Source organism: Odocoileus virginianus, chromosome 25 (genome assembly GCF_023699985.2).
Source record: "Odocoileus virginianus isolate 20LAN1187 ecotype Illinois chromosome 25, Ovbor_1.2, whole genome shotgun sequence".
Taxonomy (NCBI): Eukaryota; Metazoa; Chordata; class Mammalia; order Artiodactyla; family Cervidae; genus Odocoileus; species Odocoileus virginianus.
The window spans coordinates 43,604,688-43,748,866 of record NC_069698.1 but is presented as its reverse complement, the minus strand read 5'-3'; the positions used below and the strand labels follow the sequence as shown (position 1 = coordinate 43,748,866).

The 144,179-nt window shown below is 39.7% G+C and overlaps 2 protein-coding genes across 2 annotated transcripts; both read left to right on the top strand.

The window, feature by feature from the left end:
- Window positions 1-32,751: 32,751 nt before the first annotated feature.
- LOC139031060 (uncharacterized) lies at window positions 32,752-33,978 on the top strand. Its single transcript, XM_070455116.1, has 2 exons — window positions 32,752-33,221; window positions 33,559-33,978. Exons 1-2 carry the CDS (start codon window positions 32,968-32,970, stop codon window positions 33,650-33,652), a joined length of 348 nt encoding a protein of 115 aa, XP_070311217.1. The 5' UTR covers window positions 32,752-32,967; the 3' UTR covers window positions 33,653-33,978.
- An 83-nt stretch (window positions 33,979-34,061) lies between these two features.
- On the top strand, window positions 34,062-90,215 carry ADAMTS5 (ADAM metallopeptidase with thrombospondin type 1 motif 5). Its single transcript, XM_020892038.2, has 8 exons — window positions 34,062-35,434; window positions 47,333-47,465; window positions 60,333-60,500; window positions 70,088-70,371; window positions 72,206-72,389; window positions 72,972-73,147; window positions 75,505-75,680; window positions 83,203-90,215. The coding sequence occupies exons 1-8, from the start codon at window positions 34,319-34,321 to the stop codon at window positions 83,768-83,770; spliced, it is 2,805 nt and encodes a 934-aa protein (XP_020747697.2). The 5' UTR covers window positions 34,062-34,318; the 3' UTR covers window positions 83,771-90,215.
- Window positions 90,216-144,179: the final 53,964 nt, after the last annotated feature.

The window sequence follows — 144,179 nt, the reverse complement described above, 5'->3', positions numbered from 1 at the left end:
CATATAGATACTGTGAGTGTAAGATAATTATTAGAACCTATTTTATGAGTTATGTATAAATAAATAAGAAACATATGGACTGCATTTCCCTGGAAATACACTTGGGTTTGAAAATTAAAAAGAAAAAATAACCGCCTTGGCAAAAAGCTGACAAGACTTTGCCAAACCCCAACAGTTGGAAAAATAGCTTAAAACATTTGAGGAACCCAAACATGGATGGGTTTGCCCTAGTTAGAAGGCCTTTTACGGTCAGATAAACGTGGGTAACAGTGGAGGAGGCAGGGTGGAAAAACAAATTATGAGCAACACATGGTTTGGCATCTTTCCAGTCAATTTAACAGAAACTCAGATTAAAATACTCCCCATAATGTACCTGACTCAAATGTTCACACCAAACAAGATCAAGAATTCCCTGGGTAGTTGATCCAGTTTGAAATTAGAAGTTTTCACAGCTTAGTATATCCATATTGCTGTGTATTCTACCCATAAATTATAGATTTAGTGACAGGTTTTAACAGTTCAGAAAAAAGTGTAAAAATGACGATGTGAAACTATTAGGAGAATAGGTAATAGAAGTTAAATTCTAAGTAAGTTATTAAAAATTATGCCCATGGAGATGAAAATGTTGATTAACTTTTGAGCACTTGAATATATGCCAAGCAAAAGCATACAAGAGAGAAGTGTTAGTTACTAGGCACAAATTATAGTTGATAAAAAGACTGCAAAAACTGAGTGCAAAACAGGATTTTGAGAAATGCTAAAAACAATAAAAACATTTCATCCATCCAACAATAATCTAAGAATCACACAGATGAGATAAGTAATCAATTAGTATACATTTAAGAGCTGGGATTCAAAAAATAGAATGAACTATTCATTTTATACATTATTTTCTTTGTCAAAGTTTAAAATTTTCAAATTCAATAGAAGTCATTTAGTTAAAACTGATGCCTCCAATTAGTGGGGAAAAAAGCAAAGGACATTAGTTTTTCAATGTGTTACAATGTCTAGGCCTGACGAATTGGTTTGCAGGGACTTGAACAAAATTGCAAAGGACAAACCAAATCTCCATTGGTAATATTTGGTAATTTATGAGAAATAAGAGAACTAAAAGAGAATAACATATTATTTTCATTTTTGAAGCTATTTCAAAAACTGTAGAGTGGGGATTTTAACTTTGAGGGTGTGGTAAATTTACATGGAATATTTGCAATATTTTAGAATATTATCTTAAGAATGGTTGATAGCTTAAGGAATTTAAGGATTCAACTTGTTTGATTTATTGGAAGTTTTCTAGAAGAACCCAGAAAACTGTGTGAAGGAAGTGCCAATCACTAGATAGCTACTCAGATTCATGATGTTGGGAGGAAATTAAAATGTGGAAAAGATGTGAAATAGTAAATAATAGGAGGCATAGACTAATTTCAAATAAAATGAAATGTAATTATTCACATAACCACATTTTTGATGAGCAAAAATAAAATGAATCTGTTTGAAATTTTCATGACTTTATATCTATTAAATACTTGGGACTCACTAATGTCACTTCTTAGCCAGATTTTCTATATCAGCGCTCAAGACATCATGATGGTAAATTAAGAGAAACAAACAAACAAAACAAAATTGTGCAGTGGGGCTGATCTAAGATTAGGAAATGGCATGGTCATAAGACGGAATTATGTAAGTGATTACTTAAGTAACCAACCATAGAATCCAAGCAGCTCTATAGAAAGTCATATAGAGCAGAAGTATAGGTCATAGAGTGAGGTATCATCCCTTTATTTATTTAGCATAAGTAAAATGAGAGCCCACTGCATGTTGGAAGCTGTCCTAACTCTATAGAGTATGGTGATACTCAGCTTTATGCATTAACCTGACCAGGCCATAGTACCGGTTCTTCAACCAAACATGTAGGTCTTCGTGTTACCTTCTTTAATAACTGATTATTAAAGTTTATAATTAGCTAACTCTAAGAAAAGGAGATTACCCTTGATAAACTGGGTGGACCTGATTCAACAGATCAGTTTTCAGCTGGTTTAATCAGTTTACTCTTAGAATAAACAGGAATTCGTGTAAAAGAGTAAATTTTGCCTGGCGTCTGCAGCTGCAGCCTATGCTTGAGAGTTTCACCCCACCCTTCCTGAAAGCCTGCTTTATGGATTTTGGATTGCCATAACCAGCTCCCACAGTTGCATTAGCTAGCTCCTTACAATAAATATATTACTGTGTATATAGCCTGCTATTCTGTTTCTCTGTTGGAAGCTTGACTGATACCAATTTTAGCACCAGAATGTTCAGTGACACAGTAACAAAGTAAATATGTTGAAATGGCTTTGGAGTTGGGTAGTAGATGGTGAAAACATTTTGAGATACATGATAGAAAAAACCTAGATTGACTTGAACAAACAGAAGAGGAAAGACTGGTTTCTTCTTGAGTCAAAGTGCGTATCACAAAACTTGTCAGTTCTAATGGCAGTTTAAGTGGATGGGAGAAATATGGATGTTAAAAGACATTTCTGGTAAACCTGAGAATGAGGAAAATGCTATTGGATGCTAGAGGAATGGCATTTCTTGTTATATAATGATAGTAAATGTAGCTGAATTGTGTCCTAAGGTTGTATGGAAAGCAGAACTTGTAAATGATCAACTTGGATATTTAACTGATGAGATTTCAAGCAAAATGTTGAAGATGCAGCTTGTTTTTTCTTTCTGCTTATAGTAAAACATGAGTGGAAAGAGATAAATTGAGAAAGGAACTCTAAAACAAAAATGAACCATTACTTGATAACTGAGAACATTCTCAGCTCATCCAGATTGTAAAAAGATACTAAAATTAGGAGATTCACTGTTAGGAAGTGTGTTCTGGAGAGAAGGTCAAAAGTGTGGCTTGACAACTTTTTGCTGGTGCCAAAGAGATTAGATTCATTGATCTCCTTGGCCATCTCAGCAGAAAGTGAACTAGAAAATGTATTACACGGGAAAGATATTTGGAGAACACTTTGGTCTAATGGAGTGAATCCTCATGACATACACTAGAGAATCACAGCATTTTTAAAGAAAGTTTTATCAGCAAAAAGTTATCAACTTGCATTGATGGAGAAAGAGGCAGGACAAAAGGAGAGCTGTCAGACTCCCAAAATTCTAGCAGGCAACGGACTGATAACACTACTCAGATGCACACATGTGCTACCATTCAGGGAAAAGGAGATGCAAGTCCACCACTGTGGCCTTGATCCCAGAGGCCAGAGCCATGCGTGTAAATGTTAGACAAGTGGACACAGAGACTAGAACTATGAGGGTGGAGCCTCTAATCTTCTCAAAGAACTATTTCCAGGCCTTGAAATCTAATCACATTTGCTAGATTTGAAACATATATATTACCAAATGCAAAATAGATAGCTAGTGGGAATTTGCTATATGACAGAAACCCAGAGCTTTGTGACAACCTAGAGGGGCTGGATGGTGTCAGAGGTGGGAGGGAGGTTCAAGATGGAGGGAACATAGGTATAACCTGTGGCTAAAGTGATTATCCTCCAATTAAAATTAAATAAAAAGAAACTGCCTGAGACTAAAGACCCTTTTCTTCTTCCATTCTCTCCCTTTGAGGATGGAAATTTTTATAACTATTATATTATGTCTACCCTATCCTTACATTTTGGGAACAGATAATTTATTTCCTAGTTTCAAGGGTACAGAGGTGGAGAAGGGTTTTGCCTCAATATAGATCCTACCTAGAGTCTTATATATTCCTGATTTACATGATGTAGGGGATGAGATTTGAACTGATGCTGTATGGGTTGAGACATTTGGAAATGCTGGGATGGTGGGAGTATCTTATGTCTATGGGACAGACATGAAATTTTGGAGATCAGAGTAGATGATAATGATTGAATGATTCCCAACAACATCAGGTCTTAATTCCTAGAATCCATAAATGCTATTTTATTTTTTAATTTATTTGCAGGTGTGATTAAGTTAAGAATTTTGAGAAGATTATCCCAGATTATCTGAGTGGGCCCTGAATTCCATCAGTTTATCTTTATGAGGAAGACATAGAGAGATTTGACACAATGTAGGAGAAGGCAAGGTGGCCAAGAGATTGGGGTGACATGTCTACAAGGCAAGAAACACTGACAATCAACAGAGGTAGCTTCCCTCTGATGGGGCTTTCCTCATAGCTCAGTTGATAAAGAATCTGCCTGTAATGCAGGAGATCTGGGTTCGATCCCTGGATTGGGAAGATCCCCTGGAGAAGGAAATGGCAGCCCACTCCAATATTCTTCCTGGAGAATCCCAGGGACAGGAGCCTGGAGGGCTACAGTCCATGGGGGTCACAAGAGTTGGACACGGCTTAGTAACTAAACTACCACATCAGAGGCAGAGAAACAGATATTCTCCTCTAAAGCCTCCAGAGGAAGCACAGTCCTACATACACTGTTTTTGGCCTAGTGATACTAATTGTGTACTTCTGACCTTTGGAACTGTGAGAAAATAAATTTCCGTTGCTTTAAGCCACCAAGTTCGTGATCATTTGTTAAAGAAACCACAGGAAGCTAATACAGGTACAAAGAGGAGGATGTGGATTCTTCCACAGAGGTGAGCAGTCTCATGGGGGTCAGAGGCAGGTCAAGAGTAACTACAATCTGTAAAATAGCCATTAGTGCACAAAAGAGGAAGGACTAATTTCTTCTTGATTAAAGTGCATATCACAAAATTTGTCAGCTCTAATGGCAATTTAAACACATCTTATCCAGATAAATGAGAGAAAGAAGGTTATTAAAGTGGTAGGAACAGGAAGTAAAAAAAAACTACAGGGGCAATGAAAGCATAAAGAGTGTTTAAAAAAGAAAGGAATCCTGTCTGACTACAATATGGGGTGAATGAAAGACTAGCAATGAAGTATAAGAGGTAATCTGGGGCCTTGATGGATTTTTATATGATACAAAAGATTTTGGACTCACACAAAAAATAGGGAAACTCTCAAGATGTTTAATGCAACAAGTCAATTTGTTGTTGTTCAGTTGCTAAACTGTATCTGACTCTTTGCGACCCATGGAAGTACACCTGGATACTCTGTTCTCCCCTATCTCCCAGAGTTTGCTCAGATTCATGTCCACTGAGTCCGTGATGCTATCTAACCATCTTATCCTCTGCTTCACTTTTCTCCTTTTGCCTTCAATCTTTCCCATCATTCAGTTCAGTTCAGTTACTCTGTCATATCCAACTCCACCATCGAGTCAGTGATGCCATCCAACCATCTCATCCTCTGTCATCCCCTTCTCCTCCTGCCTTCAATCTTGCCCAGCATCAGGGTCTTTTCCATGAGTCAGTTCTTCCCATCAGGTGGCCAAAATATTGGAGTTTCAGCTTCAACATCAGTCCTTCCAAAGAATATTCAGCACTGATTTCCTTTAGGATTGATGGTTGGATCTCCTTGCAGTCCAAGGGACTCTCAAGAATCTTCTTCAACACCACAGCTCAAAAGCATCAGTTCTTCAGCGCTCAGCTTTCTTTACAGTCCAACTCTCACATCCATACATGAGTACTGAAAAAAATCATAGATTTGACTAGATGGACCTTTGTTGGCAAAGTAATGTCACCAGACCTTCAGGTATGATCTAAATCAAACCCTTTATGATTATCCAATGGAAGTGACAAATAGATTCAAGGGATTAGATTTGATAGAGTGCCTGAAGAACTGTGGGCAGAGGTTCATGACATTGTACAGGAGGCAGTGATCAAGACCATACCCAAGAAAAAGAAATGCAAAAAGGCAAAATGGCTGTCTGAGGAGGCCTTACAAATAAATGTGAAAAGAACAAAAGCAAAAGGCAAATGAGAAGAGGAAAGATATTCCCATCTGAATGCAGAGTTCCAAAGAATAGCAAGGAAGCCTCCCTTAGTGATCAGTGCAAAGAAATAGGGGAAAGACTAGAGATCTCTTCAAGAAAATTAGAGATACCAAGGGAATATTTCATGCCACGATGGGCACAATAAAGGACAGAAACAGTATGGACCTAACAAAAGCAGAAGATATTAAGAAGAGGTGGCAAGAATACACAGAAGAACTATACAAAAAAGATCTTCATGACCCAGATAACCACAATGGTGTGATCACTCACCTAGAACCAGACATTCTGGAATGCAAAGTCAAGTGGGCCTTAGGAAACGTCACTATGAACAAAGCTAGTGGAGGTGATGGAATTCCAGTTGAGCTATTTCAAATCCTAAAAGATGATGCTGTGAAAGCGCTACACTCAGTATGCCAGCAAATTTGGAAAATTCCCATCATTGGTGATAGGAGTTTACCAACTATGATCTTTATTTTAATGTGTTTACCCTGTGTAGGAAAGAAACAAGGGTAGGGTCAGACAGAGATAAGATCAGTCCCACCCCAACATCTCAGGTGAGATAATATGACAAAAGTGACAGAAAAAAGATGCATTTAGAGTTAATTTTAAGGTCAAATTTCCAGGACTTGCTGACCAAATAATTGTCAGGAATAAGGATGAATCCTTGTGTTTTGTTTTCTGCAGCAGATGAATGGATGCCAGTGCCATTAACTGAAAACAGAATGATAGGGGTAGCTTGTGGGGCTGTTGACTTCATTCATTCATTCACTTAATAAATATTTACTGTCCACCTACTTTGTCCAAGCTCTGGACTAGTGATGTTCAGCTTGGGGTGATTCCAGGACCTTAAAAAGGTCATAAAATACAAAAACAGTGAGGAAGGAAACAAATCACGTAGTGAGTGTTTAATGTTTTGTATTTGTTTGTTTGTTGTTTTTTTCATTTGGTATTTTGTTTGGGTTGGCAGTCTGGGAAGGAGAGATAGTAGGTGAAGAAGTAGTCATTTCAACAAAGCGGACAGAAAGAGTTTGAAGAGTTTTTAAAACCAAGGATAAATCAGCCATCAAGAACTTTCTATCTCCCTGGAGCACAAATGAAACTTGATAACATTGTAATGATTGATTGATGTTGAAATGTTTTGGCTTTAAATATAAATAGCATACCATATGCATCTCCTCCCCCTAGATGTGTTTTCTGGAGACTTTATCACTGTATAAAAATGCACAATGGTTTATTGACATGTGCATTCCAATAAGTTTACAAGATAATGAGTTACAGTCAGTGTCTGTTGCACTTCATGAAAATTCCAAACTCAAACTTAACCTAGAAGTTAAATGAAACTGAATTTCTAATTAAGTAATTCTTATACAGGACAAATCTCGATATCTTTATATACAATGAGGTAGTCACTACATTTACACGGTGTCCAAACACATTAAAAAAAAAAACAGTCTAGGAAATAAGACAGAATATTCCTCTTTTTACCCCCACCCATGATGCAATAGTACAGAATTACAAAAAGTAATATCCATACATCTGAGTCTCTTTTTCTGTTTTGCATATAGGGTTATCGTTACCATCTTGACTTTCTTTCTGTATGAAAGCCAGCATCATTTTTAGTCCATGGGCATGGTGATTCTATTATATTAATTGTCTATAAATGTCCAATGCCTCACAGATCAATGAAAGTAATTACTATATGCAAACACTTCACGTGTGTGATGTCTTGGTTCAAAAGAAGATAAACTGAAAAAAAATGAAGATGCTTTCTGTAGCAAGAATTATGTGCACAGTATTTGGCATCCTTCTTTCTCTGTGAATGGTTTCTTTTCATGGATGTAAAAATGGTCCATCCTGATCCTGAGCACTGTTCAAATTTCACCATATCCTCCAGGGAGACACATCATAGAATAGCTATTCTGTAATTCTACAGCAAAGAAATGTCTAATTACTAAAGTCCTCCAAAGTGTCTTCCGCTATGTAAAAATGAATTCTACTCCACCCAATATTGCTGAGAGAGAAATGTTATTGAAATAGATATGGAAACTAGCAATTTTCTTATTTTAATAGATGAAGAAAATATTTTTGAACATTTTAATAGAAGAGGAAATTTACCTGGCAGAGTTGAGATTCAACCCAAACACGTGATTTGTCAAGCCCCAAGCCAAGCTATTCTTAGCACAGCAAGCTACCTCGTAAATGGCCTACTTCACATCCCAAAATCATCAAAATACTTATTGGGATGGATTCACCTAGACTTGGGGCTTCTCAGGTGGCACTAGTGTAAAGAACTCACCTGCCATTGCAGGAAATTTAAGAGACATGAGTTCAATCCCTCGGAAGATCCCCTGAAGGAGGAAATGGAAACCCATTCCAGTATTCTTGTTTGGAGAATCCCATGGACTATGGTGGGCTATGGTCAATAGAGTTGCGGAGTTGGACACAACTGAAGCAACATCATGCATGCCCGTACCCAGACTTAATCCTTTGGGTAAAATACAATTATTCTATTATAGTCAAACTTTAGCATATTTAGTCTACTTTTTGCTGGTTTAAAGGATAAGTAAAGGCAAACATGCTTACTTCAACTAGCAATGCCACAACTTTGGAATCCAAAAAACCTCTGCTTATTTTTAGCCAAGCTTAGAATTTACCATAAAATTTAAGCTAAATAAAAACTCACTTTAGATACATTTTTTATTTAAAAATGATTTTTGTTGTTCTTTAAGTGTGCCAGATAGGCTCCATGTATTTACTGCTATACCTTCACAAGAATATAGTGAAATAAAGCGATTAACCAATGTATTCTTCTGCTTTCCTGGGTCTCCTGTTCTCCTCTCTCCTCAAACCTACAACATTTTTCTTCTTTTCTTCACTCTCAGTCAACAGTCTTGCTTCCTATATTGAATATTTTCACAAACTACTGAGTTCATTTAAAATTTTGTTTAACTCTGTTGGGTAGGCAGGAGAAATGGATAGGAGAGCGAAAGTGAAAGTGAGAGACGTTCAGTCATGTCTGACTCTTTGTGACCCCATGAACTGTAAGAAAGAGATCAAATGTTAGCTACTGTAAGAAGATCTTTGATGATGATTCAAGCCACAATGGAAAAGAATATGAAAAAGAACATATGCATATATACATACATATATTGGACAAAGAAAGGGCAATCCACTCCAGTGCTCTTGCCTGGAGAATTCCATGGACAGAGGAGCCTGGTGGGATGCCATCTATGGGGTCGCACAGTGTCAGACATGACTCACGCGACTTAGCAGCAGCAGCGTACACAACTGGATCACTCTGTGCTACACCTGAAACTAACAAAACATCGTAAATCAATTGTACTTCAATAAAAACAATTAAGAAAGAACATTTATTAACATACCACCTAGAAATACAGAAGGAAATATCTAAAGAAACGGCTAAATATTTTGTAATAGTTGCTTCTGGGTAGTACTACTATTGGGTCTAAAGGCATAAGAATACTATTTTTTAACTCTAAAGTTTTTAGCATTTAAAAAAATTGATAAAATACAGTCGATAGAATTGTAAAATTAAAAGCTAGAACAAAATACACAAAATTATAAATTCTTCGCTAGTAAGATGATATTAGCTATTTTGCTATATTTGCTATTACCTTTGTTATTAAGGTGATAATTTTATCATTTTTCTCAATGATTTTAAATATAACATAATTCATATAGATTACCAATAAATCATCATGAAGAAGAATTTTTCATATTTTATTCTATTTTAGAAAACATTGTAAGTGTTCTCCAAAAGAAATAACTTTGTAGTATAGAGAAGGGAGGGGCTTTCCAGGTGCGCTAGTGGTAAAGAACCTGCTTGCCAAAGCAGGAGACTTAAGAGATGTGAGTTCAATCCCTGGGTCAGGAAGATCCCCTGGAGGAGGGCATGACAACTCACATCCAGTATTCTTTCCTGGAGAATCCCATGGACAGAGAAGCCTGGTGGACTATAGTTCATGGGGTTGCAAAGAGATAGACACAAATGAGGTGATTTAGCATGCACGTGGGCATGGAGAAGGTAGAGTACATACATACATTTCTGCTTTTACATCTTAAATCTTACTGCCATATACAGGACAAGAGATGACTCCACTGGGTTCATCAACACACGATGAGAAGGGCCAAGACGTTTTCCAGGACTGAAGGAGCTGCTAGTTTTATCAGTAAATTTAAAATCCCAAGGAAAGTATGTCTCAAGGAAGATTGTCCACACTGAAAAGTAGGTGGGCTAGGGAAACGAAAGGCCCAGTTTCTTACCTGAAAGTTTAATTATCCAATCTTAGACCATGAAAATTCACCAGGCTTGTTTTCTCTGAGGCTCTTTTGGTAGACAGCGAGCAGACCTCAGAAGACAGTCCATTCACACCTCTGAATAATAAACCCTTGGAATACCAAGAGTTGTCCTTGATTGAGACAACTTCAAGGTAGAAGTAAATGGCTAGATTTCTGAATCTCTACTCTTAGGTTAACTTTACACTATCTATACTCAGCGATCAAAAATGAAGATGAAATTTCTCTTTCAAAGACTTTGTCTTCTACTCTCTTCTTTTCCTAGACCAAAATAAGACACTTCTTAAATTTATAACTCATTATTTGGGCTGTTAATTAAATGATACCAGTTGATTTTGGTTTTCTCTCAGATAAAATGGGATAAATTTTATAAATAAAAATTAAAATTAATTTTTATTAATTAAAATTAAATTTTTTAAAATTAAAATTAATTAAAATTAAAAACTAAAATTTTTATTATTTAAAATTAATTTTTTTAAAAATTAAAATTAATTAAAATTAAAAATTAAAATTGGGATATTTCCTAATCAACAATCTAATGCTCAATTTTCTTGAAAAGTAGCCATTTCTATTAAAAAATAATTATTTGTCACTAAATCATAAAGGCGTGCAGTACATAGTATAAAATTTTAACAGTGTATAGAGTCAATATATGAGAATATGGCTAACTAGACACATAAAAATACTTGGTCTTTACTGAAATTATAACTCATATAAATATTTTAAGGATAAAAGTGAACAACTAAGGCCCTCCTGGGGAGGGAAAATATATGTATGTGCTGTGCTTCATTGCTCAGTCATGTCCAGCTCTTTGTGACCCCATGGACTGTAGCCCACCAGCTCTTCTGTCCATAGGGATTCTCCAGGCAAGAATACTGGAGTGGGTTGTCATGCCATCCTCCAGGGGATCTTCCCAACCCTGGGATTGAACCCAGGTCTCCCTCATTGCAGGTGGATTCTTTACCATCTGAACCATCAGGGAAGCCCAAAATATATGTATAATAAGGAATAAGGAAATAAGGCTTAGAGTCAGGAAACTTGGATTAGTTCTGGCTCTGCCATGGACCAGCTCTGACTTTGTCCAAGTTACACATTGTTTTCAAATCTTAATATATCTATAAGCAAAATACAATTTGCCACTTCTTTGTCATAGATTTCTTCAAGGGTTAATGCACTCATCCATCCAAGTGACAGTCACTTAGTAAGTGCTCAGTAAATATTTGGTTATTGGTACCAGTTGGGGGCAGGAGAAAGGGAAGGGAAGGAATTGGGGAAGTGGAAGCAGTGACAGATTTCTCTTCTTGGACTTCAAAATCACTGCAGATGGTGACTGCACCCATGAAATTGGAATACACTTACTTATTGGAAAGAAGGCTATGACAAACCTAGACAGCATATTAAAAAGCAAAGACATCACTTTGCCAATTAAGTGCATGTAGTCAAAGCTCTGGTTTTTTCCAGTAGTCATGTAGGGATGTGAGTGTTGGGCCATAAAGAAAGCTGAACACTGAAGAATTGATGCTTTCAAAAATGTGGTGCTGGAGAAGACTCTTGAGAGTCTCTTGGAGAGCAAGATCAAAGCAGTCAATCTTAAAAGAAGTCAACTCTGCATACTCATTGAAAGGACTGATGCTGAAACTGAAGCTCCAATACTTTGGCCATCTGATAAGAAGACTCAACTCACTGGAAAAGACCCTGATGCTGGGAAAGATGGAAGGCAAAAGGAGAAGAGGGTGGCCGAGGATGACATGGTTGGATGGTATCACCGATTCAATGGACATGAACTTAGGCAAACCATCTCCCGGAGTTTGGGAGGCCTAGCGTGCTGCAGTCCATGGGGTCACAAAGAGTCAGACATGACTTAGTGACCAAACAACAACAACCAAGTTAACAAATGAAAGACCATGCACACGAAGGTAGAGAGCAAAGTTTTACACACTGGATCCTACATTATTGTTATTAATTATTGACAGTTTTTGAGACCAAGAGCCAAAATGAACCCAGGCAGAGGGGGCTGCAGAGGCTCTCAGGAAGCCATCTGAGGTCAAGGACCGAGACCACAGAGTCTTACGTGTTGATGCAGGTCAGAAAGCAGACACTGCCAATGATGGAGCTGTGTGCAGCCTTCTGCCAGGGCCCCGAGTAACTGGCAGAGTGCTGAGCATGTGACTCTTTATAAGTCAAATTGCTATAAGTGAGAAACCACCTCTAGTTAAAACAAGGGCCTCACTGAATGTATCAGAGCAAGAGAAAACTTGAGGAAGAGTGATCTCTCTGATGCAAAAGAGCCCTCAGCTCTGACCTGCAGTTCTTTCTAGGAATTCTCTCTTGCCACACCTCTACCCAGTCAGTTTCTCTTCTAAGCTTCCTCTTCGGAAGAAACTGGACTCTGGACCTGGGGCTCTGTATGGTGACTCCATATACAGGCTCTTCTTTCTTTACAACATGTGGGTTACTCTAAAAAATCAAAAAGGGAGTTATTTCCCTTTAGCTTCATGTATAAGCCATACTGAAAAGCCCTGTCTTACTTATTTAGTCTGAGCTCTGTCCCATGGACAGGCACTCTAATTCAATTTCCTCAACCAAAACATTATCACCATTCACAAAATCTGTTTATTTTCACTTTCCCTTCTGTTTGGCCAAGGTAATTTTCTCTTTCTAACATTAAAGTTAAATCCCATTTGGATATTGCCACACATTGCTTGGCCATTTTCTGTCTCTTTTCTCTCTTCACTGTTAAAGCTTTACAAGCTCACTAGTTCCATCTGTCCCTCCACCTGGGCCTGAATCAGCTTTCACCTTCCCTCTCTTCTTTAATTCTATAGCTATATTTATGTTTCACTAAAAAACTTTTCTCTGCTTTTTATTACACCCCTTCCTTTCTTTTCCTTTCTATGCCCTTAGTAATATCTTTTCCTCCCCTTTTCTCAGTATATGTTCCTCATGGTCGCACTGAGGTTATAGATTTTTGGAACAAAGATTATAGAGATAAAAGATGAAATGTCATTTTCATTACACCCCACCAAGGATACTTACTGTCAACATTACTTATCACTGCCATTGTTGACCCAGATCACTTGATATGGCAGAGTTTGCAGAATTTCTCCACTGTAAAGATGTATTTCCCCATATCCATATTCCTTTCATCGGATGCTGGTCAACTAAGTTGTAATGCATACTCAAGGGATGGAAAGCTCAGTTCCATCAACTTAAGGGGCACTGTATTGATATATTATGTGGGAAATTTGTCTCTTTTATTTTTATTTATTCAGTAGCATATTTGTATCAAGAATCTCTGGTGGATCAGCAGTAAAGACTCACCTGCCCATGCAGGAGACTTGAGCTGGGCTGATGGGCTACAGTCCACTGGGTCGCAAGAGTTGGAAATGACTTAGCAAACAAAATTCCACCACCACATTTGTATCAGTATTAACTCATGTATATTAATTATACACTTTGGGCTATAATCCAATAATACTTTTTTTGCTGAAATTGTCCCATATTCAGCCACTGAGAGCACTTTCAGCTTAGCTCCTATATTAAAGCTCCTAGTAATTCCCCCATTTTTATTATTTTAGATAAGTACTTTAAGAAAAACATACAAAATGTATTATTTTTGCAATTATGTCAAAATTCAATGTATTAATCAATGCATGCTAAGTCATGCATGCTAAGTTGCTTAAGTCATGTCTGACTCTTTGCGACCCTATGGACTATAGCCTGCCAGGCTCCTCTGTCCAAGAATACTGGGGTGGGTTGCTATCTCCTCCAGATATTAACCAACATTTTATATCAATTTTGTGTTTAGCATTTTGCCTTGTATTCTAGACTTCTCTCTGTGCTGACCTTTCTTCCTGCTAATTTTTCTACTTTAACCATTCCTACTTTAGGCTTATTGGTTAATGGAAAAATTTCATAGTCTTAGGGAAATTTTTTTAATCTCTATTTTGCTCCTATCCTTCGAAAATACTGCTGGGTATAAAATTCTAGGCTTACAAAGTTTTCTTTTCAGTCTTTTTAAGATCTTAATCCACTGTTTTCTGTTACCTATTTTTCTCTGACCAAAAGTTTGATAAGTATTTATTTGAGTTTCCCTTCACCTTAGGGCTTCTTTTGTGGCTCAGTGGTAAAGAATCTGGCTGCCAATGCAGGAGATGAGGGTTCAATCCCAGGATCAGGAAGATCCCCTAGAGAAGGAAATGGCAACCCACTCCAGTATGCTAGCTTGGCAAATCCCCTGGACAGAAGAGCCTGGCGGGGTATAGTCCATGGGGTTGCAAGAGAGTGGGACAGGACTTAGACACTTAGTGACCCCTCTGGTAACCATTAATATATAATCCTTTGTGTTAGGAAGATTCAGTATAATAAGTCAAAAAATTATTTTTATTAATTCATTTTGATACTTGGAATAAATTTTAAACCTAATGAATCCTGGAAACATCAAATATTTTCTCTTCTTATGCTTCTTCTCTACTTTTCTCTCTATTCCCTGAATCTATTGGATCCTTCCTGATTAATACATCTTTTACATGCTCTTTTACTTTTATACCATGCTACTATGATCTGAATGAATGTTATTTCCCTTAAATTCATATGCTGATGTCCTAATACCCAATGTGATGGTATTAGGGGGTGGGGTTTTTGGTAATGGGTTAGGTCATTAGGGTGGAATCCGAATGAACGGGTTTAGTGTTCTTATAAAAGAAGTCACAGAGCTCCCTAGACCCTTCCACACATAACAGTGCAACAAGAAGCCTGTGGCCCATTTGACCACAGACTGAATGGTGAAAAGGAAAAAAAAAAAAAAATCAGTGTATATTTTCTAATATATCATTAAAATATAACATTTAGAAAGACATTTAACAAGCTTCTATCTAGAGCCTAATAAGGACTGGGATTCTCTTTAATCTTTATTTTTAACATACTACATATAGTACAGTATAGTGCAGTGGTTATAACCATAAGATTTGGAATAAAATAAATTCAGTTCAAAAAACAACCCTGCCACTTTACTAACTGTGTGTGACCTTTAGAATGCTATTTAATGTAGCATTCTTTCTTGGGCTTATTTGATCATCACAGCATGTTGATCTTAAACATCCAGCCTCCAGAACTGTGAAAAATAAATGCTTGTTGTTTATAAGCCACTCAGTTTATAGTATTTTTTCCTACATAGCCACCTTAACAGGCTAAGATAGATGCACTCTAGATGAATTCTTTAATACTTTCTTCCAAATTACTATCTTCAACTGCATAAAGAGCTTACAGATGTATTGTGTATATATGTATGTGTGTGTGTATATATATATATATATATATATGTATGTATATATATAATGATATTTTGAAATCTTAAAAACCTTTCTGGTTAGGCAGAGATTATACCTCATAGGGTTACCCAACTCTTAAGAGATAGAAGGAGATGCAGGGATTCAGCTAGGGAACATACCTTTGATTTGTAAACCAATCAATGCAAAGTCATACCTTCTCTATATGGTGACTCTAGTACCACAGGGCGTTAGGGATAGAAGTTCCTCTACTTGGCCTCCTTACTTAGTTCAGTTCAGTTCAGTTCAGTCACTCAGTCATGTTCAACTCTTTGCGACCCCATGGACAGCAGCACACCAGGCTTCCCTGTTCATCACGAACACTCAGAGCTTGTGCAAACTCATGTCCATTGTGTCAGTGATGCCATCCAACCATTTCATCCTGTTGTCCCCTTCTCCTCCTGCCTTAAATTTTGCTCAATATCAGGGTCTTTCCCAAAGAGTCAGATAGGTCTTCGCATCAGGTGGCCAAAGTATTGGAGCATCAGCATCAGTTCTTCCAATGAATATTCAGGACTAATTTCCTTTAGAATTGACTGATTTGATCTCTTTGCTGTCTGAGGGACTCTCAAGAGTTTTTTCCAACAACACAGTTCAAAGACATCAATTCTTTGACCCTCAGCTGTCTTTATGTTCCAACTCACATCCACACATGACTACTGGAAAAACCATAGCTTTGACTAGACGGACCTTTGTTGGCAAAGTAATGTCTCTGCTTTTTAACATGCTGTCTAGGTTGGTCATAGCTTTTATTCCAAGGAGCAAGTGTCTTTTAATTTCATTGCTACAGTCTCCATCTGAAGTAATTTTGGAGCCCAAGAAAATAAAATCTATCACTGTTTCCATTGTTTCCCCATCTATTTGCCATGAAGTTATGGGACCAGATGCCATGATCTTAGTATTCTGAATGTTGAGCTTTAAGCCATCTTTTTCACTCTCCTCTTTCACTTTCCTCAAGAGGCTCTTTAGTTCTCCTTCACTTTCTGCCATAAGGGTGGTGTCACCTGCATATCTGAGGTTGTTGATATTTCTCCCAGCAATCTTGATTCCAGCTTGTGCTTCATCTAGCCTGGCATTTTGCATGATGTACTCTGCATAGAAGTTAAATAAGTGGGGTGATAATATATAGCCTTGACATACTCCTTTCCCAATTTGGAACTAGTCCACCATTCTATATCCAGTTCTAATTGTTGCTTCTTGACCCGCATACAAATTTCTCAAGAGGCAGGTCAGGTGGTCTGGTATTCCCATCTCTTTCAGAATTTTTCAGTTGATTGTGATCCACACAGTCAAAGGCTTTGGCATCATCAATAAAGCAGAAGTAGATGTTTTTATGGAACTCTCTTGCTTTTTCTATGATGCAACAGACAGTGACAATTTGATCTCTGGTTCCTCTGCCTTTTCTAAATCCAGCTTGAACAGTATGAAAAGACCTTCTTACTACAGATGACAGTTTCCTTCTGCCTTCATCATACCAGGGTCAAGTATCAGACAAGTAAAGCCCACAGCTACATCTCAAAGTACACTGAAATTATGCAAACTAGATAAGGTGCTATGCTCAGTCATTTCAGACATGTCCAACACTTGGCAGCCCCATGGACTGCAGCCCACCAGGCTCTTATGTCCATGGGATTTCCCAGGACAGAATACTAGAGTGGGTTGTCATTTCCTTCTTCAGGGGATCTTCTGGACCCAGAGATTGAACAGGGGTCTCCTGTGGAAGCCCATGGAACCTAGCGGGACCCATTGTGCATGGACTCTAGCAATAGTGCCCATGGACAGATCTGTCTTTCCTCCTTCCCAGGAAAATCCCAAAAAGGGTCATAGCTTAGGCACTTCCCAACTCCTGCCTCTGCTTCCCGACTAAAACCTGGTGTTTCTCCAGTGGCCTCATGATACAAGTAGTGCTTGTCATTTCTAAGAAATAATGAGTAATTTAAACTTTTTTTGTGTGTTTTCAATGACATTGACTTTCTGTGTTGTCTCCAGTCATATGTGTAAATGAAGACCTGGGCCTAGAACAATAAAATTGATTTAAATATTTTTTATTTTAAAAATACATTTTATTTTCAATATTTATAATTTCTAAAAAATATAATTTCTTTGAAAATCTTGCCTATGTTAGCATAAAATAGGTTTGTTATTATAAATGAATCAACAAATATCTATTTTTTTCAATCCTATTTCCTATTATGGTAACTATGAAATATAATAACATACTGAAAACCCCATACAAACCAAAGTGTGGGGATTCCTCAATCATTTTTAAAGGGACAAAGGGACTCTAAAACATCTGAGATTCACTGCTTTCTAGAGAATGGTAGCTTTTTCCTTGTGTTAAGAGAAACACGAAGGGAAAAAAGTATAGACAAACTATTCGACTCTATAGATATGCCAAGAAGGCACTGAGAACCCACCCATTTTAAAATTCCATCTTAGCACAGGTACCTGTGGACATTTTTGAAAGAAAAAATAAGATTTGGCCATGCTTCATACTGTTTTTAATGGATTGTCAATAAACATTAAGGCAGTTCTTATTCGAGTCCCTTAATGTTGGGAAATGACAGAACAGGAAAACAAGTGAGTCGTAATCCCAAAATATGCTACACTGCCACAAAAGTAGATGAGTCAGTCTGTCCTTGGCCTCCTTAAATCCTTCTGTTTTCCTACCCATCTCACGGATGAACGAATATTTGGGAAGAAATTTTCTTTATTGAACATGTTATTTCTCCACTATGAGCTTCTCTACTTCAAGAGAACACTTCTGGGGCAATGAGTCAAGAAACGTATTTGTTGATTTCACATTTGTCAAAAAATAAAATGCTTCGGGAAACTTCAAACCAACAGTCACTCTAGTCCAACTGCTACCGCCTTGCCTTCACCATCTGTAGCTCTGTTTGCACGCTTGATTTCCTCTTTAACTTTATTTTAATGGAGATCCTCAAATTCTGTGCTTTTTGTATATAACACATGTTGCCATCTTGCAACTTTTTCCACATGTTTATCTCACTGGTGAGTAAACCCTGCATTGCATGAGCCACTTGGAGTCACTGTCCCGTCTATTTCCCTTTCTTATAACTCTGAGCAGCCTAAGTGCAATTGTTTACATGGTAGATCTGAGCCTGTACTGAATTCCCTTTTCAGATCTATCCATTTATTTTCTAACTTAAAGCACAGCTGCTTTACACTTATTTGTACTCACTTCTACCACCAATAAAAATAGTGACCTCCTTTGAAGAAATGTCTGTTTAAAAAAAAAAAAAACAGGAAGTTTTAATCTCGGTTTTTTTGGGATTTTTTTGGCCTATAACGTTTGGCTCAGGAATTAATTTTCTCACATCCTGGAGGATAGAAGTCCAAAGTTAGTGTCAGCTGGGTCACATGCTCTGTAAAGGCACTAGAGCAGAAACCTTTCTTGTATCTTCCTAACTCCTGGTAGGTGCCCACAAATCTGGGCATTCTTCGGTTTATAGCTGCTGAATCAGTTCAATCTCTGCTCCATCTTCTCATAACCATCTTCCCTCTGTGTGTATATTCTGTATCTGTGTCTTATAAGGACACCAGTTATTGAATTTGGGACCCACCCTGATCCCCTATGACCTCATCGTAACTAATTACATCTGCAACAATTCTCATTCCAAATAAGGTCACATTCTGTGGTTTGGGGTGGCTTCTTTTAAAGAAACAAAGACTTGGGGTTTTCATTTTTTTGCTTAATCTCTTTACCTTAGCTTTTTATTGTGTGTGAAACACTTTATAAAACAAAACAAACTAACAAATCCCAGAACCAGAAATGTCAGGCAAGTGCCTAGGCTGATCACATTCCAAATTATGAATTTCTGTGTACTATGTATTTAAATTCTTCCAGGAACCACCTAAGGGTCCCATATATTATATCATGTGATGAAAAAGATAAGGGTCAATAAGTCTTCCCTCCAATACCAACAACCCATACTGTATTGTTACCATCTCTACTCTAGACATGGGAGACCAGACAGCAAAAGTTACTATTAAACAGAGTTATAGATGGTCACGGTTACTTTCATAAGCTGTAATTATTTCCATTTTCCTTAAACTCAGATGAAGATCGAAAAAAAAAGGAACAGGAATTAATTTTGTGCTTTATCTCTCCTCACTTAAGCCCTGTGGGATTAAAGGAGATGAATTTAATTGAAATAAATTAAAGTCAATGTTTGCCAAAAGTTTATGAGGTCTGGTGTTGTCTGCACTGGAGGTGTGTGGAGATGGGTGTGACTGTCCTCATACTCTGGGATGGCCCTCTGGAACGTGGCAGAAGGGACAGAAAAACAAGCACATAAATGACTTCCACATTATCAGGGAGTATACGCACAATAAGACATGAACAGAAAAAGCAAAGTGTTTTTATTTAAATTCCTCTTTACAAGTTCACTTGGACACCAGAGGTCATGACCATGAGAAGCAGCATCTTTCTAGGCCCTTTTGGGGTTTCCGCTTTGCATCAGGCTATTATTCTCCAAATTTATCACCTGGATTGCTTCAAATATTTTATCCTTCACAGCCTTAGTGATGTTCTTTCAAAACCTCCTTTAAGGACAAAATCAGAGAGACTCTGAACCAAAATACAAATGGACATGAAAGAGTTCAGGTAAAATCCACAACTGCTGTACTGGGTTGAGAACAATTATAACTATATGTGTGTACTCAGTCGTGTCCGATTCTTTGTGGCCCCACGGACTGTAGCCCGCCAGGCTCCTCTGCCCATGGAATTTTCCAGGCAAGAATAATGGAGTGGGTTGCCATTTCCTTCTCCAGGGGATCTTCGAGACCCAGGGATTGAATCCACATCTCTTCGAGTCTTCTGCATTGGTGGGCAGATTTTTCACCACTAGCGTCACCTGGGAAGCTCAATTACAATTACAATATAATAATATGATAATAATCATAATAATTATTACTGTTATTATTTATTTGCTGTTTACCAGGCACTTCATACACATTTAAACCCTTAAAATTTCTAAGAACCCAGGAAGATATGTGTTACTATTGTCCCTTTTTTTTGCAAATGAAGGAATAGGTGCTAAAAAGGGTCTAAATGATTTCTAAGTTACAGGGATCACAGCAGTGCCTGGCCTGAGATAGAAACCTGGGGTTTTGGCACGTTGCTGCTGTTTGGAGGGATGGCTGAACCAGAGAGCAAATTGGCACCGAGAAGACTTTCTGCCACTCCTGTGCCTCACAGTTTGGTAGAAGAATTTTCTTATGATGTTCAACTCTGGCGGTTTTCTCTCACTACCAAGAGCCCATGATGAACGTCTCTCCACGCTGCGGGGCCGGCACACAGAGGGGGCAGGAGCGAAATATCTCTTGAGAGCACACATCGGAGGACTGATAGGTGTCCTGATATTCCAGGATGTCATAGACATTAGCAGTGGTTAAATAGGGTTAAACAGACTTAGAATCAAAGAAATATGATTGAAGTCTCAGATTTCACTAACCATAAATGTGAAAATTTCTGTAATTTAGTGAATCAACCCAGATAAAAAGTGCTGACAATTCTGACACCCATTATCATGAGACACAGGAGAACATAAAACATAATAACAGGAAATAAAATTATAGGCCAAACGTGCCATCCATTTATTAGTATAAGTTTGACAGCTAACATCAAACAAATATATTAATATTATGCATTCATTCCTATAATCATTGTTTCAAAAAATATTCAGACTGTTTATCACACACAAAGCATTATGTTCCAGACTAGATGTACTGTGTCAAACAAAACAGGGATGCATCCATTTCGGTTATTTCTATTTAAGGTGACAGAATTCCTAACTAAGCTAGCACAAATAAAGACCTTATTGCTATTGTGGTTCTAATGCTACTGTTATCCCTTTTTCTCCTCCCTGTATCTTATTTTCTCCCTCTTGCTCTCTTTCTCACCATGGCTTCGCTTCATTCATAGTCTTTTTCCATTTGGTGGCCTATCTAAGATAAACGGCTGTCATCAAAGACAGACTCGATATTGTTTTTGCCCTCTTTCTTCTTCTTGGGTTCATCCTTGCCTATCTCTGCTTTATGTCTGGGTGGGTCTCTATGTCTAGTTATGCCAATGGACTATTAGCTGAATTGAAGTATGCCACTGGGCTTCCCAGATGGTGCTAGTGGCAAAGAACCCGCCTGCCAATAGAGGAGACATAAGAGATGCAGGTTTGATCTCTGGGTTGGGAAGATCGCCTGGAGCAGGGCATGGCTACCCACTGCAGTATTCTTGCCTGGAGAATCTTATGGACAGAGGAACCTGGCGGGCTACAGTCCACAGGGTCGTGAAGAGTCGACCATGACTGAAGCGACTTAGGATGCATGCACACGTTGAGAAGGGAGAATATATACATACATTTCTATGTTTGTACATGTTAAATCCTACTTCCGCAGACAGGACAGACAAGAGACGGTGCTTTGCTGGGCTCACAGCCCTGCCAGGAAGATGCCTCATCTACTCTTTCTTTCTTCCCTGAGTGAGCCTTTGAGGCAACAGGTGGAGGATGGGGTAGGATTATAGGATGAAACGAGGTTGATTCTGGATGGATTGCATGGAACAGCACTCCACCTGCCATAAACTAGCAAAGAACAGTGATACCAGAGGCTAAAACATGATTATGTAAAAACATTGAGAAGTTGAGGATGTTTATTATAACAGAATAAACTTTATTTTTTTTTGAAATTTTTTTTTCCTTTTTTATTTTTTTTTCCATTTATTTTTATTAGTTGGAGGCTAATTACTTTACATCATTACAGTAGTTTTTGTCATACATTGAAATGAATCAGCCATGGATTTACATGTGTTCCCCATCCCAGTCCCCCCTCCCACCTCCCCGTGTGAGACCACTGAGAATTTTTTTTTTTTAACAGCACTGAAATTTCCATTTTCTGTAATCATCGTTATATCTTCTGATCATGGAGAAAAAAATTAGATGGCTAATGACCTGGGCAAATATCCCAAGTAGGAATCCAAAGGGCAGAACTCTTTCTGGAACCCACCTATTTCTGTGGCCAGGTCAATGGGGTGTTCTGAGCTTCCAGGTTTGGTATCAAAAACCAACACCTGTGGGAAAGGGGTAGCAATGGGATCAGTTTTACACAAAGCATCAATTTGGTTTCCCTGAGAAGATGTGGTTTTACTGTTAGAGAAAGAATGGCAAAGAAAGGTGACACAAATATCAAAAAAACACATGTACAAATTCCTTAAAAAATTAACATAGATGTTTTGCACAGTTAGCATATACCTACTCATGTATCCCATTTGCCAGTTACCAAGAAGGAAACTGCAGTTACAAGGTGATAAAGACGAGCATGCTTCCTGTTTTCATGGTACATGCACTCTAGTGGAGAAGACAGACATAAAGGAAGAGAGAGGGGACTTCTCTGGTTGAACAGTGGTTAAGAGTCCCCAGGGGACACCAGTTCGATCCCTGGTGCAGGCAGATTCCACATGCCACGGAACAACTAAAGCCCATGCACTGGAACTCCTGAGGGCCTGCCAGCCACAACTACTGAAGCCCGAGCCCCCTCGAGTCCATGCTCCACGCAACAAAAGAAGCCACTGCAATGAGAAGCCCATGCACCGCAACTAGAGAAAAGCCCTCACACAGCAGCGAAGACCCAGGGCCACCAAAAATACATAAATAAATGTTAAAAAGAAAGAAAGGGAGAAAGAGGGAGGGGAAAGGCGAAAGAAGGAAGAGAAAAAGGCCAGGAGTAATTCTGAGACATGGAGTTATCTTCAGCTTGCATAAAGTTGACTTGTGTAGGAGGAACCCAACCATTAGACTTGTCAGTGATCAAAGGCAAAAACAAAACAAGGTTTATGATAGAGAGGGAGGGGGAGGCAAACAAAGACAGAAATGCCTCATAGTCTCAAGACACTGTTTTGCATTTTTAGGGAATAAATGGTTTGGCTCAAAGCTAGCAGAGAATCAGTCAGGATAGTTTGCCTTTTAATCCTCTGAATACCAGTATTTTAAAAAATTACACTCAGAGTTTCTGAAAAGTCTGTAGAGTTTAGCTATGGAATATATGTGAGACTTTCTTTTTTAATTTAATTTTAAATTGAAGGATAATTGTTCTACAGAGTGTTGTTTTCTGTCAAACATCAACATGAATCAGCCATAGGTATACATATGTCCCTTCTCTCCCAAACCTCACTCCCATCTCCCTCCACATCCCACCCCTCTAGGTTAATTCAGAGCCCCGGTTTGTGTTCCCTGAGTCATAAAGCAAATTCCCATTGGCTGTCTATCTTACAGACCATATTGTGAGTTTCCATGTTACTCTCACCATACATCTCACTCTCTCTTCCCCCTCCCGGGTCCATAAGCCTGTTCTCTTCTGTCCGTTTCTCCATTGCTGCCCTGCAAATAAACACATTGGTACCGTCATTCTAGATTCCATATATATGTGTTAGCTTACAGTACTCATCTTTCTCTTTCTGACTTACTTCACTCTGTATTATAGACTCTAGGTTCATCCACCTTATTAGAACTGACTCAAACACATTCTTTTTTATGGCTGAGTAATATTCCACTGCATATATGTACCACAACTTCTTTACCCATTCATCTGCCCATGGTCATCTAGGTTGCTCCCATGTTCTAGCTACTGTAAATACGGTGCTGCAATGAACATTGGGGTTCATAATCTTTTTCAATTTTGGTTTCCACAGGATATATGCCTAGGAGTGGGATTGCTGGGTCATGTGGTGGTTTTATTCCTAGCCTTTTAAGGAATCTCCATACTGTCTTCCATAGTGGCTGTATCAATTTACACTCCCACCAACAGTGCAAGAGCATTCTCTTTTCTCCACACCCTCTCCAGCATTCATTTTTCATAGACTTTTTGATGATGGTCATTTTGACCAGTGTGAGAAGCTTTCTTTATGTCATACTTTACAGTCTCTTGCCATGAATGCCTCTACCTTATTTACTTTCTATCCACCTCATTTTTCTCAACCCACTTTTCTAAAAGATACATCAAGCAAAGAGTGAGTTCAGTGTTAGTGACTCGGTCATGTCTGACTCTTTTTGACCTCATGGACTATAGCCCACCAGGCTCTGTGTCCATGGCAAATATATGGATAAAATAATGACCTATTTGATTACTGCTTTGGCAGAAATAAATGAGGATCTGAGACGCAATAAAACAGGTTAGAGAGATTATATATAGTTCATTGTAAATATGTGTTTAGTAATTCACAACCAACTACTGGCACTTAGTTCTAAAATCACAAGTCAAAAGGACTCTTTCAGGTATAATTCAAGTCACCTAAAACAGTTGGGCCCAAACTGGCATGGACAATCAAGACTCTGATAATCCTAGCTTGTGAGTAGATATGGTGAGGACTCTGTTTAGAGGATGATTTGAACGTAGGTTTGAGTTTCATGAATGACAGCATTACTGCCTCAGTCTTGCTCATCCAGTTGTTTTCAAGAAAATGTGATGACTCCCATGTCTGAAGGACAAGGGGAAGCTTACTTTATCACTAACCTAAACTGAAAAGAGTGTTGATGGACTGGAATAAGATCCCAAAAAGGAAAAAAAAAAAAAAAATAGAGGAGCAAAGGTAAGACTCTGACTTTGGGGACAAATACAGGAAAATGTGGGCAAAAAGTGGGGCCCTCAACTGAAACTCAATCAAATTTCATTTCCTCTTCTCTTCCTGCCTTCTCAAGCGCATCTGCTGCTATTTTCAAAGATGAGCGATTGAACCTTATTGGGACCCTGAGGCACGTCAATAGTGGTGAAAAGGGAATTTCCAACAGGTCCAGGATGGACCAACTGGAAGGAAAAAAGAGAGAGAGTTGATGGTGACTGTCATGTAAGGGGTTCCTTCCTGGAACTTACTGACAGAGTAAAATCTGTATTCAGTCAGTCAGTCAGTGAGTAATGGTGACGTTGTTACCTCCTGTTAACTCCATGATTCAGGGCTTGGGAAGAGGAGTACAGGACGAGTGACACGTGTGAAATTAAAGAAAATAAGTAAACACTGCAAGCTTTTTACTTGAACTCCCATTCTCATGTAGGGTCATATCCAGGATAACTGCTCCATCCATCTGTTAGTACCTGCCTAGGAAAGGTATGTATTGGACAGGTGTGTGTTAGTCCATGGACAGTCATGAAACAAATGATACCATGTGTCTCTTCTCAAACAATCTAAGCATCTTTCAGTGATCCCAATAACATGGGTATAAGGTACACTTATTGATTAGATAGCTACTGTGTTCATTTCCTTACTAGCCAGGGGTGAAAGAGGCAGGAAAAAAATAGCTTTGTCTGGACTAACTTCTGCTTCTTACCTGACTGACCAGAATAAGACAAATGCACTTAATAAGGATTGACTTGTTTCTAGGGAGATCAAGAAACTGGAGAGCTTGAACAAGGTGTTGTTACCATGTAAGCTTAAAAAAAAATAAAAACTAATTGTAGGCTATGGAAAACAATTCCTAGCTACTACAATTACAATGGCAACTACTACTCATTAAGTAATTTGAAATTTCTGCTTATATTTGTCATCATGAAGGAAAAAATTAAAACCTCAAATGTTTCAAATTACTCTAGGCTGGAAATTCCTGATTTTCCATGTGTTTCCAGTAAGGTTTGACTTTGAGATGATTTCCGGAAAATAAAGAAAAAAAAAAAAACTGGAGTAACTCATAAAAGCAAGTAATATGCACATAATTGTGTGAGAAAAGCTAAAACAACATTTCACAGCTGGTCAGCATAAAAACTGACTTGTCGGTTTTACTTTACAGATAGCACCTGTATGTCTTAAATAATACACATGTACATTATTCACGTGAAGACTTCCACACTGTATAAAATTGCTGTGTGTGAGAAAAATGAAAATCTAGCTTTTCCCAACATTTTTTTTTATCAAATTAAGTAACACTGATTCTGAAGCATATGCTATCCATCACAGCAGATAGACTGTTCTGTAATCTGTCCTAGGCAGAGACAAAAGAAAAGGATTTTGAGTTTTATCAAGAATGTGGCATATTTCACTAAAAAAAAAAAAAAAACCTGCAATGCAGGTCTCAAGAGGGTTTGTTTTCTCTGCAAGGGGAAAGGAGGAGTTGACACAACACCTCCTCCCATTGTCTCAGGATTTGGTGTACTCTCATCACGTCAATACAGCCTACAAGGAACACTGAGTTAGGGAAGGGAGTACGTGTGCAGGCCTGCACAAGCTGATGTGCAGGATTGCGCACGTGCGCTGGCGTGTCAAGGAGCACTTTACACCATTGTGGATTGTGGGAGGGACATGGACAGGTAGGAAAAGGGCTAGGAAAAAAGAGAAGATAGTTGAAGTGATAGTTCCCCCTTTAAAAAAAAAATCAGAGTTAATATCAAAACTAGCATACTATCTATACTCCCTTCCCTATTTCCAAAGTGCAACCTTTGGTTTTCATTTTGTTTCCTGTTAAGAATATTTAATGAAATCTACCATCAATAAACTCTGAGCATACCATGTAGCATTGTTAACTATGTGCTCAGTTGCATCTGACTCTTTGCGACCACATGGACTATATTCCGCCAAACTCCTCTGTCCATGGGATTTCCCAGGAGAGGATACTGGAGTGGGTTGCCATTTCCTAATCCAGGGGACCTTCCCAACCCAGGGATGGAACCCAAGTCTCCTGCGTCTTGTCTTGGCAGGCGGATTCTTTACCACTGAGTCACCTGGGAAGCCCCTATTGTTAACTGTAGGCTCAGTGTGTTATAGCAGATCTCTAGATTTTAGTATTCTCAGTAACTGAAACTTTACACTCTTAAAGAGGAACTCTCCATTTCCCCCTCCGGCCAGACCCTAGCATCATCATTCTTCTCTCCACTTTTAGAGATGTGCCTCTTTTGTGTGCATGACACAGCTAAAGCTGAAGGACACTGTATGTGTCAGTCACTGAGTCATATCCAACTCTCTGCAACCACATGGACTGTACTGTGTAGCCCAACAAGTTCCTCTGTGCATGGGATTCCCCAGGCAAGAATACTGGAGTGGGTTATCATCCCCTTCTTCAGGGGATCGTCCCAACCCAGGGACCGAACCTGGGTCTCCCGCATTTGCAGGCAGATTCTTTCCCATTGAGCCACTAGGGAAGTTCCAAAGGGTACATGAGGTAAAATGAAGTCAACCAGTCATAGAACAGACACTGCATGATAGCACTTATATGAGTCATCTAAAATAATCTTTGGTTTTGAAGCAGGTCTTCTGAGAATTTGCAAAGGTGAGGGGCACTTGCAGGGAAGGGTGACCTAGAATCTTTCAAATGTGCATACAGGGCCTCCAGCAGCAGTGGTGCTGGCCTACTTGCTGCATCTAGCACCCAGCCACTAGGGGACATGACATTGGGGGACCTCAAAACACAGCAAGACCTGTAGGGTAGGGACCATAATATGGGAAAAACTATTACAGAGTTGAGAGACTGAGATTCTCCCACTTGGGAGGTAAGGAGCAGGTGTTTGGCTAGAGGGGAATATTTTATTGTCCGTTATTTCCTCACTCTCAGCATTAAAATCATAGATGGGGGAAGGGGAGGAAATAACACTTTAGCGAATGGAAATCTGAGAAAATATTACTTACAAGAACATACACATCCTTTGCAGGGAAGCTGTGCTGGAAATACACAGCTGAGAGCACCTGCAGAAGTGGTTCTCTTGGTTTTTTTCCCCTCTTTAGTTGCATTTTCCAGTTTGCACTCCAAGTATTTCTTGGTACAGTTAGCTCCTTCTCTGAATGGTTAGCATCTCTGAATATTAATCATGGCTTATTCATCTTTGTATGTTTCCAGAGAACCTCCAGAGCACTCTGCAGTGGGTGCTTGGCAGGTATTTGTTACACTGGGTGGATTTTAAGAGACATGGACTGAGCATCAAATTATGAGGGAAGGGATTTTAGCTTTAGGAGAGCTGGCCACTAGTGGACTTTTGGCTTACCGGCAACTCATTTTGGTCTTGACTTTTATAAAATCTCTAGTTTGCAACTGATAACATTCTGGAGTCCAACATCTGTTTTCCTTTGGGGAAATGTGAAATTACATATCAGGGATGCTCATGTACTCTAGAAATGCAGTAGACACCTCTCATTAAATATGCACAAATAAAACTGTTACTTAGAATAATGAAATAATGAAGTAGCAATAAGTCCCCCTAAATGTGATGCCTCATATATTTTCTCTTTCTACTTTAAAAAATGAAAATAAAAACCAACTATTTCCATCCAGTGCAAATTACTTCCTTGGAGGAACAGACATTAATTTTTCTGGAACATTTCTGGAATTTTCATCCTAATACATTTTAAAAGTGTTGTGAGATGAACTTCCTAAAGTGCCCAAGTTACTTTCACAGAAAAAAATTATATCCAAGTAGAAGTTTTCTGAATGTGTAAGAATTTACTCATTGTATTTATAAGCTATATTAGTTTCTGCCCTTGTAAATATGTGGTTATATTTATTATTTGATATTTATCTTTGGAGGTTTATTTGTTTCTATTCTGTTGCTCAACATATCTCTAAATATTTAAATCATCTATCAAACCAGTCAATCCTAAAGAAAATCAAGCCTAAATATTCACAGGAAGGACTGTTGCTGAAGATGAAGCTCCAATACTTTGACCACCTGATATGAAGAGTCGACTCATTGGAAAAGACACTGATGCTGAGAAGGATTGAAGGCAAAAAAAGAACGGGTTGACAGATGATGAGATGGTTGGATTGCATCACTGACTCAATGGACATGAGTTTGAGCAAATGCTGAGAGATAGTGAAGGACAGGGAAGCCTGGCGTGCTGCAGTCCATGGGGTTGCAAATAATAGGACACGACTTAGCAACTGAACAACAACCTGAGTACAAATATCATTATGTAATTAAAACCGAAGGCCTAAAATTCATGGACACGATTCATGGGAGAAATGCAGTATTTTGGAAAGAGGAGAAAAATGTTCACTAAGAAGAAAATTCATTTGGAATGTCCTTAAATGCTAAATAAAAAATCTGTGAATGCAAATGATTATAGTTAATTAATGTACATCACTGTCGTCTAAAATGCCTCTCTATCAAAATGATCCTTTGAGATTAACCATGATGAAAAGGTTAAAATTATTGAATCCGCGTTGCTTTAGAGATGGCATTTCGTGACATATATTGGGCTGTTTTTTACTGAAATTGGTAATAGCAATAGTAATAATAACAAATGCTATATAAGGGCACAAGACAGCGACCACTGAAGACAGAATGGCCAGCACAAACTTGAAGACTATTGGAGAAAGAGGAAAACTGCCAGAAAACTAGGTAGTCCCCCTTTATTTCCTGATCTTGAAAGTCTGCAGTTCCTCAAAATATTCAACTGGTAGTATCGGTCTCAGACTGAGAGCCTGAGGGATTGGGGGATTAAAAAGCAATGGCCCAATATAAATTCCCACTAACAGTGTAGGAGGGTTCCCCTTTCTCCACACCCTCTTCAGCATTTAATGTTTGTATACTTTTGATGATGGCCATTCTGAGTGGGGTGGCAGGGGGTGGGGGAGTGGCCAGGGGGCTTCCCTTTTGACTCAGGCGGTAAAGAATCTGCTTGCAATGCAGGAGACCAGAGTTTAGTCCCTAGGTTGGGAAGATCCTCTGAAGAAGCAAATGTCAACCCAGTCCAGTATACTTGCCTGAAAAATTCCATGGACAGAGGAGCCTGGTGAACTTCAGTGTATGGTATGGCAAAATGTTGGACATGACTGAGTGACTAACACTTATTTACTTATTCTGACCGGTGTGAAGTGATATCTCATTGTAGTTTTTATTTGAATTTCACTGCTATTGTGGAAAACAGTATGGAGAGACCCTAAGAATCTAAAAATAGAGCTACTATATGATCAAGTCATCCTATTTCTGGGCACACATCCAGAGAAAAGCAATGTTCTAAAGGACATATGCACCCCAATGTTCCTTGCAGCACTATTAAAAATTGTGAAGACATGGGAGAAACCTAATGGTCCATCAACAGATGAATGGATAAAAAGAATGAAATCATGCCATTTGAGGCCACATGGATGAACCTGGAGATAATCACACTAAATGAAGTAAATCAGAGAGATAAAGATAAATATCATATGATATTGCTTTTATGCAGATACAAGAAATGTCACAAGAACTTATTTACCAGACTCAAACTTAGAGAATGAATTTATGATTAGTAGGGGATAACTGCTGGAGGAGGGTTAGCCTGAAAGACTGACATGTATACATTGCTACATTTAAAACAGATAACCAACAATGACCTACTCTGTAGAATCTCTGCTCTACACTCTGTAATAACCTAAATGGGAAAAGAATTTGAAAAAGAATAGATAAATGTGTAAGTATAACTGAATCACTTTGCTGTGTATCTGAAACTAACACAACATTGTTGATCAACTATGTGTGTGTCTATGTGTGCACGTGTGTGCTCAGTCATGTCCTACTCTTTTCGACCATGGACGGTAGCCTGCCAGGCTTCTCTCTCCGTGGAATTTTCCAGGCCATAATACTGAGGTGGGTTGTCATTTCCGTCTCCAAGGGATCTTCCCAACCTACATCTCTTTTGTCTCCTGTATTAACAGGCAGATTCTTTAGCGCTGCACCAGCTGGGATTCCACTATACTCCAACATAAAATTTTACTGAATTTAAAAATAAATTTTTAAAGGGAATGACCTTCAGCAATAGTAACTTCTTCCCAGATGTTGTGGTATTTCAGAATCCACTAGGGGTCATTGAGGACCCCAACGATCATTATAATCATTACAACCGTAAGTGAGAGCTGACTCTCAGAACGTGCTTCACCCCTCCTCTCCAATGACTCCAGAGGGTGCTCCAGGCAGAGGGCAACGGGCATCATTGCAGGCCAATTCTGGCATTCTCAGGTTCACTGCTCCACCAAGAACCTGAGTCCAGTTCAGGACCCTCCTGATTCCCTGAAAAAGTGATTAAATCTCTTGGCAAGGATACAAGAAAACATCCGCCGCTTGTCCTACACAGAGGTGCCCCTGCTATCCTTGGCATGCATCCTTGTAAATTTGAGGTAGAAAGCAGATTCATTTTTCATTGGTGTATTCATTAACTTGCCTAGGAATAACGGGGAAGGAAGATGCTCTTGTCCCTACAGTGGACCTTTTAATCATTATCAGTAGTGGTTAGAATGTGTTTCCAGTAGTCATGTATAGATGTGAGAGTTGGACTACAAAGGAAGTTGAGCGCCGAAGAATTGATCCTTTTGAACTGTGGTGTTGGAGAAGACTCCTGAGAGTCCCTTGGACTGCAAGGACATTCAACCAGTCCATCCTAAAGGAGATCAGTCCTGGATATTCACTGGAAGGACTGATGCTAAAGCTGAAACTCCAGTACTTTGGCCACCTGATGCAAAGAAGAGCTGACTCATTTGAAAAGACCCTGATGCTGGGAAAGATTGAAGGCAGGAGTAGAAGGGAATGACAGAGGATGAGATGGTTGGATGGCATCACCGACTCAATGGACATGAGTTTGAGTAAACTCCGGGAGTTGGTGATGGCCAGGGAGGCCTGGCAAGCTGCAATCTATGGAGTCGCAAAGAGTCGGACACGACTGAGTGACTGAACTGAACTGAGTGGTTAGAAAGTCTTTGGATTTTCCTTTTTTTTCTCTTTTTTTCTGCTAGAGTTGATAATTTGAGGAAAGAAAGAGGAGTGACAAATAAAGTTGCAGTCACAATGCCACTCACATAATAACACCAATTGGCACCCTTCCTCCCAAAAAAGTCATCTTTTTCACCTACAAGGAATTTCTGAGAATGATAGTATGTCAGGACCAAGGGTGGTGAGTGGCTGTTTTAAGAGAAATAAATATAAATATAGGTATTTATGGGCTTCCCTGGTGGCTCAGCTGGTAAGAATGCGGCCTGCAAGGTGGGATACCTGGCTTCGATCCCTGGGTTGGGAAGGTCCCCTGGAGAAGGGAAAGGCTACCCACTCCAGTATTCTGGTCTGGAGAATTCCATGAAGGAAGTCCATGGGGTTGCAAAGAGTCGAACACAACTGAGCAACTTTCACGTCACTTCACTCATAGGTATTTATCATGTTAGTATCAGTTTAGCTGAAGGAAGAAGTGAAGTGTGGGTACATTATTTTTTTAATCTTCCGGGGGGGAAATGAGTTAACGCTTTCAACCTGGCAGTCATAAAGCAAAGCAAAGGAAGTCGCAGTCATCCAGGATTCAGTGACAGATTGTGGGCGCGGGTGAAAAGCGCGCTGGGGAAAGCGGGGAGCGCGCGGCTCGCACACAAAGGCGAGGAGTTCCCAGGCCTCCCGCGGCCCTGCCCGGGGACACCGCAGCGGCGCGCCAGCGGCCCGGCCCCTCAGCTGGAGGCTGGGAGAAGTTAGTCACCCGAAACCCTAGCCTAGCGGGCATCCGAACGCGACAGCGAAGAGTCTGGGGAATGTGGAGGGAGGAGATTGGTACCGGGAGCGCGGGGCGAGGGGGTGCACGGGAAGCCGAAAGCCCGTGGCTGGTGGATGCTGCTGCAAGGTCTGCGAGGCCGGCGCGCACCGGCGTGCAAAGAGACGGGGGGAAAACTTGCGGCAGGAACTTCCTACCGAGGCAAAGAAAAGCAGGCGAGAAGGAGGCAGGGAGAGACTTAAAACGTCTCAGTAACTTGAAAAGCACACCCAAAACACCCCTTCTGGAGATGAGGTAAGCCGAGGTTAGCCAACCCCATTGGTTGTGAAATATCAGACAAACCCCGAGCCTCTGCGGCTTTAAATGAGGCCAAGGAAATCTGTTTTGCTTCCTCAAATACTTTTTTCTCCCCCTTCGCCCTTGCTCTCTCCCTCCTCCCTCCTTCCACCTCGCCGGGTCCCTTCCTCCTCCGCGGTCGCCCTTTCCTCGATCAACCCCCCACCCCCACCCCACCCCAGGCCCGCCCTCCCCCATCTGATTAGGCGCGGACCAGGAAGGGTGGGAGTGGTGGGGGAAGCTCTCCCTTTAAGAGGCAGCTTGCAGTGACGAATTGTTGAAATTGCCATTGCAGGATGGCATGCCGCTATAAATTCATTGTTCCACCTCCTCGCATCTTCACAGCGCTCGCGCTGCTCTCGGCGCTCGCAGCGGCAGACTGGGGATGACGGCGGGCAGGAAGACACCGCATCCGAAGGGACCCAGACGCGCCGCTTCGCTGGCTCGCCGCAGGCCGCCCCTGGCATTTTTGTTTTAATTTTTCTGCCTTTTTTCCCTCTTCTCCTTCCCTTCCGGCCGGTTCCAGTAGAGTCAAGGAGACCCCCCAAATAAGAAAGGAAGCCGGCTCCGGAGCTGGGAACCCCGCGACCGGCGGGTCGGGAGCAGCAAGGAGCCTGGAGGAAAGCATGCACCAGTCTCCAGCCTGGTGCGCGGCACCTTCCTGACTTTTTTTGGTGCCCCGATCCTGGCTGCGTTGGGTTCCCCCCCCCCCCCCCGCCCCCAGCCCCTTTTCTAGTACTTGCTGAATCTCGGCAACCCGGCTTTTTTGTGTGTGTGTCTTCCCCCCCCCCCCCCCCCCTTTCTTTCTTTCCTCCTCTTTTCGGAGCCCGAATCCAAACATTTTCCAAAGCAACAAAGAAAAGTTCGCACGCTGGCATCGCGGCCGGGACAGGCTGGCGCTGCTACCGGGTTCCCCCTCCCTCCGACACTAGATTCAACCTTGCAAGCAAGTGTATGTGTGTCCCCACCTCCCGCCCCGGTAACTTCCAGAGCTAATAACAAATAACCCACCAAGTCCCCGCCGGCGCGCAGCCCCTCCCCGCGGGCAGCGCACTATGCTGCTCGGGTGGGCGTCCCTGATGCTGTGCGCGCTCCGCCTGCCCCCGGTGGCCGCCGGTCCCGCCGCGGCACCTGCCCAGGATAAAGCCGGGCAGCCTCGGGCTGCTGCTGTGGCTCCGGCCGCCCAGCCCCGCGGACGGCGGGGGGAGGAGGCGCAGGAGCCGGCCGAGCCTCCGGGCCACCCGCACCCCCTGGCGCCGCAGCGCGGGAGCCACGGGCTCGTGCAGAACATCGACCAGCTCTACTCCGGCGGCGGCAAGGTGGGCTACCTCGTCTACGCGGGAGGTCGGCGGTTCCTCCTGGACTTGGAGAGGGACAGTTCGGTGGGCACCGCTGGCTTGGTGCCCGCAGGAGGCGGGCCAAACGCGACCCGGCGCCACCGGGGCCACTGTTTCTACCGCGGCACGGTGGACGGCAGCCCGCGCTCGCTGGCCGTCTTTGACCTCTGCGGCGGCCTCGACGGCTTCTTTGCGGTCAAGCGCGCGCGCTATACCCTGCATCCGCTGCTGCGCGGTCCCTGGGCGGAGGCGGAGGACGATGCGCGCGTCTACGGGGACGGGTCCGCGCGGATCCTGCACGTCTACACCCGCGAGGGTTTCAGTTTTGAGGCTCTGCCTCCTCGCACCAGCTGCGAGACCCTCGAGTCCCCGCCAGGCGCCCGCGAGCGCCCCCCGGCGCCCCGCCGCCCGGACGGACGCTGGGCTCTGGCCCCGCAGCAGCTCCCGGGCCAGTCGGCCCCCTCGTCCGACGGAAGTCAGGGACCACGGACGTGGTGGCGGCGGCGGCGCCGCTCCATCTCCCGGGCCCGCCAGGTGGAGCTGCTCCTGGTGGCCGACGCGTCCATGGCGCGGATGTACGGCCGGGGCCTCCAGCATTACCTGCTGACCCTGGCCTCCATCGCCAACAAACTGTACAGCCACGCCAGCATCGAGAACCACATCCGCCTGGTCGTGGTGAAGGTGGTGGTGCTGAGCGACAAGGACAAGAGCCTGGAGGTGAGCAAGAACGCAGCCACCACGCTCAAGAACTTCTGCAAGTGGCAGCACCAGCACAACCAGCTGGGAGATGATCACGAGGAGCACTATGACGCGGCCATCCTGTTTACTCGGGAGGTAGGTCCCGCCTGGGTGAGTGCTTCAAGCCCCGCAGTGAGGAGGTAGGTCAAAAAGGCGGCCTTGTTGACAGCCTTCTTTCTGCCACCAACTGCCTGGCCCCATGGGTTTGCTGACCTGTTCCTTGCAGGAAACCCATGACCGCCTCCCACTGTGCTCCTGTATTCAGAGGATACAGTCAGCAGTTAATCAAACCTTAAATGACCATGTCGGGCTTAGACATCCATCCATCAGTTAGGATGTCTCCAGTCCGAGATCTGGTACCATAGAGGCGTAAATAGGATAAAATGGGGCTAGCATGCTTGGGGAAATGTGCACGGTTCCCATGGGGAAAAGGGGAAAGCTGAGTCTGTCTTTGGAATCAGGAGTCATCTACTTTACAATGAACCCAAAGGTTCATCCTGATGGAAAGGGTTGTGATGCGTGATTCACTGTAGTCACTCTTATCTACCATCTTCCTCTGTAAATGCCCAACCTTCTTTCTTGAACCTCTTTCCGGGCATAAGTCAAAGGAAGACTTTCTAAAGGAAGGATTCATTTTCTCATCTGGCTTTCTAATGGAGTTCTTACATATCCACTTTGGTGGAAACTTGGTTCCTCAGATGGAAGAGATGCGGGAGGGCCAGGAGGGTATAGAAAGCAGTCTTGTGAGGTTCCTTAGCAACGGCTTTGCCTGGTCCTTCAGTGCACAGCAGGCTCTGCTAGGTTGTCCACAGCTGCCAGTCAAGAGTCACATCCAACTCGCATGTTTGGGTTTTGGATGAATGTTTCTGAAGTCCCAGAGCGGAAAGATCTGGGCAGAGAGTCAAGACATGAAGGAATGTTTTTCCAGGATTTCCCTCTTTTAAGGACGGAGGTAAAATGGGAGGGGGAGAAAAATGATCTTTATAGACTCAGAGGTTCTGGGAGTAACCCAGTACCTATGTAGACCACCACAAAAGTGTGACATTCAGATACATAGTCCGAGCTGGTTTTGTGCTGGTTTTGCTGGGAGCTCTGAGCCTCAGTTTTCACAACTGTCCTCTGATTGTCAGTTTTGAGTCATGCTCTCAGATGTCTGGTTAGAATGGACCTTGATAGCACATTCTTTAAGTGTTTGGGATCCATCCAGGATAGATGAAGGATTAGAAACTTTGGAATATTATGCAAAATCATGGTACAAAAGGGAACGAACAGAAATAGGACAGGAAATTCAATGACGGCTTGCAGGAGGTTTCAGAATCACACAGTTCCACCACCTAATTCTCCTATTTTTACTAAGGCACTCCTGGTATGACGGAAAAGTGTTGATAAATTTGGAGTGAAGAAACACTTGTGGTTCATGGGGTGGACATAAATGTAAACCACATGTAAATAAAGACGCTGGAGGGCAGCAGTTAGGGAGATGGTGCTTTGCAAGATGGAAAATCTTTCTCTTCATTAAGTGATCTCCTGGACACCATCCTTTAATTTTTCTGCACAACAGTGATCTTTAAAACGGAAGAGCATTCACTTTTGTAGCCTTCCATATGAAGTGAAGTTCTCCTGTAAAACTATCCCTTTCTTATTTGGTTTCCAGGTTGTTTTTTTTTTTTTTTTTTTTTTTTGGTAAGCAACTTTCCGTGTCTGGATTTCTTGCTTTGCTACATCACTAGAGGCTGCCAAGAAGGAGGCTTCAGAGAGTTTATGGAAGGAAGTTCTCCAAAGACAGAAGAAAAAATACTTTTGTAGGCATACTACTCCAAAGTGTTCCCTTTGAATATTGTCATGGTGCACTTTCATTTTTAATACAAATGCAGATTCCATAACTTTTTTAAATAAACATAAATAGGAGACCCCATGACTCCCTAGTTTCTGCCCTATAATTTCCCTAATTGCGTCTTAGAATAAAAAGAAAAAAAGTAAAACTAGTCAGTGATTCTAAATGATTTGTCTGTTGCCTTTTCTGGATTTGATTTGAGTAGTTAACAATTCCTATTTTCCAAGCTTTGGAATGTATCAGTACCTTTTAATAGATAAGGAAGGAATAAACTAACATCTATCTTCATTTTAATAAGTACTATAAGGACATTCATTTTTCAAGCTAGACTACACATGGGAAATATTTGACATGGGCCCTCCCTGGCCTCCTTGCCAAGGAGCAGCGGTAAGTAAATCTCATTTAGCTGGTGGCTGGCCCTCTGGTATATACATCTAACTTGATGAGAACCAAATATTTAAAAAGCATGTTATCATGGTTATATGCATCTAATTTTAAAAAGCACTATTAATTAAGGAGCTGAGAAGAATATTGCAAGATTCTCACATAGCATTCACTGGGGAGTACTTTAAAATACAATGTCAATCTCTGGTTATGACTTCAGAGTGTGGAAACCAAGGGGAACTGAAGGAGAAATGATCTGAGATCTTCAGTTTCATGGAAATCAGATATCTGGGATCTAAAGAAAAACTTTCACGGCTGTTTTTTTTTCAATGAGAAATACCCGGAGTTGGCACCAGGATCCCACTTTTACAACTCTGTTTTGAATGTAAGAAATACGTTGCTTAGCAGCCAGACGCCAAGCCGTGAAATCCATGTTTTGATGGGCTCTGAGCACTGTTCAAATTCTGTGTCCAGATGTCTTCTCCTAAATTGCTTGTTTTTCAGGCATGAAGCAAATGTGTGAGGATATGTTTTCCACCCCTGTTGACTAGCCGAGGCCACCTTGAATGCTGTGTCTAGGAGTCAGCAGAATACTGCTGGTAATTCATTTATCAAACTAACAGACTTCACTGTTAGGACTGTACCCCAGCACTTGGCGCTGTCCTAATTAGAGAAACTTAGCACCAGCCACTCTTTTTTTGCAAGAGGAGCAGTTTTCATTCCGGAGTGGCACTTACACTGGAATTCACACCACTTCTTCCATCAAACAGTAGAAATCCGATCGCCCTAGGATTTATTTTTGCCTTCCAGAATTCTTTTCTGGTTCTTGGCTTCCTTTTTTTTTTTTTTAAGATAGTTTCTCTAAAGACAAACTCCTAAATCCATTTTGGAGGCCATGCTATTTTCTTAAGAGACAAAACACCTACCTGCTTGAGAACAAAGTGGGAAATAGTTTGTTTAATATTTTCTGCCCTCTGCACATCATCAGTGAAAGCTTGACTTTTTCATGGATTGGAAGTGTTGGATTGAAACTGAACCAGCTATCAGACCATGCAATAGAAACAGTTCATTCATTCTCATGAGTCATCGTTGTGCCAGTTAACAGATAACTGTCTGTCAGTTAACACCTTGCTCCTGTAATTGGTTTTATTTTTTAAGTATTTTTTATATTGGTGTTAGTTTCAGGCATACAGCAAAGTGATTCAATTATGAAAATACATGTATCTATTCTTTTTTCAAACTTCCTTTCCCATTCAGTCTATCACAGAGTGTTGAGCAGAGTTCCCTATGCTACGCAGTGGGTCCTTGTTGGTTATCTGCTTCAAACACAGCAGATGTTGAACATCTAATGTATGTACGCCATGTACATACATAGCATATGTACATGTCAATCCCAAACTGCCAATCTGCATTCTTCCTTGTAATGCTGTAAGGCTTTATAAGAGGGACTCTTACGCTGGAATGGGGACTCCACTCAGAATTATTAGCTAGCTTCTTGCAAAGTTATCATAATAGGGGACCCTAGAAGAAGATTGGGAGCTTGGAAGAGGGAGAAGAATGAGCTTTTTCTTATTTGCTTGTAGGCTAGATTAACTGATTCTGTCACACATTTGAGTTCAAATCCCATTTAAACTGAAAAGGGAAGCCTTCTCAAAGAATCATAGCCAATAGGTCAATTCTAACTGGTAAAAAGCTAAATAACTCAGAAATGGGAAGACGGGGCAGCTTCAGCAGCTCAAGTTGATGTTTAAATAATAAATTATGAATTAAAAATTGCTGAGAGTGGGTCTTAAAAGTTCTGCATCAAGAGGGAAAAACTTTGTGATAGATGTTAAGTAGACTTACTATGGCGATCACTTTGCTATTGAATCATTATTCTGTACACCTGAAACTAACATAATGTTGTAAGTAAATCATGTCTAAATTAAGTAGTTATGAAGAATATTCCACAAAATCAAAAGCCATTAGATCAGAGACAATAAACCATGACACAGAGGATATATTTCAGTGTCATCTCTCTTTTATTCAGCTCATGCATCTGAGCATCTCCTATTTGTGAAACTCTCATTTAGGGAGTTGAAGGGAGTAAGAAAATATCTTATCCCTGCCTACTCTGGCTTGTCGCCAGGGGAGAGGAAGCAGATATATGCATGTTGTTGTCGTTTAGTCACTAAGTCATGTCCAACTCTTTGTGACCCCATGGACTGCAGCTCGCCAGGCTCCCCTGTCCTCCACCATCTCCCATCATCCACCATTTGAGTTTGCTCAAATTCATGTCCACTGAGTCAGTGATGCTATCTAACCATCTCATCCTCTGCTGCCCTCTTTTCCTCCTGCCTTCAATCTTTCCCAGTATCAGGGTCTTATTCCAGTAAGTCGGCTCTTCTCATCAGGTTGTCGAAGTATTGGAGCTTCAGCTTCAGCATCTGTCCTTCCAATGAATATTCAGAACTGATTTCCTTTAGTATTAGCTGGTTTGATCTCCTTGCCGTCCAGGGGATTCTCAAGAGTCTTCATAATTCGAAAGCATCAATTCTTCCAGTGTTCAGCCTTCTTCGTGGTCCAAATCCCACATCTGTACATGACTACTGGAAAAACCATTGCTATGACTATACAGACCTTCATTGGCTTATGTATATGTATATGTGCTGGGCCTGCAAGCTAAGTTGTTTCAGTTGATGCAGTTGATTATAGCCTGCCAGACTGTCTGTCCATGGGATTCTCCAAGCAGGAATACTGGAGTGAGTTGCCTCGCCCTCATCCAGATCTTTTCAATCCAAGGATGAATTCCACCTCTCTTACATTGGCAAGCTGGTTCTTTACCACTAGTGCTCCCTGGGAAGCTCACATATATGCATATATCATTCTAATATTAGGAAAGCTCTAATAATTGCTGCAACTGAGCTATAAACAAAAGCTGAGAAAGGAAAGAGAAGGGAACAATCAATTCTGCCTCTGCATATTTATACAGGCCTTATTGTAAAGAGAATTGAATTGGTCTTCAAAGGATGGATAGATTTGATTTGAATTCAACCAGCTTTTGTTGAGCATTTCATAAGATGCTATTCATAGTCATAAATCATTTAAGAATTAATTCTTTCAGCAATCTGCAAATTAATTCTTTTCAGCAATTTTACTATCATTTGACACATGAGGACATTCATACAAAGAGAAACAGAGATAAACTTCTCCCAGCAACAGCTGACAAATGGCTGAGAGGGAAGCTTGTCCTCTCAAGTGGTCTCTAAGATAGAAATATTACAATGAATTTATGCGCGCATTCAATATATTTCTAATAGGCAAAGAAGGATTCAGAGGTTTGAAAAGTGGCCCCTTCCCTAAGAATCCTAATGTAGGAAACAGAAAAGGAAGTAGATGGTTGTTATACAGTGTGATGATGTTTTAAGAAATGTGGTCATTAAATGTCATGGGAGTACATTAGCAGGTAGCCTAACCCATCTGAGTTCAGTTTGGAAGAAAGAGGAGAATTAATCAGATCCATAAGGAGGACATAGGCATTGTAGAAACATCAGATTAATTCTTGGAGTTTCCCAGAGGCAGCATGGCAATCCTGGGAAATATAATAAGGTTTAGGTCCCTGGTGGCTCAGAGGATAAATCGTCTGCCTGCAATGCGGGAGACCCAGGTTCGATCCCTGGGTTGGGAAGATGCCCTGGAGAAGGAAGTGGCAACCCACTCCAGTATTCTTGCCTGGAGAATCCCATGGACAAAGGAGCCTGGTGGGTTACAGTCCATGGGGTTGAAAAGAGTTGGACACGACTGAGCAACTTCACACACATATGAAAGGACAGGGGCTTCCCAGGTGGTGCTAGTGGTAAAGAACCTACCAGCCAATTCAAGAAACACAGGAGACACAAGAGATTCAGGTTCGATCCCTGAGTCAGGAAGATGCCCTGGAGGAGGTAGTGGCTACCCATTCCAGTATACTTGCCTGAAAAATCCCATGGACAGAGGAGCTTGGCTGGCTACAGTCCATAGGATCACAGAGAGTTGGACATGACTGAAGCTGCTTAGCACCCAGCACAACATCAGGAGGCTAAGAGGTAACTGACTGCAGCATATAGGTAGGGATCTCACAGGAGACAAAGGACCCGTTAGAAGCCTTAGGTGATAGGCAGGAAGGAATAATGAGAGGAAAGAGAGGATGGCTACCTGAGACATTAGGGAGATGGAGTCAGTGACTCCCAGTGACCGATCTGATGTGGCCAGTGGGAGACAGGCAAGTTAATGATGTCACCAGGTGTCTTGTCCGTCACTTTCAACTTCCTTTCTGGAATATCTTTCTCAGTGCATTTCATGTGGATTGTACTGTGCAGATTGTATGGAATCTACTGTGTAGATTATTGAATTTCACCAGACATACCATAGAGATAACGAGTATGCTTCCCGGGTGGCTCAGTGGTAAAGAATCCACCTGCCAATACAGGGGCTGCAGGAGACACGAGCTTGATCCCTGGGTTGGAAAGATGCCCTGGAGGAGGAAATATTAATCCACTCCAGTATTCTTGTCAGGAAAATTCCAGAACAGAGTAGCCTGGTGGGCTATAGTCCATGGGGTCGCAAAGAGTCAGACATGACCAAGAGACCAACACTTTTACTTTTTGTTTTTTTTAACATTGTCAAACATCTTTTCATCCCTCAAGATCCAGTGACCTCCTTTGAGACACCTTTACTGATTTCCCCAAGAACGCATCATTCCTCTTCGGAAATCCCTCAATAGTCTGTTCACCCTGCCTCCCTCTTGACGTGTCCAAATCATGTCACGTTTCTTAACCTTTGAGATCAGATCATATTTTATTTATTCACTATCCTGCCAGCACTTAGTACAGTGTCTGGCAGATTGTGAACACACAGTAACTGTTTTAGGAGTGAGTGTACCCAGGTCCCTTGGTCCCTCATCCAGCAGGGCTCTCTGTGTTTTCTGTCACCTAGCTCTATCCAGGAGCCCAGATGGAGATTGCATAACATGGGACATTGTCTTGTTCAGCTTAACAGACGCAAATAATGTAGTCTCCGCTGAGGTCCACATAAGACCCTCTGTTATTGGGGGATGCCATTTAGGTAGCCAGAGAGGGAAATGGCACCTCAAGAATCAGATCCAGGGAACTTCCCTGGCAATCTAGTGGTTAAGACTTCACCTTCCAAGGCAGAGGGTGTTGGTTCAATCCCTGGCCAGGAAACTGAGATCCCACATTCGTAGAGGCCAAAATACCAAAACATACAACAGAAGCAGTATTATAACAAACTCAATAAAGACTTTAAAAATGCTCCACATAAAAAAAACTTAAAGAAAAAAATCAGATTCCATAGGACAAATATGAATTATGATGCATAAGTGTATATCTGAGTTATACTGATGGCCATAGTATGTACCACACGAACACTGTTATGAACACTGGGAGAATCTAGGCTGAGCATCACTTCTCCACAACTGTCGAGCACCTTAACAGCAATGACCAGCTGATCAACAGTAGGTAGGGATCTAGCTGAGAAGCCATGAGAAACCCAGATAGTGCATTACAAAGCAGAGACATTACTCTGCCGGTCTTTCCAGTAGCTGTGTATGGATGTGAGAGTTGGGCTGTAAAGAAAGCTGAGTGCTGAAGAATTGATACTTTTGAACTGTGGTGTTGGAGGAGACTCTTGAGAGTCCCTTGGACAGCAAGGAGATCCAACCAGTCTATCCTAAGGGAAATCAGTCCTGAATATTCATTGGAAGGACTGATGCTGAAGCTGAAACTTCAATACTTTGGCCACCTGATGCGAAGAGCTGACTCATCTGGAAAAACCCTGATGCTGGGAAAGATTGGAGGTGGGAGGAGAAGAGGGTGACAGAGGATGAGATGGTTGGATGGCATCACTGACTTGATGGACATGAGTTTGCGTAAACTCTGGGAGTTGGTGATGGACAGGGAGGCCTGGTGTACTGCAGTCCATGGGGTCACAAAGAGTTGGACACGACAGAGCGACTGAACTGAACTGAACTGAAGTGTTAGTTAACTCCAGATTTCCCCTTCCAAAGCACTCTGCCTTCATTCTGGCTGCTGTTCTGCAGATGTGATCAAATCTGCTTTTATCAGCCTCTGTGTTCCTTCCTTCCCTCAGCGTGTTTGTGCTGACTGAGAGACCAGTCTCCCCTGCATCTCTTGCTATTACTTCCAGTTTGCACATTCATGTCTGCTTAGTTCCTTCCCCACCCAGTATTAATCACTTTGCTTTTCCAAGTTGTATTAGCTTCTAGGCACCTGCATTTCAAGGTAGCATCCTTTGGTGGCTCCCTGCTCCCCGCTCCATCCACAAGAATAGGTCTGGGACATTGTGAGTCCTTCTAAACATGATGAATCACAGATACTGCCGTATTCATGATATTGTAAATGGCCACCCCTAGTCACCATGTCAGTGACCTCTCTGTCATGCTTTCCCTGGTCTTGCTGACCATTTCAGCTCTATTTTAGGTACACTGTCCCAGACCTGTCCCCTGGCCGGGAACACCCCAGAAGCCCACTGGTTAAATCTCTGCATGCTCCTGCAACCCTTACATTGTATTAAATTTTCCATTGCATCATTGTCTACACATACAAATATCATAAAATCAATCCTGCCTATAAAGAACCATCTTTAACATGACAGATATAACTTACCTTCAGATTTACACTAAGCAGAAAAATCCTTGTCAGCACTCTTAATTCATTTGACTCTTATGTGGATACCTTTTGTGATTTTCATTCCTTTAGTATCTCCTACCTCCAGTTTTGGAAGATAGATGAGTGGATGGACAGATAGGTAGATATGCTATTGCCTCACTAGAATACTTAATCCTGCTCTGAATTAAAAAAACAAAAACACCTATAAACATCAGTAAGCTTTGCACCTGTAGATGTTGTTATAAACCATCATCAGAAAATAGAGACGAGTTTGATGTGTTATATTCTTAATAATTTGATGCACAAGTTCAGTTTTAATGGATTGGAATGAACATTGGATCACAAAGAAGCACAGGCATTCACTGTCAGTCTTGAGGAAGACACCGTAAGTGGGCTGCCATGATTTGAAACTGTGAGTAAAATGGAAAGGTTGCCAGTTCACATAATTACAGTTACAAAAATAAAGACTGTGGCTATGCAGTCAAGGGGTTTAATCAATGTGATTTAAAAAAAAAACTGCTTTTGTTCATAATTTTGTCACATGTACAAATTTCCATGGCAGAGGGCCAAATGCATTTAATGCAATTCAAGGATGACAAGGAGGGTTGATGGGCTCTAATGAGCAATTGATTATCAGTAAACAGAGAGAGATGAAGAATCCACATTACACTCTGTGTAGAACAAGAGGTCATTTCCATTAGCTGTGACTCTTCATCCAAGCTTATTAATGAAGTAAAATGTAGGAAGGGGAAACATTTCTTAGATTTTATCATTTGAAGATAATAACCCCAAACTGTGAAGGTAAACATAAATCCTGGTTTTTAAAAAAAAAAAAAAAAATTTGCATGTGCAGAAATAATCTCAGTGTCCAGCAATTCACTTAAACCATGACCTGGGTCTTTGGTCTTAAAGCTACTAAAATGACTGAAGGGAAAAAATGGATTAAAACATGCATTCTACTATACAATTATCTCAAAGACCGATTGTTATGCAAGCGTGTGTTCTAATTTCAATTTTAAAAACTACTAATTTGTTCTCAACAGCAGTAATCTGACATCCCACGGGATGGCATATGAGGATACCCAGGAGACTTTGGGAGACTATTGTTGGTTTGGTGACTTGATTCACCAAAGCTACTTGGCTGAGATTTCCACTGTCTGAAGTTATAATGACATGGCGACCACAGTACAGTTCATCACAGCTGGGATCCCATAATATATGGAACAAAATAAGGATCTGAAAAAGTACTAGGGAGATTGTAGGGCGTATCTTTTAAATATTATTCACCTTGGCTGGACTTCCATGCAGCAAAATAGAGAAGAGTTAGAAGCGTATGTAGACATTGACTAGGCGGCATTGGTTACATAGTAGTAACATCTCCTGTTGGCTTCCTGGAGTCTATTGCGGTCTTGTAGCATACAGCATATTAAACATGTGTGACAATGTTCAGTAAGGCAAAAATCCACATAAGATAAACATCTTTTCTCTTTGTCCTATAGAATATAAATGTTAGCTTATGTTGTCAAAAAAAAAATTAACAAAAAATAAAGGTCTGTGAGGTCTACATTGCATCTGACTATATGTCAGAATTCACCTTCATTTAAGCAAATATTTTTTGAATTCCTGTTAAACGTCAGACATTGTGGTAGTTGGCGACACAAAGCTAATAGCTACAATAGAGAGAACAATTTCAATTAGTAAACAGTCATCCTTCATAGTGATTAATATTTTAAAAAACTCTTCTGCCATTATTCACTTACAGCTTTTTTCATAGAAATATACAAACTCTCAATTCATTTTCATTGAAAACAGGAGTCAAATACAAGAAAAACTAATATCCATTAATATTCAAATAACATTTAGTGGAAAGTTTGTCATTACAAATCTATATCATAAATTTTGGCTTCTATTTTTCTCTTTATGCTTCATAATTTAAAATTGTCTTGTTGATGTCTCTTTCATCTAATTTGATCATCTTAACCATTAGTAACAGGCTTCGCTTGTGGCTCAGCTGGTAAAGAATCCTCCTGCAATGTGGGAGACCTGGGTTGGGAAGACCCTCTGGAGAAGGGAAGGGCTACCCACTCCAGTATTCTGGCCTGGAGACAGTTCATGGGGTTGCAAAGAGTTGGACACGACTGAGCGACTTTCACAACCATTAGTGAGGTGTGATCGTGTTCTCCTTTGAAAAACTCTTATGAGCTATACAACTTCTCACCAGACAAATATATACACTCATTTATATAAATACAATATATTACAGGGGCTTCCCAGGTGGCATTAGTGGTAAAATTCTGCCTGCCAATTCAGGAGACTCAAAAGAGTTGGGTTCAATCCCTGGGTTGGGAAGATCCCCTGGAGGAGGAAATGGTAACCCACTCCAGTATACTTGTGTGGAAAATTCCATGGACAGGGGAGCCTGGTGGGCTACAGTCCATGGGACCACAAAGAGTCATCCACAATATGTTACCTATATTTTCTGAGGATTGATCAGGTTGAGAAACACTACATTAAACACTATGGGAAAGACTGTATACATTTCTGAAGAAACAATCTATGAAATTACAACTCGATTTGGAAACTGAGATGATCTTTTGAGGAATTACCCTCATACATTAAAATTTAATTTTCTATCCAAATGACTGAGAAATTTATATTCTGCCATAAATAGGTGGCAGAATTGCAGTTTTGCCCCTGTGATGGAAAATAAATTATTACGTTTGACTTCTGATACTTTTAACATGAAAATTTAGGTCAGAATAGTAAGACTTTCTTAAGTATGAACCTACTTGAAAATGATCCATAACATACGTGCCTACAGTTTATGATACAGCTTTGTTAAGACCGTGGCTACTTTTGTAACGGACAAGCCACAATCCTGGACATCTTTTAAAATGTAGTTGAGTCCCATCATCCTTCTGTGCTTCTGGGGCCCGGAGAAGCTTAGCAAAGTCAATGCCGTTAGTTTGTCTTTGGACCATTTCCAGAGCTGAGCAGGTGATACCATAAACAAATCCCAGTGTTGACATTTGGAGTGAGCAAGTGGTTCTACAAGGTGGCTCCTTCTGGATGTAAATTGACTTTAATGATTTCTTTCTTTCTCTGGGGCAGGATTTATGTGGGCATCATTCATGCGACACCCTGGGAATGGCAGACGTTGGGACCATATGTTCTCCCGAGCGCAGCTGCGCGGTGATTGAAGACGATGGCCTCCACGCCGCCTTCACCGTGGCTCACGAAATTGGTATGCAGCGTCTTTTCTCTTCCCTGGCCAAATCAAACACTTGTAACAGCTGCAACAAGGACCAGCATACTTGGCAATTAATTCCAGATTTCTCCTGGTTTGGATAACCCTTGGGGATTACATTTGTTTATATTTGCACTTTTAGGGTTAACTCCTAAGAGGGACGGAAACCAAAGTTAGGCACACGTGGTAGAGACTTCCGTTCTGTTGGTGCCATTTAAAAGTTTAAGAGAAAGTTACTACTGCCAGTCTTGTAAAGCGTCCACCCAGGACCTGATGAGATAAAATCTGTCACAGCTGACAATGGAATGCAGATGTTTGTCTTAGAAATTACTCTGTGGACTCATCCAGGGTGAGTCAATTTACACAGAAATTCATCAGGTTTTATTCCACTGTCAGTGATAGATTGATTCCTGGCAAAGGTAATCAATAGCTTATGGTCACCATTCCAGTCTTGTTTTTAAGAGCAAAGCAAATGAAACAAAACCTAACAGTCACCAGGGTTGATTGTAAAGTGTTCCTTACCTGGTGACATTAAGAAACTCATTTCAATCCTGAAACTAGAAATTTAAGGCTAAATATGACAAATATCCCAGCAATTAGGAATATGTGTTTCGTAGTCACTGACCGAGGCTACTAGACATATGAGAAGTTAATTTAGTATTTAGGATTAGGTTTTAGAATTAGATACATCTGGGCTCAGTTCTTGCTAAAGTATGTTCTGCCTGTGTCCTGTTGGTCTGATGATTTAAACTCTGTAAGCTTCAGTTTTCATATCTGAAATATAGAAATAATTGTGCCTATTTCATTGAATTATTTCAGGAACCAAGTTGGGTAAATCATAGGTACCAGCTGTTATTTATATTCATATACACTTCTGTTTTGCTTTCTAATTAACTAATTCATTTACTTTTTAATGTATCACCTTTTAGAATTAAATTTTGGGGGGCAAACTATGGTTTGATAATTATTGCACTTTTGCTGCATTTTATTAAACATATATTTTCTTGAGCTAACACAGTCATTTTAAAATAGAAATTAAAACTTTTCTTCCACTTTAGTAGGCAAAGAACATTTCACAATATGTTGATTTTTGGCTGCTATGTTTTCTTTGGGGACTTAATTTCACATCAAAAGTACAATTGCATAAGTCAGTATATTAGAGCAGTAAAATAGAAATCAGTACTTAAGTTCCAATTAATATGTATTAATTATGATCTTAGTTTTCTTAACTGACGCTCTTCTTACCACCTAAGCAAAAAAAAAAAAAGCACAAACATGGTATTTTAATGTAAATAACTGATTTATTTACATAAAATTTATTTACATCACTGATAATAATTCAATTTAACACTTTGTTAATTGAGCCTCTTTAGCTTCAAGATAGGAGAAGGTAATGGCACCCCACTCCAGTACTCTTGCCTGGAAAATCCCATGGATGGAGGAGCCTGGTGGGCTACAGTCCCTGGGGTCACTAAGAGTCAGACACGACTGAGCAACTTCACTTTCACTTCTCACTTTCATGCATTGGAGAAGGAAATGGCAACCCACTCCAGTGTTCTTGCCTGGAGAATCCCAGGGACCGGGGAGCCTGGTGGGCTGCCGTCTATGGGGTCGCACAGAGTCGGACACGACTGAAGCAACTAGCAGCAGCAGCAGCAATGATCTATTTTCACACATTAACAGCATCTGGGAGGTTTCTTCTTAAGGAAACCACAGTGGCAGTAAATGGAGCTTCTTTGAGGCTTCATAGACCCTCAAAGCAACTGAATTGGAATGAAGAACCTTCTAGCACCACCCTTCTCTGTCCTCTTGAGTTCCTAAACCAAGAGATTATACAGGCATATACAGCAGAGAGGTAGGACACAAGATGCTAATGAGAACAAATGTTTTATTAAAACTATTTATGTACAATAAGTTTTTCTTTTTCTTAAGTGGACATGATTCTACAAGAGAATAATGTGGGAAAAATGTGGGTTTCTCTGCAAAAAAGTCAAACGTAAATCTTTGATGTCTGACTACACTCCATGTTCCATTTAATTTCTTAATGGGATCATTTCTATGTACTTCTTTAGAATTCTCTGTAATTTATTCTCCAATAAAACAGTGCCTACTTCATTTCTCTTTATGTGTCACATATGACCTAATCTGAGGAATGTAAGGTCTGGGGATAGGGGGGTATGGGTTTAATTTCCCTTTCATAAAGGAATCTGGCTTTCATTCATTTTGTTTTCTAATTGCTTTATTATTCTTTAATTTCAATTTTCGCCTAAATATTGTGAACACGTGTTATAAAGTATGAGCCTTAAAAATTGTAGCAAAGATAACCTTACGAAATATTTCCTAATCATCTGTGCACCAGTACAGAGCATTGCCTCTGTAATGTGCGGTGTGCTCTTGGGTCACGGAGTCCCCTGTTCTGTTTCCAGCGCTTTATTTTTAGATTGTTGCTTGTAGCTATCGGCCTGAGTTTACTATGCTTTGGATTCTAATTCCACTCTGTTCTTCTATGTAATTTCCTCCCTTTTTATTAGACATTTACTACTTTTTAGATCTGGATGCTATGTCCAGGCTACATATGGTGATAAAGTGCTGCTGTGAAACCTCAGTTGTGCCAGAGTGTTTTGAATTCGCTTGAGTCTATTCCAAAATGAGCAGTTTGCTTCATGTGTATGGTAAATACGTTTCTGTGCTCAAAACATAAGCTGTGGAGAAAATTTCCAGGCTGTTCCCATGATTTTTCTACTTTATTTCGTCTATCAGCAATGAAAGGTATAATCAAAAATCAGTTCAGTTCAGTTGCTCAGTTGTGTCCAACTCTTTGCGACCCCATGGACTGCAGCATGCCAGGCTTCCCTGTCCATCACCAACTCCCAGAACTTGCTCAAATTCATGTCCATGAAGTCGGTGATGCCATCCAACCATCTCATCCTCTGTCATCACCTTCTCCTCCTGCCTTCAATCTTGCCCAGCATCAGGGTCTTTTCCAATAAGTCAATTAGTTCTTCTCATCAGGTGGCCAAAGTATTGGAGCTTCAGTTTCAGCATCAGTCCTTCCAATGAATATTCAGGACTGATTTCCTTTAGATTTGACTGACTTGATCTCCTTGCAGTCCAAGGGACTCTCAAGAGTCTTCTCCAGCCCCAAAGTTCAAAAGCATCAGTTCTTCATCTCTTAGCTTTCTTTATGGTCCAACTCTCACATCCATTCATGACTACTGGAAAAACCATAGTTTTGACTACACAGACCTTTGTTGGCAAAGTAACGTCTCTGCTTTTTAATATGCTGTCTAGGCTGGTCATAGCTTTTCTTCCAAGGAGTAAGCGTCTTTTAATTTCATGGCTACAGTCACCATCTGCAGTGATTTTGGAGTCCAAGAAAATAAAATCTGTCAAAATTTCCACTGTTTCCCCATCTATTTGCCATGAGGTGATGGGACTGAATGCCATGATCTTCATTTTTTGACTGTTGAGTTTTAAGCCAACTTTTTCACTCTCCTCTTTCACTTTCTTCAAGAGGTTTTTTAGTTCCTCTTTCCTTTCTGCCATAAAGGTGGTGTCATCAGCATATCTGGGGTTATTGATATTCTCCCAGCAGTCTTGATTCCAGCTTGTGCTTCCACCAGCCCAGCATTTCTCATGATGTACTCTGCATGTAAGTTCACTTTTATTAATGGGTTTAGTTTCTCATGGCATGCTCTAGTCACTACTTCCTCTTTCTAAACCATAGGGGTTTAAAACACACAGTCTTGAGAGTTGAATATAAAGCTTTTCATTCCCTTTTTAATAATATATTTACTTATTGGGTCTTGGTTTCTTCATGCAGGATCTTTCATCAGGGTCCACAGGCTGTGAAGTGTGCAGGCTCAATAGCTCTGCAGACATGTGGGGTCATAGTTCCCTGACCAGGGATCCAACCTGCATCCCTTGCATTATAAGGTTGATTCTTTAACCACTGGGTCACCAGGAAAGTCCCCCAAAGTTTTTTTTGTTCTTTTACTCACTTTGACTTGCTCTTTTACTTAGTCCATTGAAACATGTCCCTACATTGAGAATTATCATGTAAGACAGAGGCAAGCCTTAAGTCTTTATCTTGTACTTGTTCTGTCCATGATGTTAAAGTCATAATGAAGTGACTTAAATGATCAGTTCTGAGAAGTGATGCTTCTTGTGCCACATGTGAATGGGAATACTTCTCTTTTCCTGCTTTCCTATTCCTTCCTAACAGAAAGCTAGATTTTGGAGACACAGTCCACTGGTGTCAATACAGCTTTCTGGAAAATAGATTTTGATGCATCTAGACACTGCCTAGGCAGTAATGAATTGCCTTACTGCCTGCCTTCTTGCTATCATATGGACAGGTCAACATCAAGTAAAGTAAAACTTTCTTTGAGAAAGTTTTTTAAACTATCAAGAGCATGGTTCCCATCCCTGAACTATGGGTGGAGGTATGAATGCAACTATAGCTGTTTTACAATCCAAATGTGAGCTGTAGCAAGTTTCAAGTGAATGTAAGTTTACATTTGGAGTTTATGTTTTTAACTTGTCAAACTTTTATTATGGGCTTGGAATAACGATTTCACCTGCCGCACACATGGTTCTCCAACATAATAATTTTCTTGATGTTGGGCCAGCCTCTAATGTGCTAGGGGAGCCATCTGATTTTATTTAGACTCATGAAATCCGTAGTTTGCAAACAGGCTGAAGTTCTGCCATAGAGTGGTTAATTATAAAATGTGCTAAGTGAATCTCTCCATCATGAAAGACTCCAGAAATGCTTCCTAAGCTAAAATCAGGCAGCTCAAAGAGTCAGGGCCAGATAGTCAGCTGGAAACTTCGGAAGCGGTGGAGACACAACAGTATGGCCGCCTGTGTTTTGCTGTGGTTGGAGCGAGTGCTCTGGTTCTGCTGATCTGCGTGTGACTCTACCCCCGCCATCGATTAGATTAAACGAAGCCATGTTTTGAAAGGTTGCAGAGGCCCTGGAAACACCATAGACCAAAGCCAAGTACACAGAATCAGATGTCAGGACTGGCTGTGAGATGTGAGGTGAAAGGAAGCCAGGATTAAACTTGGTATTTACCCTCAAAACCCATAGCTTTAATCAACATGAACTGTGCATTTTTTTTTTCTATCCGGTTTGGAGCAGTGCCATACTGTGTCTTTCTTGGCCCCCAGATGAAAGGTGGGAATAGGTCTTTGCTCTGTGTCCAGAGGCAGCATTGAAAGATGTAGTGTTAGGATCAGCTGGTTTGTTTTGAAATCAAATCCCAATTCGTATTTCTCTAGGGAAAGCCTATGGATTGTCTGCCATGGGTATGGAAAGCCAACAAGTTGAAGGTGACATAAAATAAATATATCACACACAACATGTAATTCTTAGGCTTAGAAAATTTCCCCTTGTCTCCCAAATTGAGTGTCTGATTATCAGACACTAGTAATCTAGTGTCAACTAATCAGACACTAGTCATCTAGCATCTGGTAATCAGAATTTATAAAAAACTAGGTAAGACTAGACTACTCGTAAGTTAAAATTATAACAAACCCAAGATATCAGTGAGAACAATAAAATTCAGTAACAATCACTGGGCCTTTATATTTGTCAGGCACATTTTCTAAGCACTTTGCAACTTTTATATCCCTTAAGCCTCACAAAATCCCATGAGGTGAGTACTATTAATGAGTCACCCAAGAAAGGAGGATGCTGACATGCAGAGAAGTCTCTAAACTGATCTAAGGTCAACAACTAGGTATACTGCTTGGGGAAAATTTAAATCCAATTTATCCGGCTCCAGAGCCCAAAATGTTTATACTATGCTAGAATGGCTGTTAGTGTCCCTTTTGAAAGATACTCTTGAATTTGAATCAAAAGGATATTGACACAGCTATTTATAAGGTGAAAAAAATTATTTTCTTCCTTCTAAATTACATCATTGAAATAACATTTAGCATTTGTGTTTAGGGCTTCCCTAGTGGCTTAGATGGTAAAGAATCTGCCTGCCAATGCAGGAGACCTGGGTTCAATCCCTGGGTCAGGAAGATCTCCTGGAGAAGGGAATGGCTACCCACTCCAGTATTCTTGCCTGGAGAATTCCATGGACAGAGGAGCTTGGCAGGCTATAATCCATGGGGTCACAAAGAGTCAGACAGGATTGAGTAACTAACACATCTGTTTTTAAATGGGAGTTTAAGAGTTTTATCACTTCTCTTAAGGATTTGCATTTAAAAAGATGTGTAGGATCCAATTATTGGGGCTCCTGGTTTCCTTCACCAAGGATTCTAGGTCCTGATACCCTGTGAGTTTTTGACTCCTTTTTCAACCCCTGGCAAGACCTTCCTGAACCTTAATAATCCCAGCTGGAAAATTAGGTAAAAATAAAAACATGACCTCATTAAGAAACAGATGCTTCATGAGCAGGGCTTGCTTAAGTAAACACATGACAGAGCTTCTTGTGACATTTTTTTAGGATGTGATGCTATGGCCCCATGCCTATTGGCCAGTTCGGGGTCAGGACACAAGAGCTTGAAGTTCTGTTTAATTTACAGACCAAAGTTTAGAAAAACAACCCAGTTTCCTTCCTGAGGTTAATATTATAAATCAGCCCTGGTTGTACAGTAATACCTGAGTTGAATAAGAAGCTGAACCAACATTTTCCTGTTAAGTAATGTGTCTTCACCGGGGTGTCCATTATTTCAGATTTTCTGACACCAATTTCATGTGTGAATTTAAGGAGGCAAGATGCTTTTTAAAATCTACATTGTGAATATCCAAGATGAAATTTATTTAATGAAATGCTGCCTATTTACCAATTTTAAAAAATGATTGATGTCCAAAAAAATTACCAGGTGACTAATAGTTTGCTGTTTCTGAACTGACACTTATAACTCATACTCACCCTGCAGACTTTGCTTTGATATAATTTACCCGAAACTCATTTCCTCAGCATAATTCAAATAAACTCTTTGCTGAGGTTACTTTATGTGATGGGCACTCATTAGCAGGACTGTCATGTTTATGATATGGTTTAATATCTATTAAGAATAGATGGGTATTTTCTACAGAAGCCCTTGTAATTTACACCTTGGTTTTTACTAATGATTTCAAATATCAAGATACAGTTGTAAGGGCTGCATCACTTGGGAAAATAATGAATTGGACCCCTGCATCACCATAAATTTCACTCTGACTTCTGTAACACTTTAAGAAATTTAGTGTATGAATGCCATTAACAAACTCACCCACTGCCTAACAGTGTTTGGTCTGTAACTGTGTTGGGATTTTACGTGAGAAGTGACTTCCAATTACATCACTCAAGAATTAAAGATTCACCAAGAAAGATAGTATTGTAAATAAAGTTGCTTAACTTAGTTAAGGCAAACAAACCTTTCTTAGTTTTTTGCACGTCTCCTGATTTTCCAAATACAAATGCTAATGCTTCCTTGAAGCAAGACTTTGGAACCTCTCCTTTAAACCCAGATTTTGAATTGTGGTCCATAATCCATATCAGCCTTGCTTCCTTACTAGGATTTTTCACATCCTGTTTTAGGAAGGCAGCTTCTAGAACGTCCTCAAATCTCTTCCCTTACCTTTCAAAACTGCCTTGAATCTTCTTCACTCTGTTCCCATACTTGGCCTAGAGAAAGAAATGTCTCTGTCTTTCCAAGGGAAAGAATTGCCTTTCTCTGTGACTTTCTGGACCCTATCTCCCTAACTCTTCCTTGATCTTGTGCTAAGTCATTTCAATTGTGTCCAACTCTGTGAGACCCTATGGACCGTAGCCTGCCAGGCTCCTCCATGGAATTTCCCAAGCAAGATTACTGGAGTGGATTGCCATGTCCTATTCCAGGGGATCTTCCTGATGCAGAGATCAAACGTGTGTCTCTTCCATTTCCTGCATTGGCCGGTTCTTTACCACCAGCACCACCTGGGAAGCCCACCCTTCAACTAACTCTGGTTTGCATTGCTCAAAAAACTCATCATAAAAAAGCCTTTTGATGAAAGCAGTACATTATTTTAGGAGATGTCAACATTTTCTCTGACACTGTTTTATCTTCTGGGGCACGTGTGTTTAAATCTCAGCTTCACTAATCCTGCTCAAGGCTGCTTGTGGGAGAAGCGCTTAATCTCCAATCCACGCCTGTCATGTTACACATCTCATTTTATGATTTAGGAAGAGATTCTCACTGGAAAAGGCCATCAGTGACATCATGATAAATTCTGGTCAAGCCCTTCAAAACATCGCTTAAAATGTGTTGTTAGTTGCAACAGAACTTTCGAAATTTCCTGGGTTCCAGGCTTTTCTCTGTTAATAAGTGTGTGGTCTCTAAAGTGAGTGTCCCTTGAAAGTAACTTATGCTTCTATATGTATCTCACCATTCTAGGGCTCAAAGACACAGGATGATTTCAGACTGACGTTAGGTGGCCTAGCTTAATGATGAAGGGAATCACATTTGAGAATGAATGCCATTTCTTTGGCTGTCCACAGCCTTTAGTATGCCTGTCACGTCTCTCCTGAGGAGCGTCCAGACGTCCCGCACATTGTTCTTTCATTTCAATCCCTCTCCAGCTCCTGAAGGGAAGTCACGTGGGTCTTCCCCCTGTGCCCTGGATCCAGCTCCTGTGGCCCTGGCTCCCTGTTTCTCTGGGTGCTGAAATGGTCTTCACATTGCTCGTGATTCTCCTTGTCCCAGGGAGAGCATTCCTCTCCCAGCCAGCTGACAGGCTTTCTTCATGGAGAACAGAACATTCATCCTCACTGCAAGTAGTCTCTCTCTCAGTTGACCTGTAAGCGGTCCCTTTCTGACTGACTCTGGGAGATCTTATAAAATTCACTTCTCCTTTTAGCTCTTGCCAAAGTGGAACTCAGATTTGTTCTTGCCCAGAATGACAGTCTTTTCTGATGACTGTCTACCTGTATCTTCAGCAACAAGCAATTACATGGATAAATTAGCAATTCAGAGGCCAAAGAGTCTGCCGAAAGAGTCATTTAAAAAGCCCAGAGCATCTTTTTTTTTTCTTTCATTTTATTTTTTATTTTCTATTTTTTTTCTCACAATTATTTTTATTAGTTGGAGGCTAATTACTTTACAATATTGTAGTGGTTTTTGCCATACATTGACATGAATCAGCCATTGATTTACATGTATTCCCCATCCTGAATCCCCCTCCCACCCCTCTGGGTCATCCCAGTGCACCAGCCCCAAGCACTTGTCTCATGCACCCAACCTGGACTGGCAATCTGTTTCACAGTGGATAATATACATGTTTCAATGCTATTCTCTCAGATCATCCCACCCTCGCCTTCTCTCATAGAGTCCAAAAGTCCGTTCTATACATCTGTCTCTTTTTCTGTCTTGCATATAGGGTTATCGTTACCATCTTTCTAAATTCCATATATATGTGTTAGTATACTGTATTGGTGTTTTTCTTTCTGGCTTACTTCACATCCACCTCATTAGAACTGATTCAAATGAATTCTTTTTAAAGGCTGAGTAATATTCCATGGTGTTTAAGTACCACAGCTTCCTTATCCATTCGTCTGCTGATGGGCATCTAGGTTGCTTCCATGTCCTGGCTATTATAAACAGTGCTGCGATGAACATTGGGGTGCACGTATCTCTTTCAGATCTGGTTTCCTCAGTGTGTATGCCCAGGAGTGGGATTGCTGGGTCATATGGCAGTTCTATTTCCAGTTTTTTAAGAAATCTCCACACTCTTCTCCATAGCGGCTATACTAGTTTGCATTCCCACCAACAGTGTAAGAGAGTTCCCTTTTCTCCACACCCTCTCCAGCATTTATTGCTTGTAGACTTTTGGATAGCAGCCATTCTGACTAGTGTGTAATGGTACCTCATGAGGTTTTGATTTGCATTTCTCTGATAATGAGTGATGTTGAGCATCTTTTCATGTGTTTGTTAGACATCTGTATGTCTTCTTTGGAGAAATGTCTGCTTAGATCTTTGGCCCATTTTCTGATTGGGTCATTTATTTTTCTGGAATTGAGCTATAGGAGTTGCTTGTATATTTTTTAGATTAATTCTTTGTCTGTTTCTTCATTTGCATTATTTTCTCCCATTCTGAAGGCTGTCTTTTCACCTTGCTTATAGTTTCCTTTGTTGTGCAAAAGCTTTTAAGTTTCATTAGGTCCCATTTGTTTATTTTTGCTTTTATTTCCAATATTCTGGGAGGTGGGTCATAGAGGTTCCTGCTGTGATTTATGTCAGAGAGTGTTTTGCCTATGTTCTCTTCTAAGAGTGTTATAGTTTCTAGACCAGAACATCTTAAAATAAATTGCTTTGCTTTCATAATTGATATTTAGCATTATAGGCATCACCATTATATATAAAAGAAAAAAAAATAGAGGTAGTTTCCTCTGCCCCTCAAAGTGAATTTGGTGTTTATTTTGCGGCTTGTATTTAAATCAAATATCTAAAACTTAGCCTCCAGATGAAATGAGTATCTCTTAAGGCAATAATACACATGCATATGAACAGAGCTTTTATCTAGATACATTTGGAAGAAAAGACTATTACTCCATTGAAAGTGCTAGTCACTTAGTCATGTCTGACTCTTTGTGACCCAGTGGACTATAGCCCACCAGGCTCCTCTGTTCATGGAATTTTCCAGGCAAAAATACAGGAGTGGGTAGTCATTCCCTTCTCCAGGGGATCTTCGAGACCCAGGGATCGAACCCGGGTCTCCTGCCCTGCAGGTGGATTCTTTACTGTCTCAGCCACCATTGTTCCATTAAATAAATATAAATGTCTTGTGAAATAGAGTGAAAAGATGACATTTTTTAAAGTATAAAACCTAGATTCATAATACAGAGGTTCCCTTAGGCCACTTTCTCTACTATGCCAGGGGGAAAAAACCTCAAGTGTGAAACCTCCACACTAATCCCACAGTGCTCACTGATAAACTTTCTACATTCTCAGTGAGTATTTGATGTACTAAGTAAGTTTTAGCAGTTTCGAATAGAATATGAATGAAAGGTACTATTTTTCTGTGGGTGCGGTGAAACTCAACATACCACCCAAAACTTGGACGAGCTCCTACCAATCTTCTCTTGCATGTTATTTGGAAGATATTTTATGAACTCCACTGTGAGTTTATGCTGCTGACCAAACAGAACGTGAGTGGTGGTAAGAGGGTTTCCCACAGAGAACCGACTAGCTGAGTAAATGCTATTGAAGTAAATAACTGTATAAATAGTATCAAAATGCGACCCTTAGAAGGTCACTGAGCCCTGGCCACTTAACTTCAACCACAACAGCAACCAGCTGTTCAGTGGACAATTTTGTTATGAGGTGTTAGTGATTTAACAAGTTGGCCCCAAGTAGTTGGAATTTGGCGTGAAAAATTTCATCTCTGTTGGGTTTTACTGTTGCACACTGGACTTTTTCTTGGCAGAATGACCAAAGTTCCTGCCTTTGGTATTCAGGAACCCAAGGAGAACGCAGTAATCACTTTTCTATGGTATTTTCCACAATTTTTTTTTTTTTTTGGTGGTTTGTGTAGGGTTTTAAAAAGCTTTGCAAAAAACACTACTAGGATGTCTTGTTTACTTTTTAGAGTCTCTCCAATCTGTTGTCCTGAATTTTACCATTGAAGTATATACACTACTGTGTGTAAACTAGATAGCTAGTGGGACGTTGCTGTATCACTACAGGGAGCTCAGGCTGGGGCTCTGTCATGACCCAGAGGAGTGAGATAGGAGGGTGGGAGGGAGGCTCAAGAGGGAGTGGATATATGTGTACTTATAGCTGATTCACAGTGCTATGTGGCAGAAACCAACAGATCGTTGTAAAGCAATTATCCCCCAATTAAAAAAATAAAAGCTAAAAAAAACCCAGTATTTTAAATGTGTTATAGAATGTATTATACCTTTAGACTATGTGAAAAATTAATCTTATGTAATAAAAAATCTTAGATTATAAGAATGGGCGTATGTACTCTGCAGAATAATACCTTGCATGATAGAACGGGAACACCAGTGTGGGGTCACAGAGAGTGTGTTTGGTAAACTTAAGCACAAACACCACCTAACTGAGTGGTTTTGGACAATCACTTCCCTTCTTAGTATTTGTTTCCTCTCCAAGGGCTAACACTTGGTGAGAGTCACATTGGTGCTTTGGACATTTCTTAAATGCAAACGGGTATGTCCTCAAGATATACCATTTACTTGCAGAACTAGTGAACATTCCCAACTCACTGAATGACTAAAAGAAATGAAAGAGTGAAGCAAGCTAACGTTTGCATGAAACCAGGAAGTTACTAAGTTCACTTTTTTCTTTTCTTCCCTAGTCATCTCTTATATGGCTGCCTATTTACTTGGCCAAGAAAATGGAATCCCTGGCCTTCAAATACCATGTATTAAGTGTTTGTAACTTGCAGAACATTGAGTTAAATATAGATTTTCCAGCAGTGGCTGGCGGGGAGTGGGAGAGGGGGATGCTCTCTGATCTCATGGGGCTTGTAGTTGAGCACAGAAAATGGAAAATTAACAACATTCAAAATAATATGTCGTGAGGACTATGACATAATCCCACAGTTGCCTTGCGAATTCTAGATTCTAAATAAGGTCTGTTTCCACATATTCTTGAGCATGTGTGATCCAGATGGATTATGGGAACATCTCATCTAGTGTAATTTTTCAGTTTTCCCCAGAATGTTCACCAGAAGTGTCCGCTCTGATGACATGCAGCTTTAATTTCCCTGGGGGGAGTCCAGTCTCTGTGTGAAAAAGCAGTTAAAATGAACTCATGTACAATTGGGAGGAGAAGAGTCAAGTGCTAGTTTAATTGCCACAGAAAAGCAGACGTGCCAGAATCGCTCATTGTTTGCCCTTCATCTATCCTGTCTTTTAGGACATCTGCTTGGCCTCTCCCATGACGATTCCAAGTTCTGTGAAGAAAATTTCGGCTCCACGGAAGATAAGCGCTTAATGTCTTCCATCCTAACCAGCATCGACGCATCCAAACCCTGGTCCAAATGCACCTCAGCCACCATCACAGAATTTCTGGATGATGGCCACGGTAGGTACAGTTCCACAGGCTCAGAAACAAAACCTCATTGTATCCTCCTGGTGTTCACTTTGCCCTGTAAGACAATGGTTGCTGAGACAGTGTCAGAAAAAGGAACAAGGGGGTCTGTCTACTGGTATGGAATGCCAGCATCCTTGGTGGCATTATAGCTATGGTATTTTTTGCTTTTGAATTGCTAAGTTCAAAGAGAAGCAGTGTGGGAGACCACACAGAAGGCCTCCCCGGTGCCCTGAAAGCCTGGCTTTTATTCCCTCTTTGACCACACCAGCTTCCTGTGAGAATGTTGGCAGATATCTCATTTCCCTGTTATTAATAGGACTCTCAGAATTATTTGTTACACGCTTATTATAAAGGTATGGTTAGAATGTAAGTGACAATTCCGTCAGATTCTCTTTATGGCAGCATAAAGCCAAGAAAGGAAGCTCTATAGATCTACACTCACTACAAGACTTGGCTTCACCCTGGCAGCCCGTTCTCCTGAAAGTGGAATAAAAGCTGCAGAAACAGAAATAGAAAATCAATCTGAACCGTGAGAAAACAGTTTAAGAACTTCAAAAGAAAATCTTTGGCTTTATCCTCTAAATGGAGTTCAAGAGCGCAGCATACTTTATTGAGGTCTATTAAATCTAGAATTAGTGCCATAAATTATATCACAATACCAAGGAAGTCACAATTTTTAGAAATAATAAATTCTGACCCTGAAGTAATCTCTGAAATAAGCTACTGCTAATTTCCTAGCATCCCTGTTACCTTAAAATACTGGAAACACAGGCAAATAGATGAGTTAAATTGGAAGAGATTTTCAGAGACCGCAGAGTTCCAGTTTCTTATATTACATGTGTGTGTGCTCAGTCACTTCAGTCCTGTCCTACTCTTTGACACTATGGACTTTTTTGCGACCCTTTGGACTGTAACCCACCAGGCTTCTCTGTCCATGGGATTCTCCAGGCAAGAATATTGGAGTAGGTTGCTATTTCCTCCTCCAGGGGATCTTCACAACACAGGGACTGAACCCACATCTCCTGCATCTCCTGAGTTGCAGGCAGATTCTTTACCCACTGTGCCACCTGAATGGACATATTCCCATTCCTTTTTCTTTCCTCTTAAAATTTATTTCTTTCTAAAACTGATGGTTGAAGTAAATGGGACAGAAATTCTTGATCATGATAATTGTTTACAAATTTATCTCAGGATATGGTTCAAAGCTGGATAAAGAGAATCTGGGGTAACTATTTTTCCCTAGTTTCACAGCAATTAAAGCTTGATATTTTTGTAATTTCTTAGTGAGTTTGCCATCTTGAGCTTTGGCTACATAATTACAAAACAATTAGTAAATTCAGTTCTTTTCAGACAAAAGGAAATTCTACTATATAGCCTTTTGTTGTCTTATAGCCAAAATGTTCACAGACTCATTTTTGCTATGTTAATGGTGAACTGATAATGCTTTAGCTACTTCCGACTATTTAAATTTCCTGTTCCTGAAAACAATCCCTACCCAGCTTGCTTTAAAATTTCCCTTAACACAAAATAAATGTTCTTTGTTACTTGAAAAGATGGCCTAATATCTCAAAGATTTAGAAACAATTTCAAGAATCAATGTATTAGGTTTATCCTAGACTAATAATAAAGTGGTAATTTTCTGTTTAGTTAGCTCAGTTTAAAATGTTGAGTAAATGCAGAGAGTCCTGAGATGAATGCTTACCTAATTATCTGCCTACCTATTGATCAAGTCCATATCTAGTAACATTTCTTCTTAGGTGGAATCTTAGTTCCCACTCTTAAGTTAGTTTTACTGTTTTTTTTTTTCAGCTTTTTGGAATATGGAATAACATTAATATTTTATTTTAGAATCCCGCATTACACATTCCAAAAGGTTGAGCTAAACTTTGAATCACTAAATGAACAGATTTAGTTGCTAAGGCAGCAAATACTTATGGCTAAAATGGGACCAACTTTTTTTTTTTTTTCTGTATAAGTATTAGGTCAGCTAATTACAATGCTGTGCAAAATCTTGTTCCTTATTGCCATATTTCTGGAATGATTCATTTATTTCATGTTTGTGGAATTCATGATTTTACTTTCCGTGCAGTAAAGATGCTTCCAGTATTGTTTTCACTTTCTAAATCTCATTTCTGTATTTAAAAGAGTCTACACTCAGATTTTTAAGAATTTTACAACAAATTTTATACATCTTTCTGCATCTGCTCCAAAGGATCTCCTGGTAGATAACCACCAAACGGTACTTTTACTAGAAATAGATCTCATTCATTTGCACTGAGAAAATCTTATCTAACTTTCCCATCTATATGTTAATTAAATAAATAAATTTCATTACCAACATTTGTTGGACAGGAAATTTTCATAATATAGTCATTCATTCATTCATTTCATCAAAACCTAGACTCTCTCACTTTTGAATGTTGAATAAGCAGTTTTGTGTTTTAGCTAACCCTTCAACCCCACTTCGCCCACCAAAAGAAAACTGATTTTATGATAAGAGTCTAAAAAAGGCACTGTAACTGTGACACAGTGGCAAGATCATTTATATTCATTTCAAACCTAGCCTATGCATGCTCAGTCATGTCCTACTCTTTGCAACCCCATGGACTGTAGCCCACCAGGTTTCTCTGTCCATTGGATTATCCCAGCAACAATACTGGAACAGATAGCAATTTCCTTCTTCAGGGGATCTTCCTGATCCAGGGGTCAAACCCGATTCTCCTGTGTCTCATGCGGATTCTTTACCGCTGAGCCGCCAGGGAAGCATTCATTGAAAAACAGATACATTGAAAAAAAGCTACAATACTCTATGTAGCACTGTCATTTAAGCGTCACTTTAAATACCTTAATAACTTTTAGATTGCAACCAAAAACTGACTTAAATCAATTCAACTGAGAGTGTGGCGATAGGAATTAGTCAGCGGGATTTTGAGATGGTGGCCATTCTGACATTTCAACTTCAGAGCTTAGGAGAGAATCAAGAAGACCGTCAAAGCCCAGGACAATGGAAAGACAAACAAAAGCAAACAAACACACATCTTTGTTAGAAGACTAAGCTGATGTCATGAAACCATATCATCAAACCTTCCTTTTCCATCTACTCCTAGGGAACTACTTGCATGCAGACCCCATTCATTCATGAAATGGAATGAAGTAGGAGTGAAATGGTTCTGATTTTCCTAGGCCACTGACAATTTAGGGCTTCCCTCATAGCTCAGTCGGTAAAGAATTTGCCTGCAATGCAGGAGATTCGGGTTCGATTCCTAGGTTGGGAAGATACCCTGGAGGAGGAGATGGCAACCCATTCTAGTATTCTTGCCTGGAGAATCCCATGGACAGAGGAGCCTGGCGGGCTACAGTCCATAGGGTCGCAAAGAGTCAAACACAACTAAGCGACTTAGCACACACGCGTGCAGAGTACCTAGAAAATCCATTTATGTAATTGCTTACCTGTCTCCTTCCCACCTCCAGCAATGCTGGAGAAATGAGTCCTTAGAGTACAATTTAATTTGTATCATTTGAGTTTTTTTTAAAGTATTAGCCATAAGTAGCTAGACACGTGTAGCACTCTACCACTGCCAGATTTAAATTTATTAATATTGAGTGCTTTCTGATTTAGTTCCAACAAGAAATGCACAGCAATTAGGTTATGATTGAAAATTCACTTTGCACACTCTAAAATAACTGGGCCTGCAAATTTGTGATTCAGAAAGGAAGAAGTCATGTCTTATGGGGGACCTTCCCCCCACCCACAACCCCAGCCTGGCCAAGATACTTGTAACTTTCTGCAGTGTTTATACAACCTAGCTCTAGGCAAATTGGCTTAGGAGTATGATCCTCAAAAATAAAGGTAAGCACTGGCAGAGAAATTGCTTAGCAAAAGCAAGTTATTAAATTTCCTTTCTCAAATGCTTAATAATCTTGAAGCCAAAAATAATAGCCGTGTCCCCTGGATCCCTGAGTCCCCAATGCCAGGTGATGAGAAAGGGTCACTGCCTAAGCAGATACAACTCAAGCACACCCAAGACACAGGCTGCTAAGGAAAAGCTATAGACATCTTTGAAAAATTCATATTTAAAGAACTAAGTTTGCAGCCACTTACTGAACACACAACTTTGGAGAAAAAGTGGTATTAAAAAGCCATTCTCTTAATCCTTTGTAAGTATAGATAGTAGAGGTCATAATATGGTCTTAACATTTGGTTTTTAAGGTTTTATGAAATTCAAAGCTCACTATGGTAGCCTCTTGATTTTTCACAGTAAATATGTTAACAGAGTCTGCAAGTAAGACATGAATTTTAAGTCCACAGTGACCTCTGTTTAAAAAGCTAATCTTCATCCCCAAACACAGAGAATTTTTAGTCGAAATTTCCATGGCATAACATCTGCTAAACAGTGTACTAATACTTCTCAGTTTCACAAACAGATCTCTTGAATTACCTTGGCCAGCAAGTAATGTCTGTGCCTTTGTCATCGCCCAAGTTAAAGGGCTTCTCTAGTGGCCTCCCTTTAGCTCAGATGGTAAAGAATCTGCCTGCAATGCAGGAGACCTGGGTTTGATCCCTAGGTTGGGAAGATCTGCTGGAGAAAGTAATGGCAAGCCACTCCAGTATTCTTGCCTGGAGAATCCCATGGACAGAGGAGCCTAGAGGGCTATAGTCCATGGGGTCGCAAAGATTTGGACACGACTGAGCGAGTAACACTACTACTAGTGGCTCAGTAGTAAAGAATCCTCCTGCCAATGCAGGAGATGTGGGTTTGATCCCTGGGTCAGGAAGATACCCTGGAGAAGGAAATGGCAACCCATTCCAGTACTTTTGCCTGGGAAACCCTATAGACAAAGGAGCCTGGCAGGTTACAGCCCACGGGGTCACAAAAGGGTCAGAAACGACTTAGGGACTAAACAACAAGCAACAGGTTAGTTTATCCATCACTGAACCCATGATGCATCAGCGTCTCTTTTAATGTTAGACATTCAAATAAAGACCTCAAAGAAGAGTTACAAGACCAGAGAAATGATGATAAAGAAAAGAGTTTGTAGTGTTATGAGGGTTCTTTGAATGAGTTTTATTAGGGATATTAATTTATTTCTCCTAGGCCAAGAATATTTGGGCCACTGTGTGTGTGTTGGGGGTCGGGGGGACGGGCACACTACTCGGCTTGCTGAATCTTGTTCATTGACCAGGGATCCAATCCAGGCCCCTAGCAGTGGAAGCATGAAATCTAACCACTGGGCCACCAAGGAATTTTCTATTTGGGTCAGTTCTTAATTTCATGTGTGCGTATTAAAAGGGAAGAGAAGATAGAAATAACTACAGTGCTAGAAATGGGGGGGGGGGAGAATAAGAACAACTGACCTTCATGTGATAATTTCATTAATCATTAATATGAAAGATGAACAGTGACACCAGTCAGATATAAAAAAGAAAGACTTTTCTGCTCCATTTCCTGGAGCATTACCTTCCATCACCCAAAAATGTATTTTATGGTCATGGGGTATGACCACATTATTCTCTTTATTTGTTCATCGCAAATCACTGAGTCTTACTTTTTAAACTTTTCACCTTACTTAAAGCATTTAATGTAACATGGATAGTGAAAACAAATTTGCAATATGCACACATTTTCATTGTCTTTACACAGAATGTTAAGACAGAAGAAAAGAAGAAAGGAAAAGAGATGGGGAAAGAAAAGGAAAAAAGAACTTGGCAATTTTATGGAGCAAATAAATAGACAAAATGTTGGCAGAGAAGTCCAGATGGGATTTCAGGCTAAGATAAATCTTGAAATATGTAAAGAGATGGTTGAGAATAAAAGTATGGTGATTAAGAAAAGTCAGCAATAGACTGAACACTTTTAGAGGTGAATATAAATGGTATTAAAAGACTGATCAATTTCCTTATCACCTCTCCCCAAATTGTACACATTTTTAGGTGAAAGATGTATATCCAATCCTCTGTTACTTAGATCTTAAATATTTCATATCGTGAGATGCAGAATCAAACTGTATTTTTATTTTTTTCTTGTTCCCTGGCCCCAGTCTGCCATTTGGTGGCGCTGTCTATACCTATTTTATCACCAAATGACATGTCAACATATAAATGAAATCGATCGACTGTAGATTTCATTGTTATCAGAAACTAATGCAGCAATAAATCCTAATGTTGACAACATTAAAGTCATAAGTAAAAGGCAAATCTGAATAAAATGGTTTTTTTTTTTTTTAAGCAAGAACAGCTCCTCTCCAAATGACCTCTAAGGGAAAACCACAGAGCTAAATATGTTGTGTTTTTTTAATAGTCAAGCATATATGTTATACATTTTTAAAACTTTTATACTTTGGTATTGAGCTTCATAGGCTTCCCTGATGGCTCAGTGGGTAAAGAATCCACCTGCATTACAGGAGACAGAGGAGACACGGGTTCGATCCCTGGATCAGCAAGATCCCCTGGAGAAGGAATTAGCAATGCATTCCAGTATTCTTGCCTGAAAAATCCCACAGACAGAGGAGCCTGGCGAGCTACAGCTCAAAGGGTGGCAAGCAGTCAGACATGACTTAGCACGAGACACACATTGAGCTTAAATAAAGAGGGACCACATCTTAACGCCAGTTTCCAATTGCCTTGTCCATTTCTTTTCACAAGTCATCTGCCAGGGAGGTTGAAAGGTGTCAGTGCCATATCCATGGGGAGGTGATGAGTTGTTTTGACTTGGGGAAAAGCAATGTCGACCCATGCCACAGGCACCCACAAGTGTTAAATACTTCCTAGCTGATATTTAGTCACCCAGTGTTACACTTTGTGATTTTCAGTGGAAAAAAAAAAAAGATTCGTCAAACAGTACTTTGGAAAAGCATTCTTGATAGCTCAGAGATCTGTTGACAGTCTTCTACCGTCATCAGTCCACTAAGCATTCTCTGCTATACACAAGGCTGTTTTTTATGTAGCAGGAAGATAATGCTTTTTCTAGAATCCAAAGGGCCTCATCTCACTTTATCTTCTAAACAAAGCTTAGTGAGGTTTGACAATCATTCCTTCCTATTGACTTGCTGTTGATGTTTTTCTTTTAGCTTGATGTTTTTCTCCCAAAGTTCTATTTGGCTGCATAGTAAGTTTTAATGCTTTTTCTGGCTGCCTTAAGAAGCTTTACCTCTTCAAAAGTTCTGGCTCAGAAGTTAAATAGGAACTTTGCTCTTTATTCATTTTCATATAATGCCTCCATCACAGATTGACAAATTTCAAGGTATTTGCTTTGAAGAAACTTGAGCATAGTTGTAAAAACATTTGCAGTGTACTTAAAATGTGCTGAATATTCCATTTCTCAGTGGAAAATAGGATTTAAACATGGTTTTCTTTTGTTGGATAAAAAGAATAATTCAAAATAAATCTGAAATGTTGTTAAATATGTTGGGCATAGTACCAGTATGATTGTTTTATGTTTTTCTGGTCACCCCTTAATTGCTCTGTGAGCTAATTTTGCCCCTCCAGTGTCACAATGAGAAAAGCAACATTTCATAGATCTTGAAAATAAATTAAGGACAGTGAACTAATTTGGCCAAGAGCACTCAGCCATTTAGTCTTTTGCCAGAATTAGACTTTAGACCGGGTGTTTCTACCATTAGGCCTGGTGTTACCGTTTAAAGGATTCATACACATGCCTGCCCTTTAGCAATAAAATAAGCAGCCTATCCACATGGTAAGCAGAGTCAGGTTTGTATATGATGAGAAGAGCAGGCTCTGAGCATAAATCTCTAATAGCTATGAGACCTTAGGTAACTGATCCTTAGGTCTTCAGTTCCTCAGTTTCCTTATCTCAAAATAAAGAATATAATGCTCAAGTTGACCAAAATTTCTGTTCCAATTTTTCCGTAACATCTATGGAAAACAACACAAATGAACTTCTTGGCCAACACAACAGAATCTGCTACGTAGAATTCTCCTAAAGATTGAATAAAGTGATACATTTAAAGAACTGAAAAGAGTGTCCTGCTAAGTTGCTTCCTTGCTGTCTAACTGTGTGTGACCCTGTGGACTGTAGCCTGACAGGCTCCTCTGTCCACGGAATTTTACAGGCAAGATTACTGGAGTGGGTTGCCATTCCCATCTGCAGGGGATCTTCCCAACCCAGGGATCAAACCTGGGTCTCCTGCATTGCAGGTGAATTCTTTACCATCTGAGCTACCAGTGAAGCCCAAAAAGAGTGTCAGTGTATAACAAATATTCATCATTTTTAGTGTATAAATAATCAGTGTGTAGATCCTAAAATCAAGTAAATAGAAAAGTACTGAAACTGAAAGACAATATGTAAGCTCCTATACAAACTGAGGAAATTGACGGAGTTAACTCACTCGGAAGGAATTTCTTAGGGAAGCTTTCTGGGGAAGGGGAGGTGTAGTTTAGCTTTTGAGTTTGCACTGTCTGTGTGTCAGCTTCTACTGACTCCCCACTCCTTTTCTGACCGCCCCATCACTGTGTACCCAGACACCCTCCAAGGACCCAACAAATACCAATTGCATTCAACAACCGACACAAAGGGGAGAAAAGGGTAAAGAGTGACAAAGCGGGCTCAGTCCCAAGTTATCAGAGATATTTTCCTTTCTTTTCCCACTGCTCTAATACGTGGTGCCTGAAAAACTCTTCATTAAAATGCTTTCCGTCTAAGAGAAAGACTTGACTGACTTTGCTTCCTTCAGCTTATCAGGCCTGAAGGGGTGGATCTGGGTCATTTTTCTGTATTCCCAAATATCTGATATGTTTGGTAGAACATGGTACATGCTAAGCAGATGCTTACTGAGTGCAGCAATGGCCACGGCATCTCATTGTTCTTTATATATGGAATTAATGGAAAGGTAACATGGATGGGGGATGAGCGCATGAAAAAGAGGCAAGAATTGGGGCTGGTAGTGGACAAAGGGGTATAGACAGGGCGCAAGGACAAACTCTCTTTCTCAGAGTTGTGAACACAACTTTATCGTTATTGTTGTTTTTGTTGTTGTGACACCCAGGTGGCACTAGTGATAAACAACCCACCAGCCAGTGCAGGAGACATAAGAGACACGGGTTCAGTCCCTGGGTCGGGACGCTCCCCTGGAGGAGGGCATGGCAACCCACTCCAGTATTCTTGCCTGGAGAATCCCATGGACGGAGGAGTCTGGCGGGCTACAGTCCATAGGGTCGCAAAGAGTCGGGCACGACTGAAGTGACTTAGCACACAGCACACACAGTTATTAAACCCACTTTCTGATTTCTGCCAGGTCCATCCCAGTTTGTGTTAGTCCCTCAGCACAGTGGTTATTTTCACAGCTAATTACTGCAAACTTTTATTTTATCAAATAAAATTCACTGCCATCATTATGATACCATCATTATGGATACCCCAGGGCACATCATCCATCAGAAATCCTGGTGGGTGTTGGCAAGTTCATGGAGGTACCCAGCCTCGTCCAGAGAGTCCCCTCGCCGGGGATCTGTGAATGCGATGTGTCTCCACACCAGCCAGAGTCTTGCCTCTTTAGAGCCATCATTTTCAAAGTTGGAAACAGAAATGCCTAACAGTGGCCAATCTTGGTTGTTATTGTAGGTAACTGTTTGCTGGACCTACCACGCAAACAGATTCCGGGCCCCGAGGAGCTCCCGGGCCAGACCTACGACGCCAGCCAGCAGTGCAACCTGACCTTCGGGCCAGAGTATTCCGTGTGCCCCGGCATGGACGTGTGCGCCCGCCTCTGGTGCGCCGTGGTGCGCCAGGGCCAGATGGTGTGCCTGACCAAGAAGCTGCCGGCCGTGGAGGGAACGCCATGTGGGAAAGGGAGGATCTGCCTGCAGGGCAAGTGTGTGGACAAAACCAAGAAAAAATATTATTCGGTAAGTGCTTTTCTTGTCACGCAAGGCCCGGAGCCCCAAGGGCTGAAGTACATTCCTGTGACATGTGGAGGGGACCGTCCCCAGAAGGCTCTGCTTCCTAGTTAAAATATTTTTCCTTGAGGGATCTATTTACCGCTTCCTCTTTTACCCACAGGAGTCATCCTCAGCTGTCAATTACTGGAGAAAATGCCAGTCTCGGGTTATACCCAGTAATAAATAAGTAGAGAGCCCAGATTCTGTCTCATTGAGACCACAAGTAGAGCCCCGGAGTCACTGCTTGGAGTTGGTTTTCAAACTGCTCAAGTTATTGGAACACATTTGTTTCAATTCGGGAAGGAAATCCCAGTGGAGCTGACAGATGATCCTCAGGCATACTTGCTCAGCTCCAAAATGGTCATGTTTCCCCCCTCATTGTGTGCCTGCTGCATGCTTACTTAGTTGCTCAGTCGTGTCCGACTCTTTGCAAACCCGTGGACTACAACCAGCCAGGCTCCACTGTCTGTGGGATTCTCCAGGCAAGAATACTGGAATGGGATGCCATTTCATTCCTCAGGGGATCTTCCTAATCCAGGATCAAACCCAGGCCTCCCACCTTGCAGACGGATTCTTTAAGCATCTGAGGCCATGGCAAGCTCATCTAACTTCAGGAACTAAAATAGCCACACCTGCTGCAGGAAGGCACCCGGCCTCCCTCCCTGTATACCCAGTCCAGCTTCAGGTCAGCTCCCACCACCTTCACTGTCAAGCAAAGCATTGCTTCCTTCTCACTTGCGACATTTTCAGAGTCCCTGGAAGACCTTTGCCATGGGCACATTGCTTGTGCCTTTCAAGGCTTACCGCCCAAGCTACCAGTCTCAGATACCCTGACACAGACACCCTGAACCATGCAACCAGAGAAGGTTCTCCAGGAATGCCCTTGACAAAGGAGTTTCTAATATCTTCCTTTTGGCATCTCTTGGCTTCCTGCTGCAGCGTTTCCAGAGGAATCAACCTGGGATGTCATCATAGGACTTCATTCCCCGTGGCATGGCTCCATGTGATTGGATACTGTTAGTGTCTGTCCTGTTCCTTTCTACTGGGTGTTAGGAAGTCAAGCTCAGGTCAGATACATTTACACATGACAGATGGGCTGTGTGATGTCTGCAAAGGGACTGCAGAACTTGAGCGCCCAAGAGGGAGAAAAGATGGAAGCGTAATCAGCCTGGGATCATGCAGCTTCTTTGGCATCACACAGTTCTTTAAAGATGCAAGGTCAGAGTGGACACAGAGTGAACCATGATTCAGTGGTGACAGACAGAAATGCACAGCATCAGAAGGTCCTTGCAGCATGCTCAGTACTTCAGGTGAAGTCTTCAAACCCTCTGGGCTTCACAGGTGGCTCAGTGGTAAAGAATGCACCTGGCAGCCTAGGAGCTGCAGGAGACCCGGGTTTGATCCCTGAGTCAGGAAGATGCCCTGGAGGAGGAAACGGCAACCCTCCCCCGTATTCTTGCATTGGACAGCGGAATAATCCCACGGACAGAGGAGCCCGTGGTGGGCTACAGTCCATGGGGCCACAAGGAGCTGGACAAGAATGAGTGACCAAACACATACCCATTCAGATCCTCTAGTGCTGGGGCGGGGGGCAGGGGGCAGAAAAGGTGGATTGTTTAGAATTGGAATCGCGTTGCAATTTCAGAGTGTTCAACATCTGTGACCGTGTTAAACTCAGAGATGATCATATCTTATCTGCAACGACGTTTCCGCTGAGTCACTGCATGCAAGTGATTTCTAAATATACATTTTGAAAGTTATCCACCCTTCTGAGTAAAATATCTCCTGTTTTCTATTTTAGACATCAAGCCACGGCAACTGGGGGTCCTGGGGGTCCTGGGGCCAGTGTTCTCGCTCGTGTGGGGGCGGAGTGCAGTTTGCCTACCGTCACTGCAATAACCCAGCGCCCAGGAACCACGGCCGCTACTGCACCGGGAAGAGGGCGATCTACCGCTCCTGCAGCGTCACACCCTGCCCAGCTAATGGTAAGCTGCTCCCAAGAGTCAGCAACCACCACAGATGGAGTGTCATTTGTGTTCTGGCGCTTCCTCGGTGGCTCAGTGGTCAAGAGTCTGCCTGCCTATCCAGGAGACATAGGTTCAATTCCTGGGTCAGAAAGATCCCCTGGAGGAGGGAATGGCTCCAGGATTCTTGCCTGGGAAATCCTCTGGACAGAGGAGCCTGGTGGGCTACAGTTCATGGGGTTACAAAAGAGTCAGGCACGACTTAGCAACTAGACAACAACAATTTTATTCTAGCAGTCGTCAATAGGAGAGGCTGAAGAAATATTCTATTAATTTTGTACCGCACTGTTCCACCAATGTACAAATCAGTAACAAATACATGAGTGGTTTTTAAATTATCATCATCAACAGTTGAGTATTCTGGGAGTAGGAAAAAATAATTGCTATTTTCAACTCTGTGGATAAAAACCCTTCAACACTGGTGTGTTGAAAGACTGTAGGAAAAAAAAAAAGTTAGCATCTTCTCCTTGAAAGTATTTACATGAATAGAAATGTATCTGAGTTTCAGAACAGAGTAATCATGTACTTTTTTTTTATTTTTAGGTAAATCTTTTCGTCATGAGCAGTGTGAGGCCAAAAATGGATATCAGTCTGACGCGAAAGGAGTCAAAACATTTGTGGAATGGGTTCCCAAGTATGCTGGTGTCCTGCCCGGAGACGTGTGCAAACTGACCTGCCGAGCTAAGGGCACTGGCTACTACGTGGTGTTCTCGCCAAAGGTAACTGCTCCCAGACTGCCCAGAAAAGTCGGTGTCCTTGGCGGAAGTTATTTGGTAGAATGGAGGCTGCACATACCAAATGTAAACAGTCATTATTTGAGGGGTGGCTAGATTTTGGAAGGTTTTATTTTCACCTCTGTAATTTCTGTGTTTTCAAACTTGCTACAATGAATCAAAAGGATTTTGTAAACAGAACAAGTAAATGTTTTAAAAGCTATTTTTTGAAAAAGTGTAACTCTGTCAGGAAGATGAGCTGTGAGCTTAACTTCAAAATAGTATTCCCTAGGTATGTTTGTAATTTGTCTGTCTGACTCTTTGCAACCCCATGGACTGTAGCCCACCAGGCTTCTCTGTCCGTGGGATTTCCCAGGCAAGGATGCTAGAGTGGGTTGCCATGTCCTTCTCCAAAGGATCTTCCTGACCTAGGGTTAAAACTCGCATCTCCTGCACTGGCAGGCAGATTCTGTACCCCTGAGCCACCTGGGAAGCAAAGATAAATATAAAGGATGCTTAAAGTTTGTGTTCCCTACGTAGATGGAATGACTGCTTCTCAAAAGAATACTTTTTCATATTTTTAGCACAAATTGTATTTGTAAAGGGGACTATAAAACAAGAAGGTTTTCTATTTTTCTATGTTTTGTTGAAGAATTCCATTGGTGATTCATGAAGCAGGATGTCCACATCATTATCCCTGACCTAGACTTTAAAATGTCCTGCATTTTTAATATGAATCAGTGTCCCTCTAGATTTACACATCATAATATATACATATGAAATGATCCTATATTTTCCATAGAAGACATTTTCTAAATTACTGAAGTTTCACTTCTCACAATCAACATTATGCTGTGGTTTAAAATACTGTTAATCTAATTTACAAATAGCATGATATTTAAAGCCATCTCTGTAACAGGTCTTCAGATATTTATGACATATTTTTGAAAAATAAGTTAATGTCCAAGTTATGTATGTTTTAAAACATTTCATCTTTTATTGTAAAATAATGCATTTTCTTTTAAAAATATTAAATAAAAGTGAAAAACATTATCTGGAAATATAATCATCCAGAGAGTTGTTAACCTGTTGAAGAAGAAAGAAAGTGAAGTCGCTCAGTTGTGTCCAACTCTTTGTGACCCCATGGACTGTAGCCCACCAGGCTCCTCCATCCATGGGATTCTCCAGGCAAGAGTACTGGAGTGGGTTGCCATTTCCTTCTCCAGGGGACCTTCCTGACCTAGGGATTGAACCCAGGTCACCCACATTTAACCTCTGAGCCACCAGGGAAGCTACCGCACCCCAATTAACACACGTCCACATATTCATATACTCACAGACGTATATAAGAGGTTTTGTTTATACACAAATACAAAATATGTACATTTATTCATATGACTATGTGTGTTATTTGCACTTACATGCACAAACCACTAAGAGATCATATACATATTATTTTATAACTACCTTATTCAATCTACGCTAATTCTTTTTTCAAAAATATGCAATCTCTTCCAGTAAGTACTTTTCTCTGACTTCCCCAGACTTCTTTTTTTATACAAATTTGTCTCTATTTGGGGCTTCCTTAGTGGCTCAGTGGTGAAGAATCCACGTGCAATGCAGGAGACACAGGAGACTCGAGTTCAATTCCTGAAGGAGGGCGTGGCAACCCACGCCAGTATTCTTGCCAGGACCATCCCATGGACAGAGGAGCCTGCTGGGCCATGGTCCATGGGTTTGCAAAGAGTGGGACACGACTGAAGCAGCTGAGCATGCATGCCCACATCTCCATTTCAGCATCTCACCACTCCACACAATAGGGAATGCTTTCCAGCCGTGACAAGGCTGCGTGTGTCCATGTAGATTTTCAATGTTATGACAGTAATAACAAGGATGCAGCCAAAAAGGATGTCCACATTCTTGAGCCTGCTCAAATCCTGCTCTCCCTCTCTCCACACAAGTGACAAACAGTCCCACATCCTGGGTGAAATAGTCTATCAATAAAAAGACAAGACTGTACCACAGGGACTTATCGCAGACACAGAAATGGAGATGAGGACCTTGGTTCTCCTAACACATTCAGAATTAGACTCGAGAGAGAAAGAAGAAAGAAAGGGCATAACCCTGATTTATCCCAGTTCTTCTTCCTGCCAATATGTCAAAGATTTTCTACTCAGTACTCCTGGAAACTATGGTTTGGGGGGGGAGTTGTTTGTCTTTTTTCTTTTTTTGGTTGTTTAGTTTCTGATATAAAATCTATTCCAATCAAACTTAAAAGTTCCAAATTAAAACTTGATTTTAGCAAAGAAGCCATGTATGCAGAACCAGTATTTCCCATCGCTAAGGTGTCTCTCATTGTTCAGGTGACCGATGGGACGGAATGCAGGCCATATAGCAATTCTGTGTGTGTCCGGGGGAAGTGCGTGCGGACAGGCTGTGACGGCATCATTGGCTCGAAGCTGCAGTATGACAAGTGTGGCGTCTGTGGAGGAGACAACTCCAGCTGCACAAAGGTGGTTGGAACCTTCAATAAAAAAAGGTAATGTGAGAGAACCATTGCCCTTAACTGACCTGAACAAGACTTTCAGTTCAGTCGCTCAGTCATGTCCAACTCTTTGTGACCCCATGGACTGCAGCACGCCAGGCTTCCCTGTCCATCACCAACTCCTGGAGTTTACTCAAACTCATGTCCATTGAGTCGGTGATGCCATCCAACCACTTCATCCTCTGTCATCCCCTTCTCCTGCCTTCAATCTTTCCCAGCATCAAAGTCTTTTCAAATGAGTCAGTTCAGGTGGCTTTAGACTCTTGCAAAATTGATAAAGGAGAACTCGTTACATCCTAAGCTATCTGTGGGCATGTTACTCACCAGCGTTCTTGGCCTCCTCCAAGCAATAGAAATTGACTAGGGGGCAGACAAGAAATTCAGGCAAGGCTTTACTGGGGCCCCTGCTGATGCAAGGGGGAGCAAAAAACAAGCAACAGATTCCCTTGTTCGCTCACTCCCCTGGGTGGGAGGAGCTCATTCTTTATGTGGGGTGAGGGTAGGAGTGTGTCCATGGGCTGGCCAGAGGGGGACCTAGGTATTTTTCCCACCCTTCTGGTGGTATGATTCAGATGTTAAAGAATCCGCCTGCAATTCGGGAGACTACAGGTTCGATCACTGGGTCTGGAAGGTGCCCTGGAGAAGCGGGAATGGTTACCCACTCCAGTATTCTTGCCTGGAGAATTCCATGGACAGAGGAGCCTGGTGGGCTACAGTCCATAGAGTTGCAGAGTTGGCCACAGCTGAGCGACTGACACCCTCACTTTTCTGGTGGTGTGGAGTGAAGGGGGGCAGGCACAGGCCCCTGTTTTTGGCTCCATGCTCTTCAAAAGTGGCGGTTGGGTTTTTTGATCTCTGCGTATTTCTTGGGCCCAGAATTTGCCCCAGCGACACACGGTCGATCCCACATGCAGTGATTTTTAGTCCCATACAGTTTCTCTGAGTTTTGTTGCTGGAGGAGAGGTGTGTCCAGGTGCAAGCACTGCAGCCAAGCACCCCGGGTCCCAGGCCCGTCCCAGAAGGAGGTTCAGCCAGGCCACCCTACTTAATGCTTTATGAATATGAGAAGGGAAGGCAAGGACATGAAAGGAGCCTGGATGCCGACTGGAAACTCGTGGCACCTTTCAAAGCAGATGGAATCACAACGGCCGTGGCTTCAGGTTTTGTAGAGTGTGAAAAAGGCAAAGGAAAAATCTGTGACATTCCACTTGAGCCATACCTTGCAGATCTGTTATTCCTGAAACACAATTTAGGAAGAGATGACTGGTTTCCATCTTAACTACTTTTTTTTAAACAAATAAATTCTCTTTGGGCTATATTTTTCTTGAGAAAACATTTCTCAAACCAAAATGTAAGTGATCTGCAGTGGTGTTGAGGGCAAGCCTGTTTTTGAGTGCACTACCCTGGTTTCTGTCTACTCTATGAAGCATAATATCTGTTTCCTGCTGCCTCTCATGGTCCTTGATTACACTCTTGCTTTAAAAGTGTAAGTTTAGAAAGTAACCAGTTTCTGGCATGAAATATTATACTCTCAGCTAGGATGACTGAGTCAGCTAAAGAGTCTGCAAAAATGCAGAATTGCTTTTCCTCTTCACCAGACTACCCTTGCGCTGTGTGGTATTGGTCAGATGGGATGTCCCAGGTGGCACAGTGGTAAAGAATCTGCCTGCCAGTGCAGGGGATGCCAGAGACACGGGTTTGATCCCCGGGTCGGGAAGATCCCCTGGAACAGGAAATGGCAACACGCTCCAGTATTCTTGCCTGAAAAATTCCATGGACAGAGGAGGGCTACAGTTCCATCATAGGCTATAGTCCATGAAGTCACAAAGAATCAGACATGACTGCACACGCACACACACTCACACACACACATCAGTCAGGCGCATCTGTATTCCTGAGGTTTGTGCTGTGTTCTGCATAACTGGAGAGGAATATACAAGCCAAGTCAACAAGAAGCATTTCTAAAAACAAATCCCATGCCATGGTAATGTAAAAAACTAGAAGTGATCTTTGATATTATAAAAAATATGTGGCTGGAGAATTAATTCTGTATTAAAATAGCCATTACAAATCTTGTTTGCTCGTGATATAATAATTATTCATCTAATGGTGTTGGACCATCTAAGTCAAAAAGCCTGCAAATCCGATTATATTCTGCATTTCAGTATATTTCAAAGATGCAGGCACCTTAGAAATGATCCAGTCTAATTTTTTGCTTTATAAATGAGGGATTTGGGACTCCAAAAGTTTAAGATTTACACAGTTTTACATGACAGTTGTACATGAGGAATGCCAAAGTAGAGGCTATAGTTTAGGTCATAAAAATAGGATGCACAAGCTATTTGTTAAAAAAAGAAAAAAAGAAGAGACAGAAAAAGAAGGAAGGGAAAAAATTCAGAACCAAAAGAGAAATAAAATTAATTTTTAAAAAATAGCTTATGTACTATATGCTATGTATTCTTCCTACATCAACTTATAAGACTCTTACAATGCTAGATTTAGCTTTTAGGTTTTTTATGTATTTACAGCAAATAAACACGTATTTGCTGTCACACAAAAAGATGAAGGCACTCATGATAGCAACAAGAATGATGCACCATAAATCCTTGCAAATTGATTTGATCAAGAGTATGTGATGCAAATGACCTGTTTAAGTATCCTGAATAAATTATCTTGACATAATTGATTGATAAAAAGGAACATTGATCTTGGAGCTGGAATATTTGCAGTCCAGCTCTGATTTAGTAATTCCCTAGCCACGTGGTCTTAAAGAATCACTTAACTTCTTTCCTATTAACATCCTTGAAAGTAGAATGGAAATAGTAGTAATTATCTTGCAAATAAGTGTTTCTGTGAGAATCAAATGAGATTATGCATATTAAAATATTTCACTAAGTTCAAAACTCTTCAGGAACATGATCCTAATTTTAGTTCACTCCTCTCTCAATTTTCTTCATGTCACTAAAGGGCAATTCAGTCCTTCTGCTGCCTAGGTCTAAAACCTTGAGCTGTCTTTCACATCTCATTTTCTGTCACAACTCACATCCATTCATCTGCAAATCAGTCCTACTTCCAGGGTGTGTCCCAGAATCTGGTTGCTCCTCACCAGCAGGAGGACAAACACCACCATCCTATGGTCATCCTGTTTGGCCGTATCAGTCCAGCCGTCTTCCCATGGGTGGCTCCCCAGCCCATGGTTCTTCACTGTCTCTTCCTCACAGAGCAGAGAGACTCATCCCTTCATTACCTGAGTCAGCAGCTGGCATTCCTCGGCTCAACCCTTCAGTGGCTGCCATCTCACTTAGAGTCAGTGTACAAGGCTCTTTTGTAACCTGGGTGATGCCAAAAGCTTTGGTCCCTGCCCTGCTCCAAGCCTCCTCTTCCCTGGCCTCTTCTCTTGTTCTGCTCTAACATCCTGGACTTCCCAACTTCCCAACGCTCTTCAAACATTGCAAGCAGGACCACGGGCACTGTTTCCTCTGCCTGGAACAGTTTTTGACAATGAATAGAACCAATGCTTCCTCTAGAATTCCTTTAAATATCTGGTAAATGTAACCCGCATCACCCCCAGGCAGTGACTTTCTTAAATGAATTGGAGGGTCTCTCCCCCTTCCTCCTTGTTCCACTGTCTTCTTACTCTCCTCTCTTCTTCACAGCTCTTATCGACAGATACCATCGCATATTCTGTTTGGGGGTCTAACTCCCCCACTCTTGCTAGAATGTCACTTCCATGACAGCATGTGTAGTATGTAAGAATGCACATATTCCTTCATGGCAGGTGCTGTTCTTAGTACTATGGAGAAAGCCCTGGACACAAGAAGATGCCCTTTGCAAATAGGTTCATCTGTACCATTTTTCTAGATTCCACATATATGCATTAGTATAATATTTGTTTTTCTCTTTCTGACTCCATTCTGTATGAGACTCACTAGGTTCACCCATGTCTCTGCAGATGGCACAATTTTGTCCCTTTATATGGCTGAGTAATATTCCTATATATATATATGTGTGTGTGTGTGTGTGTGTGTGTGTGTGTGTGTGTGTATGTACCACATCTTCTTGATCCATTCCTCTGGACATTTAGGTTGCTTCCATGTCCTAAATGGGAAGGAAATCCAAACAAGAGGGGATATATGTATAAAGAAAAAAGAAGACTCCTTGCCCTGCCATCCACACTTCATACTTCATACATCCATGAAAACAGCTGCATTCATTCATGGTGACCAAGGAAACTGGTTAATGCCCAGAGTTTAAATGATACCAAGCAGGGTGAAAGAAAACAAATAAGGAATAAAAGGAAATCCTATTTTACTGAAGCATCAAGAAATCAGCACATGAATCTTCACACTGCCCAGTGCCTTGAGCACCTGAGTCTGGAGACCTGCCCAGGGCTGAGTTCCCAGTGATTCTCATGAGTATGAGTCAGACTCCAAGAACAAGGATTTAAAAAAGCCTGTGCTGTCTGATTCTCTCAACCAACATTCTTTACTTTCTTGACACTCTGTTTGGTACCACTTAAACTCTGAACATCACCAGAACATAGTTTCATTTAACTGTTAGGAAGTTCAGCTGATTGAGCTAAAGTTGCCATGCATAGGGACGTGATAAAAGGAGCAGAAATTGTGAGTCAAACGTCCTAGCACTGTCACTGGTTAACTCTAGTGAACTTGGGCAAATTACTTTAATACATCTTCCCCGATAGGCTTTTTTTTTTTTTTCCAAACACGTATTTGAGTTTTGTTTAGATTTAGCGGTGTAATTCATTTACACATTGAATTTTTCTGCTTTCCCTTTTTAAAAATTTATTTATTTTTAATTGAAGGATACTTGCTTTATAGTATTATGTTGGTTTCTGCCAAACATGAACACGAATCAGCCGTAAGTAGGCATGTGTCCCCTTCCTCTTGAACCTCCCTCAGCATCCCAGCCATCTAGGTAGCTGCAGAGCCCCAGCTGGAGTTCCCTGAGTCATACAGAAAATCCCCATTGACTATCTATTTTGCACATGATAATGTATGATTTTGGCATTGTCATTGTTCGGTCACTTAAGTCATGTCCAACTCTGCGACCCCACGGACTGCAGCACACCAGGCTCACCTTTCCTTCATTATCTCCCAGAGTTTGCTCAGATTCATGCCCACTGAGTTGGTGATTCTAACCATCTCATCCTCTGCCGCCCCCTTCTCCTTTTGTCTTCAATCTTTCTCAGCATCAGAGTCTTTTCCAATGAGTCGGCTCTTCTTATCAGGAGGCCAAGTACTGAAGCTTCAGCTTCACCATCAGTCCTTCCAATGGATATTCAGGGTTGATTTCCTTTCGGATTGACTGGTTAGATCTCCTTTCAGTCCAAGGGACTCAAAAGTCTTCTCCAGCACTGCAATTTGAAAGCATCAATTCTTTAGTGCTCAGCCTTCTCTGTGGTCCCTCTCTCACATCCATACATGACTACTGGAAAAACCATAGCTTTGACTAGATGGACCTTTGTCAGCAAAGTGATGTCTCTGTTTTTTAATACACTGTCTAGGTTTGTCATAGCTTTTCTTCCAAGGAGTAGGCATCTTTTAATTTCATGGCTGCAGTCACTGTCAACAGTGATTTTGGTGCCCCCCAAATAAATTCTGTCACTGTTTCCACTTTTTCCCCTTCTATTTGCCATGAAATTATGAGACCAGATGCCATGATCTTCATTTTTTGAATGTTGAGTTTTAAGCCAGCTTTTTCACTCTCCTCTTTCACCCTCATCAAGGTGAAAGGCTTTTTAGGTAAGATGGAATATTTTTCTCCTGGCTTAGTTTGAAGCCATTGTAGAAACATCTCATCTCTTAATATTAGACACTTAAAAAAAAATCCTGTGACAAAATCTAATCCAAAATGTACTACGTAAGTAAAGTTAATAAGTCACATTGAATAGGTAAGCCATATCATCAACAGTGCATCTTCTCTCTTCAAGACAGTAAGAAGCTCTGCCACCTGCCTGGCCATCACTGGAGATCAGATGCCCAGTACAAAGGGGCCTTCCCTGGGAATAAGCCTTCTCTCCAACTCAGAGGAAATGCTTGAGTGGGAAACACACTTGGATTTTCCATATATGGATCAGTTGCCCCATATTCTCTAAAAACTTGAGTAAGAATTTGAGAGTAAATAAGTAAATTTCACACACAGTCAAACTGCACAAGCAAAGTGTTTGTTTATATTTAAATAGCTAGGAAGCTAAAACATATGGAGACATTAATATAATTACTTAGACAAAGATTTTGGCAAGAGATGCCTCCTCTGCACTGGTGTAATGCCTTAGTGCTCAGCTAACTTTCATCCTAGCCTTTTCTGCAAACTTATGGGTATCAGAGATACTTTAACCTTTGCCCACTTTCCTGAGCAGAAGATGGATCATTAGAAATTTATCTCATTTGTTGCTCATCATAAAAACCTGAGTCAGTCCACCATAAAGTTTTGCAGACCCTAATAATTCTGGGAAATTTGCTAAGGCATTAATGTTTCTTTCCCCCCCCCCCTTTTGATACCAGTAAGCTGTGGTTACCCAGTTACAGAATTTTATGTTTTATTTTCTGTCCTGCCCCAGCAAATCCAGAGTGTTAGGTAGAAATAGAATCAGAGCCTCCACCTTGTCTCTAGTCTAACAAATAATTAAGCCCATGGTTTCTCAACTAGTCTGAGCATTGGAACAGTGGGAGGAACTCCAAAAGTACTGCTGCCTCTGACCCATCCTGAAAGATGAGGATTTAACTGCTTTGGATTCAGATTTGCAGGCTTTGAACTTTTTCCAAGATCCGCATGTGATCTTAATGTGCAAACAAGCTTGAGGAACGTTAATTGAAAGATTTCTGTGAGATTAATTGAGGGTACATTTTTGTTGGTTTCTGTTTATGTGTATCCCATTTTGTGCCAGAAAGAACATAGAGTAGCTTTGTAAATTTTGAACATCATAATAAAAATGTATGCAGGACATCCCTTCTCGGTTCAGTGGTTAAGACTGCAGAAGGCACAGGTTCAATCTCTGGCCGGGGAACTAAGATCCCTCATGACTCATGGTGTAGCCAAAAATAATAAGAGAAAATTTTAAAAATAAATAAAAATCTGTTGTTTAAAGAAATGTATACAATATGATAGTTTAAAATATATTTTGCTATAAGAAAACCAATGTTTGAAACCAATTTTAAGCTTTAATAAATTGAAATTTTTTAATTTTAATACATTAAAACTGCACTAAGATAAGGTAATGTGCCAGTGCTAATCATTCAGTCAGTGTCCGACTCTTTGTGACCCCATGGACTTCTCTGTCCATGGAATTCTCCAGCAAGAATACTGGAGTGGGTAGCCATTCCCTTCTCTCCATTCCCTTTGATACCCACCCAGGGATCAAAGCCGGGTCTTCCACACTTTGAGAAAATGTCTATTTACGTTATCTGTTTGTTAAGCGTTTTACTTATTTTTTTTTTCCTTCCTCCCCCCTCTCCCCCTTCTCTCTCTCTCCCCTGCCGGACATCTCTGCTTCCAGTAAGGGTTACACTGACGTCGTGAGGATCCCCGAAGGGGCGACTCACATAAAAGTCCGCCAGTTCAAAGCCAAAGACCAGACCAGATTCACTGCCTACTTAGCCCTGAAGAAGAAAAACGGTGAGTACCTGATCAACGGCAAGTACATGATCTCCACTTCGGAAACCATCATCGACATCAACGGGACCGTCATGAACTACAGCGGCTGGAGCCACAGGGACGACTTCTTGCACGGGATGGGCTACTCGGCCACCAAGGAAATCCTCATCGTGCAGATTCTTGCCACAGACCCCACGAAAGCCCTCGATGTCCGCTACAGCTTCTTCGTTCCCAAGAAGTCCGCTCCAAAAGCAAACTCTGTCCCCAGCCAGGGCAGCAATAGCGTGGGCTCGCCCAGCCCGCAGCTGCAGTGGGTGACGGGCCCCTGGCTTGCCTGTTCGCGAACCTGTGACACGGGCTGGCACACCAGGACGGTGCAGTGCCAGGACGGGAATCGGAAGCTGGCGAAGGGCTGCCCCCTCTCCCAGAGGCCTTCCGCGTTCAAGCAGTGTTTGCTGAAGAAGTGTTAGCCCTGTGGTTACGGCCTGCAGCCGGGACAGCTGAAAGGACGGCTCTCGGATGCAGGCGCGGGGGACACAGGGCCCCCCGAAAGCGCAGAAAGTCACACCCTGCAGTGTCATCGCCCACGGGGAGTCCGATTATGGGCAGAATCTGCCCTCAGCGACCAAAACGAAGGTGTGCACTGCTTCGTGGGACAGTGGTGACCTTGGGACGTGGAAACACTTGCGAGTTCTTGAACATCCCCTGGGCCGACGAGATTGCAGAAACACGGATGAATGTAGAAACGGGACATTCGAAGATGGCAGAGCAGTCTCTCCCTCGTCACCTACCTCTTATAGAATGTCTTCAGAGGCATCATAATCATTTTCATGCATATTATTTACACAGCTTATTTTTATTGTTTGTAAATACATTCTTCCTTGGTATGTCACTTTATATCACTTGGTTCTATTAAAATATATATATATATATATTTCTATATAAAAAAAGTATTTGACCAAAGGAGGTCTGCAGCTATTTCCACTCTTTCCAGTTTCCAGAAAGAGCTGTGGATGTTTTACTGGAAATTAAGAACTTGCTGCTGTTTTAAAAAGAGTTAGTTATACGTTCAGACTATAGGAGATATAATTTTTGTCAAAAACCATTTTGACAGCAAGCATCTTCTGAGACATTCTGAAAAGAAAAAAGGGTCTCAGTGTATCTAGTCATTTAAATATACGCAGGGGTCCATTTATTTAAATCACTAACTGCCTGTATTTTTTCAGGCAGCCAGACAAATTAATGTATCATGAGGAGGTAGAAGAAGCATTTATGTGTGCATCAGTATTCAAAGGTCTGAAAATTAATTTCCTCCTGTTAGAATTTAAAAGTAAAAACAAAGTACCTGCTTCACCGTATTTTCAAGTTATATTTTCGCAACTGCTTTCTCTCTCTGTGGCTCCTATCTGATATCTCACAATGTGTCGTATCCATAGAGAACACACAGCAAAGTTTTCAATCACATTCAACACTGGTATACCTCTTACCAGCAAAGCCTTTATAGTGCGTTTTGTTTTCGCTCATTTCTTTGCTTTGTTCAAGGATTCTTAACCTACGATGTTTTGGACTTGTTGACTTGGTAGTCAGCCGCATGTAGAAGTGGTTATCATTAATGTGGCTAGTGCAAAAAAAAAAAAAAGGTTAATATTAACAAGACTGTTTCCACACCATAGGCAATAATTCTTTGCATATTTTTTTTAATCCAAGCATACTGATACTGTTAAGATTGTTCCCAGTTAGAAAGCATTTGGTTGTACCAGTGAGTGATGAAATGTGATGGCCTTTGCAAAGTTTGCTCTTATTTCCATAGCCTGTTTAGGTAGATTGTGAGTTGGAATAGTTAGGCATGGAAAATTTTTCCAGCCATCTGCATAGAAACTTCATAGGCAATAAACCACATCCCTCTATGCCATGGTTCAGAAAAACCAAAATATTACATTTTATTTGGTTTTTCTTTGTGAAATAGCACAAACAATTTGCTTTTATGAAATTTTCTAATAATCCTACCAAATGTGCCCTATTATTAGAGATTTGCTTATAAGGATATTAGGGAACTACTATTTGAGTTTCCTTAAGCTCATGAGGGTTTATTTTTGTCATATTTTTAATATAAAAGAATTATGTAATTGATCTTGCTATAGCACATTCATTTCAGTAGACCAAGGGAATGGATATCTCTGTGTTTTAAGTATTTGCTCAAGAAATCAAAAGTGTTAATCCTTCTTTGGGTTTTCGTAGGCTGACTTTGCTTTAGACATGGTCCTTTTTCTTAATCAAATGCCAGTTAGAGAATGGAGGGCTGTACAAGACTGGAAACCTCCATTTGATGAAGGTACCAGATATGAGGCACTGAGAGCAAAGCTGTTCATGTCAGTAGAAAAAACGAAAACCAGCACTGATCATTTGACTATGCTGAGAGAATTAACAGACCAGCTTTACTTTTTCCAATATTCAGAATAACTTGAATCAAGTAACTCAGCTATGGCAATTTTTTACTCTTTTGTGGTTGTATTGGCAGTAACATTAAAAAATAATTGAAGAGCAAACGTGATTGTCTCCTATTCTACTTCTCCATACTGTATTCATAGATTTTAAAATATGATTTATCAATGATTCCTTTTTTTCCCCAAATACCGAAGTTTTACACTTCTCGTAGGAGCAATCCTAGAGAGTTTAAAATAAATAAATAAACCACTATTCCATGCTTCTATCTAAGGGGCTTTTTTAGTTTTTTTTTTTTTTTTCCCTTGTGTGGGTGTCAGTAGATTGACTAAGGAATGTATGTCTAAACTCCTGAGAAAATATATAGACTGGGAAATGGAGTGTTTAGTAGACACAGAGAATGATAAGCAAAGGGAAAATCCTCAATATATGCAAAGTAATTTAGTTCAGTTTCAGGTAGTGTTGCGCCTTTTCTTTTTCCATAGCTGCATCTTGAATTAAGAGTGTAAAATTCAGGGTGCTAGAAGCCACTTCCTAAAAAGAAACGACTTTAAAAGAGTCTGTCTGAAAAAGCTCAGGTTAGTAAGAATCTAATCGCACTCACAAAACTAAACACTCCAAATTGTTTCAGTAGATTAAAGGGAGCCCAGAATAATACAACATTTATTTCTTCTGGAACAGAAAATGTCAAATGAAGCCTTACCATGTTGTTTAGAGGTTTAAGGATATTGTTTTAATTTATTCAACCAATTCAATGTCCTCTGCCTTCCTGTGGAAACAGTTTTAGCACATTAAGAATGAAGGGATTAATCACAGACAAAACAAGTTGCAGCACTGAAAAAAAAAAGTAATTTATTGTTTTTGCAACTGGTATGTGAATTTGTGTGATAAAATTATTTATTCTTATTTAACAAAAATATGTGCAAATTCTTCTATATTTAAGATGTTCTGCTGTTGTCCTACTTTTTAATTTATGCTTCATGTTTGTGTATAAAGTACACTTTGTGAATTTACATAATATATGGCACTGGTTGCTTTTGTATTTTTTTTTTACTGAAAGCTTTCTGTGTGAAACAGTTGTATATGTATATATTCCTCATGTATTCTTATTCTGATACTGTCCCTTTCCTTACTAAGGACATTTTAAATTTAATCTTCCGTGGCTACTAGTATTCATCACTTGTAGTTACATGTTAACAGATCTTTGGGTTCCTAATCTTCCCAAACCTCAGCTAAGAAACACATTTATTCAAGGAACTAAGTAAGGTCTAAGTTTAAAACTAGAGTATATAGGTAGCCTGGAAGCTTCCAGTAGAAGCTAAGACAATTCAGAATCAGGTCCATACACTTTCACTGATGAATTTGGACAAGGAGCTGTTGATATATCACAACCTCCAAATGATATCAATGATAATAAAGCAAAATAGTGTCTTCTGCTGCTTTAGAAACCCTTCTTAACATTAATAGCATTTCCTCTCAGCATCTTTAGGAATTTATAAATGAGAGTAAACAAATCGGATTTAAATGATTCAGATGTTTGTAGTCATAACTGTCTCTGCAAGTGTGGGATGTCCATTGATATGATATGATGTTTTATTATTACAAGTTAATATTTTGGAGGGATAATAGGATTTGGGACAAGCAGGGACACCTATGATCACACCGGCTTGCCCCAGACTATAATTTCACGATTTGGTCACAGTAAGGCAAAACACCTTTGGACACACAGTTGACCAGATCAATCTTTGGTTCTGATGTTTCTCCCCTTGGCTCCTTCTTCATTAACAAGGTCATCTTAATGGTTTAGGAGACGACAGCAGCCAGATCCAAGGAAGTTCAGGACTTGTGCTATAACTTAGAGTTCACTGTGAAATAAGATTGAATTTAACAATCGCTGGATTTTGCTAATAGCTTGTGGCTGAGTATGAAATCTTATCTGCATGATGAGTGACTATTATCAATCTGTTAATAGTCAAACTTGAAGTCATAAAAACACCTTATATTTTTTTAACATTTCAAAGCTACAGAGTAACTTCTGAGTTACTGTTTTATTCCACATGAATGACCTTGAGAACAGAAATGGCCATTTAAGTGCAGGGTCAAGGTGATCTATCATATAGACACACAGAAAGGGAACTTGTAGGTTTTCTTTATTATTTTTCTTATTTGCCAACAACCTGTAGTTTTAGGCTATCAAACAGGTAGACCAACTAAGTGGTAGATCAACTAGCCCACTGAAAAATACAATCTTTCTAATAGCTTCCTGTTTGCGTGAACTACGGGGCTTCCTTTGTAGCTCAGCTGCTAAAGAATCTGCCTGCAATGCCAGAGATCTGGCTTTGATCCCAAGGATGGGAAGATCCCCTGGAGAAGGGAAAGGCTACCCACTCCAGTATTCTGGACTGGAGAATTCCATAGACTGAATAGTCCATGGAGTCGCAAAGAGTCAGACACGACTGAGCGAGTTTCACTTTCACTAGCATGAACTACAGAAATGACCTATCAAGTTACAGCTCTTAAAACATATCAGTCTATACTGCATACTGAATGTCCTATTTAATTAATGTATGAGAACATATTGAAACACCAACCTATGCATCAGTGATTCAGAAAATGCAAACATACATAGTGTTCAGATCAGAAAAGTATTCCATCTGGCTATCCTGTTGCCATGATATCATAGTTGTCAATGCAGATCTTGTAGAAAAGGTAAAGGAAAGTGTTGTTAGAAAATGTTGGTTTTAAAATGGAATAGGACTGAAATATATATATATATATTCATTAACTTGCACTCTCTTAATGTTCTATCACTAAAAGTAAGTTTGCTGTCTGTGGTCCGTATCTTACATCTCCACCAACTGGTCCATGTGCCCTGCCATAGGTCAAGTGAAAAAAATAAATAATGGCCCATCATCCTATTGTGGGTTCGATCCTTGGGTAGGGAAGATCCCCTGGAGTAGGAAAATGGCAACCCACTCCAGTATTCTTGCCTGGAAAATCCCATGGGCAAAGCAACCTAGTGGGCTACAGTCCATGGGGTGGTCTCCAAAGAGCCGGACAAGACTGAACACACACCTCACACATCTTCCTATAAGGCACTGCCACAGCAGAATGATCCAAGTCTAACACTGTGAGGACAACTGTGATTTACAAATAAAACAGGGCATTTTTTTTTTTACTTTTCCTTTGGCACATCCAATGAACAATTGCAATCTTTATCAAGGTGCTAGCATTTTCAGTGACCCAACTGCCAAATGCAGTGTTTCTGAGTTACTATTTTATTCTACATGATTTCTTGGTTTGCAAGAAAGAGCTCTTTAAGTCTTTTTGTCAAAGCTGGACACAACTTGATAATCAAAGTTTGGGAAATTGTACCTAATGGTCATTCAGATTGGCAGGGTTTAGTGACAGAAGCTCCATATACATCAAGGATATTTAAGGTGACATCCAAACTTGAAAAGTATCAGGTCGCCATAGCCCAGTTTTAGATGAGTCACATTCTATCATGTACTAAGCCATCAGCATTCCTTTCAAACAAACTTGTTTCAAGTTTCTTATACACAAGGGAACTTTTGTGTATATTTGGCTGGACTTCAAGTTTTGCAGTATTTTATGTCTGTACACTTGGCTATTCTATCTCCATCTTTTCTGTAACAATTCACAACATATTAGAAACATTTCACCCCATGCTGAGTATATCTAAGATAGAGTATCATACTGTGTGACTTTGTGAAACTAGACTTTGGATTAAGAAATTTATATTGTCTCTGGATGGTATTTTTGCATTACACACTCCAGCGTAACATAAATGTAGGAGTTGACAAATACTGCTTACATTTTAATAAGATCATTCATCAGAGGAAATCATGCATGTACTTTGTAAATAGACTGCAGATAACTAAACAGATTGCAAGAATATGTTGGATTTGATATAGGCAGTGGCCACGGATATTTGATTTCTATATTAGTGTCTGTGAGTCAAGTCAGGTAATAAACCTAAATAGGTATAGAACTGATATTTTTAAGTCTTGAAAGATGCTTTCAAGGCAGAGTAAAATATTGAAGATTTACATACTGTATACAAGCCGTAAAATGTACGCTGCTTTCTACTCTCAATTTTCCAGAAGTGATGGCGTTTTTCAGTAAATACAATGCTGTTGGAAAACCAAAAAAAAAAAAAAATCTTGGAAAACTAAGACGGGTCTTGTTTAAAATGTCTCTTCAGCTTTGGCATATTTCAAACCTGAAACAGCTATTGAAAGCGTTACTGTGTTTTGCAGCCTGCATTCCACAACTGCTCTGTTATTCAGGTAAACCACTTGAAATAAGATGTTTGGGACCTTTACTGTAATATTTTTCATTAGGAACAATATCCTATTTTGTAAAGCATTTCCTTATGTGTGACTTTAAACTGTAAAATTAAACATTGGTTTTGTGGTTTCAGTGGGCATAATAAATGTAAATTGTAAAATAGGTTAAAGTATGTACGGCATATAATATGTTTTAGAGGTAGAAACTATTGTCTATTTATTCTTAATTTTCTCATAACACCAATAGGACCAAGTCAGGTCTTAATGAAGCCCCAGGTTCTCTATAATTTCTACCATCTCTTATCCACTTTGGCCCAGGCCTTTAATAGTTTGTCTATCTTAAACTATAATGAACTTTTGCTTCAAGTTCTTCTTACCAGACCCTAAATCTGTCTAGTTTCAAATTTCTGATGTTAAATTGGAACCACAAGCAACATAACCTACCTACTTCATCCTTACTTTTATAAAGACAAATGTATTCTAGCTATAAAACTAAAGAGCCAAAATAATAATGCATGCATAGAAATTTAAAAGGAATTAACATTCACTAGCAAAACGCTATTTTTTGGTATCAAATTTATAGCATTAAGATTCTGAAGGACATGAATTCCTTCTAAAACTGAAATCATAAAAAAAAAAAAAAACTGAAATCATTACTAGTTAGTGTACATTACAAACACTGAATTTCTCTCTCTTATCAAATAGTACTTCAGAATTGTACTTTAAAGTTTCTTCTTGGTAGGACGTATAGTGTTGAAAGAAATAATTTAAAAAACTTAAACATTTAGAAGTCTGGTATATTATAATCTAAGATTATTGAACACCTCTTGTGTCAGGCACAATAGTAAATACCTCACAATTTTCTCCCAGGTTTTCCACTCCATGACCCTTAGGACACTGGTCTTAAGATCCCAACATTGCAGATGGCCCTCAAATCATAATTGTCGGTGATTGTCTAGCTATCACCAAATACCACACACTAGTATAATAACTTAAATATTTGTTATCAATTATTGGTTTTTTAAAGTACTGGGAGTCTGAGGGAGGGGTTGCAGGGTGCATGGAAGAATGTGTGAGATTGGGGGTGGGGGCTGGGGGAGAATTTAAATAACCTAATGTGTGGGCCCTTGAGTAAAAACAAGAGTGATCCTAAAATTCCAATTAAAATGGCATGGAAACTGTGGAGAATTGGTCAAACAGTGAGAATAGAGACAAGAGCTTAGAGTGTACAAAGAGCTGTTGTTTAAGGAGAGAGAATTTGATTTAGAAAACCAGTAACTGGCTGGAAGGGGAAAAAACACTTTGGTATTTAATCTTACAAACTCCTTCACATTAATATTGAGTTGGTTCAGGCAAAGTAAAAAGTATAAAAGTGGTCCGGAGGGTAGTTTTTAGATTAGGAATAAAATGAACAAAGAAGATGGTTCAAAATGGAACCATAGGCATGTGAAAAGTCCAAACAATCTTTAATTCCTAGATTCTCTGGAGTCTTTCTTGATATATTGGGCTGGCCAAAAAGTTCTTTCAGGTTTTTCTACAAGATGTTATGAACTTTTTGACCAACTCAAAACATATCTTGAGAGCAAAGTCTTTTTGTTTGTTTCTTCACTGCCATCCCATCAGCTACCCTGAAAGTACCTGGCAAAAATAAATACTCAATAAGTACTTGCCAAATGAAGGAAAGAAGGAAGGATTGGATAACAAACATGTAGATAATCGTCACTAAAGGGATTCAGAAAATGGTCAAAGACATCATAGCAAATGGGCAGACAATGAAATTTTTTTTTGTTTTTGTTTTTGTTTTTTTTGCAATGAAAATATTCTCAATGAGGAGCACTGACACTTTAGACAAAAGGTCAAGGATGAAGGGAAAACAAAAGCAGATGCATGGTAGCTCCTTAGTTCCAAGACAGATCTTTAGTTCCTAGGATGACATGTTGCAAAGGAATTCTAAAGATGTCCCTGCATAATTCCCAACCCTTGATCATTCAATCAAATGCTAGTCCAGACACTGCTGTAAAGGTATTTTGCAGATGGAATTCATGCTACTAACCTCTCTAACTCAAGAGAGGAAGTTTACCTTGGGTTAACTGGGGATGGAGTGTAGGGCTCAAAGTAATCAAATAAACTCTTAAAGACAGGAAAGAAAGGCAGAAGGGCAAATCAGAGAAATTCCAAGAATGAGAAGGATTCCATGCATCACTGCTGACTCTGAAGATGGAGAGAGGGAGTCAGGGGCCAAGGAACATAGAATCTAGAAGCTGAGAACAACCCCTCAGTTGACAGCAAGAAAGAAATCAGGGACCTCGGCTCTACACCTGCAAGACACTGGATTCGGGCAACAGCATGAAGTTCAGAATCAGAGACATCCTCAGAGCCTCCAGAAAGGAATGCAACTCTGTTGACACCTTGATTCCAACCTGGTTACACCCAAACCGGAGACCCAACTGAGCCAAGCTGAGCCTGATGTTTTTCAGTCAATAAGTCATGTCTGGCTCTTTGCGACCCCGTGGACTGCAGCACACCAGGCTTTCTTATCCTTCACCATCTCCCTGAGTTTGCTCAAACTCATGTCCATTGAGTCAGTGATGCCATCCAACCATCTCATCTTCTGTCACTCCCTGCTCGTCCTGCCCTCAATCTTTCCCAGCATCAGGGTCTCTTCAATGAGTCGGTTCTTGGCATCAGGTGGCCAAAGTATTGGAGTTTCAGCTTCAGCATCAGTCCTTCCAATGAAAATTCAGGATTTATATCCTTTAGGATTGACTGGTTTGATCGCCTTGCTGTCCAACGGACTCTCAAGAGCCTTCTCCAACATCACAGTTCGAAGGCATCAATTTTTTGGTGCTCAGCCTTCTTTACGGTCCAACTCTACATCTAAACATCTATTATTATCTCACCATAGAATTGTAGATAGAAGATAATAAGCTGGTGGTGTTTTAGGCTGCCAAGTGTAGCAATTTGATATGGCACTTACAGAAATCTAGAGTGTAGTATTAGAAAGGCTACCAGTTTAGACCATTAATCAGAATGAACAAGGTTAGGAACTAGTTCTTGGGATTATGGTATAAGAAGGGGGAACGCAAGAAAAACAGAATCTGACTTGCTAAAACAGGCACAAAGGCTTGAGATCAGACCCTCATCTAAGCTCACTTTGACATGGAGTCGCTTGGGCTGCTGGAAAAGTAGTCCAATATATACACCTTGACTCAAGGACAAGATGAGCTAAAAAACTTGAGGGGAAGTGAGAATCTGTTGCTACAGATTAGAACAAGTGAAAACAGGTTTAAAACAGGGGCAGAAGGGATAGGAGTTCATGGAATAGAGAAGTTTATTGCCTGAAACCTTGTTCTCCAAAATGCAGCTAAGAAATCTTTTATTGACAATAAATCAGTGAATAAAAGTTTTGATCAAATAAGTCAAAGTTTTAATAAGGATGTTCTGAGTATAAATTGCTATTATTGAACCATTCCCAAATTTTGTGGTTTAAGACTACAGTGTATTGAAGCTCATGATATGGTGAGTCAGACCTCAGTTAAGTGATGGGCCTGCTACACATACCAACTGGAGTTATTCGATGAGATTCATCTGTAGCTGGACTGGACTAGAGGGTCCAAGACAGGTTCACCCACAAGTCTGGCATCTTGGCAAGGACAGCGAGAAGGTTGGGTTCAGCTGGAGCCCTCCTTTTTCACGTAGTCTCAGGGCTTTCCCTGAGGAACCATCTTTTCTGCTGGTTGCGGTCAGTCTTCTTACAAGTGGCTCAGAAGGCCAAGGGTAGGTGTTTCTAGAGAACCAAGTGGAACCTACATGGTTTCTTGAGGCCAAGACTCTGAAGTCCCAGAACACTCTTTTTCAGCTAATTAAAAATTTCACAATACAGGAATCAGCAACATTCATAGATCCTTCCTTGATTCTTCTAAAGTTGAAAGATTATACGATACGCTATTCTTTGTAGTTATCAACATTTTAAAGTTAACTTTTCTTTGCAACCATGTCATTTCTAAACAAATAAATGGAGGCTTTCATTTCAGGGAAAAAAAAAAAAAAAACAATGTTTAGGACTACAAAGACATAATAGTTAACAATTAAGTGGAAATCATTACCCTTTATATTCGTGTGAGTACAAAACCAGTGGGCTACAGACAAGAAGTCACAGTCTTATAATTAACTTGGTATACCAGCCCAGACCCTAGGGAATCTTTCTGGTTGGGTGGGAAACATGAATTGATTTTTATTGTTTTGCTCTGTTCCAGTTTTGTTACTGTAGTTTTCCCACTATGCATGCTTTTCCCTGAAAAAACATTTCAATGGGTCTGAAAGCTGTTGAAGTGCTATGGACCAGGAGTGTCTGACTTAAGCAGGTCTCAAATTTAATATTGCAGAGAAAGTTTAGGGTATCAGCTGTACATGTGGAATTAAGCAAATAATAAACAAATATTTATTTTCTAAAATACATTAAGCCAGATGTATACAATAAAATTGTTCAATCATCTGCAGGTCATTTCATAAGCAAGTAAAGCAACCCCATGGACTATAGCCCTCCAGGCTCTTCAGTCCATGAAACTCTCTAGGCAGGAACACTGGAGTGAATAGCTATTCACTTCTCCAGGGAATCTTCCCATACCAGGGAGTGATCCCAGGTCTCCTGCATGGCAGACAAGATCTTTACCATCTGAGCTACTAGGGAAGCCCCTCTAATTAGAAGGATGAAGACAGGGAATGTCCTGTTTAGGAAATGCAGATAGCACCGTAATTTGTCTCTATTTAGTAGAGACAACATCAAGTTCTAGTTCCTTTACAGTGATAGTCCTCACTCCTAATTCTATTAGTTCCTCCGTCATTGGTCCTACAGGAAGTTAGTGTGTGTTAATCACTCAGTCGTGTCTAACTCTTTGCGATCCCCTGGACGGTAGCCCACCAAGTTCCTCTGTCCATGGAAATTTCCAGGCAAGAATACTGGAGTGGGTTGCCATGCCACTCTCCAGAGGATCTTCCCAACCCGGGGATCAAACCAGGGTCTCCCACATTGCAGGGGGATTATTTACCTTCTCAGCCACCAGGGAAGCCAGAGACTATGGTTGAATCAATATAAATCTATCAACACAGAATTTTAAAGCCATGTACTTCTGAAAATGGGGCAGGGATTTGTAGAAAGGAAAACCTGTCTGTTGCATTTCTCTCCTAGTGAAATAATAAAACTGTTTCAATACTGATGGAGTATTTCTGGAGCCCACTATCTTTGTTTTTATAATCCAGTAGAGTCCTGAACCTTGTTTGGATTTTGACATTGATAAGACACCAGTATATGAGCTCAGAGACAGAGTTTGACATGAAATCCAGAACTGTCATAGAAGATGCTATTTCCTTTCTTCTCTTTCTCTTTTTCTTTCTGTTTTTTCTTCTTTTAGTAATACTTCAGGGTCATAGGAAGACAGAGATCACTCCAAAATAGGCCCTTTCTAGTTGTATTCATTTTCCTGAAAATAATTCTCTCAGAGAAATTTTCTTTTAATTTCTCATCTTTTTAAAAAATCTCTGTTGTATAAAAAGTTTAAACTTCTTAAGCTAAATATCACTTTAAGAACCTGATTAAATCTGTGGTTTGCTTCGTAAATGGACGTGCACACAAGTATTATACACAATTACTAGAGAATTCCTAGAACTTCAAAGCTATTGCATTCCTATACACTAACAATGAGAAAACAGAAAGAGAAATTAAGGAAACAATACCATTCACCATTGCAACAAAAAGAATAAAATACTTAGGAGTATATCTACCTAAAGAAACAAAAGACCTATACATAGAAAACTATAAAACACTGATGAAAGAAATCAAAGAGGACACAAGCAGATGGAGAAATATACCGTGTTCATGGATTGGAAGAATCAATATTGTCAAAATGGCTATACTACCCAAAGTAATCTATAGATTCAATGCAATCCCTATCAAACTACCAACAGTATTTTTCACAGAACTAGAACAAATAATTTCACAATTTGTATGGAAATACAAAAAACCTCGAATAGCCAAAGTAATCCTGAGAAAGAAGAATGGAACTGGAGGAATCAATCTGCCTGACTTCAGACTCTACTACAAAGCCACAGTCATCAAGACAGTATGGTACTGGCACAAAGACAGAAATATAGATCAATGGAACAGAATAGAAAGCCCAGAGATAAATCCACGAACCTATGGTCACCTTATCTTCGACAAAGGAGGCAAGGATATACAATGGAAAAAAGATAACCTCTTTAACAAGTGGTGCTGGGAAAACTGGTCAACCACCTGTAAAAGAATGAAACTAGAACACTTTCTAACACCATACACAAAAATAAACTCAAAATGGATTAAAGATCTAAATGTAAGACCAGAAACTATCAAACTCCTAGAGGAGAACATAGGCAAAACACTCTCCGACATAAACCACAGCAGGATCCTCTATGACCCACATCCCAGAATTTCAGAAATAAAAGCAAAAATAAACAAATGGGACCTAATGAAACTTAAAAGCTTTTGCACAACAAAGGACACTATAAGCAAGGTGAAAAGACAGCCCTCAGATTGGGAGAAAATAATAGCAAATGAAGCAACAGACAAAGGATTAATCTCAAAAATAAACAAGCAACTCCTCCAGCTCAACTCCAGAAAAATAAATGACCCAATCAAAAAATGGGCCAAAGAACTCAACAGACACTTCTCCAAGGAAGACATACAGATGGCTAACAAACACATGAAAAGATGCTCAACATCACTCATTATCAGAGAAATGCAAATCAAAACCACAATGAGGTACCATTATACGCCAGTCAGGATGGCTGCTATCCAAAAGTCTACAAGCAATAAATGCTGGAGAGGGTGTGGAGAAAAGGGAACCCTCTTACACTATTGGTGGGAATGCAAATTAGTACAGCCACTATGGAAAACAGTGTGGAGATTTCTTAAAAAGCTGGAAATAGAACTGCCGTATGACCCAGCAATCCCACTTCTGGGCATACACAGCAAGGAAACCAGATCTGAAAGAGACACATGCACCCCAATGTTCATCGCAGCACTGTTTATAATAGCCAGGACATGGAAGCAACCCAGATGCCCATCAGCAGACGAATGGATGAGGAAGCTGTGGTACATATACACCATGGAATATTACTCAGCCATTAAAAAGAATTCATTTGAATCAGTTCTAATGAGATGGATGAAACTGGAGCCCATTATACAGAGCGAAGTAAGCCAGAAAGATAAAGACCATTACAGTATACTAACACATATATATGGACTTTAGAAAGATGGTAACGATAACCCTATATGCAAAACAGAAAAAGAGACTCAGATGTATGGAACAAACTTGTGGACTCTGGGAGAAGGCGAGGGTGGGATGTTTCAGGAGAACAGCATTGAAACATGTATATTATCTAGGGTGAAACAGATCACCAGCCTTGGTTGGGTGCATGAGACAAGTGCTTGGACCTGGTGCACTGGGAAGACCCAGAGGGATCGGGTGGAGAGGGAGGTGGGAGGGGGGACTGGGATGGGGAGTACATGTAAATCCATGGCTAATTCATATCAATGTATAACAAAAACTACTGTAATGATGTAAAGTAATTAGCCTCCAACTAATAAAAATTTTAAAAAAAAATAAATAAAAAAAAAAAAACAAAGCTAAACAAGAAATTATAATGCAACAGAAAGAAAAATAAATATATTTTAAATGGAAATATTCTAATAAACAACTTTTTGCAAGTGAAAAATTTGAGATCAGAATATATTTGGTATTCACTGATAAGTTTAAAAAAATTTACTGTTCACTTAAAGAATATAGCCTGAAATTATATTTATACTATCATTGTGATAATAAATAATTATAATTCCTCAAGGACCAGGGAGAGGCATATAGGTGACCAACAAATTATATTGCAGTATGACAGTTTCTCTGATAGCTAAATACAGAGTCAGTCAAGTGATACAGTTGCCAAAGAAGCAATTAGACTCTTGAAGTGTATTGATACAGTTCCATACAGTGATTGTGTTCCTATTCTCCATGCTGCAGACATTGTTAATGTTAATGTATTTCACCTTCCTCCTTGCTCTATATTTACAATAGTAGGGCAGAAGAGACTGTCATTGCAAAGCTGAACCAATGCCAACAATCAATTATCTTTGGAATACTTGTTCTACAAGAAATTTTTTTTTAAGCTTTAAATCCTTGTTGAATTTTCTCTTTGTTGAGACAAAAGCATTTCTCATTGACTCAAGTTCCCATTTCAATTCTGGGAACTGTAATTTTAAAATAATATAAACAGATTAAAGTTCCTTTAGGGGAAAGAAAGAAGTTGGAAAACTGAAGGAACTTACAACAATGTCCTATTTTGTATGGTTTAAAAAAAGAGTTGGAACGGGACTTTAGAACAATATATATAGTATATGTGTTTATATAGCTGATGAGCTATCATGGGGAAGAAAAATTATAATTGTTTTACAGAACAAGAAAGGGCAAAATTAAAACCAATGAATTGGTCGAAGTAAAGACCAGTGTAGGCAAAAGTGTCTACCTTTCTCACATTGCAACTTTTGTTCCAAAAACAAGTGCTCTAGAAGTACCATAATTGGTTTATTTTTACCACTCCTCTCTCCCAGTGAAGTTTTCCAAAACTATCAGTGTACCTTTGGAGATATGTGTGACACACACACACACACACACACACACACACACACACGATGCTGAACCTGAAACCTGAAGTCCAATACTTTGGCCACCTAATGCAAAGAGCTGACTCATTGGAAAAGACCCTGATGCTGGGAAAGATTGAAGACAAAAGTAGAAGGGAGCAGCAGAGGATGAGATGGTGAGATAGCATCACCAATCCAATGGACATGAATTTGAGCAGGAGATGGCGAAGGACAGGGGAGCCTGGCCTGCTGCAGTCCACAGGGCCACAGAGAGCCAAACTCGACTTAGCAATTGAACAACAGCAACAACAACAATACATACATAGATATGGGCTTAATATCTATATTACTTGTAAGCATGTTTAAAAGGGAAGATCCCCTGAAGGAGGAGATGGCAACCCACTCCAGTGTTCTTGCCAGGAGAACCAGAGGGGCCTGGTGGGCTATAGTCCAGGTCTCAAAGAGTCAGACATGACTGAACATCTGAGCACATGTTTAATAATATTTATCTTATTATTTCCTTTTATTCTGTAGTCTGCTGTATACTTCAGGAATTCGGTGCACAATGCTGGCCAATTATAAGAGCCTAGTTTTACTTTTCCGTGGTACAGTAGTTCTCATTCAGAGCAAATCCCCTGCTCCCCCCAGGGGGATATTTGACACTGTTTGGGAATGTTGTTGATTGCCAGAATGCAGGGGTCAAGACACTACTAGCATGTAATGAAAAGAATCAAGAGATTCTGCAATGCACAGACCAGGCATTATCTCCCCCAAAACGTCAGTAGTGTTGAGGCTGAGATATCACCTTAGTAGGCAACTCCTGCTGCTCTGCCTGTAGAAATACACATTCTCAGGAAACTACCTTTTACCTTCTAACAAGATGGAAGTCAGCAGGCCTCTGACGCTCTTCTCCTTGGTGCTGTGATAGTTGGAGCAGAAGGAGCTGGGGGCCATGCTTCATCATTGGACCGTTGGCACTTGGCGGTGTGTTTATTCATACAAGAATCAAATAACCTCAGGTAGGTTATGAGTCCTGGGCGTATGGGGACAATTGATGGATTATTCAGGTGAGCATGACATAGACTGATGATCGGTAATTACTATAAATCACCATTAGTCTGACTTCCAGCCACATGCAACCGACTGCAAGAAATGTGTGGAAACTAGCTCTCGTCCATCCATTTTAGAATATTAGTATTGTGCCTAAAGCCAGGTATGCACATTTTCTGAATGAGCTAAGTGGAATATTTCCCAAATAGCCAAGTGAAAAGAATTGAGAATAATGAAAGTTTTGTTCCTTCAAGGGTATGTTTAAACAATAGTTTATTTTAGATGCAATAGCATATATTTTAAATAATAACTGCTACAAATGAGTATGTGTTCCTTTCTAGGGAATTCTAGAAATACAAAAACTCTAGGAAACACAAAAACAAGGTGAAAGTAAAAGTGTTAGTAGCTCATTTGTGTCCAACTCTTTGCAACCCCATGGAAGGTAGCCCGCCAGGCTCCTCTGTCCATGGAATTCTCCAGGCAAGAATACTGGAGTGGGTAGCCATTCGCTTCTCCAAGGGCTCTTCCCAATCCAGGGATCTAACTTGGGTCTCCTGCGTTACAAGCAGATTCTCTACCATCTGAACCACCAGGAAAACCCTAGTACAACAGAAAATCCGAATTCAGTTTTCCATGAGTCACTAGTAGTAGATATTGTTTTTTTGTTTAAGAATAAGAGTTATATAAAGGTTTATATATGGGGTTTCATGCCAAACTATACATTCTCAAACTTGGCTCTTCAGGATAGCCTAAATGATATACTAAGTGACTACTGAGGGCGAGAAATTTTTTTTGTTGTTTTTTGTTTTTTCTTAATCATACTAAGTGAAGTAAGTCAGACAGAGAAAGAGACAAATATCACATGACATCATTTTTATGTGGAATCTAAAAAAAATGATATGGTGAACTTATTTACAAAACAAACAGACTTACAGACTTCAAAAACAAATATATGGTTAAAAAAAGGGCAAGGTGGGAGGAGGGATAAATTAAGAATTTGGGATTAACATATACACTCTACTATGTACAAAATAAGGGCTTCCCTGGTGGCTCAGTGGTAAAGAATCTGCTTGCAATGCAGGAGACCTGGGTTCAATACCTGAATGGGGGAGATCCCCTGGAGAAGGGAATGGCAACCCACTCCAGTATTCTTGCTTGGAGAATTCCATAGAGAGAGGAGCCTGGTGGGCTACAGTCCAGACAATCAACAAGTATAGCAGAAGGAATTCTATTATATTATATAATGATGTATAAGGGAAAATAATCTAAAAGAATGTGTGCTGTCACTTCAGTCATAGCCAACGTTTTGCTTCCCCATGGAATATAGCCTGCCAGACTCCTCTGTCCATGGGATTCTCCAGGGAACTATACTGGAGTGGGCAGCCATTCCCTTCTCTAGAAGATCTTCCCCACCCAGGGATCAAACCAGCACTTTCTGCTGCCCCCGCATTGCAGACCTATTCTTTACTGCTGAGCCACTGGAGAAGCGAGCAGTAAAACAACGGATGTATGTGTAACTGAATGTCTTTGATGCACACTTGAAACTAACACAATACTGTAAATCAACTATGTTATTGTTTAGTAGCTCAGTTGTTAAGTCATGCCCAACTCTTTCACAACACTATGGAGAGTAACCCAGCAGGCGCCTCTGTTCATGGGATTTCCCAGTCAGGAATACTAGAATGGGTTGTCATTTCCTTCTCCAGGGGATCTTCCCAACCCAGGAACTGAACCTATGTCTCCTGCATTGGCAGTCAGGTTCTTTACCACTTAGCCACCAAGGAAACCACCAATATAAAATAAAAATTTAAATTTAGAAAAGACTTTAAAGAGAGCGAGATTCACAAGCATTTTAGTTAAGAGCAGGTAAGATCAGGGGAGGACATACTGAAATTCTGCTTACATTTTCACGAGGTTATTATTCACTTTTAGATACATACAGTGTACTTGCCACTGGGCTCCCTCCTGCCAAACCAGAAGGATTCCTGAGGTTCTTGTTTATTTCTGCTGTTCCAACTCATTACCTTCCACCTCCTAAAAGACTCAACACCACAGCTTTCAAGTCAAAGCCAAAAGTGCTCCGTCTTTGGAAGCGAGTGTACAATTTGAAAAATGGTTGCACTTTGATGTCTTTGTTTTTCTCACACAGAAATGACTTTCAATCATAAGACTCAGTCTTGGCTCAATGCAAAACCTGATACATGATGACTGGTGTGTTAACACACACAAGTCATCAAAACAGATAGCTGTCTCTAAAAACGTGTTACCTTGCTTCTGACTCCCTGGGCAGGTGATGGAGATGAGAGAGTGAATAATTCCTTTTGTCAGTTCAAAGCTAAATTCTGGAGGCAGCATGTTTTCCTGGATGCCTAACTAAATCTTCTTGGCTTCGTTTACTAGGTCAGAGCTACAAGTCTCCAAAATACTGTTGCATTTAGAAACACGGTGGGTTCTTATTTGTGGGGATTCCATTCTTTGAAGAGTATTTACAGTTCAGTTCTTCACCGTAGAGGGCCTGACTCTGGAATCCAGCAGAAGATGGCTACTCATAGCATTCCAAATCCAACCAACTTTTCCAGTCACATGTCCAGCTAACATCTGATCACACACACTTACAGTTCTGCCACAAAGCCCGCCATCTTCCTTGAGTTTTCTCCATGCACCTGAGTATCTGTACTTTTGCCATGCTGTTCCTTCAGCCTGCTTGCCTTTCTATCATGGCTCTCAATGACATCTTTATAAATAAAAAGTCACATTTTTCATGAAGACTGTACAGATCTACTACACACACACACACCCCCCCAGTCAAAATCAGTTACCATGTCATCTAAATGCCCACATTATGGGTCTCTACATTATTATAATCTTCTATTTCTGCTTCCTTCCCTACTTCGCTGACTTCACCAACCCATATGGAAGTATATATCTTTTGAAGGCAAAGCCCATGTCTTCAATATACTTATGTTTTCAATCACTGCCAATCTATTGTATGAATGATGGCATGAGAACATATTTGAACATTACCTTGGACAAACACAAGATATTTTATAATACTAAGTCAATCTAAATTTTTTAATGCAATGTTCTTACATAGATTGTTGATATTTTGGTGTCATGGATTTTTTGCATTCTTTTTTTTTAATGCAACACTAGATGTTATTTTTCTTGATTATGAGGTTTTATGACACCCTGGCCTCCTTCTTAAATTTGGGATTGCATGCAAATTCTTCACTCACCTCATCAGAGACCTGTTGCTGAGATGGACTCTCCATGACATCTAAAATAACTGCTGAAAAGTTAGCAAAATATGTTTTTGATTGTATTTGTTCCTCAATGCTAATGAAATCCTGATACTGAATAAGAGTAATAATAATATAATGTATAGATAAGAGAATTAACAGAACTTTAAATCATGTCATCCACCCTCTTCATCATGTAGATAAAGCACCTGAGGGCCAGGGAATTTAGGAGAAAGTGATCCAAGCTTACACTCCTACTTCTTTTTTTTGTTGGTTATGGTACGGCTTCAGGCAGTCATTGGGGTCTGTGGATATGAACAAAGTTCAACAGGCTTCTTTTTACATTAGACAAAGTTCAAAGTCCTTGTCTTTGGAAGCAATTTAAATGTCCATCAACAGAAGAATGGATAAAGAAATTGTGGTACATATATACAATGGAATATTAGTCAGCTTTAAAAGGAGCAAAACTGTGGTTTTGCAGAGACATAGACTGACATAGAGACTTCATACAGAGTGAAGTGAGTCAGAAAGATAAAAACAAAAATTGCATATTGTCACTTGTATGTAGACTCTAGAAAAATGATACAGATGAACTTATTTGCAAAGCAGAAATAGAGACATAGAGAACAAATGTATGGAAACCAAAGGAGGAAGAGGGGTAAGATGATTTGAGAGATGGGCATTGACATATACATATGCATATACAACCATGTATAAAACAGATAACTAATGAGAACCCACCGTCGAGCAAAGAGACCTATGTTCAGTGGTTTGTGGTGAGCTAAGTGGGAAGGAAATCCAAAAAAGAGGAGATAGGTGTGCACATTTGCTGATTCACTCTACAGTAGAGACTAACACAATATCAAAAAGCAACTAAACTCCAATAAAAATTAATTTTAAAAATAAATAAAATTAATTTTAAAAAGAAATTGTAAAATTATTTTCTAAATTACTAGCAAAAATCTACTCCCCACAAATAATATATATCTGTCCCTTTTCTGCATTTTCACCAGAACTAGATACTGGAACACTTTGAAGTTTTGCCAAGTGGTGAACCAAGAAAAAATGGGATCTTGTTTTTATTTTAAATTTATTTTAAATTTCTAAACAATTAATCAGGTTGATCCTTTCTTTTCGTATATTAGCAGCTTTTGTTTCCTTTCTGATGAAATGCTATTCATAGTTTTTATTAGTTAGTTCAATAAGATTTTAAATCAATTCCTACAAAAAAAGACAAGGGTCCCATTTATTACATGTGTTGTAAAATATTTACTTTTTCCCAGTCTGTCACGTTTGGTTTGAAACTTTGCAATATCTTGAATCCTTTTATTTTCTGCTTCCATATAGTCAAATACAGCTACTTTTGCTAGGTGGTTTTAGATTGTCCTGTATTTCTAGTCTTTATTCTTTCCAGGTGGCATCAGTGGTAAAGAATCCATCTGCCAATGCAGGAGACGAAGGAAACGCAGTTTCAATCCCTGGATCAGGAAGATCCCCTAAAAAGTAAATGTCTACCCACTCCAGTATTCTTGCCTGGAAAATTCCACAAACAGAGGAGCCTGGCAGGCTACAGTCCATGGGGTCACAAAGAGTCAGACACAACTGAGCATGCAAGAGTCACAGTAGTCTTAATAAAGAAATTTTCTCTTAGTACCAAGGAATAAAAATGTTTTCTTAAAAAAAAAAAAAAAACAAAATCCTTGTCCTTATTAGTAATGCTTTCTATCAGTCTGCACTCAGACAATCTTGGAATGACAATTCATTCTAAAATTTAAAAAGACACAAAGAAGTAATCTTCAACAAGATGCAGTTTTGGTTTATCTCATTTGTTGTTTGGCTCTCATGTGGATATGCATTTCCTAGGAGGATTTTAGAATGTAAACAACATTAGAAAGTAATAGCATTTCCAAGAAGAAGGGAGAAACACAATGATTCAATGCTTTATTGAATGTTTCTCTCCTACCAGACAAGGAAATTGATACTAAGTAAGAGGAAAGTATTTGTGGAAAGATGTTCTTGCTATGATTCAGGCACTTTTTAAAAAATACCAATGCCCCAGCCTAGCTCCACATCAGTTACACTAGAAGTTCTAAAATTGAGGTCCAGGTGTTGATATTTTTAGAAAATCTCCTTGGGAGGTTCATCATGCATTCAGAAGAACAAAGCATTTCTGCACATCTTTGTGACAGCAGTGTTTTCAGTCCTAATTCTGTATTTTTTTTTATCATAGACCACATGCTTTGGTTAGTTTTTTGTTAGCTACTCAGCTTTCAAGTCTATCCATACATGATTTTTGCAGTGAAGACGACAACCAGCATCTACCCACTCCCTCCTCCAGCCATAAACCATTTGAATTTGGGGAGTTTGTCTCAATGAATCCAAAATCCAAGAGAAGATACAATAATGCCTTGTTCATCCTGTGTCACTTGGGAGGAATTTATCTAAGGGGCACCTAGTGTGTTTGCATCTTCATCAGCCATAAGGGTATTTGCTATGACAATGTGAGAATCAGATGCAGTTCATAGCTCTTCTTCTGATCTTTGGGTGTTCCATTTGTCATCTCTGCCCACCTCTTACTTCCACTACGTCCTGCCTTTTGTGTGCTGACATGTGTGGTCTCTGAATGAATGTCAAGAGAAAAATGGATGATAGACATATAGAAGAAATGAGAAAAGAACTGGGCTCTGGATTTAATGAGCTTGGATCTGAATACACTTACAACTTAAAAATTAATGTGCCTACCTGCTCTGCTGGCTTCTTTCTTGTCTGAGTTCAGAGATTGGAACTTAGCATACGTAGCCTAAGACTGAGCTTTTCAACTCCACTGCACCTGAGATGCAATTTGAGAAAATTCTGCCCTTGTTCTCTTGTGTTTAATTTATAGTGCAGCCGCCACTCTGGGTATCACTATGGGCATTTTCAAGGGAAGCTCATACAAGGTATAATATTAAGCATGTTCAGTTCAGTTCAGTCACACAGTCGAGTACACCACTTTGTGACCTCATGGACTGCAGCATGCCTGGCCTCCCTGTCCATCACCAACGCCCGGAGTCTACTCAGACTCATGTCCACTGAGTCGGTGATGCCATCCAGCCATCTCATCCTCTGTCGTCCCCTTCTCCTCCCGCCTTCAATCTTTCTCAGCATCAGGGTCTTTTCAAATGAGTCAGTTCTTTGCATGAGGTGGCCAAAGTATCGTAGTATCAGCTTCAGCATCAGTCCTTGCAATGAACACTCAGAACTAATCTCCTTTAGGATGGACAGGTTGGATCTCCTTGCAGTCCAAGGGACTCTCAAGAGTCTCCAACACCACAGTTCAAAAGCATCAATTCTTCAGTGCTCAGCTTTCTTTATAGTCCAATTCTCACATCCATACATGACTACTGGAAAAACCATACCTTTTACTAGATGGACCTTTGGTGGCAAAGTAATAAAGCATGTCTGCCTGCTTTTGAACTGTGGTGTTGGAGAAGACTCTTGACAGTCCCTTGGAATGCAAGGAGATCCAACCAGTCCATCCTAAAGGAGGTCAGTCCTGGGTGTTCATTGAAAGGACTGATGCTGAAGCTGAAACTACGATACTTTGGCCACATCATGCGAAGAGTTGACTCGTTGGAAAAGGCCCTGATGCTGGGAGAGACTGTGGGCAGGAGGAGAAGGGGACGGCAGAGGATGAGATGGCTGGATGGCATCACCGACTCAATGGACATGAGCTTGAGTAAACTCCGGGAGTTGGTGGTGGACAGGGAGGCCTGGGGTGCTGCGGTTCACGGGGTTGCAAAGGGTCAGACACGACTGAGCGACTGAACTGAGCTGAACTGAATTTAGCATGCTAACCCTGAAATCCTATTAACTTTGATAATCAGAAAAAAAAAAAAAGGACAAAACTAGAATTCTGGTGTCTGCCCTCCATTCTGTATGGTTAGATTTAGTTTATGAGGTCTATTTAGATGCAGTTTCCCAGGTTGCACTAGAGGTGAGTGAGTGAAAGTGGCTCAGTCGTGTCCAACTCTTTGCGACCCCATGAACTATACAGTCCATGGAATTCTCCAGGCCAGAATACTAGAGTGGGTAGCCTTTCTCTGCTCCAGGGGATCCTCCCAACCCAGGGATCAAATCCAGATCTCCTGCACTGCAGGCAGATTCTTTACCAGCTGAGCTACCAGGGAAGCCCCAGTGGTAAAGAACAAAACTGCTAATGCAGGAGATGTAAGAGATGCGGGTTTGATCCCTGGGTTGGGAAGATCCCCTGGGGTAGAAAATGACAACCCACTGCAGTATTCTTGCCTGGAAAATCCCTTGGATAGAGGTCCATAGGGTCACAAAGTGTGGGACATGACTGAAGCTACTTAGCACGCACGCATAGCATACACACGCTTCTAGAAGCAGGCTAGAGGTCCCCATCTCGCATTCTTGCCCCCTTTCTATGTCTAATGCCAGATCACTGGACCTGAAGCAACTCTTGGATCTGAAGCATCTCTTGCAGCTTGTCACTGATGAAGCTTTGACCCTGTTCCTTCAACAGGACTGAGTCCAAATGCTCAACCTCCAGATTTCAGCAAGTTCCCAATAATCTTGAGTCCTAGTTTCCCTTTTTTGCATAATGGGAAACCTGGCACCCCTATATAATCTATAGCACAGAGGAATAGCTCCATAAATGTCTGGTCTTTCTTTTTTTTCTAGCTTGCCTCTTCACTATATACTTAAAACTGTCTATGTCTCTCAAGAACAAAATTTCCAAATAAAACTCTTAGTCCTGGCATTCCGGGGCAAATATGAGTCTGATAATCACATTTTTTCTCCCCCTTTGCCTTTGTCGTGCATTATAAGACCACCTCACTCATCACTCACCTGAGATTCCCAGGTGGCTCAGTGGGTAAAGAATATGCCTGCAATATAGGAGACACCGGCAGACATGGGTTCTATCCCTGGGTCAGGAAGATCCCCTGGAGGAGGCCATGGCAAGCCACTCCAGTATTCTTGCCTGGAGAATCCCATGGACAGAGGAGCCTGGGGGGCTACAGTCCATAGGGTTTCAAAGAGTCAGACAAGACTGAAGCTACTGAGCATGCACACGCAAGCACTCATCTAAAGCTGCTTGGTCCTCTATCACTTATGAATCCCATCCTCTCCGTCTGGAAGGACTCTACCCCATCCTTTTATTATTAAAGTTGTGCCCTTTCCCTAAGGGCCAAGTTGATTGCCAGTTCCTCCAGGAAACTGGAGGACTTCACTCCAAAGGCATGCTTCCACATTTAGAGACTGAAATTCATCCCTTGCCTTTTAAAATCAAAAGTCAAATAAACCAAGAACACACCAAGAACTTATTGAAATTCAGGGTGCAGTCAACAAATGGAAGAAGACAATAAATTTGCCCCCCCCAAAAGAAAATATTCTAAAATATGTTTTTAATTTTAAAAAGCCTGATTCTCCTTTCATCCATTTTTCTTTTCTAATTTTGAAATATCAGATAAGCTAAATGTCATTTGTTTCCTTTTAGCTTAACCTTTTCTCACTCTAAAAGAAGGGCATGTGTTTACATTAATTCTCTGTGTAGATGAAATTCTTAGATCCTCGAGGGGTCTGGTATACATCCTGTTTGCAAACTAAGATTTCTTTATGAATGAAGAATAAAATGTGCATAGGCAGGCCTGAAACAGCAACCTTGCTTTGGGGCACTGCTCTTAGCTCCAGTCTTTATAATCGGCATCTCTGAAACGTTCCACTTTACAGAGTACAAAGCCTGTTTTCACAGTTCTCTCATAAGTTGTTTTCCTAACACACTCCAATCAGTTTGATGCCAGTGAGTTTCTTCTGTGTTTATTATATTTTGTCTTCTTTCCACCCGGGCCCCCACCCTCAAATCCCACATTGTGAGCAAGCCTTTGAGCCACCAAATGTTTATTAGCAAATTTTCCAGCAAATAGAATTTTTTTGAACTTTTTTCCACCTTTGGTCGATGGGCTTACACTGAAATAAACCAGTCATGTTTGTGCTAAACTTCTAATGGAACTTCGCTTCCAGTCACATTTAATGAACGCAAACTGAATATACCAACAAAGTCAACTCGTGAGTAAAAATAGAGGGAGGCAGAGACCCTGAGTAAAACAGAAAGAATGTGAGGGGGAAACATTGGGAGAGGGAATGAATGCTTAACTCCTGTGATTCCCGTAACAAAAACTTAAAAAGCACAGCTTTCTGGAGGAAGGTGAGGGTGGGACGAACTGAGAAAGTAGCATGGACATATATACACTGTGTGTGTCTGTTGTATGCAACCCCATCAGTTCAGTTCAGTTCAGTCGCTCAGTCGTGTCCGACTTTTTGCGGCCCCATGAACCGTAGCACGCCAGGCCTCCCTGTCCATCACCAACTCCCGGAGTCCACCCAAACCCATGTCCATTGAGTCGGTGATGCCATCCAGCCATCTCATCCTGTGTCTTCCCCTTCTCCTCCCGCCTTCAATCTTTCCCAGCATCAGGGTCTTTTCAAATGAGTCAGCTCTTCATATCAAGTGGCCAAAGAATTGGAGTGTCAGCTTCAACATCAGTCCTGCCAATGAACACCCAGGACTGATCTCCTTTAGGATGGACTGGTTGGATCTTCTTGCATTCCAAGGGACTCTCAAAAGTCTTCTCCAACACCACAGTTCAAAAGCATCAATTCTTCGGCGCTCAGCTTTCTTTATAGTCCAGCTCGCACATCCATACATGACCACTGGAAAAACCATAGCCTTGACCAGACAGACCTTTGTTGGCAAAGTAATGTCTCTGCTTTTTAATATGCTGTTTAGGTTGGTCATAACTTTCCTTCCAAGGAGTAAGCGTCTTTTAATTTCATGGCTGCAGTCACCATCTGCAGTGTTTTTGGAGCCCACAAAAATAAAGTCAGCCACTATTTCCACTGTTTCCCCATCTATTTGCCATGAAGTCATAGAACCAGATGCCATGATCTTAGTTTTCTGAATGTTGAGCTTTAAGCCAACTTTTTCATTCTCCTCTTTCACCTTCATCAAGAGGCTCTTTAGTTCTTCACTTTCTGCCATAAGGGTGGTGTCATCTGCATATCTGAGGTTATTGATATTTCTCTCAGGTATCTTGATTCCAGCTTGTGCTTCCTCCAGCCCAGCATTTCTCATGATGTATTCTTCGTATAAGTTAAATAAACAGGGTGACAATATACAGCCTTGACGTACTTCTTTTCCTATTTGGAACCAGCCTGTTTTTCATGTCCAGTTCTAACTGATGCTTCCTGACCTGCATATAGGTTTCTCAAGAGGCAGGTCAGGTGGTCTGGTATTCCCATCTCTTTCAGAATTTTCAACAGTTTATTGTGATCCACACAATCAAAGGCTTTGGCATAGTCAATAAAGCAGAAATAGATGTTTTTCTGGAACTCTCTTGTTTTTTCAATGATGCAGCAGATGTTGGCCATTTGATCTCTGGTTCCTCTGCCTTTTAAAAAACCAGCTTGAACATCTAGAAGTTCACAGTTCATATATTGCTGAAGCCTGGCTTGGAGAATTTTAAGCATCACTTTACTAGCATGTGAGATGAATGCAATTGTGTGGTAGTTCAAGCATTCTTTGGCATTGCCTTTCTTTGGGATTGGAATGGAAACTGACCTTTTTCAGTCCTGTGGCCACTGTTGAGTTTTCTAAATTTGCTGGCATATTGAGTGCTACACTTTCACAGCATCATCTTTCAGGATTTGAAATAACTCAACTGGAATTCCATCACCTCCACTAGCTTTGTCCGTAGTAATGCTTCCTAAGGCCCACCTGACTTCCCATATGAGGGAAGACTTCACATTCAAGGATGTCTGGCTCTAGGTGAGTGATCACACCATCATGATTATCTGGGTCGTGAAGATCTTTTTTGTACAGTTCTTCTGTGTATTCTTGCCACCTCTTCTTAATATCTTCTGCTTCTGTTAGGTCCATACCATTTCTGTCCTTTATTGAGCCCATCTTTGCTCAATATTTGCATGAAATATTCCCCTGGTATCTCTAATTTCCTTGAAGAGATCTCTAGTCTTTCCTATTCTGTTGTTTTCCTCTATTTCTTTGAATTAATCGCTGAGGAAGGCTTTCTTATCTCTCCTTGCTATTCTCTGGAATTCTGCATTCAAATGAGATGGACTGTAAACTGCCAGACTTTCTGTCCGTGGAACTCTCTAGGCAAGAATACTGGAGTGGGTAACCATTCCTTTTTCCAGGGAATCTTTCCAACCCAGGGATCGAACCTGGGTCTTCTGCATTGTAGGCAGATTCTTTACCATCTGAGCTATGAGGGAAGACTTCACATAAATATGTAAATATTTATATATTATACTATCAGATGTAAAATAGATAGTGAGAAGTTGCTATAACACAGGGAGCCCAGCCCGATGCTCTGTGATGAACTAGAGGGGTGAGGTAGGATGAGGGGAGGGAAGCTCAGAAGAGAAGAGATATATATGTAATTATGACTAATTTGTGTTGTTTTATAGCAGAAGCCAATGCAAACTTTTAAGCCAATTTCCCACCAGTTAAAAAACAAGTAAAAATAAAATATATAATTTTTCTGAAATTGATTATGAAAAGTGTATATCTGAGAGAATTAAGGATTTGAGAAGTTAAAGTCATATTTATTTCCATGTAAATCATTTCATAAAGTTGGTATCTCCTAATGACACCAAAACACTGACAAATCTCTGGTTAATGTAAATGTTAAAAGTCACAAAATGAGCCTGAGATCACAGTTACCTGAATTCAAATACTAACTAGACATATCCAGGCAAATTAAGAAGTACACAGGGACAGTCTTACCCAAACATCAGACAAAATGAGATGCAGGCTTCCTTTCTTCTGAAAAGTCTCCAGGCCTCAATTATACTCATATTTTTAGTTTTTGGGCTCAGATCATTTCATTTATTACTTTTTTAATATCTCTGTACCATTCTTATTACCTTTTCAAAAAGTACTGAAGTGTCACTCTGAACTAAGATAAGTGTCTGGACTCATTATTGACAGTGGGATTGTTGCAGAAATTAGCACCTTCAGCTGGCGATTTATTATGTAAGTGATAATGTTTGGGTAACAAAAAATGTATTAATATGTCTCTGGTCAATAATGTGTTCACAGCAATAGGAAAATTAGAGGAAGAAAAGTGACCAGACAGAAAAATAATGACTTCAAAGCAAAAATACCTTGAAAATGGTCACATCTCCATTCTTTAAATCAGTTTTACATCTTGCCTCAACCGATAATCATTTATTGTTAACTTCACTGATTTTTATCCTGAAGATGTACTATGGGCCTAGGAAATGAGAAGTCAAACTATATATTAGGTTAGAGACAGTGGTTGGAATTCATGCAGTCAAATCAGAGATAAGGACCAAGCTTGCTGGAAAAATTGACAAAGCTGGAGTTAATTTATTTACCCGTAGAAGAAGACACGTACACAGGGAGGCGATCAAAAACTGATGATGGCAAACTGCTCAGAAAATGTGTGGTCACCTGCCCTGTTGCATTTTTAGAGGAAGAGATAAAAAATTCATGTGTGTATGTGTGAGTCACTCATTGGTGACTGACTCTTTGCCACCCTGTGGCCTGTAGCCCACCAGGCGCCTCTGTTCATGGAATTCTCCAGGCAAGAATACTGCAGTGGCTAGCCATTCCCTTCTCTAGAGGATCTTCCCAGCTGAGGGATTGAACCCCATCTCCTGCATTGCAGGTGGATTCTTTACCATCTGAGCTGCCAGAAAAGTCCACAATAATTTATGACTAGAGGTCAAATGACCTGCCAGTGCTGTTAACAGCGTCCTTTCATCTACTGATTCAAAGGGATCAAGTCCTGACACCCTCCGAACACTTCCCATTTCCATGTCACTTCAGCATGCTCTTCCACGGCAAGCAAGGTACTGTGCCTGACTTTGCTCTTGGTTTCCCCTCCTGCCACAAACACTGACCAAAACCAACAGCACTGTGAGCATCAGGGACTCACCAAGTACACAGAACTTCAGGTCCTCTCTAGGAAGCCTGGGGTTTCCCAGCCACAAAGGCTTGTTCTGCCTTCGCGATGCGCTGGTCTGATTTGGAGCAAGAACAGATAGAACACAAGAAGTGAGAGCAGATAAAGAAATCAAAGTTGAGATTGTGCCGAGTGTTGGAAACATTGATTGGACCTCACTTTGAACCAGAAGCGAACTCTTTAAAGTTCTGTTTGGGAACAGAACACTATTTAAAGTTTCCGAAGAGAGACACTGAAACTCATCTTTATACATTGTATGTGACACGGACGCCTGGTTGTTCCTTCTGTGTTATTTACCTGCATGGCAGAACATTCACTCACAGAGATCAAAGTTTAGCTGCAATGCAGCTAAATGTTTTTTTGCTGATGTTCTCATTTTTTCTTGCCTTGTTATTTGTGTTGAAATCTGATTCAAGAATATTATTTTAGTATATAAAAACAGGATAGAGGCATAAAAAATCTTCCAGCAGTACTAATTTATTCTTAGGAATATGAATTTCACTCTTAAAACCATAAATGAAAAGCTGAAACAAGCAAAACACAATTAGCTGTTTTGAGGCTGCTTTTGGAGATTTGTTTGCTTAAATGTTTCATTCTTCTTTTTTTCATCATCAAAATTGAGACCCAGAGAGATCTAAGGATTTCCAAAATAAAAGCTTCTGTTACTAATTCCACTTAAGGTCAGCATATATGAGGGACATGTGGATTTTGGAAATAAACTACCCCTAATTATTGTTTTGACACATTTAAATTTCAAAAGAGAGATTAAAACCTGAACAAAGGGCCGTCACTTCTGCCTGTGACAGTCACAGTAACTGGACTCGCCTGCTCATTACAAACAATGATTAGAAACTGAAAATACATGCAAAACTGCTATTTTTAGGCACTGGGCAACCGGCAGTCCAGGATTACGTTACCTAAGAGAGGAGAAAAAAATGAACTATACACAGCAACTTTCCATTTTCTAAATTTCAAAGCAGGGAAGAGGAGCCCAGGCAAAGCATAGCAGCCCTGCTGAGATGTTGGGGTAGAGATTAAAGTTCTCAGAGGCTGAGAAAGCTGGATTTGTAAAGCAGAATACAAAAGATGAGAACGCTCCCAGAGAAACAGCTCCCGGAACAGGCATTGGCCTCCTGAGACTTTCGCTTAATACTAAGCAACACATGAAAGGTAAAACTAAGAAGTGTTAGGGAAACGCCTAAGAAGCTGGGCAAAAATGATCAGCTACGAGAGAACTGCAAACTGAATAAATTTAAAAAAAAAACTCACTCAGAGATGGGACACTACCTTGTATTGGCTACCCAAACTGAAGGTATTGAATACCTGAGATATTTGATAGAGACCCCAGAAGTCTTCATGGTAGATCTATCCTGTGTCACTCTTAAAAAGCTGAAAGGTAAGTTCAAACTAATTCATAAGCAATTAAATTTCCTGTCAAAATATACTTCAGTCCTCTTTAAATGAAGACAGAAAATTCTATGCACTTATCAGAACAATATTCACAATGACTATAATCACTTAAATTTTTCTCTAAACATGAAGCAGGAAAATGAAGCTCATTGTTGAAGCTTATTGTCAGGAGAAATGTTTGTTAATAGCAAAGAACTGAGAAATGACTGAAGCAATGCAGCTAGCAGACAAATCCATTAAAACAATGTTATAAATATTCTTAAGGATTTAAATGAAAACAAGAATCTAATGAGGAGAGAAATGAAAGATTAAAAAAAGAAATATGGCTTATAAGGCTGACAAACAATATCTGAGAGGAAAATTTAACAGGAAGGACTTAATTGCAGATTAGAGAGAGGGGATAAAAGGGTTAATAAGCTTGAAGACATAGTAGAAGTGGAAACTAAAGTACTGAGGAGAAAATGTTTGAAAAGTAAGTAAACAGAAACTCACTTACTTGCAGAACACAGGGATTCCAGAAAAAGAGGAGAGAAGACAGATTAAAAGGGAAAAAGAGAGAGAGAACAGGCAAACTTTCAGAATGTCTTTAAAACCACTTTATAGAGGTATGATTGACCAAAGCAATACATATTTAATGTAAAGGTCTGTATAGTCAAAGCTATGGCTTTTCCAGTAATCAAGTACCATACCAATGTGAGAGGTAGACCGCAAAGAAGGCTGAGCACCAAAGAATTGATGCTTTCAAACTGTGGTGTTGGAGAAGACTCTCGAGAGTCCCTTGGACTGCAAGGAGATCCAATCAGTCCATTCTAAAGGAAATCCAACCCTGAATATTCACTGGAAGGACTGATGCTGAAGCTGAAGCTCCAATAATATGGCCAACTGCTACAAAGAGCTGACTCATTAGAAAAGACCCTGAAGCTGGGAAAGATAGAAGGCAGGAGGAGAAGGGGATAATAGAGGATGAAATGGTCGGGTGGCATCAGTGACTTAATGGAAAAGAGTTTCAAGAAACTCCAAGAGATAGTGAAGGACGGGGAAGCTTGGCATGATACAGTCTACGGGGTCTCAGAATCAGACACAACTGATCAACAGAATAACAAAAATGGATAACAGACCTAATGAGTTTGGAGATAAGTATATATCCATGAAATTGTCACCACAATCTATGCCATAAATATGCCTATCACCTCCAAAATGTTCCTCTTACCTTCTTTATTCATTTATATTATTTTTGTGATAAGACAAAAAGCTTTACTGTCATAGAAATTTTTAGTTTCCAATAAATTTTATATTATTAACTAAAGGCACTATGCTATACAGCAGATTTCTAGGACTTACATAACTCAAACTTTGTACTCTTTGAGTACAAAGAGTAAAATTTGAGTAAAATTCACAGAACCAGTAAATTCAAAAAACAGGATAAAGACAAGGAAAACCACAAGAAGTCATATCTTAGCATTATTGAAAACCAGTGAAAAAGAGAAGCATCCAGAAAAAAAAAAACAACCTGACTTTGCCTCAAATGGTTGTAATGGTGAATTCTATGGAACACTGAAGGAAGAAAATATAATCTTACATAAACCCAGAAATTAGAAGAGAAGGGAACAATTCCCAACTTACTTTGCAATTGTTTTGTTCAGGTTCCAAGAACAGAAATATTATAAGAAAACTACCAAGTTTCTAAACACAAAAACACCAAAGATTAGCAAACCTAGGTGAAACTGAAAGTTCTGTCAGACTCTTTGTGATCCCAGGGACTGTATAGTCCATGGAATTCTCTAAGCCAGAATACTGGAGTGGGTAGCCTTTCTTCTCCAGGGGATCTTCCAAACCCAGGTTTCCCGCACGGCAAGCAGATTCTTTACCAGCAGAGCCACAAGGGAAGCCCAAGAATACTGGAGTGGGTAGCCTTTCCCTTCTCCCGTGGATCTTCCCAACTAGTTATTAACCAATCTTGCATTCCTGTGATAAACCAGTAGGTTATCGCGTTAACTTTTTAATTGTTGTAGCAAACCTAAGTTAACACAGAATGATTGGTTTAGCACAGGAATGCAAGATTGGTTAATAATTCAATAGCAATCCAGGTTACTCATCATACTAAAAGAAAAAGGGGAAAACAATGTATTATCTCAATAAACAGGCAGACGAAGCATTTGACAGTATTCAACATCTACTCAAACTCAATGCTCTTAAACAGAATAAAAGGAGACTGTCTTTATTTGCAGATAATATGATAGTACACATTTAAAAAAAATCAGTCTATCAAAAAAAAACCTACTTAGAACATCCTGATAAATTTACAATAATGTAAGATCACAGGCTGTAATACTGAAGATCAATATCAAAACTGAATATAAAATCTATTCTAATTCTATATACTAGCAGCAACAATGGAAAAATAAAGTATTTAGGTACCATTTCCATTAGCATAAAAACATATAATACTCAGATATGTATATAAATATAGGCATTTAAGACTTCTATAGTGAAAATCATAAAACATTACTGAGAGAAATTAAGAAAAATCAATGGAGAGATACACCATGTTCATGGATTAGAAGATAATACTAAAATATCAGTCCTCCCAAATCAATGTACTGATAAATTGCAATCAAAATTTCAACAAGGATTTTTCAAAAATAAAAACTAACAAACTGATTCAAAAATCTAGTTGAAATTTCAAAGGTGATAAATTTTTTAAAATATAAAATTTTTTTAAAGTTTTAAATTCTAAATTTTTTTACATTTAAAAATTTTTTTTAATTTTTAAATTTTAAATTTTTAAAATTTTTTTTAAAAATTTAAAAATATACTTGAGAAGAAAGTTGGAGAAAATATAATGAATTAAAGACTTATTATAAAGCTTCAGTAATCAGACAGGGTAGTATTTTCAAATGTATAAACATATTGCTCAATGAAATATAATAGAAATCTTACAAATATATCCACATATATACAGTCATTTGATTTTTAATAAACATGCTAAGGAAATACAAGTTCAAAATACAATAAATGATGGTGGAACAACTGAATATCCATGTGGGAAAAAAAATACACTTCAACACATATTGTAACATACAGACAATTTTCTCAAAGGTGGATCCTAAATATAAATATAAAAACAAAAGCTGCAAAGCTTTCAAAAGAAAACACAGAAAAATAACCTTTAAGGACTTGATGAAGACATGGATATTTTAAGATATAAACAAGTTGTTCATGCCCAAATAGTGTATGAATACTACTCAGTAATAGGAAGGAATTTGCATGATCAAATGAGAGGGTGGTTGAGTGTCCAAAACACTCTCCTAAGGTTCGGAAGGCACATACTTGGTGGAACGCACTGGCGGCTGATGCAGGACACACAGGCACATGGCCAAGGCTTGTCCAATCAGAAGAATCCATCACTCTTCAGAGTTGGAGCTTGTGAGACATAGAAACAGAGGCAATTGGAAATCTGTTCCAATACCAGCTGCACCACATCCATTTTCCAGGGCATCAGTAGCAGTGGTGCTTCCAGAGGAATTAGAGCTAGACGTGGAGGTTATATAATCTGAGACACCAATTTGTACAGTTGAGGTAGTATCAGTGTCCTCTCTATAAAGAATCTGTGGCTTTATCAATGTCTGTGCAGGTCTGGCTAGCTTCCAGCCTCCTTTATTCATGACAATTCCCTGAGTTTAGTTCTTAGGTTTTTTTTTGGCAAATTTGTGAGTTGCTTAACATCCATTCAATGTTCTTTTTTTGAAACGGTTTCTGCTGGCTGTTCTGAGAACTGGCTACTGAGAACTCTAATAAAAATTGCATCAATCATATGTATAGTGATGATTTGAAAAGTTATATCTCTAGGTTTGACCTTATCTACAATCACACATTGTACAGACAGTCGTGATCAAAACAGTCCCCAAGAGAAAAAAAAAATACACAAAGGCAAAATGGTTGTCTGAGGAGGTCTTACAAATAGCTTAGGAAAGAAGAGAAGCTAAAGGCAAAGGAGAAAAGGAAAGATATACCCATCTGAATGCAGAGTTCCAAAGAATAGCAAGGAGAGCTAAAAAAAAAAGTCTTCCTCAGTGATCAATGCAAAGAAAGAGGAAAACAATAGAATGGGAAAGACTAGAGATCTCTTCAAGAATATTAGAGATACCAAGGGAACATTTCATGCAAAGATGGGCACAATAAAGGACAGAAACAATATGGACCTAACAGAAGCAGAAGATATTAAGAAGCGGTGGCAAGAATACACAGAAGAACTGTACAAAAAAGATCTTCATGACCCAGATAACCACGATGGTGTGATCACTCACCTAGAGCCAGACATCCTGGAGTGTGAAGTCAAGTGGGCCTTAGGAAGCATCACTGTGAACAAAGTTAGCGGAGGTGATGGAATTCCAGTTGAGTTATTTCAAATCCTAAAAGATAACACTATGAAAGTGTTGCACTCAATATGCCAGCAAATTTGGAAAACTCAGCAGTGGCCACAGGACTAGAAAAGGTCAGTATTCATTCCAATCCCTAAGAAAGGCAGTGCCAAAGAATGTTAAAACTACTGCACAGTTGCACTGATTTCACATGCTAGCAAGGTAATGCTAAAAATTCTCTAAGCTAGGCTTCCACAGTACTTCCAGATGTTCAAGCTGGATTTTAAAAAGGCAGAGGAACCAGGGATCATAGATGATAAAAATGTTAGATGATATTTAGATGATAGAAAAAGCAAGAGAATCCAGAAGAACATCTACCTCTGCTTCATTGATCATGCTAAAGCCTTTGACTGTGTGGATCACAACAAACTGTGGAAAATTCTTAAAGAGATGGGAAGACCAGACCACCTTACCTGCATCCTAAGAAACCTATATGCAGGTCAAAAAGCAGCAGTTAGAACCAGACATAGAACAACGGACTGGTTCCAAATTGGGAAATGAGTACATCAAGGCTGTATATTGTCACCCTGCTTGTTTAACTTCTATGCAGAGTATATCATGCAAAATACTGGGCTGGATGAAGCACAAGCTGAAATCAAGATTGCCGGGAGAAATATCAATAACCTCAGATATGCAGATGACACTATCCTTATGGCAGAAAGCAAAGAAGAACAAAAGAGCCTCTTGATGAAAGTGAAAAAGGAGAGTGAAAAAGCTGACTTAAAACTCAACATTTGAAAAACGAAGATCATGGCATCCATCACTTCATAGCAAATAAATGGGGAAACAATGGAAACCATGACAGACTTTATTTTCTTGGGCTCCAAAAGCACTGCAGATGGTGACTACAGGCATGAAATTAAAAGACGCTTGGAAGAAAAGCTATTATAAACCTAGACAACATATTCAAAAGCAGAGACATTACTTTGCCGACAAAGGTCCATAGAGTCAAAGCTATGGTTTTTGCAGTAGTCATATATGCTTGTGAGTGTTGGACCATAGAGAAGGTTGAACGCTGAAGAATTGATGCTTTTGAACTGTGGTGTTGGAGAAGACTCTTGAGAGTCCCTTGGACTGCAAGGAGATCAACCCGTTCAATCCTCAAGGAAATACAAATTGGAATGTGAAGTCAAGTGGGCCTTAGGAAGCATCACTATGAACAAAGTTAGTGGAGGTAATGGAATTCCAGTTGAGTTATTTCAAATCCTAAAAGATGACGCTGTGAAAGTGTTGCACTCAATATGCCAGCAAATTGTTGCCACTACTGATGCTGAAGCTGAAGCTCCGAAACTCTGGCCACCTGATGCCAAGAGCAGACTCATTTGAAAAAATCCTGATGCTGGGAATGATTGAAGGCAGGAGAAGGGGATGACAGAGGATGAGATGGTTGGATGGAATCACCGATCTGATGGACATGGGTTTGAGCAAGCTCCAGGAGATTGGTGAAGGACAGGGAAGCCTGGTGTGCTTGGGGTCACAAAGAGTCAGACATGAGTGAGCAACTGAATAATGACAACAACAGTCACAGAAACACCCTCACCTTGAAATTTCTCTTGAATAAAACTAAGCATCTATAAAATAGAATTCTTGAGCACTTCCTCCCCCACAAAGTGGTAATCGGCCATCAAGGCTTAGAATTTTCTTTCCCCAGTACATCAGTTAGCAGGGACCAAACATCTCCATCTTTCTTTTTGCTTTTTTTCTCTTTTAATAATTTTCATTGACGTATAGTTGATTTATAATGTCAGTTTCTGCTGTGCAGCAAAGTAAGTCAGTTATATATATATGTGTGTACATATATTTATATATTTTTAATATTCTGTTCCATTATGGTTTATCATACAGTGTGAAACATAGTCCTCTGTGACATACAGTAAGATCTTCTTGTTCATCCATCCATCATTCTTACTATTATCATAACCATCCAATTCTTTAGCTATTGCATAGTCCAGTGAATCCTTTTACACTTGCATCCCTTCCCAATTCCCAGAAGGCGGAAGTATCAACAGAGTCATGCCGCAGCAGGTCAGAGGTTGTCACCCCTTCACTCACCACAAACAACAGGACTTCTGTGTCATCTGCTGACTGTGTGATCCAATTCCAGAATGACATCCCAAGGGTCTGCTTCCTAGAACCCATGCTAGTACCCAAGATCAGTGACATCGGATTGGATTCCCCAGAAGCAAATGCAATGAGAAGGAATTTTCAGAAAGCAGTCTGTTTGAGATATTTCCAGGACACAAGCGTAGGAGGGATAATGTGAGATCAGAACAGGGAGTAGCACAAAGAAGGGTGTGGTAGCCACAAAAACTCCACAGAGCGCAACTTAAATGCAATAACTCAAAGGCATTCTGTGTTCCCTGAAGTCTCATGGACAAGCTGCCCTGATTGAGGGATGGAGTGTTTACACTCACCCACATATCAGCCGTTGGCTACGAGCTGTTCTCGGGGAGAGCTGAATTCTCAGGCATTTCCCCTCTGTGCGCTTGCAGACCAGGCAGGTTCCAGCAGCCCGGCAGAAGCGCAGCTGTTGGTTTTGTGCCTCTCCCGCTAGGCCGTGGGTCACCCGAGGTCAGAAGCCCAGGCAGCCGCCGCAGCACTGTGTAGGGCCGAGAAGGGTGCAAGGTGCCAACAGCGCTTTTGCATTCAATCAGAAAGATCCTGAGTCCCAGGCATCAGAGTGTGAAATCCTGACAATGTTCCCTAAGAAGCAGTATTTTGAGGAAACTGTGGGAAGTCATTTAAATAAGGACCAACAAATGCATCTAGGATGTGATAAGGAGACAGCAGAGGTTTAAGACCAAGTTCAGAAATCTAAAGGAGTCCATAAACTAGCTGGATGGAAGTGGATTGAATTAAGAGAGAGTAGAGGCATTTTCCAGTCAAAAATACAAGCATGTAGAGAACCAAGTATGGACACCAGGGAGGGGAAAGGGAGAAGGCGGGATGAATTGGGAGATTGGGAGTGATTTATACACATTATTGATACTGTGGGTACAACACATAACTAATGAGAGCCCTATTCAGTGCTCTGTGGTGACCTAAAGGGGAAGGAAATCCATAAAAGAGCGACATATGCATATAGCGGATTCACCTCACTGTATAGAAATGAATACAGCATTGCAAGGCAACTATACTTCAATATAAATTAATTATATATATTATATTAGCAATGTATTATATAATCAAATATAGATGTTATATAAGCAAATATATAAGCTTATATATGTATGTATATATACATATATATGTGTATATATATGTATATATACATATATATGTGTTATATATGTGTATATATACATATATATGTGTATATATATATATAAAAGCAAAAAATTTTCTAACCTCATGCTTGTAATTTTTGGCATGGGTTAGTCTGGAGAATTAAAGACAGCCAAGGAAGAAAGACATGGGAGCTTCAAAAGGGAGAGGATATATGTATATCTATGGCTGATTCCTGTTGAAGTTTGACAGGAAACAAAAAAGTTCTGTAAAGCAATTATCTTTCTTTTAAAATATAAATATTTTTATTAAAAAAAAAAGAAAGACATGGGAGAACATTCAGTGACTAATGTTAATTAATGATAATTAATTAACTAATGATAATAAGTATTATCTAATGATAATTAGTAATTATCATTACTAATTGATAATTAAGTATTTGATATTGACTATTTGATAACTTGTTCTCAGAAAAAACAAGGTATTCTCCAAGGAACTGTGAAGTTACATGGCAGAATCAGAATCGAACTATACAGTCAGTTTGAAAAACATATATAATCTTCACTCTATGGGAGAGAAAATGAGGAGATTGTGCATCTATGCAATCTAGACATTTTTGAGCCTCTAATGAGTGCAAAGTAGAAATGGACTGTCCAATAGAAATACAATGCAAGCTACATGTGTAATTTTAAGCATTTTGGCAGTCACATCAACAAAAAATATGAAGCAACAGGTGAAATTATGCTTAATAATATGCTTTATTTAAACCAATGTATTTAAAATATTTCCTTCTTAACATATAATTAATATAGAAATATTCATGAGATATTTGGTGTTTGATTTGTAAATTTAAAGGAATTGAAATTAAACTGAAAGTTCGGTGTTTCTGTCTCACTAACTACGTTTCAGGTGCTCCATGGTCACCCATGACCCATGATTACTATATAGGACAATATATCAAGAGTACTAGAAGCAAAGACTATGATAATGTGAGACTATCTGAAAAAAATCTGAATTAAATGAATATTATATCAAATGCTTACCACTGATATAACTTTTCATCTTCTTTCCAATGGGCACATCTTTTAAATTTTACTTGTTGAAAGCTTCTTAATGCCAGATGATCAATGAGGCTACTGCAGAAGCCAAAGCAATCACCCTTTACTGTACAGCATTCTGAGTTAAGCTGCTTTTATTTAGAATGTTGGCCTCTCTGGAATGTTCCATGACTTCAACCTGATCTTGCCACTCATTTGCCAGATGTGCTGCCATATAATAATGATGTTCTCACTGTGGCAGGAAGAGATGAACCCATGAGAAAAATTTAGAGAGTTCTGAATAGTTTTAAAATGTATATCAGACTGAATACTTCTCAGATTCCAAATAAGTGTCATTGGTCTTATCTAGCCCAGATCAAGACACAGCAACACAGAAAATGTAAATTCTAAAAATAAGACAATACTTTAAAATTTTCTTATGGTAACTTATTATGATTCCTTCTCCTTTCCTCCTCCTAGCCTTGGTGGCAAAAAAAAGAATTAAACAAAGTCAACTTGTTGCATACTGGAATAAAACTGTACCATACCTGACAACCTTTTTTGTAGCTAGAAATCTATTCTTCTATTACAAAATCAAGGATACCTATTATCTATGAAAAATTATCAGGAAATATAATTGAATCAAGAAAAATTATGTAGGCATTTCTCAGGGAATTAGTTTTGATTTTGGTAGCAAGCTCAAAATAGTTTCAGGATCAGTAACTTCAAACCTCTCCTGAAATAATTCCCCGATGCACAGAAAGCCACATAATTTTGTTGCCAATTGTGGTCTGAATTAGTTTAGTCCAAGGAATTTCTCCAAGTTATTGTATATGTTTCATTACCTTCAATTAATGACAGCCTGAAAGGAAGGTAGAGTTGACTAAGAAAATGCTAAAATAAATGTTTGTAAAAATTTGACCAAGAAGAATTACCAAGTTTTCGTCACCAACATGCCATTCTACATTCGATATCATAGTATTGAGTTGGCCAAGAAGTTCATTTGTTTTTTTCTATAAGCTCTTGTATAAATATCTTGATTACCATTTATGGGTTAATATCTCAGCATCCACCTCACTCACACCCTCTATCCCAGATTGTGATAAGGACTCACAAGACAAATGAGGTTCTATCTTGGATTCTGTTTGATCTCCACACACCTGCCCGTCTCATCTGTACTACAAAGAAGTGCACTGTGCTATACAAAGAAGCTAGCACAACATCATTTAACACTGCTGCAGCTGTATTCCAAATGAAGTGGATTGAAATAGCGGCTTTATAAATATCAACTAGTTTTCTCTTAGTTTGGTAGTATCAAGACATACACAAACACTTCTAACACTCTCCAGAACCGTGGAATCAAAAGTCAACTAATAAAGTGAAATTTTGAGATTTTTCTCTATCAATTAGTGCTACAGATCTGCAGAAAACCACTTGTTTGCAACTTGTAGCTAATTATATATTCAAATCTAGGCAGTCTTGGGAATTTGAGATTGACATGCACACATTGCTGTTTTTGCAACAGATAAAAAACAAAGACCTATTTGTTTGTTTAGCATAAGGAACTCTATTCAATACTGTTTAATAACCTAAATGGGAAAAGAATTTGAAAAATAAAACTAATAGATATATGTATTTGTATAACTGAATCACTTTGCTACACACCTGAAACTAACATAATACTGTCAATCAACTATGCATGTGTCCATGCACATGTGCTCAGTTGTGTCCAACTCTTTGCGAGCCCATGGAGTATAGTCCAACAGGCTTCTCTGTCCCTGGAATTTTCCAGGCAAGAATACTTGAGTGAGTTCCCATTTCCTCCTCCAGGGGATCTTCCCAATCCAGGGATCAAACCTACGCCTCTTGGTCTCTTGCATCTCCTGCATTAGCAGGCAGATTCTTTACCACTATACCACCTGGGAAGCCGGTCAGTCAAACTATACTCTAATACAAAGTAAAAAACAAAAAAAATTAATAAAAATAAATTTTAAAAAAAGGTTAAACAAACAGAAAAAAAAAAAGAAAACCAATAAACAAACAAACAAATCAAACAAACAGCAACAACAACAAAATGAATCTAGTCAGTCTGGCTCATATCCTTGACCACATCCCTGACAGCATTAGTAACATAGATACAGTAAGCCCTCAGTATTCACAGTTTCAGAACCACAGAGAGGGAGAGATGACTGAACCATGCCATTTTAAAAGGGATCTGAACATCCATGGATTTTGGTGTCCACTGGGATCCTGGACCGAATCTTCTACGTACATTTGGGAAGGACTGTACGCATGTTAAGAATGAATTTAAGAGATTGTCTAGCCCAACTCACAAACAGATGTTTAATATGCTCAATTTCACCCCCTGACAGTGTATTAAATCTCCTAGCAGCAAGGATAGGAAAATATTTCAGAAGCAGAAGGAATATGTCAGGTCTTTTTCCTGTGTGACAAATTAAAATACTTTTTAAATTTACTCCTTAGATAACTCTGCTATATGATTTCCAAGTTTGAAGAACTGCTTCTTTTATTTGCTATTCCATAATCATCTTTTCTACCAAGAGAATGAAAAGAAAGGAGAAAAAGGATTACATCCACAAGAAGCAAAATAATAAAAGTAAATAAATGAACTACAAATCATTATTTTCTAGGACATCTCTCTAGCTTGGAAAAATAAAAGAAACTGAACATTTTTTCAGAGAAAATTATAATATCAACTGCATAGATTGATATTAAACCAGTTATAACATGTCTAATATAATAACCACTTTTCTCACAAAAAATGCTAGTTAGGTTTTCAAAATCATGTCTAAAGTTTCATTTTTACTTTACCCTACCAAAGAATGTCAGCTTTCTCAAGATTGAGCTCATCATGGTTTGCAGAAAAAAAATTGTTATACTCTTCAAAAAATTATTAGAAATGAAAGAAAACAGAAACATCATCAAAATTGTGATTTAAAATATATAGCAACTTAAGACACTTACAGAGTCTTCAGAATCAATCATAATACCAGCTCCTTTAACTTGTTTTCTCCGAAAGGATAGTGTAAGGAATCATCACAGTGATCTCTAAGCATAACTTCTTCCCACATTTACCTAAACATCCTTCAGGCTGATTTGACTTTGAGCGCCAGGACTGTCTGGCATAGCAGACAAACCCATAGTTGGCACAGCTATCTCCCTAGCTCTGGAATGAGATTAGAGATGGAGGAAATATCAACATCGACCAAGGCCAGTGAAAATAACTCTAAACTCTCTTCTACTACCAAACAAACAACCACAGCCACATCTTAAAAGCCACCATCAGGATGGCTGATTCGGGTTCCACAGCCTGAAGTGGCTTCTTCCATATCTTAGTCCTGTAATTAGTGGCGGGTGTTCCCTCTAGATGCTCAAGAGTTAGAGATTCGGTTTGAAGGTTGTTCTGAAGTGTATCCAAACAAGCCTGGATTTTTCTTCTGTGTGTGTTCCTCCCTTTTCTCATATGTTTTTCTTTCCCACTCCACCTCCCCCCATCTATTCAAATTTCTCCTACAAAATCTATATACCATTTCCCTCCAATTCTAGAACTCCCGATTGTCTCATTAGTTCAGTGTTTATGACCTACAGTTTTTTAAGTATCTGTTTCTAGAAATAGAAGCTAAATAATAGACTTAATACTTTGTCAAAGAGCACAGCTAACTTGAAAAAGATCCAAGTTCCTTTTAGCCAGAAAATGAATTTCTCATGCCCATACTTCACAAAGCTTCCTTTTGTTTTAAGAATTTTTCTAAACAGAAAACAATAAAAGCTTGAATCAGGGGCTTCCTTGGTGGTCCAGTGGTTAAGAATCCACTTCACAAAACAGGGCACGCAGGTTTGATCCCAGTCAGGGAACTAAGATTCCACATGCCACGGAGCAACCAAGCCTTAACACTGCAACTAAAGTCCGCACACCGCAGTGAAAGATCCCAGGAGACTCAGCAAAGACCCCGCATGCTGCAGCTAAGGCCCAATGCAGCCTAAATAAATTAATTACTTTTTAAAAAATGCTTTGAGAAATTACCCCTTCTCTTGTTGTGGGACTACAATTAGGGACTCAGTCTTCTCCTAGCTAAGCAGTGGAGACGTTACTCAAGATTGGCAATAATTCAGAGCGCTCTGGAATGTGAATGTTGAGCAAAGAGACTGAAATTCGTGGTTTATTCTGTAGTTCTTGCTCTGATTTCTGAGCCTGTTTCTCCAGACTTTACGTTAAACTGAGAACTTAATAACCCGCCACAATCATCTTTGGTTCATGTTAGTCAAAGTCAGTTTCTATTGCATGCAAGCAAAAATCTCAGCTGATACTCAACTGAGACCAGTCAGTCATTTTTTGAAATAACACCATGTGCTGGATTCATTAAATTGTAATCAATTCATGGATGGTAACATCACACTTGCATGATAAATCCTGCTGTTGGTGCTGGAAAACTAAAAGATAAAAAAGAAAGATGCTGACTTATTTTTAGTGTGTTTATTCTATAGTTAAGATTAATCCACATGCAACGATTACAATTCCCAGGCACGCAACAAACGCCAAGGGAATGCATTCACCATCCAACCTATGACTTTTCTTGTCACCCACCTAGTTTCCCAAGCCTCAGCCTGTAATTCATCCTCAACTTCTCCCCATTCCTCACCCCACACATCTAATGAGTCACACTTCATTCACTGAGAAAATATTCACTAGCACATCATGTTGATTGTATTTATTTTAAATCTCCTACTTCTTCCCATCACCAAAGCCTCTCTCTTATTTCAACCCCTCACACTGCAGCAAATGACCAACTGGCCCCTCTGCCTCTGACTTGGTTCTTGTAATTCATCCTCTCCAAAGATGACAGATTATTCCCTAAAGTGCAAATCCGATCATGTGTGCTCCTTCTGAAGCTTGCCACCGTGTTTGGGAAAGTTCCAAATGTCTTAGCATGATATTCACAGCCCTTCAAGGCACTTGAAAATTCTTCTGGAACAAAGTGAACTGTAACTAAATGAACAATTGAAAAGGCAAATCCTATCGTGGTCTGGCTCTTCCTTATCTCCCCAGATCCATCTCTCACCACCCTGTGCTACAAGCACATTGGGCTCCTTACAGCTGCTTCCAGCACCATCATCTCATCTCCTGGGCAGGGCACCAGCTTCTCCTCTGCCTGAAATGCCCTTCCTGCTCCCTGCCCTCATTTCACCTGAGGAACTCCTACACTGTAACCCTCCCGGCCGAGAGATGCTGATCTTCTTTCGCGCCAGCACAGGAGTCATTCTGTGCATCCCTCCTACACAAAATGCATCACTCTATAATATCATTTTCTGTTCCTTTGTATGTTTTCCCTTCTAGAAGGCAGGTTATACTCCTTGAGTTTGAAACTGTGATTCATCTGTGTTTTCACTGTGCTTAGGAGAACACCAAGCACGTGAGAACATTCAATAAATGTTTTATTGACTGACTGAATACACAGAAAATATTTTTGCAAATAATGCATCCAGTGTTTGCATACTCGGGTCTTTTACACAGACCTGAGTAACAGAGAAGACTTGGATGGAATATGTTTCCATACAGTCTATTTGTAAACACAAGAGCCATCTTTGTACCAAGATGTTGTAGAGTTTCAGGAGTCTCTAAAGATGCCAGTTCTGTATGTCAACAACCATCAGATGAAACTTTCCAGATTTATGTAAGGTTTCTCTTGATTCAATTTGTAAAGTCTCAGAGAAACACTGGAAACAAGAGATGTCCGTAAACCTCTGGATTTTGCAGCGAACCACTCATATAGTAATGCATCAAGCACACTGGAGTATAAACCAGTCCACCAGCATTGGCTTCATAGAAGACGAAGACTGCATCAAAGAAGAAACATACATTTTGGACAATATTCTATAAGTAAATGAATTCAGACAAAAATAATGAGAGTTGTACAAGAGATGGGAGGATAATAGGACTATTATGGCAGATATTCTCCTAGGATGGAGTGAAATGGAAGAAATGCTGCAAACACACATGGTTTCATAGTTTCATAGGTGTTTGTAATGAAAACAGGCATCATGCATAATGCAAAGCGCAAAATATGCTGGTCACAAAAGACACAATATAATCCTTTAAGAACTTGTCTTCCTTCTTCTACCACGAGCAGTCCTGAGTCATCAGCCCTTTACTCCTCTCTATATCATGACCTCAGTAAGATGATTCCCCTTTCTATAACCACAGTCTTAGGGCATTAATTACCACCACTCAGTGTTAATCCCTAATCCATAGCTCCTGTTATCACTTCTAATTAAATTTTAGGCTTTTTTAGTATATATACGACTGTCCTCTGTGGCATTTTCTCAAGCAAAATTTATTTGAGAGTGAATCAATCTTCAATCTAATATTACTTCTTCTTTCCATCATCTGTTTCTGTAGAAATAGATGTTGATCTTCCAAAATCATGTCAAGATTTTTTTCAATACTTTATATCTAGCCTCTCTCTCACTCTCCCATCACCAAATGTTCCATGAAATCAATTAGTATAGTTATAAAATATCCATCACATACCCAATTTTTCTGATACCACCTAATTAGGTACAATATCATCTTATCAAGATGTCATATCGCTGCCAATATCACCTTCTTGATATATTGCCAACTGCTTTCATCTTTCCACTTCCACTCCCTGTCTTCCTCAAGGACATCATATAGATTCCTGACTCTAGATCCATCATACTTATAAGTTCATCTTGTATAGCTATCATGAGAACTACTTGCTACATTCAAACCAGTTTTACCATATCACACCTTCTAATAGCTAACATCTCACAATTATTTGTGAGATTTGTGAAGATTTGAACAATTTCATCATTAAAAAAAATGATTTCACTGAATCCTTTCTGCTGGAATACTTGTACCTCCAGTGAAATTGACCAACTAACTTGGATCATTCTTATATACAAAAGCTCTGGATAACTGTATCAGCCAAGATCAGCTAATTCATGCTGTAGTAGTAAATGACCCCTGACTCTCAGAGACTTCACAGAAGTTCGTTTCTCACTCTCATGTGACTCATCAGGTAGCTCTACTGAGAACCCTCCACTGCTGAGACAGGCAAAGAGAGAAACTAGAAAACTGTGCAGAGGATTTTCATTGCCTCTGATTACAACTGCAAATGGGCCATAAAATGTAGAAGATCAACACAATATTTAGAGAGATTTAACAGTGCCCATCACCATAAATTTGTATCAATAATCTCAGCTTAGCTGGTGTAGAAAGAGAAATCCTCAACACAAGCATTGCAATGTCTCACACTGAAATATTACTCAGTTCAGTTCAGTCACTCAGTCCTGTCCAAGTCTTTGCAACCCGATGGACTGCAGCAAGCCAGGATTCCCTGTCCATCACCAACTCCTGGTGCTTGCTAAGACTTGTGTCAGTTGAGTTGGTAAGGCCATCCAACCATCTCATCCTCTGTCACCCCTTGCTCCTCATGACCTCAATCTTTCCCAGCATCAGGACCTTTTCTAATGAGTCGGTTCTTCACATCTGGTGGCCAAAGTATTGGAGTTTCAGCTCCTCAGCATCAGTCCTTTCAATGAATATTCAGGACTCATTTCCTTTAGGATTGACAGGTTTGATCTCCTTGCAGTCCTAGAGACTCTCAAGAGTCTTCTCCAACACCACAGTTCAAAAGCATCAGTTCTTCAGCGCTCTGCTTTCTTTATGGTTTAGCTCTCACATCCCTACACGACTACTGGAAAAACCATAGCTTTGACTACATGGACCTTTGCCAGCAAAGTAACATCTCTACTTTTTGATATGCTATCTAGGTTGTTCATAGCTTTTCTTCCAAGGAGCAAGTGTCTTTTAATTTCATGGCTGCAGTCACCATCTGCTGTGATTTTGGAGCCCCCCCAAAATAAAGTCTGTCACTGTTTCCATTGTTTCCCCATCTATTTGCCATGAAGTGATGGGACAAGATGTCATGATCTTCATTTCTTGGAAGTTGAATTTTAAGCCAACTTTTTCACTCTCCTCTTTCACTTTCATCAAGAGGCTCTTTAGTTCCTCTTCGTTTTCTGCCATAAGGATCGTGTCATCAGCATATCTGAGGTCACTGATATTTCTCTCAGCAATATTGATTCCAGCTTGTGCTTCATCCAGTCCAGCATTTCACATGCTGTATTCTACATAGAAGTTAAATAAGCAGGGTGACAATATAGTCCTTGATGTACTCCTCCCCCAATTTGGAACCAGTCCATTGTTCCATGTCCAGTTCTAACTGTTACTTCTTAACCTGCATACTGAAATATTACTACCTATAGGTTAAAAGTGAGAATTGTGACTGCCTTTCTGAGTAGATCCACTTAAGTCTCCTGCTGTCAGAGACCAGATGGAAAATAGCAAGGACAGAAACACAATCTTAGAATCTTAAGGTCAAGAGCCTGGGTGCACCAGGACCTCCCTACTCAGCATGGATGAAAGGCTAACACTTACTGATGTTGACCTAAGCTGATCAATTAAAATGACCTAGAAGGTATCTGATCTGTTATAGCCAGATTCCCTAGAGTCTCCAGAAGAAAACAGAGATGGGAACTAGCGGTTATCATGTTTTGTTATTTTACTGCTTCAGATGTTCTCTTTAATTAGAGAGAATTCCATGAGTACAGGCATTTCACAAGATAAATGTCCCCTCTAACTCCAAGATCTTATTATCAGGGAATACTCAAGTCTATTTTATAGTGGACAAGAACCTCTTCATTAGAAAGACCATTTGTTGTTCATCAACAGAGGAATGGACAAAGATATGGTACAGACACACAATGTAATATTCAGTTCAGTTCAGTTCAGTTCAGTTGCTCAGCCATGTCCGACTCTTTGCCCCCCATGAATTGCAGCATGCCAGGCCTCCCTGTCCATCACCAACTCCCAGAGTTTACTCAAACTCAAGTCCATCGAGTTGGTGATGCCATCCAGCCATTCTCATCCTCTGTCATCCCCTTCTCCTCCTGCCCCCAGTCCCTCCCAGCATCAGGGTCTTTTCCAGTGAGTCAACTCTTCTCATGAGGTTGCCAAAGTACTGGAGTTTCAGCTTCAACATCAGTCCTTCCAATGAACACCCAGGACTGATCTCCTTTAGGATGGACTGGTTGGATCTCCTTGCAGTCCAAGGGACTCTCAAGAGTCTCCTCCAACACCACAGTGCAAAAGCATCAATTCTTCGGCGCTCAGCTTTCTTCACAGTCCAACTCTCACATCCATACATGACCACTGGGAAAACCATAGCCCTGACTAGGTGGACCTTTGTTGGCAAAGTAGTGTCTCTGCTTTTTAATATGCTGTCTAGGTTGGTCATAACTTTCCTTCCAAGGAGTAAGCGTCTTTTCATTTCATGGCTGCAATCACCATCTACAGTGATTTTGGAGCCCCAAAAAATAAAGTCAGCCACTATTTCCACTGTTTCCCCATCTATTTCCCATGAAGTGATGGGACCAGATACCATGATCTCTTAGTTTTCTGAATGTTGAGCTTTAAGCCAACTTTTTCACTCTGCTCTTCCACTTTCATCAAGAGGCTTTTTTGTTCCGTTCACTTTCTGCCATAAGGGTTAGTGTAAGGTAATGTAATCTTACTCAGCCATAAAAAGGGGCAAAACTGAGTCATTTGTAAAGATGTGGATGGGCCTAGAGACTGTGATAACAGTGAAGTGAGTCAGGGAGAGAAAAGCAAAGGCTGTGTATTAATGCCAACTCACTGGAAAAGACCCTGATTTGGGGAAAGATCGAGGGCATGAGGAGAAAGGGGCAACAGAGAATTAGATGGTTGGATGATATCATTGACTTAATACACATGAGTTTGAACAAACTCCTGGAGATGGTGAAGGACAGGGAAGCCTGGCATGCTATAGCCCATGGGGTTACAAAGAGTCAGACATGACTGAACAACTAAACAGTATTAACATATGTGAAATCTGAAAAAAAAATGGTATAGATGATCTTATTTACAAAACAGAAATAGAGACACAGATGTAGAGGAAAAAAAAAAAAACGTGGATACTAAGGGAGAAAGTGGACGATGGGATGAATTGGAAGCTTGGGACTGACATATATGCACCTACTGACACTGTGTATGAAATAGATAACTAATGAGAACCTACTGCAAAGGCCAGGGAACTCTGCTCAATGCTCTGTGGTGATCTAAATGGGAAGGAAGTCCAAAAAAGGGGGGTATATGTATGTATAGCTGAGTCACTTTGCTGTGCCGTGGAAACTAACATCACATTGTACATCAACTCTAGTTCCATAGAAATTAAAAGCAAAAGAAAAAGAGGCCCTCTGTAGACGGGTGGGAAACACTTCTCTACTCTTGGCGTTTCCACATACATAGAGAGTGTTCCAGTGTTGTCATGCTCCCGGCCTCCCTCGCCCGCTCCCTCATTCCCACACAGCTTATCTAACCAGGAACAGCCTATCTAACTGGCAAGCGTGGAAAGAAGACCCAGGCAAGCAGAGCCAGCATCTTCCTTCTCTTTTTCCCTTGAGAAATAGCTGCCCACATGTTCTGCTTTACTTTTCAGTGGGCCAGTTCTCACAGGGAGAACCTGCCCAGTCATGCACTGGAGGCAAGCTAAGTGAGTTTGTATGCATCTGGGGCTCGTTATTAAGAAGCCCACATTCTCCCAGACAGAGCACATTCTTTCATCTCAGCTTTTTACCTGTAATAAGGGAGATTTTTTCTTTTTTTGTTCTCCACCTATTGACTCATGTATCATATTTCTTAACTGATGAAGAATCTGAATGGGTAGGGAGGGTGCAATTTATCACATTCCCCAAATCACCTCAGAAGATAGCATATAGTTCTACATTATTTATGTAAATGTATTTGTCATCAACATTGATGATAGGCTTTTTTATACTGTTGTTATACTACAACTACTGTTTTCATATGCTGTGATAGTAATACCTTTTTGTCAGTAGAATGCGTAACCACTGTGAATTTTTCATAGAAAAAATTTCATATATTTTTTCATTTTATTTATTCGGCTGCCTCGGGTTTCGGTTGTGGTGTGCAGGTTCCTTGTTGCAGTGAATGAGTTTCTCTGGTTGTGGCATGCAGGCTTCTCTCTAGTTGTGGTGTGCATGCAGGCTTAGTTGCCCAGCGCTACTTGAGATCTTAGTTTCTCAACTAGGGATTGAATCTATGTCCCCTGAACTTGAAGATGGATTCTCAACCACTGGGCCACCAGGGAAGTCCCTCACAGAAAATTTTATTAGCAATCTGAAATAAAAGTGTCAATATACATGCATGATATTCTTAATGTTCTTGTGCTAAGACTTGATTGTTTGCACAGAGGCAAAAACAACAATAAGAAGAGCAAAAAAAAAATATCTTCAGGATGTTATCATCCTGAAGATAACATTTTCTATAATTCACAGACATGCAGTAATGTATAAACTGGGATTTGGATAAGATCATCTGTCCATTTGGAGTTTGCAGTAAATGCATGACTCCAAAGTAAATCAAATTAGCCTACTGATGATAAAAATAAAAACACTAGACTTAAAAGCTGAAAAATAATGAATTAAACATATACAGCTACAATGCAAAATTATTTTAACTGTTTTATGTTAGACGGGAAATAGAAGCCATTCTTTAGCACCTTTACTGCTTATTACTTATAAATTGCTAAGACAATTTATGCACTTAAACAGAGAACAAGACTAACGTTTATCTACCATCTCTCTTTTTTTCTCATTAAATTACACTTACTTGAAGGTCCCATAATGACTATCTGTTTTTTAGTGCCACCTTTTGGGTGGTCTTGTTATTACATAACATCAAAATTGAAAAACTTTGGAAATTGTGTGTGTGTGTGTAGTCATTAATCAGTAACATATTAAGTGTACACCCTTAGTTTCTCACCCTAACTATAGAGTGTTAGAATTGAATAGAAACTTTAATCACTTATGCTCTGTAATAAAATAGGAGTTGTAATGTTTCCTTGTTACAGTTTTTGGAATCATGAGGTTCAACCCCTGTCACTCCCATCCACTATATCCTTGTCTCTCAGCACTCACATGCATATAAAGTTTGATCTAAAGTATGTCTGCTCTTTCCTTTTTAGGAAAGATGCTTATAGGAACTGCACTGTTCATTGACACAGCCAGAGATAGCAGCTTTTCTGAGGCTTCATGATTTGCAAGTATGGAGCTAAAATCAAACCCAGGTCTCATACTTCTAAATTCCATCAATTACATTTACCCACTTCAAAGAAACTTTTGGCTCTAACAAAAGTTCTCTGCTGCTCCTATCTTGATAAAGGGGGTTGAACTCCAGGTGAGCTGAGAAATCTGCTCTCAAAATATCACAACAAAATAGCAGAATTGCTCACTCACATCTGGTTATTTTTAAAGTTACAGTTTTGAATTTGACCAATAACAAAGATCTCCCTGCTTTAGGTTAGAACCATAAAACATCATCTACTGGGACCCAGCACATGCCATTGATTCATACAAGTGATTCATTACAGTCTACTTAGCATGTCATCCACCCATTCATCTAGATTCCCAAAGTCCTATTCCTATAACTAATTAGATCACTGAAAAATAAGAGACTTAAAATATTAATTTAGTCAACATAAAAAATATTTAACAAATGTATAACATAATTTTCAGCCTTCAGGCCAACAAAAATATCATTTCTTTAAGCATGACTTTAGAGATTTTCTTGTAAAACCATAGTAGTTCACCACTGAAATTTAACCACCACTTTCCTTATGCAAGCCCCTCTTTTATATTTGATTCCTAAAAAACTCTGCTACAAGTGAATTTGTATCATTTAAATTATTATGACTATAAAAGCAAAATTAGCTTAAACTTCTTCGTTTCCAGACAAATTAAACCCTGTGCCCAACTATGATAATCAGATCATCTCATGTGCTGGTCACATTTGCTCTTTCTGCTCTTTGCTGTTGACCTCTGTTCTATTCTGATTTTATTCCAAATTATTCTTCTTTATGTTATATTTTCTTTTACAAATTGTCTTAAATCTTGTTGGATACAGCTCAAGCACAAAAATGTAGGAGTTAATTCAGGAATTCCAGCAAGGAGGTTGTGGTTGCTGGATCCAGTATCAGACAGGAGCAGTATAGAAGAGTTAGTTGTTCATGAGACTTCCAAGACTTCACAGGTCTTAGCTGAGGCCATTGATAATCATTGCCTAGGAGAGGTACTGCAAAAAACACATGCATCAAACCTGTTGAAATACTATTCACAATAGCCAAGACATGGAAACAACATAAGTGTTCATCAGCAGATGAAAGGATAACGCAGGTATGGTACATATATACACAATGGAATATTACTCAGCCATAAAAAGGATGGGATACTGCCATTTATAGCAATGTGGATGAACCTAGAGACTATCATACTGAAGTAAGCCATAGAGAGACAAATATTATATGATATCACTTAAACGTGAAACCTAAAAAAATGATACAAGTGAATTTGTTTATAAAGCAGAAACAGACTCACAGATATAGAAAAGAAGTGAATGGTTGCCAAAGGGAAAGGTGGGGGAGGGAGTGATGAATTAGGAGTTTGGGATTAGCATAAATATACCACTATGCATGGGCTTCCCTGGTGGCTCAGTGGTAAAGAACCCACCTGCCAATGCAGGAGACGTGAGTTCGATCCCTGGCCTGGGAAGATCCCCTGGAAAAGGGGATGACAACCCACTCCAATATTCTCACCTGAGAAATCCCAAGGAAAGAAGGAGCCTGGTGGGCTACAGTCGATGGGGTCTCAAGAGTCAGACACGACTTAGCGACTAGATAACAACAACAAAACAACCACTATGTATAAATAGATAAACAACAAGGATTTCCTCCATAACACAGGAAACAACATCCAATACTTTGTAATAACCTATGATGGAAAAGAATATGAAAAAAATGCATACATATATATGTATGTATAACTGAATCACTTTGCAATACACCTGAAACTAACACAGTATTGTAAATCAACTATAGTTCAGTTAGGAATATGTTTAATATGCTGATATAGCTTCTCAAGTGGCATAGCGGGGAAGGAATCTGCTTGCCAATGAGGGAGACACGGGTTTGATCCCTAGGCCAGGAAGATCCCCTGGAGAAAGAAATGGCAACCCATTCCAGGATGCTTGCATGGGAAATCCTGTGACTAAAGGAGCCTGATGGGCTATAGCCCATGAGGTCACAGAGTCGGACATGACTGAGCACATATGCACACAATATGCTGATATAACAGACAGGAAGACTTGCAGTAAGAGAATGGTCAGAGCTAAACGTTCTTAAGAGAACGCTTATGAAGCTTCCTGAAAAGCTGGATTAGCAAGAGTTTCTCAAAGCGAAATAGTGTGTCTTATTGGAAGTGGTCTTGTACTTAGGACTCATTACACTGAACTACAGACTTGGCCCATCAGAGGCGGAGATAGTGTTTGACAGAGCCCAGTGCTTCCCGTCTGAATGGATAACCATTCTGAGAACACTGCTTCAGTATGAGAATGTAGTAATTGAAGTAAAGGAATAGTATGAATTTCTGTCTGTGTGTGTTAGTCACTGAGCTGTGTCCGACTCTGCAACCCCATGGACATAGTTCCCCAGGCTCCTCTGTCCATGGAATTCTCCAGGCAAGAATACTGGAGTGGGTTGCCATGTGCTTCTCCAGGGAATATTCCCAACCCAGGGACTGAACCCTGGTCTCCTGCATTGCAGGCAGATTCTTTACCATCAGAGCCACCAGCAAAGCCCATGAATCTTTAATTAATTACATAAAGGAAGACATTCCATGCAAGAGAACAGAATTACATCATGTTCATTAAGATTCTCTTGCCTTTAGGATTATTTTTACTTGAGCCACATGGAGCAATGAACACAAATTTGTTTCAAAAGTTTTGTCTTCTGGAAGTATAGCTCGTCCACTTAGGGACTGTACATTGACAAAAATTAGAGACAGATGTATGAACATTTCACTCCATAGGATGGGCAAGAGCTCTGCTTGTGAATCAATATAAATGTCCAAAACATAGGAAAATCTTCACAACTTTTCAGAGTTCTATTTGCTTTAAGTTCCGTGTAGTATTACTTTTGAAAATAAACACACATTTAAATCACACAAATCTAACTACCCTCTATTTTTTGGTACATAAAGAAATTATTAATACCAATAGTAGAACAGAAATACATCTGTGATAAAATTATCATTTTTCTTCCCTATTTGCAAATGCTACAAATCAGTTTATTGTTTATACTTAAATAGAATCTTTATTCAGTTTTTAAACACCCTTATACACTTGTTTTCATAACATATCAGAGAAATCTATTATGTTTGTTTGATCTTTCACAAACAGGGAAATGTAGCCTCAGAAGTTACTTTATTTTTCCCAAGTTCATTTAAATCTGACTTGCTTGTTAAACTTTAAAAAAATCACACTAAATTATATGCTGTTTTTATATTTTACGTAATATCTTTGTTAAAACACTAAAAACACCAAAAGTTACCTATGCCACTCACTTGGACCCAAATAGAGGACGTAGTTGACACTTAGGGAACTTTATCCTGACTATATAACTGGGCTCACCTAAAATATCCATCAAAGATAGATTTATATCTTCCATATTCAATTATATATTCTGTATTACTTAAACATTTATGTTATGTGACATCTAATTACAAATTTACATTAAATGTCAGCCGTTTTCCAGGAAAAATATTTTATAAGTCTTGATGTGGTTTAATCGCTAAGTCGTGTCCAACTCTTGTGACTCCATGGACTGTGGTCCACCAGGTTTCTCTGTCCATGGGATTTTCCAGTGAAGAATACAAGAGTGGGTTGCCATTTCCTTCTCCAGGGCATCTTCCCAACCCAGGGATTGGGTCTCCTGCCCTGCAGGCAGATTCTTTAAGTCCAGGGAATTCCCTTTAAGTCTTAGTTCAAAACTAAAAACGCATATTCATTATTGTATACTATGTAGGATAAGTTTATGCAATAGAAAAAACTCTAGCTGAAGGTTACCATTAAGTGATAATATTAAATAATTCACCTAGAGATTGAATTTCTTGAAATGTATCGGATTTCTCCTTTTAAGTAAAAAAAAAAGACTAATAAAATTCAACATATATTAAGTGGAATGAAGTTTTTAGTTAAAAATAACATGATATTATTTTCAAATAAACTTTTCATTTTAAATAATTCCAGATTTTATAGAAGTTTTGCAGAAGAGTTGCAGAGAAAACACAGAGTTCCTATATACTCTTCACTTAGATTTTCCTGATGTTACCCTCTTACACAACCATGTTTTAATTCTTGAAAAGTGGAAGTGGAAGTCACTCAGTTGTGTCCAACTCTTCACGACTCTGAATTCTTCAGGCCAGAACACTAGAGTGGATCCCTTCTCCAGAGGACCTTCCCAACCCAAGGATGGAACCCAGGTCTCCTGCATTGCAGGTGGATTCTTTACCAGCTGAGCCACAAGGGAAGCCCAAGAATGCTGGAGTGATAGCCTATCCCTTCTCCAGGTTTAATTCTTATAGCTAATGAATTAATGTTGAGACATTGATTCATTAAACTAAAAGCTTCATTCAAATTCCACCAGTTTTCCCACTAATATTTTTCTATCTCAAGATCCAATCCAGGATACCTCATTACATTTCATTACATTGAGTAAAAATATATTTATATTTCTTCTGACTAAAGAAGATAAATATTAGTAATATAATAAGTATTCTGTGAATAACTATCAAAATATGTAGTATTAGTATACATCTAATACACAACTGCCAGCAGGCTCTATAAAACTTAGAGAAAATTTTTAAATATGTCTATGACTTTAGTAACTTTTCTACCTCCAGTGTAATTACTATTTTCATCTTGCTCTCAGTATCTATTAATTTGCATTTGGTTTATTGTATAGGCATAAAATCACATGGAAATACTGAAATAATTAATTAATACATGCTCTGGAAAAAATGAAAATTTATATTTCTATAAATTCATTGCATTATTATTTGCATATTTTATAGAAAGATGTTCCCATGACTACGAACTGAGTTCAAATAAAAAGACTATCTACATAGTTAGAGATGATACCCTGAAATATTTGAGTAAATGGAGAAAGAGTGAGAAATTTCAACTGTACAAGGCTTGGGTATATCTGGGGAATTGTGGAATAGAAAGTTACCTTGTTAACAACTTTTTTGGAAATTGAATTTGGAACCAATATATATGGGTTGCAAACTGATACCATAGAGGGTATAGCACATAGACATTGAGTTCACCAACTCATGATATTCAAGATTAGTCAATTTCACAGCAGTCTGTAGAACAAGGTTTTCAAGCCAAAAGATAAGGAAAATTCAGAGAAGACCAGAGAACAATGCAAATGTGATTAAATTACTTGAGAACATGACCTTTAAGACATGGAATTATTAATTATCTACTCTAGAGAAAAAGAGCTAAAATCAGTCTTCAATTTTAAGCTTGGCTACCACCCAGAGGATGTAATCACCCGATCTACTGAACCCAGACAGATGGAATTAATTGTAACAATGGAAAGATGTATTTGAGATTTTAAAAAGTCTTCCAGCTGTTGAAAGTTCAATAGTGCTTTTGTTTTTAGCAAATAAGAAAATACCATGCAAAACAGCAGGTTTTTCACGGCTTCAGCTTTCTTTAGATAATGGCAGCCCAGTAGTGATAAGTATACTCCGAGCCCAGGTCTTGATTTCTAAATACCATTCTGCAGTGAAAGGAACCAAAGCTCCGTGGTGAAGTATTAATAGCTGATTGGGTGGGGAAATTTTGTCATGTGATTAGAACAATTTATGGTGCCAGAAAATAAGTCTTCAGAAAAATACTAACATAGATTATTATATAAATACAATATTGAACAAACAAAAGTGCATTGCAGAACATATACAATATCATTCTATTTATAAGAAGTTTAGAAACATCCAGACGTGAACATATTGCTAAAGGATGCAAGCATATGTGGTGAGAAATCTTCTCAGTATATATAGCATGTATACTAACCCATGCACACATACACATTACATTTATTTCGATATTTATTTACCTGTGTGCACATATATATAAATCATAAATGTGTTGTACAATTGAAAACCAAGCATAGATATTGCACATTCATACAAATGTCTCCAACTCCAACCCATTACCACAAGTTTCACTTATTTGTAACTTTTTTCTCAGACAATAAAAAAGAAGCAGCTCTCATTTTCTACAAGATATTTACTTACTTGATCAGTCATAGTAGACACAGAAAGTAGTTTCAGAATTACTAATGCATACCTCTCTAAGAAACTAATTTACTAATCACAGTGAAATATTCTGCATATTTCTCTACTGTGTTTGACTTTTAATTATCACTCTTTGTGGTATATAGTTCAAAGGCTTTTGAAAAATGCATAGTCATGAACGCACCATTACAGCTGTGATACAAACAGGTTTATCACCCTCAAATCCTCCCAGGCTGGCCCTTTGTTGTCAACATTCCCCTCATTTCTTAACCCTGGCAACTGCAGGTCCTATCATTTATTTTTCAATAACATCATATAAATGAGACCAAGCAATACGTTATATTTTGAGTTTGGCTTCTTCTTTTTAGCAAAATGTATATAATATTTATCTCTACTGTATAAATCACTAGTTCTTTCCTTTATATTGCTAAACAAATATTTCATTTTATGGCTGTACTTCAGTCTTTTTATCTATTGACCTATTAAAGGACATCTGAGTTGTTTCTAGTTTTGGAAAACTATGAAGGAAGTTGCTATAAGCATTCATGGAAAGACTTTTATATTGGTATAGTTTTCCATTTATTTTGTGAAAATACTGAAGAATAGTTTTTCTGGGTCATATGATAATTATATACTTAACTTTATAAGAAAATAATGGAATACGGCTTTCTGAAATAGATTCATTTACAAATGTTCATTTAAATTATCATAACTGTGCCAATAAGTTTATTTCCTTAAATTTTTTTATTTTTAATTGGAGGATAATTGCAATATTCTGTTGGTTTCTGCTATACATCAACATGAATAGCCTGTACAATGCAGGAAACTCAAATCCTGTGCTAATTAATTTCATGGGAAAAGAATGATCTTTACAATATGACTCTTGTAGATTAAAGATGGCCACAAACTTACCAGCACTCCTTGCATCAAGATGTGATCCCTTCCCTTGAATCTGAGCTTTCCTGCACCCACTTTCTCAGTAGAGTATGAAGGAAGAGACATTATGACAGGTTCTAGACTTAGCCATAGTGGGCTGGTGTCTTTGGCCTTGATCTGTTGAAACTGTGATCTGCTGCTATGTAAGAACTTCAGCTACGCTGAGGTATGCTCATTCTATGAGAATCTCAAGCCACATTAAGAAGCCCCAGAAAACAAGATATCAGATGGCGATAAAGAGGGAAGAGGAGAAGTTAAAGAATCTGAGCATTAGACGTATGAGTGAAGAAACCACTTTGCAGGTGGATCCTTCAGTCCCAGGGGCCCTAACTGATAGCACAGACCAGAAATGAACTACATTGCCAAACCCTTCCTGACTTCCTGACCCAAATAATCATGACAGAAAAAAATAAAGTGTAGTCCCTAATACACTTCACCTATCCAAACTTTCAATGGAAATGGATTACGGCTCTAAATGTTAAAAGTAAAATTACATAACTATCTAGGAAAAACACCAGAGAAAATCTTTACAACCTGAGATTAGGCAAAATTCCTTAAACGAGATTCAGAAAACACCTAACGTAAAATGAAAAGTTGGGAAATGATACTTCATTAAATTAAAAACTTCTGGTTTTCTAAAGACACTGGATTTATAATTTTAAATGGTTTGCCACAGATGGGATAAGATATGCACAATACATATATTCAGTTAGAGTTTTTGTTGTATATCTCCTTCCAGTTTTAATTTTCAACCTCTCTCTATATTTTATATTTCTTAATTAAGGGGTGTCTCATGTAAAGATTAGGTTACCCAGGTGGCTCAGTGGTGATGAGCCTGCCTGCCAATGCAGGAGATGGAGGGGACGTGGTTTCCATCCCTGGGTCGGGAAGATTCCCTAGAGGAGGAAATGGCAACCCACTCCAGTATTCTTGCCTGGAGGATCTCATAGACAGAGGATCCTGGCAGACTACAGTCCATAACATTGCAAAGAGTCAGACATGACTTGAGTGACTGAGCACACACTCACACATGTAAAGATTATGTAGCTGGTTCTTTTTTCTTATTATTTAATCTGGTATAATGGAAGAAACGGTCTGCTTCTACTTCCTGTAAACTATCAGAAGTTCTCCATGTTAATTTTTGTTATCAGACAAGTTATCCTTTTACCAGAATGTCAATGCGTCCCTCTCTTCTTCCACACAAATCTGGAATCAGTTTGTCAAGTCTAATAAACTGCTGAAGTTCTTATTTTAGTTGCTTTTTGTTAATATTAATAGATCAATTCAATTACTAATTGCTTTCTTTTAAAATGTCTTTAAATATATGAATGTATTATAATCTCTCCATTTACTGAGATCTTCTTTAATATATTTTACCAAAGTTTTACATCTGTAGAAGACTCATGTGTGTCTGTTATGAGACTTTTTCCTACAAGTGTTTTCTTTCCAATATATTTATAAATGACATTTTATTTGACTTCACTTTCTAAATGTTTATTAGTAGAATATAGAAATATAAATGAGTTTGCATATTAATTTTACATGCAAAAACTTGTTATACTTTCCTATTAATCTTAATGACTTATAAATTAATTTAGGTTCTCTCTAATGATGATCCTATAATTTGCATATAATTGTATTCTTTTCATAGTCTCCCCAAAGAAAGCTTTTTAGAAATGGCAATAGCTGTTAGGTACCCTTGATTAGTTCAGATATGGAATATTTCCAAATTTCTTCACTAAGTATAATTTTGCTGTAGAATTTTCATAGAAACCTTTAATTAGATCACAAAAGTTTCTTCTGTCCTTGGTATCCTAAGACTATATTTACCATGAATGAATGCTAAATT

Coding starts and splice junctions, on each gene's coding strand:
- LOC139031060 (XM_070455116.1), top strand. CDS start 32,968: ATGTGGAGGGAGGAGATTGGTACCGGGAGCGCGGGGCGAGGGGGTGCA. Junction 33,222..33,558: donor ACACCCCTTCTGGAGATGAG/GTAAGCCGAGGT, acceptor TTGCCATTGCAG/GATGGCATGCCGCTATAAAT.
- ADAMTS5 (XM_020892038.2), top strand. CDS start 34,319: ATGCTGCTCGGGTGGGCGTCCCTGATGCTGTGCGCGCTCCGCCTGCCC. Junction 35,435..47,332: donor CCATCCTGTTTACTCGGGAG/GTAGGTCCCGCC, acceptor TCTCTGGGGCAG/GATTTATGTGGGCATCATTC. Junction 60,501..70,087: donor ATTTCTGGATGATGGCCACG/GTAGGTACAGTT, acceptor TTGTTATTGTAG/GTAACTGTTTGCTGGACCTA.